The sequence below is a fragment of the Phaethon aethereus genome, assembly GCF_964289735.1.
Source record: "Phaethon aethereus genome assembly, chromosome: 9".
In the NCBI taxonomy this organism is placed as follows: domain Eukaryota; kingdom Metazoa; phylum Chordata; class Aves; order Phaethontiformes; family Phaethontidae; genus Phaethon; species Phaethon aethereus.
In genome coordinates, this window is record NC_138585.1 from 27737031 (window position 1) to 27881209 (window position 144179).

Here is a 144179-nt window from a genome sequence, read left to right on the forward strand (position 1 = left end):
CCACGAGCTGCGGGCAAAGCCGCGTCCCCTTCTCCCCTCTTCCAGCTGCTCAGAAACTGTTGCTCTGATATTCCCTCTGCACAGTCCTCAGTGCAGTTTGGTACAAGAGAACACTTGTATAAAGTTTTTACCTTAGCATCTGACCGGGAAGCCTGAACTACAAATGTTGCCAGAATTACTATTTTTTCCTTTTTTTCTGGTCAGTTTGGTTTTTAAACCCAGGGTTTGTGAATGTGTTAACCAGGCTGTTGACGCTTCCAAATGAGATCTTCCTTCTGCAAATGAGATCTGACTTCAAACAACTTCTGTTTGTAAAAACCTTCAGGCTTTCTGCCTGCAAGGCCGTGAATTTCTGTATTCGTAGCGGGAGACCTTACGAACCACCGAAGGGAAGATTTTACTGAGTAGATGACATACAGGAGAAAGATCTTAGAGTTTAGTCGTGGTGTTTTGGGTTTTTTATTTCCCCTGTGTCACAGCAGTTGCACACAAGCAGGTCAGTACTTTTCACAGCTGTAGAAGCAGGTCGGTGTTCTACAAAGGGCTTCTTACAGCGAGAGCTCTAGAGTTGGTGTCTTAAGTTCTAGGTGTTAGGCCATCCCCTGCACCTATCCTTCCCCCTCCACCCCCTAAATCAGGTGGCTGCTTCGTTCCTGCACTGCTGCTGCTGGCCAAGTAAGCTTCGTTTTCCTGCGTGATCATGTAACTGTCCCTTTGCATCCTCCCATTTGATACCAGTTCTGGTATCAAATTTAATCTTGTGATCTTTTCAAAGGTGTACACCTGCTTTTCTCTCTCTCCTCTTTTACTCCGTTATGAACGTCTGTGTTGTTTCTGTCCTCCCTGCTCTGCCTTTGTTTCCAGTGCGTCTGTTCTTTGCTAGCGTCTTTAAACACGTCTTGGCTTCCTTCCACCCCTATTCTAGCACTGTTCAGGCCGCTTCTAAACCACTCTTTTCCTGGTGAATCAAGGGAACTTCAACATGCACTGCTCAAAAAATGTCAGTTTCTGTTCTTTCTCCAAACCTCGCTTTCATGCCCACCCCTAATACTGCAGGCCCTGTAAAACAGGGAACAAAAAATCTATATATATAGACTTGCCTGTGCTGTCTAGTAATAGAACTGTAATTTGCCAAACCATTTTAAGAAGAAGTTGGATTTAATGTGATTGGACCTGCTCTACTTTTTTTTTTTTTAAACTTTGTCTTGCTCTTCTATCGATAGACAACAAAGTTTACAAGTGCTTTGGATATACCTCTGGAGTTTGTAGAAAAGAGTGTGAAATTGCGGGGAAAGTTACACCACGTAACTGAGAAAGGCCTGGAAGTTGAACACATTCCCATTAGCATTCCTTTCATTACATCGGTACAGAGAAAATGTAAGTGAAAGGTGAAGAGCAAGGGTAAGAGTGAAACCTCATTGTTCTTGATGTGTCTATGCAGCGAAGGGATGGGGGCAAGCTCGAGAGGAAGGGTTAAGGTACAGTTCCAGCTCTGCCTCTTAGTCTTTCCGTACTTTACAGGTGGGAAACTGGGGAGTAAAAGACTGTGAGGAGACCTGTAAAAGGAGCTTGCCAATACTGTATTTGTATTAAGCAGCATCGTTATTGTGATACTGGTCTGGCAGCAAAAGCTCACACATGGGCAGTTCATCTGCTTGCTGCTCATTCCCAGCAAAAAGACCCTCTTGGGATTACACTTTCATTTGGGGATGAAGATCTGGCAGCCACCATTCTCATGGAGGGTTTTTCTGTGACTTCGCAGAAGATGTCTGCCTGTGAGCCACATGCTTGCTTTGCCAACACCTGCAGGTGCTGATGCTTCTTGCCTGTTGTTTCTGCCCCTTCAGATAAAATAATAGTGACTGATAATGAAAGCAGTTCTTTCTATTTGTATGCAAAATAAAGCAAACTAGCTTAAACTATTTATGCAATCTTGAATTAATTTTTTTTTTACTGAAGGAGAGATGAGACCAAATTATTATTTGCAAGTAAGTAGTGCTTTGGGAAACTAAAATGGATTTTTTCTTTTTTTTTTCAAGTCTGTGGGAATAAATTAATTACCAATAGCTGAGGGTCTGTGCAAAGAATGACATTTCCTTTGCTGCATTCAGTAACAAAGTTCTCTATAATCAGGGCAATCAAAAGGTCTTCTGCTGGTAAGACTTGCTGGAGTGGAACTGGCTCCGAGTGGCATGGCCTGGTTACAGCAAGAGTTGCAACCCAAACAAACGATATGGTTCCAGCTTCTCGGAAGGGAGGACGTGGCACTCGAGTGCCTTGTTTTAGTAAATAAGGTAAATATAGTGACAAAAGTTGACTTCTGTCTGCAGTTTTGAGTTCGGCTGTGGTTATACAATTCAGTTATCTCAGTATGTTTAAGGATGTTATTATTTATCTATCTTGATATGAATTTTAAATGTTTTATTTGTAAATCTGATTTCAAGACCTGTGTTTCTTTGTTGGATAGTGCTAGGCTGTATTGTATAGTTCTGATTATCCTGATGTTTAGTCTATCAAATGTTCTCTCACAAATGTCTTGCATTAGTATTAGGTTTTAACAGTCAGCTGGATTCCTCTTAACTTTTAACTCTTTCTGCCAGAGCATAGATTTAGCCAGAAGTAAAGCTTGTATCTCAGAGGGAGTTCACACGCCAAAAAAACCCAACCCAAACCACAAAAGCACAAAAAAAAAACTGTTTTAAAGATGAAGTGACAATTATATTTACCATGCCTTTTTATAGGGTCGATTTCTCAGCATGTGCTTAAACGAAGAGATCTTGCGACAAGGGCTTGGCAGAACAGCACGCATTGAAGGACTACATCATGATTCCCACCTGTACTGGAAAATTCACAAAAGACTGCTTCAAGCAGAGTTAAAGGCCTTGAAGAAAAATAAAGGAATATGGAAAGAAGAAAGCTACTCTGAAAGAATTAGAGATCGTATAAGCAACAATAAATTTGTACAGACACTGAAACAATTTGCGAGCTGGTTAAGAAGCTCCATTGAAAGGTAAAAAGGGAGACTTGCTTAGAGGAATGCCGGTTGCCTATGGTATGTGCTTTCTGTAATGTAGAAGTTTATGGTAAAAAACAGTGCCATAAGTTGGAGGTTCACTGTCTTGAACAGAAAACCCATAGTTACTTAATAACAATAAATATAAACAATAATATATAAATAATAACTTATAAATATAAATGACACCATATTATAACCCATATGGGATTGAGATTTAGTAGTGGTATGCAGGCCACAAATTAAAATGTTCTGAAGCCAAACTTTTCCACAATGATGTCCTACAGGAGTTGTCCCGTTTTCCACCTGCTAAATCCCTGCACAGCTGTGTTAACTAACCAGTGAAAGTAGTCAACAGTCCCGTTTAAGAGGTGCAGAGTGTTAGTTCACAGTGTACGGCCTTAAATGCTTCCCTGTTACATGTCGTTACTACGTAGTCCACATTGGTTGGAAAACTCCATTTCTGACCTTTACAAAGCTGGTGGTATGTGTTTGCACATGAGCATTTTGTTTGAATTCTATTCTTATACTACTTCTATGTATAATTTGTGTTTTAAAAAATCTTTCATCTTGGATAATGGGTTGCATTGTTACCGATATAAAAGGTAATTTGTTATGGCTGATCTTAAAAAGCTGATAAGTTCATAGCAACTAAAGTTTCTCGTTTAAAAAAGTCAGTTGGTATATCAAAGAATATAGATTACTATGTTAGTAATCCAAATTTTTGGAAGACAACATTCATTTGAAGAGGAAAACCTATGCTGTTTCTTCTGATGGTTCTATAAATATCTAAAATTAGATGAAAATAAAGCTTTAACATGAAATTTGAAAAGGTGGACCATACTGTGCTAAGAACTTAAAATCTATTTCTTTTATTTTTGAAACATGTTAAGTATATGAGTGTGTTATTTATTTTGTAAATATTCTCAGAATAAAGATTGAATTTCTTATGTTCATTGTTACATGTCTTGTATACCAAGCACTTGACCTTTGTTTAACCTCCCACAGTCCAAATATTTATCTAAAGTGAAGTATTTTACAGATTTTCTTTCTTTCTGTGTGATTCCTTGCCAGTGAAATACTAGGGAGGAGAGTGTGGTACAAAAACACCTTAATAGGTGAGCATTGCTTGTCTGACAATTAGTTGCTATGTCATCATTTTCTCTGAATTTGGGGCAAAATTGTAAATCATGAGATCCTAAAAAAAAAAAAAAAAGCAGCTTTTCCTTGTGTGAGAATAGATGTTAGTGCTTCTTTATTACCTTAGTTCCTGGGTCCTCTCAGGGGTGAGGCTGGTTTTTGTAAAGCATGGTGAGCAGCTAGCCGTGAGGTAACTGTAGCACAGATCTCGGTGTTGGAAACCAGTGTGGGTGAGAGGGGAAGCAGCTCTGGGGACAGAGGCAGACCTCGACAGGAGCTGGAGAGCAGATATTTCTGCCTGCTTAAAAAAAAAAAGCAGAAAATAAAGTGAGGCATTTGGTTTTATGCACTATACAGCGAAGGGCTGGGCCAGCCAATGCTGTGGTACTTGGACATAGAAGTCCAAGGGACTAGATGGTCAGGGATTTGGGATAGGCTGTAGCATCCTCCGAAGTAAAACTCAAAGTTGGCTTTTAACCCCAAACTACAAGTTCAGTCTCAGCAATAATCCACTACCCATGAGTGATTATAGCTGTTCCTGTTCTCACACCTGGTAAGTAGAAAGAGCTTTTCCAAACTGGGCATCATTGTACAGTTATGATGGATTTTTTCCTTGATAATTAAACATAATTCTACCTGTACTTTGCGCTTTTGTTTGTAAATGAGTCCTAGGAGGATTTATCATAAAAATCTACTGTAAAGCTGAGAAAATCCTCAGAAAACTGCATGCTACGCTTCTAGCAAGCAGAGGTGAGGTGTGGGCAAACATGAAGCAAGTTTATTCCCTCACAGTCTTGCCTTTTAGCCCTTTTTACCCTTGATGAAGTTCAGAAAAGCCCTAGAGATTTTTCTAAATTACAGCAAATTGTTCTATCCTTTCTGTTATTGTGGCTTGTGAAGGATTTTCAAAAGGTGGTGATACAGCTGCTTTATCACTCACTTAGCCTCCTCGTAGTTTGAACTAAACTTTTGAAGTTTCCTTCCCTGTACTTGTGGCCACGAGGTAGCCTAACAAATAGTTTCACAGGGAGCTATGGAGAGGGGGTATCTAAAACCTTTGAATTCAGGCCTCTGATCTCTTTTCATGTTTGTTGCACATGACAAGAAGTTTTGGTGATGTGCTCTTACTATAGCTGTTGGTCAGAATACAAACCCAGGGAAGAAGCTTCACATAAGGGATCCATGCTGTAACGGGCAACACTAGTCTCACAGAGAATAGTAGCGGGATTTGAGATTGCACTGACAACTGATTTCATGAGAGTCAACTCCTCTAATTGTTTGTTAATGCTGTTTTACTTATCAGCTGGGGCTTATCTGTTTTAAAAAAAACAACAAAAACCAACACACCCTCCCCCCTGAAAAGAGCACAACTCAGTTCAAAGCTCTGCTTTCCATCTGTGCAAGGCTTGAGAGGTTGCAGATCTTGTCTCCATGGGAGGCCTGTCTATTGGAAAAACAGTAACCAGAATAGAAACAAATAGCTCTGCAGAACCCAACTGAGGAACTGACGGGGAGGTCAGGGGGAGAAAAAGCACTTTTCTCCATTATATAAAAACACCCCACGCTCGTCGCAGGAGCGCTGTCCCATTCCTTCAGCCATAGCAGCAATGCACACGAGTATTTCCAAGCAGAGGATGCAGTTCTTGTGTGATTAGGAATAAGAGCAGGAATTAGAAACTGTTTAGCTCTTGTGCCTTTGCCCCTGCAACCCTGAATATGCTGTGAGCATTACAACATCTTAAAAAGATCATAGGGAGTGCAAGGAGATGCCTCCAAATGGGCCCACTAAGGAAAATATCTTCGGTGTCGCACAGGCTTTTTATTGCTGGTGCGGCATGTAAGGCAAATGGTTGTCATAAACATTACCGGCCTTCCTCAGAGCCCCCGCGAAAGCGGGGGGCACGGTGCGGTTAGCCTCTTTCCCTGAGGGACTAACAAAGAAGCCGGGCCCTGCGCGTGGAGCGAGGCCTCGCTGCCACACGTCATGGGTGCCTGGGGGCCTCCCCCGCCATGGCCGCTGGGACAGGGGAGACAGCCATCGCCTTCCTTGGGTCGTGGCTCTCCTTCATTGCCACGTCGCTGCTCCCTTCCCCGGCTCACAGAGCTCACACCGGCTGGTTCCCTAGGCACTGCTCCGCAGCCACCCACGGGACTATCCAATCTAAAAAGTTGTAATTTCGGAAGTGAGGGTTTTGGACTTAACCTCCTGCAGCAGAGAGGCGCGTTCCCTCACGCCGGGCTGTCGGTTCACCCTACGCCAGGGAGACAAGAGCTGTGTAAGAACCGGTTACCGCTTCCCTGCAGCTAGGTTCCGTTAGCCCACGCAGGTGAGCAGCCCTTGAAGTTCACCGTCGATTTGTAAAGGAAAAAACAAAAAACCAAAACCAACCAGACAGTCAAAGCCCATGGTCTCCCTCCGCCGGGGCATCCCGGCCTGCTCGGGGTAAGGTCCCTGAACGCTGCCCCCGGCTCTGTGAGGAAGGGCGGGGCCGCCCCGCGGCAGGTGCGGCGGCCGCCGTCCCGTGGCGCCCTGAGGCGACGGGGCCCTCCCGCGCGTCTCCATGGCACCCGCCGCCGGCGGGGCGAAGGTGAGCCCGAGCGGCCGCCCCGCGCCCTCAGTCCCCGCCGCAGCGCGGCTCGCCTCAGCGAGCCCCGGGGACTCCGTGAGTGCCGCCGTGGGGAGCCTCTACCGGGACGGTTAGGGGAAAGGGCCCCCCGCCCCGCGGCGGCGGGCCGGCGCCGAGGGGCAGCGCGACGCCCCGCCGGCTCGCAGCGCACACACAATGGAGCAGGTTGAATGGGAGCGGGCGCGGGGCCGCCGCAACACCGGGGCTGGATCGCCGGCCTCAGCCGCCGCCGCGCCGCTGGCGGGCGGGAGCGCGCTCCGCTCCGCGTGGCGCGCCGCTCCGGGTTTCCCCTGCGCTCCGCGCCGGAGGGCGGGCCGGGCCGGGGCGGGCCGGGCGGCAGCGCCGTGCGTTTGAACGGGAGAACAGGTTGCGGCGGCGGCGGCACGGGAGGGGACTGCGACTCACCGCGCCCCGCGGTGAGTGCGGGCGGGACGGGCCCCGGGCGGGCCCCGGCCCCTGAGGCGACGGCGGCGGCGCGGCTCCCGTGGGGGCTCCCTGCGGCGGGGCCGGGGATGGGCATCGGCGGGCGCGGGCTCCTCCGCTGGGCTTTCGTTTTGGGAGTTAGTGATGGGTTTTGCCGCTGTTTGCAGCCGAAAGGTACGACGAGGGTTTACAAGGCGTAACTTTTTTTGTGTTTTTTTTTTTTTGTTGTTTTCTTTTCCTTTTTCTCCCCGGATAAAACGCTGTTCTGCTCGGCGGGACACTGTATCTCACGGGACGCTCTTATGCCGCTTTGTAAAGGAACGGTGGCCCGGCCTCCCCCGGGGCTGCCAGGCGCGGCCGGGCGCCCGAGGGAGCACGGCGGGGTCCCCGCCGAGCAGGGGAGGCCCCCGGGGCGGCTCCGCCGGCGGCGCTGGCCGTGTTTGTTCCGTCGGTGAGGTAATGAGTCACGCCGGGTAGGCTTCCAGTCGCCTTCGGGGCTCTTCGCCCCCCTCTCGTGGGGGTAAAACTTCCTTCTGCTTGTGTCAGAACAGTTGCAGCACCCGGCTCGGTGGCGAGCTGAAACCAGAGCAAGCTGCGGCCGCTGGGTATGCATTAGACTTGGGCCAGGCCGTGTTAAATGAGGCTTGACGCAAAATCCTGACCCCGCTGAGAGGAGCGGAGGACATCACCCGAAGAGTGCTGCGGGGTGCAACGCTCACGCTTGGTCCCCACCCTGTGAGATGCTGAAATAGGTGGGAGTCTCTTGCTGTATTGAATCCTTCCTAAAAACACCTTCTTTGAGGGCTGATAAACTACTCCACGAACCATTTTTTCAAGAAAAAAAGAAAGTACAATGAGCTGGGAATTACACACCATATGCGTTTTGTTGTAATTAAGCAGCTGTATAATTCTGGGAACTTCAACTCTAGCTGACCGAAAAGTGTTTTTTAGAAGTGTTATTAAATTCCAGGGAGAAAGATATAAGCCTTATCTGATGAACTAGTCATAGGTTCTTTGTTTAAAGTGTGCTTTAACTCCTGGGTTATAAAGCACAATGTTTGCCTGTTTTCAGTGGACTCTCCGGATTTACTTGTCCTTGGGTCTTCTGGCCCGTATGGTACAAAACTTAGAGGGAGTGAAAGAAAACTTCGGGTGTCTGTTGTTCTGGAATGTGAAAGATTACCTGCACGTAACACTACTGAAAAGATGGACAGGGTTCAACCCTGCAACGAGACACCGAAGTTAAAGATAACGTGGTATATGGAAAGAAAATGTGGACTTTTTGGGAGGCGAGAGACAGTCGAGTGCATGCATACCATTAAAAATCTTCCTGCTTCTTTAAATGTTAGCTCCCTGGCATAAGTTTGAGAACACTACTAAAGGCAGTTTAAAAAACCTAAACTTTGAAGCATGCTTTTTCTAGGTTTAAAAATGCCAGTAGGCTTTTACAGAAAAAAAGATGTTAAGTTTTATCAGTTGAAGATGTATGATTTGTGAAAAATGATCTGACTGGTTGCAGACACTTTCTGGTTTAATGCTACCTATTGTTTATAAAAATGGGGATCAGCTGGTGGTTTTGGATCAAGTGGTGCACAACTCATTATTTTAACAATACTGGCTCAGCTTGGGAGGTTGCCTAGGGAATTGATTTAATGCTTCTGTCCTTTCAGCCTTTGAGGCAGGTGTCCCATGATGACTTTGATCAAAATGACCAGTATTTGTAAAGGAGAATAAAATTTTCACTCCATAAAAGCAAAGGAAAGGCCACCCGCTACTAACAGATCCCAGTTTTAAATGAGTCGATCTGTAATTTAAAACACTGTCAAGAAATACTTGTGGCAGTAAAACAGTTTTATGAGCGTCAAAACACAGAACAAAAATTAGTCTGCCATTCAGTGTTTATCTTCCCCTTATTTCTGGGAAAGCTTTAATGCTTAAGCTGTGTATTTCTGCTGGGTCTATAAAGTAGTCTTTCTATAAATAGAATAGTTTTCCTATAATGAAATCTGAATAAGGATTTTTCTCTCTTTAAGGTGTCACTCAAGTTCCAATCCAATTCAGTTCAAATTGATAACCTAGATGGGAAAGCCATGTCACAAGGTGGTGTTTTTGGTTTGTGGTGGTTTTTTTGTTTGTTTGCTTCCTTGCTTTGTTTTTTTTTAAATAAGTCTAAAGAAGTCTGAATGTTAAAGAAATATCAGAAATGCTCCAAATTTGGAAAGCGGAGGTCTGTTTCCAGGTCTGTTCTAGACATCCTGGGTTATCTTCAGTAGGACAGTTTTCTCTGCCTGTGTCTTCAGGGGAGGTAGGACTGCCATGCATAATTGCCTTATGGGGTCCTACAGAAATTTCTTTTATTAGTGCTTCAAATTTACTCGAATGCATTGAAAAGAAGGTGCTTTAGAAACACAGTTATTATGGTGTTTTCCCTTTGGCACAGTGGGATGCAGAGCGTGTTCTGAGCAATCATCACGGCTGTCGCACTGGAAGGGTGTTAAAGCCACTGAGCAGCAAGGCGGGGATCCCCGGGGCGGTGGAGCAGGGCTGAGCAACGCACCAGAGATTGGCTGGTTTGAACCACCGGGACTGGACTGTGCTAGGGACAAACCTGTCTTTGCTTCCAAGTCCGCAAGCAGATGGTGCTTCCACTGGAGAACTGCTGAGGTTGGCCAATGTTAGCGCAGCCTGATCTAATTGTCAGGAGGGGGGTTGTGTGTATTCCTTTTTTCTTTTTTTCTTTCTTTCTTGTTTATTTTAGAAAACTAGAATTGTGTTCTGTAACAAAGGTGATTTCCTTGTTCCAGTCTCCATGGCCACTTCATTACTTCAGAGATCTGAGCTTGCTCTCTGCTTTCCTGACTCACAAAGGCTTTTGCTGTTCACCTAGCATTACAGAAGCACTATCTAGTTGTACCTGGGTAGCTGAGAGTGATGCAGAGCATGCATCTGAGAGATGGAAAGGCAGGTTGAGAGATGGAGGAGGTGAGGAAATACCCACTGCTGTGGAGAGGCTCCCAGAAGAGCAGTGGGAGTACAGAGGGAGAGGTGGGCAGAGCTGCTGGCAGCGGTTCGGAAGCAGACGCATGTTGCAGTGCTAGAAAAAGCCAGGGACAGGGTGCTGGGGGTGTAACATGTTCCCCTCTGGAGGCTCAGGTCTACTGGTGAGCAATGCAAAACTGCTTCAAGGGCATTTGGCTGCGTGCATTAAAGCAGTGTATCATTCTTGGCAAGAGATGTCCATGCGAGTCTCTTCAACCTGATATAACTCAAGGTTGCTTGCAAGAAATTTCAAGTAGAGACAAGCTGTTGTGTAAAGCAGTCCATGTTCCGTTACAGTCTTGATTTATTGGAACTGACACAAAGTTCACGTACCCGTGCGCACCGAGCGTGACCAAGCGTGTCACTGAGATGGAGTGTGGGGTGATGTCGACTGTAACTGCCTGGGCCTAAAATGGGCATTGCTGAGCCTCATATCAATGTGTTTCCCATATTCTTTGCTTGGTCTTAGTTCCCACTGCAGGTGACCGACACATTGGTTGGCAGCAAACTTGGTAGTGTTCCCACAAGAAAAAATGGGAGAATATTGGCAATTACCGACTGTGTCAACTGATGACATACGCAAGGGGTCTTGTTGATTGATACACAGTCCCCCAAAGAGTGGACATTTCATACAACAGGTAGCCAAACATCATACAAGATGCAGATCATCCATGCACATGGCTGGCTATGTTGGCACAAGTTCTCTCCCGGCATCTTATTTTTATCTTCATATTTTATCACACTGTTTGAATTCTTCTACGCTACAGCTGAGCAACATCCAGGGTTTCATAGGTTATAGCAAATTATTAAATATTTACTCCTAGTGAGAGATGGGTACTCTCGGGCACGATCTGGTGTGCTGTGTACTGGCTGCTTTTTACAGGATATGTTTCTGCTGATCTGTCGAGGAAGAAAAGGTCCTTCTTAAAGCTGTGAAATTACCTATGGGAGAGAAACATTTATTTTAATTTCTAGAAACAAGTATAATTTTCTAAAATAATGATAGATAAGAAAAAGTAAGCTTACACTTCACATTTATTATTACAACTTCATGTCTTTAAAGCATCTTTTTGCTGTTGGGAAAAGGTCTTAAACTCTGTGCCAGATATTTTCAGAAGCTCTTAATGTTATTAGCAGCTGTTCAGTGAACTTCTTGCTGTGTTGAATCTCTGTGAGAACATCTACTCCCTTTGCTTGCCTTTTGTGTTTCACGCTCCAGGCAGGGATGCACGTGGCGAAGCGGTGCTAACCAGAGCTTCAGCTAAAAGCAGTGCTGGATGTATTCTTGGAGACAAGCAGTCCCCTTTTGCTGACACTTCAAATAGTTCACCCTAGTCAGCATCAGCACCACTGGACCGAGTGGTGTGAATGGGAGTTTCGTTTCTTGACCAGTAATGTGCAGTAGTGTAATTCATTAGAGTCCATGGAACGTTACCATTCAGCGTGGGAGGTGAAGTTGTCCCAGTTTTTACCCAGAGAACTGAGGCATGAGCTAGGAATCTCTGGGAGTTCATTAACTACCTCTGAGATGAATCAATTCGCCCAGCTTTGGGACCATTCGTATTGGGGTGGATGGCTCTTGGAGCTGACAGTTCTGGGCTTGCTGTGCATTCCTCTGCCTGCTTTGAAGGGAGTGGTGGTGTTTATAGAAGAAATTGAAGAAAATATAAAAGAATCTCAAAGAGTATAATAGAATGTGAAGATGTGTTGCTGATCATGCATAAAAAGAAATAGCATTGCCAATGTGAGTGACTTCTCTTGCTGTAGTTTAAAATCTCATATTCATATTTATTAGTTCCATGGCTGGTGGGATGACTGTTACGCTGAACACAGGGTGTGCAAGGTAGGTGTCTTCTGAAGCGGTGCCCGCTGAGCAATAAAGGCAGCAGCATGCCACCCTCCTGGAAATAATTCCTTAAATCAGAGAAAAACAAATTCCATTTAGGCTTCTTGAGGAATGGGGAGCAAATGCTAATTCCCTTTCAGGGTCTGTTGCCATGGCGAGTCAGTTCAAATCCTTTCTAATGCCGTCCTCAGCAGCAAGTTGTGCTGACACATGCTTTTCATGACTTCCCAGAAAGAGCAGAGAAATGACTTGAAACAAAAGCTCCATCACCATTAACAGCCATAGGAAGATTGAAGTTTGCTGTTTGTTAGCTGAGGGTAGGACAGATAAGAAAGTTGTCCGTTATACAGGCCAACACAGCTTGACCGGCCTCCGGCCCGCGTTGGGTGGGCTACACGGCGGGCAGGACTGGGTGCTGGGGAACTTGTCAGCCAGACACAGCACCATAGCTGTGGAGTGAAGTCTACCTGCCCCTCCCCTGGAAAGTGAAAGGGTGGTCTATGGAGCAAATTGTGGGCATCAGTCCTCTAGCGTGATCCAAATGAGGTGCCGTGGGGGGTAGGCTGAACCCCACAGACGGCTAGTGGCATTAGGAGGGAGATGTGCCACCGCTGGCTGCTTCCCGCACCTTCAGCGCCGGCCAAGTGAAGCTGGGTGCAGTTTCCCGAGTGTCCCGGGCAGAGCGTTGGCACTGGGACAAGGGACCGAACTAGAAGGGGACAATGCCGAGAGCTGTGGTCTGATGCGGCAATAGCAGCGTCAGTGATGATGATGCTCTTTCTGGCTTGCTGATGTAGATTGTTAGTTGCTGTAAAATGAGCAAAGATTTAGAAGCAGCTTTTTCAAATACTTAAGCAAACTGACATCAGAATCTGTCTTCATCTGGTGAATGATGTATGACTAAGATTAGTACTTAATGCTCTGATGGGGGAATAGCTGAAATGCCAGGTTAAAAAAAAAAAAAAAATTAAAAATCCTGCTTTTTCAGGAAACCTCATCAGTCTAAAGGGCGTGTAAGTGCAACATCTGTATCTTGAATCCAAGTTCTCTTGTCACCCTTTCCCTCTGAGTAGACAACTCTGACTTCTAAGAGTTTCCAGTTGCTCCCAGCAAAATCCACAGGAAATTTTTCTTTGCTACCGTGCTGGCTTTGACACTGACACCTTTGCTGCCAGTGTTGTTGTGCTGTCACGGCTGTTCTCGTGGCACATTAGATTAGGGAACTGATCTGACAGAAAAAGAAACCAAACAAAAATCTCTTACTTTATTCTTCCACCCCAGTTCCTAGAGAAATAAAAGGATGAGATACTGGATGTTTTTCCTTTCTATTAGCAAGTATTATCAATAATATTTTTTTCATACTGGTGATATTTATGAATAAATACTTGCTCTTGAAAAGGGAGCATAACTTTGTGGGCATTTTTTAAGCTTTTTATTTATACAAGATACTTTAACTTCTGGAGAGTATCCGTACATTGATGAAATAGTTTACACCATAGGTAGGTGAAACTTTGTTTTTCTAGTTACCAGAGCGACTTCAATTTGTGGGCAAAAATGTCTTTTTGTATCAGCAGCGTGGATCTTTCATCTGATGCAGCTAACATGCCTTGCCTGTTCTGCACGGCTCCTATACGTGTAACTTTATCAACATTCATGCAAGTTATTTTGAGTGAATGTCGATATTTGATGCTGATTGAAGTGAAGATTTGCACCGATGATGTGTGGAACCTTTAGAGGTTTGTTTGACAGTTAAATCTAAATCTGCTTTGAATTCAGGCCAGCTTAAATGCTTAGCAATATTTGGGCAACTGTTGGTGGCTTAGTGAAATAAGAAGCCCAAGACTGCAGATGGGTGGATGCTCCATGAAATATTGTCATACTAGGATTTTATAATCTCTTCAGATTTGGTTTTCAGGTCTAACTGTGGCTAAGCTTTTCACCTGATGACTACTTCATTTTGTGGATACTGTTTAAAAAAATTACAGCCAATATTGTGTAGCAGCTGGTCTCTCAAAGCTTGAAGGTTGTTCCACCAGAGGATTTGTTGACACTTTCTTTAGAAAGTAAAAACATTAACTGGAAACAGCAGCTCTCTTTCGAATGTGTAAGGGCTGGAAAGAAGTTCCTGTTGATAGCTACTGATAAACTAACCTAGGCGGAATCCTGCAGCATATTTTAACATGCTCCAGGGAAAGAAAGTTGGTGAGAGCATAAATTTTCCTGCTTGCATATTGTGGTGTAACTGTTAGTTTCTAATATTAGTACAACAAAGGACTGAGCCCTTGGACTATTGAGAGCATGTGCTGGGATAAGTGTCTCATCTTCTCTGATTTCCACTGCGACGTCTTTGCCAAACTGCTGGGTGCAGATGGCACCTTTAGAAATGATGTAGAGCTTGATCTGGAAGGTTTTTTGATAGAACTAAGAACGAGGTTATACACAAAGATCAGCGATCCCATCTGGGCAGCCCTTGTTCTGTTCCTGAGGTGTGCAAGAGAATCTTTTGCTTACTCTCAAACTTAAGGTAAATCAGTTAACCTATCTCTGTTCTAATGATATATGTAGATCTGTTGTGAAGCAAAATTGCTTAGTTTGTGAATATTACCTCAGTATTCTCCAAGGAAAGTTCACAGCAGTATTTGTACTGTGATTTGGTGTTTATTTTTTCTGTTCGCGATAACTGGATGCACGTGATGGCAGTCAGCAGAGATTCTGGGTGCCCCCACCGCAATCACAGCTGCCAGACTGAAGACCGGTGTTTCTGGACAGTATATTCCTGCTTACTTAGTGCCAGCCAGATGGTCTTTCTGCCCTCCCGGACAGATGTCTCTAATGCTTGTAAGAGTGCTTTCTGGCCATATCTAGAGCTAATACAGTATTATTTCCAGTCACACACTTAGTGTGTCCTTTCCTTGACTCTGGATTGCTCTTCTTATTTCTAACCTTTTTTTTTTTTTTCCCCTTCATTATACTTTTCCTTTGTCACTTGTAGCGTCCAGTATCTCTGAACTATTTTTCACTGTAAAACTTATCATAAACAGGTATCTGAAATAGGTGCAAGCTTCCAAAATCCAGAGGTCTCTGAATATTCAGTGTTTTCTGGACTTTCTTTTCTGTTGAAGGCAGAATTGCCAGAGGCATGCGCTTTTTCTTTTTTAAACTTTTTAGTAGAACTTTTTACAAAATACTTGTTTTTACCATACACCATTTTTTGCTAAGGAAAGGAATACATTTTTTAATAAATCACACTTTCAAAATGTGTTCACTGGGTAGATACTGGAACAGCAAGCTCTGAAACTGGAGCTGTGGTTTTGTCAGGGAGAAGTACTGCTAAACTGCAGTATCTGTCCTGTTGGTAGGAACCATTCGTACTATCTGATTGACTTAATAATGTTATCTGTTGAAGTGCTTTCAGAAACAAGAAGGGGAGAGGGCAGCTGAGAAAAGGTGAGACTAGCAATCTCTCCACCCTGTTTCTGCTCACTTAACTACCGATTAATCTGCCTGAGCGGTCCCAAGAGAGCTGTGCACAGGGCTCAAACCGAGCTCCCGCCTGGTGCTAAATGGACGTGTGCTTAATACCCTCTTCACGTGCCAGACCTGCACAGTGTCCAGGTTAAATAATGCAGGTAAGTATTTGGATTATGCTGCAGTTTACTGCTAACCGGAACAGCCGGAACTGAGAACATGTTTCGCTCGAGTGCCGCTCACCCTCCGGCTGCTGGTGTGATGCATTGCGATTCCCTGGAAGGAGCGTCCTGCCTTGCTGCCCAGCTCGCTAAAGCGTGGGGTCTTTCTGCGCACGAGGGAAACCGCAGCATGCTGCGAGACCGGGGGCTGCCAGGTGTTGGGCTCTCCGCGTTAAGCCTCTTGTAATAAGAAGCATCTATTGCAACCTAGGCAGAGCATATGCATCCTCTGCGAAGTTCAGAAGTATCTTATACGTTCATCTCTACAACTTTTATAATCCAATAATTTCATAAGGCGTGCATATAACAAAACTTTCCTTGTGAGGAGTTCACCCATTATCTTGAGAACAAAGAACATAAAATCATATTGTTCATCTTATCCATCTATATCTACATAGACATGTATATGCATGCATACATATGTTTAACTTAATTTTTTGTATCATATTTCTTTGAGCTTACATCCATTAATAACTCTTATGTGAAGTACTGTTCAGTAGAACTAATCGCACCTCTTGCCCTCCTCTTTGGAAGGACACGTCTTATGGCACACTACTCAAAGTACTAAAATAACGCAGCTGGCACATGTTTAATGGAAATTTATCAGACAAAATAGAAGATACAGTTCCTTTGAGTTCCTATGTTACTGCAGACCACATGATGGACTCCCTCGCTCAACTTACATGTTAATACACTTTATCCAGATATAAAGTAGATGGATTCTTGACACCTGGGAGTAACATCTCTTTGCTTAGGTAGCAAAGCACCAGTTGCTTTACCTCTTGGAATGAATGTGCTCGGCTCAGGGCTGAACCTGCAGGAATTTTGCTTGTCGTGAAAGAGTGATACCCCTAAGTTGAGAAATCTGCAGAGCAAAAAAGTTAAGAGTGTTTTCAACTCTTTTTCTGAGTTGGTTGTGTTATCAAGTAACCACACAAACTGGTTTTGAACTCTGATCTATATCTGCTCAGGATTTTGATAACCTTTTGCCAAAATAGTTTTGGTGGTACAATGCACTTCCCATTTAAATATAGTTACATGCTTACTGGCACGTTTTACTCATATAGCTTATTCTATAATGTATAAAATAAGTTATACAGGTATAGCCTGTATAACGTTCTGGTCTATGACATTAACAGGGTGTTCTTTTTCTACTGTGTCATCATTGTTGAAATGGTGCAAATTTGTGTACGGTTAAGTTCCTAAGTGCATGTTCATTTGAAATGATGGTATTTGGCCCAAGCATGTGGCTGGCTGGTTTTTTTTGTTTGCTTTTTTTGGTAGAGTAAGGCATGACCCTGGCTGGGCTCTGCCAGAGCTCTTTAACGAACAAAGCAAATAACTTTGAGGGCCGTCTAAATAACTGCTGGTGTTTCTTAGGAAGGTTTTCTTACAGGATGTTTGTCAGCTGATGCAGCCACTTTGGGATTCTGCCTTCATCCCTGATGTGCCAGGGAGAACCTTTGTTCCCAGGGGCCACCGTGGTGCGGGAGAATGCTTTGTGCAAGAACAAAGGAGTATTGTATCGGCATGAGACGAAGGGCCGAAGGGTTTCTTTCAGAGGCACTGTGTGGATATATATCAATATATATATTGTTCTGTGTGGGAGCAGGGTAGGCTATAAGATCTCTTCTTATTTTGTGTAAATTCTTAGTGATGAATATTTGATACAATTTCCTTCATGAAAACTTGGTGCTACTTGTATTTTTTTATAGACTAACACAAAAAGCCTGGCAGTAGGCTGCACCGTGATGGTAGAATTATTCTTACACGTTTAAAGTAACTAACAACTTGTGCCTTACTAATTAACGCTGGAAGAGTGGCCCCAGTTATGGAAAGCTGTAATGAAAGCGCATGGCTGGCAAGGGCAAAAGTCCGAGAAAAGTAGAAGATGAAGTCTGGCAGAGGTAACAGGTATTACGGCTAGTGTTCCAAATATTAGTAAAATATGCCTTTAGTGTAAACACTACGTGGGCCATACCCAAAACACGCACTGTAATGGAGACTATGGTAACTGTGATAGGATAGAGCAAAACAGGAACAGGCATTTTTGGCTCACACCTGCAGCAGATCATTCAGACCATCTCTTCTCCCCACAGAGGCAATAAGGGAGAGGCAAATCCCACATCTGCAGCTGAACAGCCTCCTCACAAACCTGCAACAGAAACGCTGTAGGTATCAGATTAGTATTTGCCTATCGGTCTCTCATACTTGCAACAACAGTGCAAGTAAAGATCAACATCACTTTACACTTTTTCACCAAGCTATTGTCTTCAGCCCCATGCTAGCTGCTTCTCCTGCAGAAGAAAACCTTTCCACCTTCCAGAGTGGAGCAGCTCTGATTGGGGTGTCCATGGGAGCCCATCTGATCCCACAGCTCGCTGGCAGGAGAGGGGGAAGCTGGCTCCCATGTGCCTTGTCTCCAGATCACAAGATACTGCTACCCCTTCACAGTGCCAATGTTGTTGAACCTTCTCTGAGCTCATTCAGCTTGCTAGCCCTCCAGGAACAGCCTGCTTTTTTCCCTGGGTTTGTGGGTTGAATCAGTCAAGAGGTACCAGGTGTCTGACAAGTGGCAGGGATGATGGTGGGGGAGCAGGTCTGCTCAGCCATTGCAGGGGACTGCAGTGGAAATGGGACTGGGGTTGTTTCCAGGTGGACCAGAAATGGCAGATATTTCTGGGCTCTTCACCACCAGCTGCTTCACCACTGCAGGAGACAGCATTCATATGGGGAAGGGGAAAAGTTCTTCAGGTTGTTCTTTTCCCTTATAGCTGAGTACAGTCGTTGGGTCCCAGGAAATGGTTGTAGCAGGAAATGGTCATTAGGGGTAATGTGGGTCCTGTCTATGATTTAAAGTTACTTGTTTTCCTTTTTGTTTTGAAATTACTTGGGCAAAACAGACCTGCGTTCCTCAGCAGAGCCGCAGTCTGGGCATTTACAGCATGCTGTGGTATTTCATCTGGGGGGATTTGTTATTAGGGCCCCCCTGGAAGTAGCTTTATGAGGAGGCTTGAACAGCAGTGTCTTTACATCCTGCTAGTGGTTTGCTTGGATAAAGACAGTTGGTGTTGCTTGTGCCGAGCGTGGGCGAGAAGGCAGCTGGGTTGACCAGAGTGAAGGTGGGAGTGAGATAAAACAGGAGACCAAAGCAGGCTTGTAACAGGAAGGGGTATCTGGATTGCTGAAATGCGAGTCTTGAACTTGATAAAATAACAAAAGGAGAAGGAGGACCCAGTGAAAAGATCTGGTGTCAGAGCAGGAGATCAAGGAGTCTGTGGGGGTTTTTGTTTTTTGTTTTGTTTTCTTCCAGCAGCAAATATCAAAGAAATACAGAATGCTGGTTGGTTTGCTGTAACCTTAACTGCGCATACTAAGTCCTGCTGGGTGGGATGGATTTTTGTAGGGCCCAACTTGCAAAACAAAAGGCTGAAATTCTTTGAATGGAAGTTCAATGAAATGACTCAAACAAATACAGCCTTGTCTTGAGTTATAGCCACCAGCTTATTAATGAGTTAACTTCTACTGTTTAGGTCTCTGAAAATAATTGTTCCGATTGTTCCCATTGTCGCGGACTGCAGCAGTGGAACAGCGGAGCGGCTGTGATGGAAACGCTTCCCGGGGCTGAAGGGGATTGTTTCTCACCTCAGCGACTGGCTTCAGCCACTCGCGTTCCCCTCACTTGGCTGGTCTTTGCTTTGTGCTGGCTTGCTGTGCGTTTCCATTTTAACCAGTTTATAAACATTATCGGCTGGATCCAAGAAAAATTGGCAGTCGACGGCTTGGCCTAGCAGAGCTCTGGGGCCGGCGTCCAAAAATACCGCTCTCCACTCCCAGCACTTATTGATGATAGCATCTGTGGCAAATTACCCGTGAATACTTTGATGGGCTTGTCTCTGATGCTGCTGGCTTTACAGGCGAAACTCATCCTGTGACAGTGCTGGGAGCCTCAGCCCTGGCAGGCGAGCCGGGGAGGCAGGGGCCAGCACAGACCTATACAGGGAAGGGTTGCTGCCTGGCTGCTGTGTTCTCCTGGGAGGTTCTCTGCCTCTGAGAAGAGCGCAGTGGTTCAGAGGTGAGTCCCCATCTTCTTCCCATGCAGCAATGTGGGCTGCTGCCTGCCGATAAAGACGCCTGGTTCAGGCAGCCATCAAGGGGGAGTGCTCAGGCTCCCAGGTGCTCTGGTTGTGCTCTGGGGTGTGCTCGGCTGGTGGCATTTCCTGGGAAGGGTGTTGCTCCCGCTCATTCTGTTTGGTCCTGTTGGTGATGAGCTGTGTAATTGGGGGGTAATGGAGGCAGAGGAAGCAGAAAAGATGGTAAAGCCAATTGTCAATTTATCCCGTGCTTCAGCACAGGGTCACATTGGTGCTCTGAGTTGAGAGCATTTCTTCCCTGTGCAAAGCTGGGGTCCCTTGGGGCTGGAGGACACACATTTTGCATGGCTGACGTAACTGCGCCTCCCCAAAGGTGCCGCTCAAACTGCCTGTCCCCAGGACAGTTCATCTCCAGCTCCCACGGGTGAATGTCTGCCACGGGCAGGGGTGTGCTGGGGGGGTTCTGCATCCACCTAATGCTGCTCTGTGGTCCCAAAATCAGGAGGTTTGATTCACTTTGTTTGTAACCTTCACTGGGGAGAAATTATAGTTTTGTGGTGTTGTCTGATGTGTCTGTAGTTTGTTAAATATGGGACAGCATCATTAAATGGATTAAATTGATCCTCTCTCCGCGGCCCCGCAGTAGCCCGCAGGTGCTGTGGGGGTTGACTGTACCAACGAGCGCCCGTGGCACACTGCCGGGTAGGGTGGGCTCGCCCCAGCAGCTGCGAGCTTGCTAGCCGTAAGCATCGCCGACAGCCCGTCTCTGGCGCGGTCCGAGTGATCCACCTGTGCCCTTGGCCTGTGAGCCTTGGAGATGGGCGTGTTGGGAGAGCGGAGGAGTTTGTTGTAATGCTTTCTATGAAGCTAATGAACTATTTTGCAGAAAGGGCACAGATAAATACTCTTACAGTGCTTGTGGTAGTTACGCATCCCTTGTAAATTAACTCGTAACTATCCGTCTCTGTTTCACTTTGTAGGGTTGCTGCCTTGGATGGTGAGCCGAAAGTCGTCTTACCATGAGTTACTGGAGCCTGGATAAGAAAAGCTGTCTGCAGTACTGCAGGCACTTCTTGGTGGACAACGGTGTGTTTCACGGTAAGTTCCAAGCTGCCTTACGGTTTGGCTCCTCGGGTTTCCTGCTGTCCAACGCAGGGGAGGCTTCCGGGCGCCGCAGGCGTCCGCGTTGGTAACGCTGCCCTCGGGGCCAGTTAGCGGTCGGTCCTGCGGGAGCCCAGCCTCGGCCGTGCCGTCACCGTGCGGCGGCTGAGCGCGGCTGCAGAGGCCCGGCGGGTCGTGCCCGCGCCTCGCGCCGGCTGCCCGCGCCTGCCGCCGCCCCGGTGCTGCGAGGACGGACGCGGGCTGCCTGCCGGCAGCGCGGCCAGGGGGCGCTCTGCCACCGCAGCCCCCCGCTGCTGCGCGTGCTGCCGCTCGGCCCCGCGGGCTCCCTGCGCCGCGCACGCCGGGCAGGAGAGGGGCTGGGCCGGGAGCGCTGCCCCGCTGGGTGAGGCCACCGGCACGGCCGCCCCTGGCCGGGGAAGAGCTCAAGCTGCGGGGCAGGAAAGCCGAGGGAGCAGCTGGAGCATAGGCAGAGCCGCTCTGGTGTAGGTGGTGACTGTATTTTGGAGTGAAATGGGTTAACTGTGTCCGCCGGGTCTGCCTTACGCTTAAACGTTTCTTCCAGAGGCACTTCTAGAACCGCTCCAGCGAGATCTGCAGGTATGCACCCTTTGTGCTCCTAGTGAGCAGCAATTGAGAGTGTCACGAAGAGCTGGGCCTCCAACTATTGATCAGACGTTTCTGCAAAATAGATGCCTAATAGTGATGCCTAATTAATCCCCTATCAACCCCTCACATCTTAGTCCCTTACCATTACAGATTACATGCTACAGTCATTCAGTTGTTGAAGTATCCGTCCAACAGCGAAGTCGGGAAATACTCTGAAGACATTTTGATATAAAATACTTCCTTTCAGGACCTCTTCTTCCATGCCTAAAACTTGATATGTCCACTTAACTAGAGAGCACGTGCGTTCCCCACGCAGGTTTCTCTCCCTTTGCTGGGGAGAGCAAAGGGAGACCCTTGGGCACAGGGCAAGGAGCAGTGCTGAGCCCAACCGGGGCTCCCGCAGTGGGTGAGGGACCACCAGGATTCAAGAGCTGTCCTTGCCTGGAATAGACTCCTCCAGGTCTAGTCTAATAAGACAGCTGGACATCTACCTGTCCTGCTGGGGGAGTGACTGCCTAATGCTGTTTCTGAGAGGCCCAAGTTTTGTATTCCTTACTTCCTTTGAGGTCAGTGATTAAAAACTGTAACTTTAGGGCAGATTTATGGCACTATTAATAACAGCAGCATGGAATGCCTGTAAATTGAAGATAGAAATACTTATCTTTTTCAAAAGCAAAGGTAATTTTTTTCACCAGAGAACCTACATCCCCATTTTCACTGCGTTTGTCAGGAAGCTGGGGAAGTTTGCAGCTCATAGAACTACGATGCAGCTCACTGTAAACCAAACTATCTGCATTTTTGTCATTGCAGTTATGTCACCATTGATGAAGCGAATGGTTTAGTGGGAGAACTAATCATTTGTCAATGTGTGCATGTTCTTAATGAAAGGCTGTTGAGAGATAACACCCATTTTCCCCTGTACTGCTTTTTTCTTGCCCATAGGTATGGCTAGGTCTATTTGGGACACCAGAAGAATGGTAATAACTTTTCTGTAAGTCAGTCTGACAGCGGCATTGTCACATTAATCCATTTGTGTGCCTCATGTGGGACATGTGTTACAGGGAAGATGGTTCACAAGTCTGTCATTGGTGAACCTGTCACCTCCCGGCACAACTGTTCTGCTTCTCAAATGAAACGGAGATTCATTCCGGGGATTTATCAGGCCATTTGTGGGGCCCACTGATTTTGGTGGGATCATGTTCCTTCTGAGTTCTCTCTGACACTGTGGAAGGAGAGAGCTGTCTCTCAGATGTCTTCACTCAAATCCTCTTCTGCTGAGTCTGAGCTGTTGCAGTGTTTTGGCAAATGCCTGTTAATCATACTTCTCTCCAGGAAAGAGTCCGCTCTCTAGCATGAGTGTATAACTGTAGCAGCTATGTTTTGGATGCATGTTTGCAGTTTTGCTATTCCAGATCAAGTGAAAGAAAAGTCTGGTCTGTACTCTGTGACTTGAGGCAGTATTTTATCGTAGAGCAGCACGATGTCTTTATCCCGCTAATGGTGTGAAGCCTGGATAATGATCCATTAGCACAAAGTCCAGTAATCCACAAACAGCTATTGAGTGATGAGTCTGCAAAGTGATAATCGTCTAAAGTAGAAGACATAATTAGCAGGAATCTTAGACCAGAAAGATTCTATGGCTTAATTTATTTGTCTTTCATTCATGACCAGACAGGATTAATTATTTTTCCCTGACAGAATCCTTCAGGGCTTCCCATTTGTCTCTTCAGTCTAAGTGAGACACTGCAGTGACAGTTACTTTCACTGTGAGTTTATGGAGGGAGCTGAAGTCCCCGCCGGACAGTGACAGAGGTGGCAGTTCCCAGCAGCATGATGTAAGGAGATGTGTGCGTGTCCCCACAAATTAACATGTTGCTCCTGACACTTGAGAGAAGTTGGTTTCCTATGGGACTGTGCTGATTTAGATACAAGGATTGATGGAGCCTTTTAAGGATTTGCTTTTTGTCAGTGAGTCTTCTGATTCTGTAGGTCCTGACAAAGGGCAGTGGGATGGGTGGTGGTGAGCGGGCTGGGTGCTCGCCCCCGTTCCTGATGGCAGCCTCGCGGTTACGATTGACTCATCCACCTTGCTTCCCGCAGAGAGACTGAGTGGGACTGAGCAGTGAACTTTGGGCTTTGCATGACTAAGCAAATGCCAAACAACTAAATTGGGCCTTACCTGTGTCTGAGACCATATTTTCTCCAGCAGACGTAAGGGAATTGTACTTGTTTAAAACTTTTTTTACACCACTGGGAAATTAGGAAAGAAAATCTAATGCAAACTCTATGTGGGAAGGTTACTATCTGTTAGCAGGGAAGGTACCGTGATCCAACCCCTTGTGACTTGCTGATATTTCAGTGTTTGGGTTGTATCTGTCCAGCTCTGGTGTATATTAGTTCTGATTTACACAGTGGTTTTCATTATTTTTTTGTAGTTATGACTATTATAGTTTCATATTCTGACATTGATAGCATGGGTCTTAAGGGAGCAAGCACACAGAGCTGCTGATGAGCTTATTTTTCTACATTTATGAATACTAATATTCTGTAATTCTTAAACAGAAAGAAGCTGCGACATGTTTAGCAAACAGCTGGTTTTGTCTCAGCAGTTCTGAAAGTAGCTGTTCATACTTGGCTTAATAGAGTCAGTTACTTAAGCTGATTATCTCTTCTTCTTAAGTTCTCTCAGAAATACAAACCCTTTGTTTAAATTGCATTTCCATAATTGTAATTAAATCTCTCTCTTAGTTTCTAATTTTATCTTCTGGCCTCCTCTGCTATTTCCAGACCTTTGTCAATAGGGACTTGACTGCTATTAGTAGGATGTCATGTTAATTCAGTCTTGCTCATACTATCTAAACTGCACTCTTTCGTTCAGAGCAGTGGACTAATTCAGTTATATCGGGCTTGTCTGGAAGGTCACATTACAGTGGCATGGTTATTATCTATAACTGAACCTGTAATCTGGAAGAACTGTTGCACCTTAGGTCCAAGCCAGCCAGATAGAAATATCCCACTGCACCAGTTGCTGTTCTTAAAAAGCACAGGAACACCTTTCCCCGTAGAGACTTCAGGACTGGAATTGTCTAGAGAGGTACACAACATGAACTTTGCTGCTCAGCTGTGTTCATCTCTGGTATTTCTTTCATACCCTTCTGGGGCCTGCATTACTTTAAGAACCTGAATAGATGGTATTCCATTTGTTCAACTCTAGCTGAGGTGTTTAAATGCAAGAAACTCTTGTGGACTGCATAGATTAGAATGCTGAAGCTCTGTTTATTTGGAGTAGTTTAAACATTTTTTTTTTTTTGTACACATGTAAAAAGGAAAAAACACAAAACCATCCCAAAAATCAAACCCTCAAAAAAACCAAAACCAAAACAAAAACACCCCCTTGCCCCCCCAAAAACCCCACAAACACAAAGGGAAAAAAACCCCACAATAACAACTTAGAGCAGGAACACCCAAATGACACACATGCAGCACTGCAGGTATGACCTGTTGGAGTGCACAGTGTCTCCGTGTGAATGTCAGAGAACCTCACTTGGAAGACAAGCAGTGAATGCTTCTGCTCCAGTGTGGGAGACCGTTGGCTGCAAGTGGGGAGGTGGTAGAGGACAAAGCATATGAGATATGGCAATAGGAGGACAAGCACCTTGCTCGTGTGATGCGTTAGTTGAAGGTGGATGCAATCTTTAGTGTCATGGAGTAAGATGAAGGTGTTAGTGCTGCGAGGCCCAGCCTAATGCAGTTCTGGTCAGCAGTATTTGAGCAAGGGGAGCTTGGGAACAGGCAGAGGAAAGGACTACAGAAGAGGAGACAAGATGAGTCTGGTTTGTTTAGCTTTAGCTGACTATAAACACATTGTGAAGGGAAAGGGAAAGCTTGGGGAAGAAAAGGCTTATTTGAACTGATGGGGAAGTTGGCACAAAAGCAAATTGAAAATTGTCCACAAGTATATAAATAGACACAGGAAAAAATAAAGTACTTTGAGGTAGGGATTGGCAAGTTTCGGGAAAATTGTTAAGGCATCCTGTCTGTGCTCTTGCTCTGAGGTTGTAAATGTAATTAGTAGCAAGCAATATATGGACTAATGTGAATATAAGGCTGGAAAACTGTTTAAGTGGTCCCAATTCAATTCCTGTGTGCAGTGAACAGCGAATACAAACAGCAGTCTTTCTCTTCTATTCTGGAAAACGCTGCTGTACACAGATCAGGCTGCTCTCTATCACATTATAATGATGCTTTGAGACACTTGCATGTTGTTAGGTCAGAAAAAGTATTGATACACAACTGTGTGCCTTTCCACAGGGCTTTAATGGGTTGTCTTTGAGTAGTGACTGAACGTTGCTACATGTAACGCTGAAGTACTATATGCATCAAAATTGCCTAAGGATTTCTCATAATTTTGTAGTTTTATTAGGAAAAGCTGCTAATAGCTGCATTCGCAGGATATTAAAATTCTTATCTGAATTTTATGTCTGAAATTTTTGGTTACAGAAGTGGAAGTTGCTGCTGTGTCTTGTACTCTAGGGAGTCTTATCTGCCTAGAAGCAAAAATGTCAGTTTTCTTCAGTAAAAGCGAGGTACAGCACTGTGCGTGCACACAGAGAATAACAAACTGAGGACAGATCTGGGTTTAAGCTATTTTAGTGGTTTCTGTAGAATAGATCAGATAAGCAATTATAATGTTTGGAATGGCCTTGAGGACTTGATGAACCCACTTTCTTTTCCTTCCTGTTGCAAACAGTACCGAAGTACAAAGTACCTCATGCCTCTAGGCTTAGAAAAAGATTTTTTTTTTTTTTATTTTCTTAGGGTTTTCAAGCTGTAAATGTGGATCGTATTTTTTCTGTTTGCTGGCAATAACACTGTAGGAATGGCTGTGTTGTCAGACCAAACGTCCATCTACTTTGCCAGCAGATGTTTGGGGCTAAAAGTATAAAGGGGGGAAAAAACCCCAGTGTGTATGTAATAACCCTTCCTGCGGCACATGCTCCCAGTGCCTACTGGTCAGCAATGGTAGTACTTCCCGGGACAGAAGCCGCATGTAGATAATTGCATTTATTATCTTTACATCTGAGAAGGTTTTTTTCTAAAGTTTTTTGGAATTCACTCATGCTTGCGACCACCTGTGGGAATTAACTCCAAAAGTTATGTTGGTCGGTGTACACCTTCTGCTTGAAGGGAAACGGTAGTTCATGCAACCTTGCCACGTTCAGACTGGAACGGATGGAGCCGGTCTGGGCGCTCCATTACTTCACCTTTGAAAGACCATTGACTGGATGTACTGAACTGAGGGCCAAGCCTGTAAGGGAGATATGTACTTAAGTTGTGTTAGGCATTTTGGCAGCTTTGAATGTCTGCCTTCTAATGTCTTACTGAGGAAATGGGTGGAGAACTTTGGTGGTAACACTTTCTTTTGCCTGTGGGAAAGGGAACAAGTCAAGAATGGGAACTTCATTGTAGACTTCAATGTTGAGGTCCTGAGCCACTGCAGCGCAGCTTTGGTACAGTGCTGCCGTGGATATCCGTACTTCCACTTACCTCAAATGGCACTTGGAGATGGGCCACTCAAACGCTTGTCTCTTGCTGGCACTAAGCAAACAATGTTTTTCAGTAATTATTTTGCCGTTTGACAATGTGCAGGGAGCTCTGTCCCAGCCACCAGCGAGCTTGCAGGGGAAACTGCTGGCTGCTGTGTGTGCTCTTAGTCTCTTGTTTCAGGAATATCCAGCTCATCCTTCAAAAGGTTTTTCCAAATTGCCTACTTAAATACATCCCAAGCTGGGGGGGAAGAGAGAGAGACTTGCCTACTTAAATACATCCCAAGCTGGGGGGGAAGAGAGAGAGACTTTGCTCAAGGCAATTGCTTATTTTGAGAGATCATCTCAAAGATTTCTCAAATGTACGGCTGCATTTGTGCACCACCTTTATTAGATGAACACCTACTGCTGTTACACAACCAGTTTTGGACAGCTTCACAAGAGATTGCTTACGGCAGGTGTTATTGCAGTGGTTTTCCATTCATTTCAGCCTGAGAAGCTGAGCTTTTGTGCAAATTCTTGTAGGATTTTTTTGCTTCGGTGATCTTGAACTTTTGTGCCCAATGAATGGGAACATAAAACGCATTATGTTTTACTTTTTATACAGTGAAATGGTCTATTTTGGTTATTAGAGCACAAGAGTTTTGGGGGAACAATATTAAATCTTTGCCAAATTGCACATATACGTTGCTTGAAGTTTGCTGATGGGCAATGCTTTATAATTAGCTCTGCTGAAGCCTTGTGCAAGCCCTACACTTGAGGCTACAGTGCTAAAGATGCCATATGTAGACTGTAGAATTCAGGCTTATATCTTGATGGTCAGCTGTAATTTAAATTTGATGATGATGCTTGGGAAAGCAGAACAAGTTAATAGAGCAGTAATTTATATTTTGGCTTATATTATGATTCATGTAGTGAAAAATCCACAGTTCATTCCTTGAGACAATCAAATGTAACTCAAAAAGGTATACGCAAGAAGGGCATTAAAGAATTTATTAAAGTTCACATAGGTTAAACAAATGCCTAAAATGCCTGAAGAAACTGCCTCGCGGTGCTTCGTTGAATGTGTAACTACCTTTAAGAACCCCGTGTCTATCACTAGATGCATCCTTTGGTGAAAGGAGGAGTTTCGTGTGTGGGATCTGTCTCGAGCCGGTGCGTCAGGCAGCTGAGTTCTAATGTCAAGTGTTTTTCCCTTTCCATCTTTGTATATTTGTCAGCTTTCCAAAGAACCGTGTCCTCATTAATGACAAATGACTAGGGTTGATAAAAGCTTTAATCTGATAGAAATGGCAATTTTTTCATGCAGCTAATATAAAGTTTTATTCATTGCTAGCTGACTTTTCAGGAGGGGATTGTATTACAGTTTAGGTCTAAGATTAAATTTGGATGATGAATATGAAGATGTTATCATCTTCTTATTTTATTATCTATTTACTGTAAGAAGTAGAAGTTCTCTAATCGGCTTTTCTTGCTCTTTAGTAGAATTAGTCTTTGTACCAGTTTCCAGATATTTTGACAGTGAAAAAAGGAAAAACCAATGAGCCAGAAAATGAATATTCTTCTGATGCTGTAATTTCAAAACTATTAATTAAATAATTTTCTCATTTATTGGAAAATGAATATTTTGCAGTAGAACTTGCACTGTCTTGTCTCTGTCCAGTAACCTAAGCCTTGTGAGTTATGGTTTTTAGTGTTCAAAAATTGTGCTTCCATTTTTGGCAAGCTGGCGCTTTTGGTAATGAATCCTCTTTAATCGTGAGTGGGGATGCCGCAGCTGCCCGGTGCCACAGGCAGCCTCAGGTGCTGCCCGGCTGCGGGGAGGGAAGGCAGTCTCGCCTGCGTCTCGGGGTGCGGGCAGGGCTGCACCGCAGCCGGTTCGCCAGCAGACAGCTTGGACCGCGGCCGCTCCGCCCTGCCCGGCGCGGGGCTGTCGGCCCTGGAAGGGGACCTCTGCGTGAGCGCGTGTGGGTACAGCCCTGCGCGGCCTCTCCGCATCCCGTCCAACCTACAGCAGCAAGCATCAGGCAGGATTTTTACCCTGGAATTACTGGTTCAGGTTTACGTGGCATACATGTATCTTCCGTGCTTTCCAAGGAAGTTTTTAGCTGGTTTTGTAGCCCAGTAGACTTGAGGTGCCTGGGGAGGGGAGGCCTGAGCATAGCGATTCTCTCAGCTGTCTGTCCTGTTGGTCATCCGTTTTGCTCGGGAATATCTGCCCGTTACCCCATGGGCTCTTCCCTTGCACGGATGAGCTGGGAGTGCCTCAGCGGCAAGTTTAACGTATCTTGTCTTCCAGGGAGCTAAAAATGTTGATGTTCTTTTGGCAACTATACCCCAAGACAAGCCAGCTTGTCCTCTGGCATTGCTTTTGGCACAAAACAGGCCATATTCACCTCATCTCAGCCAGAAACTGAGCTGAACTACGGTGTATTTTAAATGAAGGCATATCTGTAGCTACATGCGTAGAAGAGAAGGATTACAGTGTGCAGATACTACAAGAAAGCTTTAAATCCCCTTTTTTAATGAAATGACAGGGATAGTGCTTTGACACTGTCTGCTTTGTACCTGGAGGTACTTGCTGTCTTATCTCAAAATAATTCTAGTGGTTTAATGACAGAACTTTTTTTTGAACAGCAAATTAAGAAGACTGGAAAATAATATTAGCCTGGAAGAGATGGATTTTGAGTGAATGAATATTTTTTTAATTTTTAGTGCTTTTGTCAAAAACTATCAGTGAGGTGAGGCTTGGAGGGTGGTTCATGTGTGGTGGGCTGACCCTGGCTGGAGGCCAGGTGCCCCCAAAGCCGCTCCGTCACTGCCCTCCTCGGCTGGGCAGGGGAGAGGAAATATAACGAAAGGCGGTGGGTCGAGAGAAGGGCAGGGAGATCACCCACCACCTTACTGTCACAGGCAACACAGACTGAATGTGGGGAAATTAGTTTAATTTATTGCCAATCAAGTCAGAGTTGGGTAGTGAGAGAATAAAAACAAATCTTAAAAACACCTTCGCTCCCCCGTCTTCTGGGATTCAACTTCACTCCTGATTTTCTCTCCCTCCTCCCCCCGAGTGGCGCAGGGGGACGGGGAATGGGGGCTGTGGTCTGTTCATCACATGTTGTCTCTGCTGCTTCTTCCGCTTCCCTCACACTCTTCCCCTGCTCAGCTGGGGGTCCCTCCCACTGGAGACTGTCCTCCACCAATGTGTCCAGTGTGAGTCCTTCCCATGGGCTGCAGTTCTTCATGAGCTGCTCCAGCCCGGGTCCCCCCACGGGTGCCGTCCTTCAGGAACAGGCTGTTCCAGCCTGGTCCCCCCATGGGTGCCGTCCTTCAGGAACAGGCTGTTCCAGCCTGGTCCCCCCATGGGTGCCGTCCTTCAGGAACAGGCTGCTCCAGCCTGGGTCCCCCCACGGGTGCCGTCCTTCAGGAACAGGCTGCTCCAGCCTGGGCCCCCCACGGGTGCCGTCCTTCAGGAACAGGCTGCTCCAGCCTGGCCCCCGCGGGGTCCCAGGTCCTGCCAGCAAACCTGCTCCAGCTGGGGCTCCTCTCTCTCCCCACGGGGCCACAGGCCCTGCCAGGAGCCGGCCCCAGCACGGGCTGCCCACGGGGTCACGGCCTCCTTCGGGCATCCCCCTGCTCCGGCGTGGGGCCCTCCCCGGGTGCGGGTGCAGATCTGCTCCCCCGTGGAGCTCCATGGCCACAGGGGCACAGCCGGCCTCCCCGGGGGCTTCCCCGGGGGCTGCTGGGGACCCTCTGCTCCGGCGCCTGGAGCCCTCCTGCCCCGAGCCGGGGGCTGCAGGGCTGCTCCTCTCACACCTTCTCACTCCTCTCTCCGGCTGCGGTTGCTGTGCTCTTTTTTTCCCCTTTCTTAAATACGCTCTCCCAGAGGCGCTGCCCCCGTCGCCGATGGGCTCGGCCTCGGCCAGCGGCGGGTCTGTCTTGGCGCCGGCTGCACTGGCTCTGTCGGCCATGGGGGAACCTGGCAGCTTCTCACAGAAGCCACCCCTGCAGCCCCCGCTGCCCAACCCTGGCCGTGTGAACCCAATATGAACCAGCTAAAAAAGTTGAAAAAAACGGACTTTTAAGCATGCAAAGGTCTCCCAAGGAAGGGCTTATGTGGCAGAAAACATAAGTAGGAAAAACAGGCCTGTTACCTCTCCTGCCAGACCTTATCTTGGTATTGCGTGATACCTCTGAAACAGTAGTGGCTCTGGAAAATATGTACGGTTGTCTTATGGTGATCATTGATGTTAATCAAATACAGGTCACAGAATAAGAATTTTATATTTGGAAAGCTTGCTTGTCACCATCAACTCTGACACTTGGAGAGAACTTTGCGTGCTGTGGCTCTGCAGAGCGCTCAGCAGGAGCGTTGTCAGCCCCCTGAGAATGGGAGATGTACGTGAGGGAGAAGCAAACTGGAAAGATGTGAGGGTTACTCGGCCGTCACTTAAATATGATGTAGGTGCAGTGTCAGATGGTATAAACTGAGCTAGTTGCCTTTTGCCTTTTCCCTTTGCAGACAGTCGAACTCTAATGTAGTGTGTCTTCAAGGACACACCAGTTTCAGATTTGACTCTGACTGACAGGGCTAGGGATTGGATGCAAAACCTGGCTTGTCAGTGAAGAGTTGTCATGGTGATTTCTTTTTTTTTTTTTGAAGGTGAATAAACCTGCAAGTATTTTCATACCGTTTGGCATATGTTTCCTGAATTACATAAAGTCTTCATTTGTTTGCTGTTATGTTCTCGCTAAGCCATATAGCATGCTCTAATTTCTAAAGCCATATAGCATTTAAGCATTTCTGTTTTTAAAATAAACTTCATTTTGAAGACAATAAGGAATGTAGTAATGATTGGGCAAGGTTTCTTACGGAGCAGCTTTGGTGTTAAAGATGCTTGTGTGTAGCTCCTCTCATAATTAATAGAACATAGGAGTGTGGAGTAATTTGTACTTAACATGTTATCAAGTGCAATCTGATAATTACAGTATAGAGTGGTGACAGGTCTTTTTTGTTGTTGTTGAATTGCAACTATAACACATCAATTCATTTGAATGTAAATGTACTGATAACTGTCTAGAGGCTTCAGAGTGATGACTTCATCCACTGATCTTGTGAACTGAGGTGTGAGCCAGTGGTGAGGTAATGATGTCGCTGTTCCATTTCCCGTGTTATAACGGAATGAGTGGCGCTTCTCTCTGGAAAGCATGACGTCTGCCCTGTCCTGCCATCCTCAGCTGAAAGTGTGCTTAGAAGCACAAACTTCGAGTGCAGCCAGGAACGATCCTGCAGTGGGTTTTGGGGGCATGTTTCATTTTATAGGTTGCTAGATATAGTCAACATATATCTTGCAGCATGCTGCAATCTATTGTGACGTGACTGTGGGAAGTCTTATGATTTGTGTAGCAACAGCTAAGAAATAATGATTTTTCAGTAAGTAAAATGCGTCAACTCCACTTCTATCTTGTCTCCCATTTCACCCAAGTTCTACAGGCATGTAGAACCATGGGGTTTGTTTGGTTCGTTTTGGTTTTTTCTCTCAGTCACACTATCTGTCGTGTACCTTTTTCCTGGCATGCGCTGGACAAATTCTGTCCTTTCTTATTGGTGTCACAATCTTTGAGAATACAGCTGGGGATTTCTTTGTTCACTGTGTAAAAGCTAGGTGAATAGTGAAACAATTAGTAAATGTAATAAATCAAAGCTGTGAAGCATTAGATACAGAGCCTACTTCATTCTTGCTGTGCTTTCCAGCACTGTGTCCCCTTGGGCTCTGTCATAACGAAATGTGATTTATGCAAGTCTGATGTTTCTGCCCATTGTTCCACACTGACTATAAACCCGCTGATTTCCGTGGCACAGAGCTGGCTTAAACAAGCCCAGCATTTAGCCACTAGCATGGTAATTTTTTATAGCTACTGGGAGAGTTAGTGCTCAGCATCTTGCAGGAGACTTACTTGTTCTGACGAAATCAAATGCTCAGTGATGCACAGATGAAAGCATTTGCATGCTTTGTGCTCTAACCGGCCTGATTCTGCAGTGTGGCTGTTCCCCTTCAAGTCAGTGGCAGAGACAGGAGGAGGGGGCACAAAACCGGGGGAAAGGAGTGCGGTCCACAGAGGTTCTCTCCTTCTGCCTCGCAGAACCCTGTGGCTGCAGACACCGGGAGTTACTTTGGGAGCAAGGGTGGTTTTTTCTCTTCTGCATTCAGCCTGCGTCACTCTCCCATTCGTTAGCCGAAGTATGGTAATCCGCTCCTGCCCGGCCTCCCTGGGTGCCAGCAGGATTTCCTTGCGCTTGCCTATAGAGCTCATCTTCCCAGGCGTTACGCACGCTTAATGCCTGGAGCATCTTGATCGCTGTGCTGTGCATGCCTGTCTCATACCAAAAGGAGTCACTGCTCCTGCATTCCCTCAGCAGCAGCACGGAGCAGATGCTTCCAGCTTCTCTCTCAGGCTGTGCTTTTCGGTTTTGGGGAAAGTTGCCTAGTATTGTCTCTGGATTTGTGCTTTCCTGTCTTTGTCTTATGGATCACAAAGATTTCGTCGTTCCTCGTAGAGAGCAGTGCTAGCAATGTTCTTCTGTACTCCCAAGGATTGCTTTCCAAATGTTTTAGCTCTGGAGACATGAAGATTAAATTGAAGCTTTCCTGCAGTGAGAATTTCCATTCTACTTGCCAATAATGAATGAGTTACAAATTCAATGGCAGACCTTGAAGTATATAAAAATCTAAGTCCAGAAAAAGGTAAGGATGTTTGAGTTTGGAATTACTGTAGGAAGAGCTCCTAACATTTCGGAAGTCCTTATAGAATAATCAGGTAACTTTATCCTTATGATTTTTAAGTTACATATGATATTTATATGGACATTATTAGTATGAAAAATGTGTATATATATATTCCTGAATATTTAAGAGGAAGACTTGGTGTTTTCGTATTGACTTGAAAGTACATTTCTCCATGAAAACAGGTGGATTGTATGTGAGATACTGCTCCTGTGATACGGACAAACTGCATTTGTGTGTTACCTTAAATTATTACAAATTTATTTGCCTTTTAAAAAAAAAACATTCTTGACCTTTTCATCTGTTGGTCATTTTGCTGTGGCATAGCTTTCTATGGAAAAGAGTTTCTGGTTTTTTTTTTCTAGTAGCACTTATGAATAATATAACACATATGCAAATGCTGTGTAAAATCCTGATCAAACAGCATTGGATGAGAAATATGTGTCTTTTCAAGAACTGTAGGAGGATGATACAAAAAAGGAAGACATCTTGAACAACTTTCTTCAGTAACTTGTAGTTTATAATGTCTGATTTTTTTCAGTTTAAGACAGTGCTGGATGGAAAGTCGTAATTAGTTTAAGCCTCTAAGTGGATAAAGAGTAAATGCTGTAGAGAGAAGGAGAAATCCATGGTAGATGAAGTTTATTTTTGTATTTTACTCATCCTTAATGATGTTGGGTTATGTGCTTTTAAAGAAAAAACTTACAAAATACATTTAGCAAAGAGCTGGCTTGTCAAAATTGGGTAGTTCAGAAGACATTTTATAACAGGATTATCTATAATTTAAAACCAAACAAACTAACCTAAAATAAAGCCACCAAAAGTCATGGATTGTACTTTGAAATACCATTTTGCCCATGCTATGAAGCATGCTTAAAAAAAAAAAATTAAGGGCAGTGCTGGGGGTTGGTATATACTGGCTTTTATTTTTCTTTGTATTTAGCATGGATGATTTTATTTGCTAAATATTTTTTAACTATGGAAAGTTACTGGAAATAGATACAGTTATTGTATCAGAGATAGAGTCTATTTTAAGAAAAAGTCAGTTATTTGTATATCCTCTCAGGGAAGGGCCTCCTGTGTTGGAGTTAGTATGCTACAATTCCAAATGCTGTATTTTTATTTTAGAGGTTTTGGTTTCACAAAACTACATTAAGCTTTGATGCATATGGTTAGGTAAAGGAGACCAGGTGTTACTCCATCTGTTTTCTGAGATGCAGGAGGTAATGGATATGTCCCCATTTAATAATTCACAAGAGCTAGCTTGTTTGAAGGGGGTTTTTGGAACAGTCCTAGAAGAAAAGCATCAGGTTTAATTTTTTGAAGCTCGTGTAAATGTGTCTGTATGTGTAGATAAATACATTTCATACTGAAGTACTCAGTTGATGGTGCAATTCTGTTTGAGGTAATTTTGCAGTCCCTTTTCCTTAGCCAGATGTAACAGCAACTGCCAAATTTCTGGTAATCTTTTTCAGTTTCAGTCTCCAGCTACCGTTTCTCTGTCTGGCGGAGGCGGTTAAAGGATGCAGGAGCAACAAGTACAACTTGCATTCATGAACGCGTCCCTTGCGTTCAGGTTTGGCTGCTTTGGTGGTGTGGGGTCACGGCTGGGCTCCTGGGGTGCCCCCCACACGCAGGAGTGGTGGCACGGCGCTGTGCAAGCACAGACTTTGGATGTTGCATTTTGTAGGTGTGAATATATTCACGTGCTTGGGTGGTGGAAGAAGGCAGAGTGCCTGATCTGCCCCTTTTTCGGGCTGGTGACTACTTTAGCCCGCTGGCACCGGTGCCGGCAACAGCAGGATTGCACCCCTCACACAATTTACGCACATAAGAGCGCTCGTGTGATAGCGCCTGGATAAAGGGATAACTGAACAAGCAGGTGCTGTCGCTGGCCGACCCTATGTCTGGGCTCCACAATGAGCGTTTGCAGGACGCAGCAGCTCCGTGCCTGCCAGCCATTTGGCTGTAAGTTCATACGTGACTGCTGTGAATGGGAAACGGGCTTGTGGTTGAAGAGGTATCGTCAGCGGGACGTTGATGGGCATGGCACGGGAGGAGTGGTACAGATTTCCCTTGGTTATGGGTCTGGGTCTTTGGCTGATGGGTCGTGGTACTTTGTAGTTATCTTGTTGTTACTGCTTTAGCAGAGCACAAGGGTTGCGATCGGTACAGCTACGAGCTACGCAGAGAAACAGCAGTCATCTACATCGCGTTTCATTCACAGGAGTATCGTGGCAACCTTTTTTAAGGTTAGTGCTTCTTTGGGACTCTTGTATCTTTACATCTACCCACGCACCTGTAAAACGAGCATTAAGTACAGACTCTAGAATAGTAAGTGATATATACAGGAATTAGCTTAGAATGGCATACTGTTCTGAGTGGATATTGAAGGCATCGACCTCCTCCTGTGAAGAACTTGGGCTTCCACAGGATTAATTCCAATAATAGCTGAAATCTATCACAGAATTATATGCACTTGTAATAAATTAGTTTATGCACATGGCAGCTTTGAAAGGTTTAAAGCCTCTGGGGTCATTTGGTATGTTCTAAGGATGTTACCCTGCGCGAAGGGAAACACCTCACCAGCCAGGCCGAAAGGAGTGTTGCTGTGGTGTGGCACTGCGGAGTGCCGGGTCCCCCCCATGGCACCGGGGAGGTCTCGGAGGATGCTGGAGCTGGATGCTGATGGCTCCATGAGGGCTATCTAGTCTGATTCTGCAGAGCCAATGGTGTAGTAGACCAACTGGTAACTAGGTTATATACTTGTTAACTACTTTGTGTTCTTTTTGTGTGTGTGTGTGCTTATGAATGAAATATACTCTTGTTTCTGTATATCTGCGGAACATCATCATTGTGTGAAACTGAAAATGTTCTTAGAGTTTGCTGAAGTGTGTCTTTCTGAAAGTAACTCTGTCACTGCTTTGATGAAGACTGAAATGGCCGAATGCCATAGCGGGATCAGCAGTAATGGTGTCGTGGCATGCAGTGGCTTGGTGAATGGCGCTTGCTGAAAGAAAAGTTCACTGCTTTTTCTGGCACTGACCTTACCTGCAAGAGGACATGGGGGTGCTTATTCTTCCTCTTTACCATACATTTTGAAGTAGTCCCTTAAGAAGCTCATGTCTTAGAGGACAGCCTGTTAGTATGCAGGCAGCATTTTGTGCTGGGGTGTGTGCTGCTTGGAGGGCTGAAATTAAAGGTATGGCAAACCATAAGCTGGCTTTTGTTTTATACAAGCAACAGGAAACCCAGCTGTAGGCAAGGAGGTTTGTGTCTGTTCTATGTCAGGTTATTGGTATCCTCAGCAGTATAACAGATAACTGGTTTGGAGGCATTTTCACATGTTACCAATAGAAACATTGATCAGCATGAAACTCAAATGCACAAAACAACATTATTTTGGGTAATAAAATTACTTTGGTGTTTGAGACTGTCAATTCATTGTTTGTCTACAGATGACTCACTGTCAGTGACTTGCACCGAGGTAATTTGAGAATAGATAAACGTTTCTTTAGCAAAATGACTGTTTCTGAGGAGTGTGGATAAATTAGTTCATATCATCGGTTGAACTGTAGTCTTCATTCATGACTTTTAAAGGTTAACTAACTCCACCTTCAGTTCTACTCTGCTTTTTCCCCTCCTACTCTCTAATGGAGCCCCAGATGTGGATTTATTTGACAGCCTGCAGGGGAAGCAATGTTCCCTCCAGCCTAGCTGCTGTCACAGCCCAGTGCGACGAGCACACTCCAGGTCCTGGGGACTGGATCCCTCTTCCACCCACTTCATCCTGCAGCTACAGCTGCTCTTGTGCCCTGTGATTTATTCCCCTCAGCAGGCTGTGATGCTGTAGAGGTGCCAAGATTGCGGTGACATATTGCTATTTGCTGGTAAATTTGCAGACATCAGAATTCACTGTTTGTGTTGAAGCTGGGACAGTTTATCCTCTGCCTGTCTCCTATGTGGGAACAGGAGCAAGCTTTGTAAAGGGTATTCTGCTGGGGTTTTTCTATTTTTGTTGTGTTGGAGAAGTTAAGAGGGGAGTAAGATATAAAGGAATGACTTATTGGGGAGGGGATGAGAGGACCTGACCAGCTCAACATGTTGCGGTGGGACTTGTATTTCATTGAAGTCCTGGGTAGCACGTAAAGGATTGAGGAGAGGGGGTGACATTTAATGCTGTGCAACAAAATCAGGCTTAGAACAAGAGATGTGGTTCTCTGTTGTATGATCCTTCTTTATGTACTTACTGATTTTTAGAGGCCAGGCGTGGGATTCTGGAAGAGAAAGAGGTTGTGGCTTACTGTTTTCCCCTGTGACCTCTGCATCCGGAAGTGTAGCTCCTGGGGTGCCTTTCAGACTGTTCTGTGTCGGTTGCTGCGAGGCCTCAAAGGAGGTCCTGGCTTGGTACTGCTGAGGAGCACGCCCAGGTGACTCCACTGAACTCCTCCAAGTGAGTTATTGCTGTCTTTTCTGGTACCTGAGCAAAAGCTTGCCTAGCTAAGGGGAGACCCCAGGGTTTCCCTTGGAGACGTGACCACAGACCCACAGAACGATGTCTCGTACTCCTTGTGAATGGCCATGGCAGCGTGAGGATGCTGCCCAAGAAGCCAAATGCCTCTCTGCCCTTTGCTTGTCCTGAAATCTACTACTGAGGCTGTCAGGGCAGCACCTGCAGATATGTCCGCTCATCCTCCTTGTTGGCAGCTGTGGTGGAAACTGTCCTCCCCTGTTTCTTCCTCTGCTGCTGCTTCCACTTGCTCTGGAGTGCTCTAATTGCTGTGCCCTCCCTGCTGAGGGATCCTCATGCAGTAACGAGTGTTAGGATGTGCAAAGCTGTTAACTGCGTTTTGCTGAATAAATCTACGTTCCTTGTTCACTCTACTGATGGGGCAATGTGTTTTGGCAGTTGACCATGTCTGTGGTTAAAATGATTGTGCTTTTCAGTGTTGGTAAAGAACTAATTCCGTGGTCTTAATGGAAAACTTACACTCCTCAGGCATGCTGGGTTGCAGCGGCACCAGAGCTCTCAAAATGAGCAGCTTTGATGCAGTCTGTTTCTGAAGGAAGAGATCTCAGAGTTATTTATTGTATTTCAGGGACCGGTAGCAATAACGCTTCTCTGTAAGCTGTCCCACAGTCGATCTCTCGGCTCTGGGTTGGCAGGCAGTGCCTGTCGAAGGTGGTGCTTTATGGATGACACTTAGAGCTGGGGTCCCGAAGCCTCGTGACCGTGCGGGCGCTCGGGACACTTCAGCGGTGTGAGTGTCCGGCAGGACTGCGGAGCAGCTGCACCCGCTGAATGCTCGGTCCATCAGCCGCTTTCCAAAGCGCTGCTTGAATGAAACCTGGGCTCATTTCTTGTAGATAATAATTAGAAGTCTGCTGAGCTAGCAGAAGGAAGGTATCCTTGAACAGAGGTGGAAAACATGCATTATTCATTGTATCTGGGGGCTGCTCTCTCGGATTTCGGTTGCTATGCTGAAGTGTAGATCCCAAATAGGGGATCACAGGCCCTGTAAATAAGGCAGTGTCCTAGTAAGTTGTTTTCTGCATTGCACAGTACTCGGTAAAAGATAGTCTCGCTGTATGAACAAGATTTATGAATAAGGATGATTAAAACTCTTTTGGGATTATATTATAGTGCCATGTCTTTGTTTTGATGCTTCTGGTTCCGTTCTGATCTCTAAGTGCAAAAGGGCCTCAGTCTGAGAAAGGACTAATTATTGTCCAGGATCAGCTGTGGAGAAGGCATACACCAAAAGCTTTTCACTTGTAATATGAAAATAAGATGAGTTAAATGATCATCCAGAAGCATCAAGCCAGCAATCTCAATATGATAGGCTGAAACAGCAGTTACTGTGAAAAAGTATTACTCGTAAACATAACTTCTGGGAGTTGCTGCTCCCAAGTTCGTTGGGTGTTTGGTTGGTTGTTTTTTTTTTGTTTTGGTTTGGTTTTTTTTAAGGAAAAGAAAACACCAGCTGGTTCCCAGACCTATAGAGTATTAAAACTGTGCTGAAAGATCCCCCCCCGCCCCTTCTTGGTAGTATATGTTTTTGTTCTTAAGCTTCAGCCCTTTTTTTTCTTTGCAAGCATGAACTGGTTTTTTTCAGATTTAATGATTCGCACGGATTGTAGGCCATTCACAATTGTTTTGAGTAGTCACAGTTCGTGTTTTGCTGGTTACTCTCCTTGTTTTGATTCTCTACCTTTTTGAAGGCTGAAATGAAATACCTGTGCTGTTTTCAGCTGGGCCTTGCAAGGACTAGCACCAGCCTTCGGTGTCTGCTGGTGTGTGTGACTTCCTTGAGGATTTCTTGAGATTTGCCGAAGTGTGAGAGATTGTCCATCTCATGTCCGTGAACTTCACCGAGATTATGATTAAATCCACTGTAAGAAGCTTAATGTAAAATTCTGTGAGGGATTGGAAGAGTTGCGGCAGAACAAATTAAAATGTGGCATAAAATATGAGATGTAGCTATTAAAAATAGTTGATTCCCCCAGACCTGCCTCTGCGGTCTCTGCTCTCCTGGGCTTTTTGTCTGTTATGTAAGAAAACAGCAACCAACAATTTGATGACATTAGTGGTAAGCTGCGCGGTGCGCTGGATATTAGTGCTGTTCTGTGGGATTTAGATGAAACGTGCTCTCTGGAGGAAGGGGGTAGGGAGTAAATGGCTTTTACTGGCATTTTGTAAAGGCAAACTTAGAGCATACTCGTGATGAATAAATGTCTGCCAAGTGGGATGATGAGAGGAGTTCAGACAATTGAGAATGTTTGTTTTTTGTGATCGCATCTAGAGTATCTTCACCATTTGCGTCATGATAGTTTAGTTGCATGCTGTTCTCTAGTTCGGGGGGCGTGGGGTGTGCGCGCTTTTCTCTCTGCGCGTTTCTTCAATGCCTGCTTCTGGGAACGTGCATCTGCGTCAGCAGCAAATGGGCTCCAGGCTGGATCCAGATTCCATCACAATTCCAGTGATGGGAGCATGCTGTGATTCCGCTGTTGCCCACCAACCATCTACGTTTTGTGTAACAGCCTCAGTCAAGAATTCAGTTTCTGGAATGTTGGGGTTTTTAAATCTGAAAACTGGAGAGAATTGCCACGGTGGTGCTGGGGGTTTAAATAAAGTACGATAAACCATGTTTTCTGTAGTGAAAGAGCAGTTACCCTTAGGTGAGGTGTTCCGGTTCTTGGGATATTGCAGCCCAGTGAATCACAGGAGGTGTCTGCAGAAGTCCTGGCAATGCATGTGGGTGGCAACAGCCCGTGGTGGTGGCAGTGGGGGAGTCTTTTGGTTTTTTCCTCTTCGAAGAGAGAAGCGAACAATATACTTACAAAGTATACAGTAAAACCAAAAATACTGAACGTAGGCGAGAAGAGCTGATGTTGCAATTGAAAAAGTAACTTCTGCATTTTATGGGTTTCTCTTATCTTCTTAAGCTTAATGTTGGCTTAATGCGACTTGCTGCATATAATTTAGAAACACAGCTTATATCCTCTTTCATAATTATACTTCTTGTTGTTTGGTAATGCTCTTTATGCCTTATTTAATCTTTTTGGCTTTTCAGACGGCTGTAACATTAAGTCCCTAAAAGCAAGACATGAGACTAAACCTTTCTTTTCTTTCGGTTGCACTTTGAAATATTAATTTTTTTAACGTATAGTAACGTAACTTGGAAAAAGAAGAAAGAACTGGTTTTGCGAACAGCAGTAATTTTTTTTTTAAATTTTAATTTTTCTTTTTAGAAAAGACAATCTGTCTCACAACATGAGTGGTGAAATCTTTATACTTAGTTGTAGGACATTCTTCCTAAAGGTATTTAATACATTCACGTCCTACTGTATTTTTGTTGAGGGCCTACTGTATTAACTTCCTCAGGGTTCGCTGTGAACACCTGAACTGTTTGCAGGTAGCAGTTGCACACGCTGCCCTTTGCCACAACAGGTTTTACTGGCTGTCCCAAAATTGAATTAATAACTCATTATTTAGAGACCTATGTACGTTGTCTAATGGCTTTCTCATGCTGTCCCATGGAAGCTGAAGGAAATGCGGGTGAGATTCTGCTCAGGGTGAGCCGAGTGCCATGGGGCACAGGCTGCCGCGCGTAAACTTAAGACAAACATGGGGGTTATTTAGTTGACACTTGGCACGTGCGTGCGACTTACTGCACAGGAGCCACAGAGTAAAACCTATGGAGCCTTGAGCTTTGCTGTTGTTCAAACAGTTAACACCATCTGTTTGCAAGTAATGGTTCTTTGAAAGAATGGTGGAAAAAAGATTGTTTTCTTGAAGTGAAATCCCATTGAAACTGGCTAAAAAAGTGAAATAAACCCCTGTTCACCCAAAACTTATATTCCATCAAGATTTTGCTGTAGGCTTTTGGCAATAGAGAATTTTGCCCCTAATGGTTAGATAATGGTCTTTTTCTTAAATAACCAAAATCCAAAATAGAGCAGCAAAGAATCTCAAACTTGTTCCTGCCATTGCTTACTTTTAGGGTTACATGGCTGAAATGGGGGGTTGGGGAAGCTAATCGGGGCTGAGGGCACAGCAGGACCAAGTGTTCAGGATTTGGGGTAAGCTGGCATGCCTTGGTGCAGTGTTGGCCGTCGCGTGCGGGTGATGGGGTGGCTGGTGCATGGCGAGGATCCCAGCCCGTGTCCTTTGGTGGCCAGTGCTGCTCCTGCAGGGTGCCTGCCTGCCGGCTGCAGTTGCAGAGCGACCAGCATATTTATTTAACATGTTTTACGGGGAGTGGATGTTTGTTTCACTGCTGTGATGTGCCCTGTATATCAAAGTGCATTTCTGTTTTACTGAAAGTGCTGCCAGGTACAATGTTTTAATTCCCTATTTTCCTTCTAGTATCAACTAGAGGGTCCTGTGTGCCTTAAAGGCTTTGCGGCAAAGCACAACAGCAAGCAGATGATGTGCACATCATAACTATGACTGTTGAGAATTAAACCAAATTAATTGCAAACTATTGAAAAACAGAGTGCGTACAGGGAATGGCTGTTAAACCTGTGAATAGAGCTGTAACTTTGTGCAAGGGATTCTCGCAGGGCGCGGTGGTAAGCTCTTCCCGGGTTATTAAAGACCTGATTGCACATGGGGATAGATTAGAGCAGAGCTGGACGGAAGGTAGCGTTGGCTGATTTGGGGCAGATTAGAGCGCTTTTTGAACGTAAGGCAGCGTATGGTTAGTGGTCAGAGTTCCAGCTTAGTGTTCCCAGGCAGCAGCTCGATTTATTCAGCAGCGAGGAGCAGTGTTGTCAGGTAGAATAAATAGCATCTGCCTAGTGTGCAAGACTTCAAGTAACACCTGGACTTACCGGGGACTCGGATGGCTTCCCTCCTGGCTTCAGAGGTCTACCATGTGCTGGGGAGTGTCGCCACTTCAGAAAAAGTCCAGCTGGCGCAGGCAGGTTTGTATCTGCTTTACCATTCGATAAAGAAGCATCTCCTTCTGAAAAGGAGACGTGTGTGCTGCTAAGAATGATAATCATTGCTTGAGCTAAAAATTTGAAAATGCTCTTTGAATTCAGGGCTGTTTTGCTTTAAATGGTTATTTTGGGAGGAAAAAATAGACTGGTATTTCAATATTATTAAAACCCACTAAACTACAGGATGTCTGTTAGGATGATTTTAGATTGTCAAGAATAAGTTTGCGTAACTCTGGAAACAAGTTACTGTAGTTTTCAGAATTTTTTTTTAAAGCTTTTTTTATTTAAAGCTTTAAATATACAATGCATAAGCATAATATTTTATTTGAATTTCCAGCTAATTAACTGTTCTTTGTTCATGTAACACATGAACTACATTATGTTCTAGTTTAACTTAATTTTCAAACTTTGGGGGGAAAAAAACGCACAGCTAGTCCTTGTGTTAGAAACATACCATACAATGCAAATCATGTCTTGCTTTCTCAAATTTTAATATATGTCTGCATCGAAAAGATGCTCCATTTACTCAGTATTCGTGGTTTATCTAGAGGATTAAATGTTTTTCTGGAACCAGTTTTCCTGTTCCTTGGTGAAAGCATTCCTGAATTGCTTTTCTGGAGCTTTATTCTGAACTGTCTCTGCTCAATAACTTCAGCTTATTCAGATGCTAATGTGCGGTGTCCCTCTCTTGTGAATGTCTGGCTAGAGACTGAAATTAGCATACTAGGGATAGATTTGAAAAAGCCTTTTTTTCTTTGTGTGCTTATATTTTATAAATAGCTTAAAGGGGAGGATGGTGTATTTTGTAAATGGTTTGCAGAGTTGAAATCCAATTGGCCTATGAGCGGTGTGGCATTTCTATTACCGTAGTCTGTTCTTTAAAGTGGATTCTTTCTGTTATTAACACCTACGCAGCAGGGATGATGCAACGAACTCTCTTACACATTTACTATTCTTCTTTTAAAAGTTTACGTTCTGATAGTGTTTTCTTGGAAGTGGACAAGTGCAAGCAGAAAAGGTGATGCTTGCTTGGGCACTAGACTTATTGCAGACGGCATTTGAGAAGTGGAGAATGTTGAGATATTTAGCAGGAACTGGGTTTCTTCCACTCTTCTCTCTTTGTGAAAGAAGCGTTTTAAAATCTGTTGCATATAGCTTTGATTCTGAAGTCTATCTGAAAACAGGTATGTGAAATGCATCTATAACATTTACAAATGTGATGTAGAAATGTTGAGGCAATTGAAATGGTGAAGAAGAAACTGGATTGCCTTTTATGATCCCCTCCCTCCTGGTCTTGTTGGCTGTAATTATCTGTGTGTGGCCCGTTTCCTGCTTTTCTTACATTAAAGAAATGTAGTCCTTTTTCTTCTGCCTTTTGCCAGCTGTCCTCAGTAACATCTTAGTGAAACCAGGTTCTTTTCTATAACTGAGCTGATGATAATAAAGACTTATGTGAGAATTAGTTTTTTTTTTTCTAAGACTGTTATTAATAACTGATAGGCGCAGGTGCAAAGAAGCAGATATTCTGTGTTGAGTAGCTTGTTGCTAAACCTCTTCCTGAGGTAAAACCCTGTTGCAATCACTCAGTCTAATAGTGAAATAAAAACGAGCCTGCAGTTTGCACGCCAGGCTAACGTAGCAGTTCAAATTCGCGTGTGCACACACGCTGGTTCAGCCTCTTCTTATGGAGAGCCTTATTTCTGTGCTGGAGGACAATTCTTGGTTGTTAGGTATGAGTTCAAGGCAAACTCCATCTAAGCTCGCTCCAAACTGAAAGGCTCAGTATGCCAAGAGAAGGCATGTGTGTATGTACGTATGTAGTAAGTTTTAGAGACTTATTTTTGCTTCAGTTAATCTTTCTCCTTTAAGGTTCTGAGTTTTCCATCCCTGGTGGTGTAAAGGCTTGTCTTCCTGGTGCTTTGTGTATCCTCAGATAGATACAAGTTAAAACTGCCATAGTCATCACGTGGATACCGTCTAACATCTATTTCTGGCTTGATTTATGTAGCTTTTCTGGCTCATCTTAAAGCACTTCCAAGCCCACCTATTCATTTGGTATGTGTGATGATTCAGGGAAGGCCATATATTTATGGACTTGATAAATTTATCGCACTCACGCACACCTGTGATGCTCTCAGAAGAGTTTGGTTCTGTTCAGCTCAACCGCAGTCCTCGCATTCCTCCAAGACGGACAACTCGGCAAAAGCACTGCTCCTGATGCAGTTGCCTGGTGTGGAGTTCAGCTTGCCAAGGGAAAGGCCTTTGTGCGAGGGAGCCAGGGGAGGCTGCTCCGGCGACGCCGCCTGTTCATCCCGTGACTGACTAACGTTTAAGATGCTGCCCTGGCTGCGTCTGACCCAGAGGTGCATCGGAAGGGGCAGCAGGCTTGTTCTCCTTCACTGATGGCGTTGGGATTGCGTGGCTCTCTGCTGGAAGACGTGCTGTGGCCACGCTTCTGCCATGGAGACCAAGTGAGCAGGGCCACCACGACGCGCTTGGTGTACGGGAGCGCTGTGGGGTTTCAGCTGGCGCCGCGTCCACTGCTGCCTGTGCCACTTGCTGTGGGAGATAAGGAGCTGTCGGGAGCTGAGAAAAGAAGTCCTAGCTCTGGCAGAGAGGAGTGGGAGGGTGTGTTAGTCTTTGTTGTGGTATCAAGAAGAGTACTGAAGAGAGAAGTGGTGAAGAGGAGAAGGGTGATAAGAAGAAATAAAGACAGACCCAGATAGTATTTGGGAGCCAGCCAGAGTGTAAACAAATCATCTGGGAGGTGAATTTGGAGTGATATCAAGTGAGGAGAGGCTGTGAATAGATAAAAACAGGAGAAGGTAATTTAAGAGCATGGATATACAGACATCAAGAGGAAATGTTATCTTGATCGTAATGTTTGGAAAACTGCAGGGGGGGAAGATGGGAGACGAAATGGAAGAGATGGGTGTATTTTACTCAAAACATAGAGAAACAAAGCCTTATCATCGCAAATGGGATGGGTGGATAAAAGGAAGTCATTGCAGTATGTGGTTGCAATTTGGTAGCACGATGGAGAGGGTGTAAATGTGTGCGGTAGGGAGGAGGGACTGTGTATTTATAATTCTGTTAGCAGTTCTAACAGTGTCAAAAGCACAAGATATAAGAGAAAGGATTACCGAGCTCAAAGGAATGCGGAGTTTGAATGATAATCTCACCATTCAAAATTTGCAGATTGCTAGATTTTAAAATTACAGTACTGTGTATAATAATATAAGAATATTTAAATGAGATAAACATGGAGCAACTATAAAATATTTTCCTTCAACATATGGTAAAGTTTTCTTTGCTTCCTTTATTGTGAAGTTGTTTTGACAGCTTTTTTTTTTTTTTTTTTCCTATGTGGAGAATTTAGTCGTGAAGAAGAAGATATACTATGTCTCACACAGCAATGACTATTCTGTAATTAAAGGTGCAAGTCAAAAATTTAATATGCTTGGCAGACATTGGAAAGCCAGTAAGTCATTCTATTAGTGGAATTAGATGGCCATTTAGTTGAATTTATTCTGTTCTGCTTGACAGTTGAAAGATGCATGAGTGTTATGCAGTCTGGGACTCAGATGGTTAAGCTGAAGAGTGGAACCAAAGGACTAGTTCGTCTCTTCTATCTGGATGAGCACAGGACCTGCATCCGATGGAGGCCATCCAGAAAAAGCGAAAAGGCAAAAAGTAAACTTTTAATATTTCTTTTAATTTCTGGGGCAGTTCAGTTATTAGAATGTGAATTAGAGGGATCAATTAAATGAATGCTCGTTGATGCTTATTGTGAGTGTAATACATGAAGGTTTTAAAGAGTGTGGGTAGAGTTTAACCACCTACTAAAAGTTCAGGATTATGAAAGGAAGGGGAGTGCTGTACTGTACACGTAGCACGGCCAAAGCAAGGATAAACCTGGAAATCAAAAATCACTTTTGGATGTGAAGATGTAATATTAAAAAATGTTTAATGACTCTTAACCCAAATAATTCAGAATTGCTAAAAACAGAAAGAGGTTGGGTGGATATCCAAGCATGTCAATTTTTGTTTTTCCTTTTCCTCACAGTTGTCATCGATTCCATTTACAAAGTCACCGAAGGCCGGCAGTCTGAAATCTTCCACCGCCATGCAGAGGGGAACTTTGACCCAAGCTGTTGCTTTACCATTTACCATGGCAACCACATGGAGTCACTGGATCTGATTACATCTAACCCAGAGGAAGCTCGTACCTGGATCACAGGACTGAAGTATTTGATGGCTGGAATAAGTGATGAGGACTCACTTGCTAAGCGACAGAGAACACACGATCAGTATCCTTTTATAAGCCTGAGCTCCAGCTTCTGGTTCAGTATTTCTGGCTTGTTTTTTTAGTGACTTCAGCATAGGGTGTCCTTTCATGTCCTGTTAAGTGACCAAAAACCCTGCCATTGATTGGAATGGAAACGTAATGGGTTTGACATGGACACTTCTCTGTGCAATAAAACTTCGGCTGTGCCTTAGGGACTGGATTAAACTGCACTGAAGTCAGGGGATAGTCTTGCATTTTGTTAGTGAAATTCCTATTGAAGGGTCAAAACAGTCATTTCCAGTTATCTCAATAATACTAACCCCAATGTGATTTCAGGATTTCTGTCATTTTCTGTTTGCCTAACTGTGCTTTTATTCTTATGCTGCAAATTGCAAGATCCATTAGAAGACACTGTTTTCAAGATACTACTGACTGAAAACTTGAATTTGTTAGCCTCTGCACATAATGGTTTTGTGATCTTTCAGTAACTCTCTAATAACTCCTGGCCATCTTCACTCTCTTGGTTGGTGTATGTCAGGCATCTGTGTACTTCTCAGCCTCTATTGATTATCAGGAGCACAAATCTTTAAAGCTCTTTAAATGTTTGTTGTAGCCTAGTAATCAAAATGAACTTCTTGTTAAAGACCATGTCTATTGAATATTTTCTTCATATGCTTTCAATAAGCACTATCCGCTTTCTCTGTGCAACTTAACGATTCTGTGGAGTTGCTGCTGCCCTGTGGAGGGTGTGGCACAAGGCGAGGGCAGAGATATCGGAGAGAAGGTGATAGACAAAGAAATTGTCTAGAGGTGGAAGAGTTACCAATATATGTATGAAAGAATTGTGTGACAGTCTTGGAGGAGAGAGCACGGAAAAACAAGAGTGGGCAACTTCTAATGAGGTTCTTATGGAAACCACAGGCTGATAATAATGTACTTGGGCTGACTTCACAAAGTCTTCATTATTCCATCCTCTTGCGCTAGATTAACATCATCCCTGATACAGGTGGCTATTGAGCTTGATTCCTTTGAGTCGAGTCACAATACCAGTAGCCCTCAGATATAACAGTCTTAGTTGCGCCAGGTAGGAGGTACAGTAGCAAATTGTACCAGAAGGCGTACAGTACTAAAAATGCTTTGGTTTGGCATCAGTGTGGGGAGAAGCATGTAGATAGCACCAAATCTTCGCCAGCAATGACTTGATTTCACAGTGCACCCTAATAACTCTAATGCAGGCTGTGGGAAGTCTTAACTCAAATGTTTTGCCCGAAGTATGGTCTTGGAAAAGGTGTGTTTGTGAAGGCTGGATTGAATAATGCTTAGTTCTTCTCTCTGAAAGATGTTAAGGTCCTCTGCCAAAGAGGATTTTCCCCCTGCCCAGAAGGGATGGGGCAGGGTCTTGTTCTCCTGAGTCAGAGTCTTGTCTCTTACCTGCCCAACTGCTCTGCCTCCCTCCATGAGGAAATCACCTTCTTGTACCTTTCCTTGACACATTTGCAGCTGGGTCAAACAGACCTTTGAGGAGGCTGACAAGAATGGAGATGGCCTACTGAATATTGAAGAGATCCACCAGCTGATGCATAAACTAAATGTTAACCTGCCCCGCAGGAAGGTCCGGCAGATGTTTCAGGTTGGTGGCCTGTAACACACAGCGTTGCCGTGGTAAGGTAGTCCTAGTTACAGTCTATTTCTGGACAGATCCAGAATAGGATCTGCAAGTTGGGACCCAAAACTCTGTCTTTTACAGTATCTCACAGACTTTTTCCAAGTCTTACTTTTTTGTAGACAAAGATGCATCAGAACATTGTTTTAATGACATGAACCACATAGAAGACAATTTATTAATATTACTTTTTCAGATGCATTATTGTTTTCATCTCTGTGAACTGAATTGTTCTATGCTGGCATTGTTGGACAATGAAGTTACTCTGTTTCTACTGAAATCTTTTTCCATTTCTTTTATGTAAAATTATTTAACAGAAACTAGCTTTATGAAAATAATTAGGTTTTTTTAACAACTTCCTTTTACTTAGCCAGAATGAATTTTTTACTTCTGTTGTCTGAAAACAGTTACCATTTTCCACCAGCCCTAGTGTTTACTGTAGGAAAAGAAAGATAAGCCAAGGACATAATGGAGAGCAAAATAAAATTTTCTTAAATCTTCAAAAACAGTACCAGCCAAAAGCTCATTTGCTATGAAACAAGTGAAAGTTGAAGAATCTTCTGTAGTCGAAAGTGCTTTGTCTGTCTGCCATAAAATCTGCATTAGAAGTGTATCTGTGGTGTATGAGTTACTCCCTAAAGACTTGAGAAGTGTGGAAACTGGTGGGGTTGTGTTGCGGATATGAATTTGAGTTGTACTTTTTCCCACAAATTAGAAATGTCATTGAAGATATGTAGCAGATATAAAATGATTCAAAATCCCATTTGACACCAAGATAGCTGGGAATTATTTTCTTTTCAGCTTACTTGCTGTGATCTGAGTTTATAGCTCAGATGACAGCAGCACACTAACAAGGTGTAATTGAATGCAGCTCCCTGAGATCCTCAGGTTTTGCTGATATTGTTGACTGCAGGAGAGGCAGAGAGTTGTGAAGCCATGTGTACTGAGAGGAAAAAAGGTGTAGTTCACTTGGCACTTTTACCAGTGTTTAGTAATGAAGTAGGGCACTCTAGCAACCATCAGCCTGTGTATAATCAGAGGCAACTTTTGGTTAAAAATAAGCTGCTTTATTTTTATTTTGCTGCAGTTGCTGCCAGCCTGTACCTGAGTTAATATGCTAGACCTCACAGGCATGGTTAAAGTTATTAAGGTCGAATATAAAAGGAACATTGAAGGTTTGTTTACTGTTAGTCATTCAGGACTCAATCCTAAACGCCTTACCCCACAAGCAGTGCTTTGGGCCAGCAGTCCTATAGACTTCCAGGAATTAGTGCAGGATAAAGGGAACGGCAAAGTAACTCTGGGACAAATCCTCAGCCCTACATCTACCTACTCTGTGCTGTTCTTGCACTTGACCGTCTCAGGTGGTACTGTTTGTGTGACTTGGTGTTACAGTTTCAGACATGGCACAAACAGCTCTCGGCCTGGAGGAGGACCCATGGCTCCATGGGGGTGGCCAGGCTTATGAAGTAGTCCAGGTCCTGCATCTGGGAGTAGAGCATGGGGCTGCTACTTTAGTTGTGTGTGTGTACTATGAGTCACTGGTGTAAAGATGGGCTTCTGTTCAAAGACATGCTTCAAAGTTAAGTGGGGTGTTTTATGTGAAGGGAAAGTAAAACTGGATCCTTGGAAAGCAAAGCAAGACAGAGATGTGTTCATTGCATCTGCTGTTAGACTAGCTCCTCTTCTATAGAAGAAGTGAAGTTGGACACCAACTGGAAGAGCTTTCTTGAGAAGGAAGAAGTGACAGCAGGATGGGGATACCTTCCATCTGGAGAAGAACTTGTTTTGGTGTACCCGTGTAGAGACATGAAAGAAAGACATTATTTGTGGAAACACCACCACATTTCTAAACATTTATTTCACTTTGTTTCCATTATCTGCTTACATCCTCAAACTTAGCAAGAATTGCATCTTCCCTGAAGTTCATTTTTAGCGGAGACCTACATAATGTTTGACAGCAGTTCTCCAGAATATATTCTTTCTTTTGAAAATCCAAAGCAATCCTCTTAGGCAGGTGTTCACAGTAAAAAGCTTGTATTAACATGCGTTGAGTACTGTTTTCTTCTCTTCCTACCTCTGAGGATAAACAAAAACTGCTATCAAGACTGGGGCTGTTTGGCATATATTTTGATGTGGAGTTGTCTCCCCTACAGAGTGCTGAGTGGGGGCTGAGAGTGTTGCAATTTGAATTAACCTAAATTTAAGACTGTGATATTGTCCTGAATGTTGTTGGAGGAAGCCACAGGGTGAAATTATTATGTAACTTGCTATGTTTTAATCCAGGATAACTGCAGGGCATACAGGAGAGTAACAGAGAATAAAGCTCAGGGTGAGCCTCTTTACCTGGGAAACAAATTCCAAACTAAAGATGAATCGAGACTTTCATAGGGAGCCTGTGGCTTTAGCATAGTAACTGTTTTCACTGAAAAAATCCAATAGATGGTGTTATAATTTTGCAGTTATTTTAGCCTATTACAATTCGAGTCTGAACAGAATCTTGCAGACCAGAATTTATTACATTTATGTACATAAATCTTGTCTGCTTTGCTCCCTGAATTCACTTGTGTTTAGCATGCTTACCTGAGTGTCTTTTACCTCTTAGGAAGCAGACACAGATGAGAACCAAGGAACCCTAAATTTTGAAGAATTTTCAGTGTTTTATAAGATGATGTCCTTACGTCGAGATCTCTACTTATTGCTTTTAAGCTACAGTGACAAGAAGGATCACCTCACTGTTGAAGAACTTGCTCAGTTTCTAAAGGTGGAACAAAAGGTATGGTAATACTATGCATCCATATATATGCACATATAAATACATTCAAGTATAGGGAAAGAATTTTATGGAAAAGTTTAGCTTGAGGCAGTGGGTAAAGCACAGATGTTGTAACAAAAAAGAAATCTAAAGGCTTTGGTTTTTTTTTTTTTAATACTTCTAGAAAGAGTTTGAACATTTTTGGACTCTGGTAGAGGAAAGGCAGGTGTAGGGCAATATGGTTAATGTTTGTTTGCTTATAATGGCATTCAGGTAACATTCACACTTCTTAGTTACAGCTGATTATCGTGTGTTTTAGCATGGCTGCTTTCTCTTGCATAGCTTGCCTGGATTGTTTATTGGTGTTGTGAGGGGACACTTACATTTCTAGGAGATGCCTTTCATCAGTAAAGGTCTTGGCAGATGTACTCTAAGATAGGATGATATGTGATATATTTTAAAGCTAGAAACACATGACAAAAATAAAAAGAGCAAACTATTTCTGATTGTCCACAAATGTAGACATTAAGCCTGTGTATGGCTGAATGCGGTAACATGTTAAGATGAATTTTTGTGTTTGCATATCATTTCCTGTAAGCAAAGGTGACTCCTACAATACTGTTACATATCCCAGGAGTTCCCAAGTATCAGTAGTAGTAGTAGTAGTAGTAGTAATTTTAAGGACTGCTGCTTTTATTAAGACAGCAGTTTAAATATTGACAAAGAACCACCTCTCAAATGTGGCCTAAATGCTTATTAAATTTTAAGGGAAGATTACACTTTTGTGATAGAATACAAAGATGGATATTGCACCAACCTGGCCGAGGGTGAGATGTCCAGGACTCTATCCTTTTTTTTTTTCCTTTTTTCCCTTCTGCCTTCTTTCCCAAATATTCTTCAGGAAAGTCTGTTTTCTAGGCATTCCTCACAGATGTGTGGTACTTGCACAAAGAAAATTTTGCATCTGATCTGAAGCTCCTCAGAGAGAAGCAACTGAGAGAGGTGAGGTTCAGGGAACCACAGGAACAGACAGTCTGATAAGGAATTTAAAAAAAAAAAAAAAAAAAAGGAAAGAAGAAAAAGAAAGAAAAGAAGCATAATTAACTCAAGAAGCAAAGTTGGGTCAAGATGAGAGATTTTCCCCCAGTGTGCTTATGAAAAAACTTCCTTGAACAAAAAAAACTCTAGCTGTTCCTATAAATGTTGCTTCAGTGGAGATTTCCATGACCATCTTGAAAGAGACCGAATTACTACAAAAATTGTCTGTGGAACCCATGGAGAGAACTTGTACACTGGACAGCGAGGAGCACAGAAAGAACCTTGTGATCTCTAGGACTCTTGTTTGCTTCTGCCAATTGGTCCTGGGTTGTTTGCTCACCCCGTGCATCCTTGCAGAGTATTGTTTCAAATCAACCTCACAAAAATAAATACTAACATCCCAACCTACTTGAGCTTCCTGTATACAGATGCTGTGTTTTGCCTGCAATCATTGGGTAATCTCCTGTGCCATTCTGGGACCCTGCCTGCGATGACTGCTTTTTCTGAGTTATCCCTAGCATAAAATACCAACAGCCTGCGCTGTTTTGTTGCTGAATTTCCCCCTGTTGGCCATTGTGGCAATTTCCTGGCATGTACGACTCCCTGGTTCTTCCTTCTCTCCTTCCCCCTTGAAACATGGAGCACTATCATGGCACTGATCTCACTGTGATAGCCTCAACACACAGATTCTTGCAAGCAATCTGGTTCTGGCAATTCTGCTAATTACAACTTTAAAGCACAAAATGTTTTCATCTTTTTCCCTTTATGCTAATGCCCCAAGTCTTCTGAGCCCACTGCTTTTTCCTTTGTTTCCTTTTTAATCACTGCCTTCTACTTGGGTGCCCTTCAGTGGAGCACCCTTGACAGCAGCAGCAGCAAGGTTGACACTTACGAGAAAGCAAAGAAATGCTCCGGGGAGGACATGTTCATGGAGATGCTGAAGTGCCCAGGAACAGCTGAAGAGCAGTGGTATGAGAGGGCACTCGGGGACCTGGAGCAGAAGAAAAACATGTGAACTAGGTAGAAGAGCTGTCTTTGTGGGTGCACAAGGACATTATGAAACTACTGATGCAGCAGAAAAAACGAGTTGACTGTCAAGTCTGGCATACTGCATCCTCTTCTCTGTCGACACACTACTCAAAATGCTGAATGCGAACAGGGCTATCGGCAATAAATGCTCTGTTCAACATTATTCCAAAAACAAATAATAAGAAGAGTAAAAGCGTGATCCTCAAGATGAACCTCTTGGCAGCATAGTTTAGAAGCACCTTCCACTTTCTTTGTTTCTTCCCTCTGGTCTTCCCACTTCCCAGTATTAATAGTGTTAGAGCAGATTTACACTTCAATGTTTTCACAACACAGAAGTGATAACAATGTCCTTGGGTCAGGCAAGACTGCCTTCAAAAGCTGATAATGGTTCAAATCATAATGCAGCTCTCAAGTGCCTTCAACCAAACAGCATTTTGGTTTTGCTCTTGTCTGGCTACTTGGAAGTCTGTGGACAGTCTGTCCAGCTCCATCTCATACTCTTTTGGCAAGACTTAAATATTCTGCAGCCTGAGGATAGAACAAAAGGGGGTTGGGTTTTTGTTAACTTGCTAAGCTGGCTTATTTTTTTAGGAGAGGTCCCTGTTGCCTTCACCCTAGAGCTTGTGAAACAGATTATTTCCACTTAGGTGAAGTTAAACTCAGTTCATTGCTGTTGAAACTGCAATTATATGGCTTCAAATGTCAGAAGAGCAGAAAGTAGGCTGGAATGACTTCTGGTCCTGCAGTCCTCTTAGCACAAATGGCTGTGAGAGAGGAACATCCCTGGATGTCCAGTCACGTCTCCATGCCTGAGGGTTGTCCTTTTGGGAGTGCCCTCTCCTAATAAACCAGTATCAGTGTCTGAGTTGGTCCTCCCCAGAAACTCAACTCTTGCTAAATGGCAGACTGCTTGCACAGCTGGATCTCCAGGCTCTCTTGACTGACCGAGTTTCTCCTACTTGTCTTTGAGTAGTGGGGCTTGGGTGAAAATAAGTTCTATGAACATCATCTTCCCTGTTAAGGAGCAGCTTTGTGGTTGCTGGCCGTTCCAGACCTGTGTTGTCGAGTGAATAGCCTTGTTCCTCCCCAGTCTTGGGAGCCCCATAGTGAAGCTGCATTCAGGGGTCACCAGCCTGCGGCTGTTGTCTGATTGCTGTCTGTCCTTCCCTCCTCCTTTCTGCTGTATTCGTATCACATCAAGTGCTTTTATTTCAGTTACAGCAGAGACCTTTTTGACTCTTGTGCTGATGGTTTTATGCAGTTACAAGGCTGCTTCGGTATTACAAACCTGAAATGTTTAGTTTTGGCTTTCTGTGCGTGAGGTTTCCCACGTGCCTGCTTGCCACCTGCTGCCTTAGCATGGATCAGTTACTTTGCAATACAGTTTTCATCTGTCCTGAGAAAAAGGACAGCCTGCTGAGATCTTGCCTCCAGCAGTGTTCTCTGCATGCTCCAGGAAAGTGCTGCATATTGTATGATTCCCGAGTGACAGGAACCAGAGGGAAACATTGAAACCGTGCCATTGTACTGGTACCGAACCAGTATCTTCTAAAAGAACTGCTGCCATATGCAGCCCAAATGAAACTGGTGGCAAAAATTAATGCCCCTGCTCACTTTAATTGAATGGAAGAGGAAGTAATTTTGTAACAATTACACCCTCAAAACATGCACATGTAATTATGTAAAGCTTTTCCTTAATTATTCAATGTGGGCTAGTGCATCTTGAGTTAAGCCTGCTTGAGAGGGTAGGTTTACTCTTATTGCTTGTCTACACTAATTGTACCGTATCAGAGGAACAACTAGGGATGTGGTGAATAGTGAGAATGTGACCAAAAAGTGGTAAGAAGTGGGGATTAAGTACACTTTTAGAAAGTGAATGTTTTGAAACTACTATACCTGCTCTCTTGTGAGAGGTTTTAAAGATATGATGAGACAGTATATGCCAGGCAATGTCGGTATACGTTAGGCTATGATTTGGAACGGTGTACGTGGTATCAGGAGCCAGTATCCCAAAAGGAATAGGAAATTATAAGAATATCAGTGTTTGGTACGTGGACTTTGAAAAGAGGAGAGACTGTGGAGCCTGTTAATAACAGACAAGAAAGACAATACCACATCATCATGCTTGATCAATCTTTGCTACTTTCCACAAAAACCCTTATTGCAGCAACACAAACTCTCAGCTGGAAAGCAAGCAGACGCCTTCCTCCCTTTCTCATGCTTACAGAAAAGGATAATCAGTATAACTGATGGATGTGGTGACTTGGTATGTCATGACATCTTACATTGACAGCTTGCACTGAAATTGGAAGAATGAGAATGTCTTTGCTTTGATTATTTATATTTTGATTTTTCTTATAGAATGATTAACTGTGAACAACTATAGCCTAAACTGTTAGAGCACTGTTGACACGCTGGTGGGTTGGCTTCATGTCTAGGAACACCTGTTATTAGCATTGCACTTCTTTTCCAACTTTCCTTCCTTTTTTTCCTTTTCTTCTCCTAACTTCTCTTCTACTTTCCATTCCTTTCTCTTATTTCCTTTCCCATGAGAACGGGAAATGCTAACGATTCCCATTGCTAGCTTGTGGGCCTTTGACAGAAGAGGGCTCTCCCCTAACCTGGCATTGCAGTGCTCTGCAGCTTCAGATGACACTAGATTTTTGGCAGTAGGTTTGTCTGACCTGCTTCCAGTGAGATTGGTGAAATCAAAAGTGATTTCCCTCTTTTTTCTTATACTTCTAGACTAAAGATTAGGGATAATGTTGCTTTTTTGTAGTTTTGTAGGATCTTATTTTAGCAAAATCAATTGATAGATCATTTACTTAAAAAACAAGGTCTTATTGGTTTTTCAAAGGCTGATACTCTTTTAAAGAACTGGTCTTTTATCTGCATAAAAACTACAGCTTTTAACTAGGAATATAAAAAATAGCCGTGTATCCAAGGCATTTGGAAGCTTATGACCATATTCAATAATACATGTATCTAAATATTCAGTCATCTATAATGATCATTACTATTTTTAGATACTATTTTTGGGGGAATACTTTAAAACTTAATGAAAACAAATTCAGATGAGTAGCCTAAGTCATCATCTCTGAAGCTACAGTTAAAAAGCAGAAATCAGTGGACTTTTCCCTAGCAGATGCAGCTTTGGACTAGATTAGACATTTTCGTTCCTCGAGCACACAAGTACCCTGCCACTCAGCCGTTTAAGGAGCCATGTGGGATAATGAAAAAGTTAATTCTAGCCAGCTTGTGCTGAAGAAGGGCCTGCTATGAATAGTGTTTGCAATCAAACAGCAACATCTACTTGAGCCAGGATAATCAGTTATTTTCTCTACTGAATTTTTCTCATTCCTATTATCCTGTGTAATTCCTGCAAGTGTCTCGTATAGTTGGCTTAGCTAGGGGATATAAAGAAAATGTTTGGAGAAGGAAACGGGCTGAGCCATGCTTTCCCCATGCAAAAGGAAAAACAGAGGGAAGGGTGAAGGGGAGAAAGGCTGGAAAATATCTCCAAGTTTTTCAGCTTGAGTCACCATATGAGTCGAACTGCTCAGTTGCTTGCTTGCCTATACTTCTAATATTGACATGTCTATTTTTTCCCCATCTCTGGTAATTTTTCATACCTAGGCTGTAGCAGTTTAGGTGTTATGAGATATGGGCAGTCTTGGTACCCACATTTCTTAGGAGGAACTCGGCACTTGGCAGGATCAGGCACTTGGAGAAGACCAGATAAAGAGAGTTAACCTACTTTTGAAAGATTTCCATGTAGCCAAATGACAGTGCTGGGAATGCTGAGCTCAGGAAATAATGGAAAGCACAAATTCATCAAAGGCTACAGACAGAGCAGAGTAAATGAAGTTGGTTTTGTCACCTGAAAGAGAAATTCATTAGTATGAGAACAGTTCACAGAGGGACCATTTTTGGATTTAAACAATAAATATTGTGTAATCTGCAGGATGACTAACCTCACTCCTGCCTTTGCCCGAAATGGTCATGTTAACAGAGATGATACACTATTTACGAGAAGGGACTGTGTGTTCCTTTGCTTCCAGGCTGCCCCGCGTGCCAGGGCGTTTGAGCTGACTTTGGCAAAGGATGCCGAGTACAAACAATAAACAGGATAATGGTACAAATAAGCTGCCAAAGGTTTTAGTGTCATCACTGTCATCCTGTGATGTTATTAGTGGAGGAAATGAAATATACCCAGTCTTAGTTCTCACTTCCATTCCCTACAACTTAAGGGGACGGGGTGAGAAAAGATGAGATGAGTGACAGAAGCTGCTTCTTTCCTTTGATGTTAGAGGAAATATAAGTGCATGGTGACACTCTGGCCCCATGAGTCAGGACTTCAGATGTGGGCTAGTTGAAGCTGATGACAGTACTCATATTTGTTTCAGAACTGCTGTTTTTCATTCAGAATCTAATTATTTATCTCATAGTCTGTATATGCTAGTGAACTCTCTTGGAAGTAATGAAACCACAGAAGTGGAAAATGCATGAAAATGAAATCAAACCCTGCCAAATCTTTTTGCATGTTTAAGTATATTAAAGAATATAACTTCATAGTTATCATTTCAGCAGTGTTGCCCAGTACACTATTATTAACTGTGCTTAACAGCTCATTTTCCTCTTTAAACTAAAATGACACAGCTTTTAAGTGACTGCTACCTCTCACTCCTGTTTTTCTCCTCAAAGGTAAGAGCTGTGAGGCTTGTGCAGCACTAACAAAAACCAAATCAAAATCTTCAAGTCCTTTTACAGTGGTGTTACTGGCTGTCCTAGTCACATTTGACTGAACTCAATGTTTGATCATAAGGTTTTTTCAACTGGACCCAGAAGCCTAAAGTAGATTTTGACATACTGATGACATGGTATTAAAAATAAGTGCACCAACACTGTTGTTTTTGTGCAGATGAATAATGTGACACCAGACTATTGTCTTGACATCATACAGAAGTTTGAAGTATCGGAAGAAAACAAGAAGCAAAGTGTTCTTGGGATTGAAGGTAAAGTTTTTGGTTTCAAAATTAGTTTTGTCTTGATATACTGTAATGGAATAGAAAAGCTTTAACATCATTTTTACTGTAGCTTATAATATTGGACTGCAATAGGAAGTTACACAGAAGGTCATAGTCAGCGGTCAGTAGTGTAGGTGCATTTTTGTGAGGCATGGGAGAGACGGGGGTAGGTGGGGTGAATTAGCAGCTAGTGTTACACAGTGATACATCATAGCCATCATACAGCAATGTGAATGCATTAAGCTTGCATGAATTCATTGCTTACTGTGTATTTGTAAGACAGAAACATAAAGGATTCTATACCATGTATTTTATACTACAGCCTGTTCTAACTGAAGTAATTAAAGCAAAGTTTTCATTCTGCTCTGTCTCAGTAGATCTGGAATCACTCCTGTACAATCCATTGATTTATGCTTATATGAAATAAAATACAGATAGTTGCATTTTCTTTGGGTTTTAATACCTTATTCACCTTGTTTGCTAAAGCAATTGTAAATGGTACATTTATTCAGAATACAATGTAGTATCAAATCAAAATCTGAACTTGAACAAAATAGATTAAATGCTGTAGTGTGTTAATTTGCCTAGAAGATAGCTCTCATGAAGGAGCATAATTTACATAGTGATTTGGCAGGGCGTAGGGAGAGGGGAAAGGCAAAATCTTCCTCCACATGGTACTTAAATCCTGGGCATGGCCTCCTAGATCTTAAAGTAGCATCCAGTGTGACCCTGGGCACCGCACTCAAACTGAAATAAGGAAAGCAAAAAGAACAAGCCATGACTTTTAAAAAAATATTTCTGAACGCATTTCTGTTCCTTTTAATCTTACTGCTGCTTCTTTTATGTTTGAGTTGCTTTCAGGTTTGGTATTGTTTGCACTATCCTTTGGAACTGTTTTACATTTCTCTTTCTCAAAGTAGGTATTTTTAAAGCTTTCTCTGTTCAGTGCTGATCTGATTTGCAGGGATATAAACCAATACCATCTTCTCACATAAATTTGCAGCATAGAGAAACTTGTAAACTCAAGTGAAATAGGCTGAATTAGTGGATTGGCTAGCACGGGCCCTCATGCTCTGTATCTTCTGTCGGGGTAGAGCTTATTTACAGCAAAAGAGTAGCATTGGGACAGAGCCTGAGTGTCGGCAATAAACTCAAAAAAAACATTTGCTTCCAAGTCAGGATGTCAGTTTGGCTCTCATTTCTGTCCTGTGATCTGTATAAATGGTCAGATCTTTCTTAACTTTGGTAGGAGTGTGTTCTTTTCTTCTTGACACTGTTGCTATCTTCTGAAGATTGCTTCTCAACTTCAGACTCATGGGGCACCAACAGCAGCATGAAGTCCTGGCAGATCTGCAGAATACCAAACCTATACTCTGGCAGGTGTCGTACCCTATGTCTCTTCTGCTGCCCAGTATTTGAAGGATTTCCTCTGCTTCCTCTTATTTACAAGGCGGCAAACTTGTGATGGAGCAGAACAGGATAGCTCTTACCTGCATCACAAGGTCCCATGGAAGGAAACATGGTGCACCCCTCAAATCCTTTGCATCTTGCTGAATGTGAGGTTGAGGTTCCCTCCCTTCCACCTACCCAGCTGTATTCCTCTAAGCGGGTCGCTTGTCCTCCAAGGCACAATTTGGCATCCCAGGAAGCGTGGACTGATGCTGCCTAAGCATTTGACCCAGCTTCTCCCTTATACTGATGCTTTAACAAGAATCAAGAGGGGCTAGGGGATACTAGTTTGAGAAGGAGAAGGAGGAAAAAACAATTTTTCTAACAGTAATGACTCGTGGTTTAGCTGCTTGCTGTCTTTTTGCTGTAACATCTAGATGAATAATTATGAGGCAGGATATTTTCTTCCACCGATTCTAACAAAACCAATACTACCTTCTTCTGTTCCACTTATTAGCAGAGTGGTTTTGTCTGAACTGCAGAAGGCAGTTTCAGTGTGCTTGTCTTGGTGTCTGTGGTCTGGATTTGGTGTAGGGAGGTTTGCCAGGGTTTCAGAGAATTTTTACATGTTCATTTTTGTCATCTGCCCATTTTGAGAGTCTGAATGAAACATCAGATCTGAAAATAGGTTGGGCAGTGGCTGTATTGATCTGTGGGGTTTTTCAGTCTTCTCATATAGCTGCTATTCATTACTTTCATGCTTCTCTTAGAATCCTACTTTCTTTTTTTACTATTGGTTGTTAATTTCTGAAGAGGCTTAGCTCAATGCCATGTTTTGCAAATGCTTGTTGATTTTTTTTTTTTTTTTGAGACATATTAGCACTGACAACCATAAACAGAAAAATCAAATGTTAGAGTGAAAATCATTTGCTTGGTAAGATATACTGCGTCTGTGGCAAAACTGTTTCTCTTTGTTCAAAGGTTTCACCAACTTCATGCGCAGTCCTGCTTGTGATATATTTAATCCACTGCATTGTGAAGTGCATCAGGATATGGATCAACCCCTTTGTAACTACTTTATTGCTTCATCTCACAATACATACCTGACAGGAGACCAACTGCTGTCCCAGTCCAGAGTGGAGATGTACGCACGAGTGCTGCAAGATGGTTGTCGATGTATCGAAGGTATATTTTCAGTGTAACTTGCTGGTTGTGAGAAGCATGATGGATATTTCTTTTAAGCTCAAAGTCAGTGGCAAACTTAAAGCATTAATGCTTCACTGTCTGATTAACTTCAGTGTTAAACTCCTGTTTTCTAGCAGTCTAAACAGGAATTTTTCTACTGGGAATGACCTTCTCAGACAAACATCATGGACACCACTGTTTTCTCCTGACTGCTGCTGCGTTGTTATGCTTTTCTCAGTGCAAGTTTTCTGTTGTCCCATGTTTGCGTGAAGCATTTTTTTGTTGCACAAGCCACAGTAAGGCAACGGGCAGGCATCTGCGTGGGGCCCTGCAGCTCCAGCAGAGCAGCCCCGGTTGTTCCGCTCTGCGGTTCCCCTGTGCTGGAGGTTACCGCTTCACAGGAGTGCTTCCTAATCCACGCTGTTCAGAATGAGCTGAGCCAGCAAAGACCTTTCTCTTTCATAAGATGAATGGGAAAGTGGGTGTTTGCGTACGCAGTTCCTCCTGCGGGTGCAAAGGGAAGATGGAAAGTGCCTTGCGGAGGAGGACGGGTGATCAAATGATGCTTTCTGTCAGCACAGATGTGTATCTATTTCTGTCAACATCTTAGGGCTGAGAAACTTGGTTTTCGTCTGCCACAATAGAAATGTAGGATGCTGTTTCATTGGCTGGATGCTGGTGGAAGAAAACAAGATGCTGTTTGTCTGATAGCCTGAAGATCGGGATTGGATTCTTGTTTAAGTTCTGCATGATTTAAATAATAACAGAACATTAGTATTTTTCTTTTTGGGATTCTGGCTGGAATAAAATATTTTGATAAATTTAAATTCCCTATTAATTTTTATGATGACTGTTACAAAACTCATCTCTGGAAGTACAATTTGTTAATCTGAATTTAAAAATTAGAGAAAGTGAATCTGAGAAAATTGTGTGTTCTATCACTGTACTTTCCCATCTGTAGGGAAGTTCACTAAAATGCACAGTAGTATGTTATTTTGCCTGACCTCAAAACTATTGTAGAAACTGTATAGCCTAGGTAATAGATCAGTAGCTTCCTCTTTGTGAAGTTTTAAACTTCCTGTAGAGGCAACAATAGTGACAAATCCGCTGTAAATCCAGAGTACAGTAATTCATTAGGAAAAGTATTACTGTCTTAGTCCTTTCTACAGGTGATGGCTTTGATGCTACTCTCACTATAGTCAGTTATAAAATTGCAAGTTTAATTGGGAGTAGAAAAAGACTAAATTGTTTTTAAATAACTTGACTTCAGAAGCAGAAGCTGCTTTCCCAAGAGATAGCTGGAAACATTATTTGACCTATTACACCTTTGTAATTTTATGTAAGACGGGAAAAAACAGTTTTACATTTCAGACTTCTTATATTAAATGAGAAAAGACCGTCTTGTTAGTCCTAACTCAATTGGTAGGTCATAATAGATTGAAGGAAACTTCTTGACACCTGCGTGATTGGGTAGTGTACATGAGTTCTGCTGGCAAGATCAGCAGAAACGTATAAGATCATGGACATCTCTTAATGTATAGCTTTTTTTGTCTTAATAGTGGATTGCTGGGATGGTCCAGATGGAGAGCCAGTAGTGCACCATGGCTATACTCTTACTTCTAAAATACTCTTCCGTGATGTGGCAGAAACTATCAATAAATACGCCTTCATCAAAAATGAGTAAGTGTAGAGTCAGTTTTGAAGCTACACCTGTCTGTTTTGGGTGGTTAATCCCATGTGAAAACCAACAATCAACATCAGGAAGTACTTATATTCCTTTAAACACATTGAGAAATTGCAAAGTTGATTCTGTTCCCCTGTTTATTGCCTGTGTCATATTTATTGTTCAATTGCATAAGCTCTTCCCATCAATTGAGTTAGAAAGTTCAACTTCAGTTAGAAAAACCTTTTATGCATTGTAAACTCAGTAATACTTCGAACAGTCTGAGACTGTTGAATATCTAGAGATTATTTTGGTCCTTTGTTTGAACAAAACTCATTTCCACAGGGAAATTCTCCTTAAAAATCAATACCATAACATCCTCTACCTAAGGGAAATTCTTTATTCCACTAGGAAAATTGAAAAGCTTACTCATACGTAGTATAAGGAAATACTGAGATGAGGGGTAATGTTCAGATTCTATTTTGGTTGCCATGGTACTATATAACAAAGTTTATCATGAAAATCTTGGAGTTTAACCATATATATATACACACACCCCCAACAGTCTCAAATCATGAGTGAGTGTCTAGAATTCTGAGTAGTTTAGAGAGAATAAAAGGAAAATGCTTACTTCTCTTTATTTAAAAAAAAAAAAAATGACCCAACAATGGGAGTGTGGGGGAAAAAAAACAACAAAACACCAAGCCCCAAAGTTTAGTGTTATTGATTAGGAATATGAGCTGGTGAATTCAAAACTGGAAGACATGGTTCTTTGTGTCTTTAGTTGGGTTCTGGGATTCCTTGCCATAGGATTCTGGGGCTGCCAGAAAACAACTGGGCAAATAGGCTGTTATACATAGAAACAATGTCTTTAGCTCAAGAAAGTGGAGCTGCAAATTCGTGGAGCCTGGGAGAGTATTCTGGAAAGTCTTGCCAAGTATTTCTCCTTCTCAAGGGTCTGGGCATCTTTAGACATTTGGTCTGACTCGCTGTAGCTGCACTTATTAAGACAAAGGCAGGTCGTTCATGCAGCTATCAATCTTTGGAAGATGAACAGTGAGGAGTTAGCAATTCCTTTGAATCTGTTGATTTCAAAACGCTTGTCTCCAGGAGCAGCTTGCTGATCACTTAAAGCTTATGAAGACTTTGTATGTGGCTTCAAAGGAATAGTGTAACTTTTGCTCGGCTACACAGAACAAAAAGGCTTTGCACTGCTGATGAGCTTTATTGCAAGTTTCTCTGTGCTTCATGCTCAGTGATCATAGGTTTCAAACTTTGTCACCCTGTGCACTATGCACTAGTGGGTAAGGTTGGAGGGAGAGGGCAGAATTGCCTGCAGAGACTGTCTGATGGATTCTGACAGAGCAGGGATTTGGGAGTTCATGTGCAGAGACCTTCCTCCCAAAGTGAGTTTGTTTCCAGACTACTGACAATGCCAAAGCAAACTGCTTAAACCATTTTATGTGTCGACTCTCTTAAAACACAGTTATGACAATGTCTGGGGGTTTTGTTTCTAGGTTTCCAGTGATACTGTCTATTGAAAACCATTGCAGTATTCAACAGCAAAAGAAGATTGCTCAGTACTTGAAGGAGATATTTGGTGACAAACTCGACTTGTCATCTGTAATCACTGGAGATTCCAGACAGCTTCCTAGCCCTCAAAATTTGAAAGGGAAAATCCTAGTGAAGGTAACTTGCTATTGGTGGCGTGTTCAAAATACAAAAAAAGTCAGCATGTGATATTTATTGTAGATTTTCTTTGGCTTTGGCAAGCCAGTTCAGCAGTACCATGTGGAATAGTACAGATGCAGTAAGTGAGTTAAAATTCTGAGCTTTTCAGAAGCATTGAAACGGAGTTTACCTTGGTCTTGGCGAGTGTCCCAGAGTACTTCTGTAAATGTTCCAACAGGGAGGTGGTATCAACAGCAGTGGAAAGAAAATTCTGTTTCTTAAGCATCTTATTTAGAGTCTTAAAGTCAGAGGTGCTTATTTTTAAACCTTAGCACTGAGTCAGGAGAGCAGAGAAATTATATAAAATGCATTGGTATGAATAGAAGGAACTGTTACACAGTTACTGAACCTGATATTTTCTCTGTTTTTGAAATGTCTAATTTGTTATCAGTGCATATCGTTCTGTATGGTTCCTATCCCTATAGTACCTAAACATTATCCTACAGTACCTCCTTGGACAAAGTATTTTGGAGTGATATAAAAGCAGCTGAAAATTTCTTGTATTTTCTTACATTTCCCCCTCACCTTGCTATGGGCAGTAGTTCATGAAATGAAACTATTTTCATGGTTCATCAGCTGTGTTTATGAAAGAAGAGCGCTTCAGAAGGGGGCTCTAAGGAGCAGTGAGGGAGGAGGCCCTGGGGCACTGAAGTTAGTGTTGTATGCAAGATTAATTGTTTGAACCTCTCGGTATAAACGGATTTGCTCTGAAAGGAATGTCAAACACCAAGGTGGATATAATAAGAAAGAAATGCAAGGCAGACCTCTGAGAGGATGATTAATAGAGTTGTGGCTTATTAGATTGTATAATTTACTTTGGCACATGGGGGCAACTACTTTGCTGAGAGCTCTTGAGATACTATTTTTTCCACCCTCTATCCTATGTATCAAGCTGGCTACAAGGATTCACAATTTTGATGTGATGTTAGTTGGAACATGTTTCAGTAGTACAGAGCTGATTCTGAATTACAAAACCTTTGATTTGAATTTCATTGAATCAGTTTTCTTGTGTAACTGCCTGTTTAATGAACTATGCAACATGTAGCATTTTAGGGAGTCAAACAAAATAGTATGTAATGTCAGTCATGCGACAAAACCCAGCAAATCTGGCTTGAAATATGTCAATGCACAAAAGGCAAGAGAGGTTTGGTACTGTGCTGTTCTTACATGAACTTTTGAGCTGGTCTTGTAGCACATTTGAGTTTGTAACTCAATCTTTGAGTTCAATCAGTTTGAATCTTCAGCTAACAGTGCTGAAACCCTGTGAGTAGTTAAAGAATAGTGTGGAGCTGAGCTAATGTTTTCAGAATGAGGAATACTTTTTTAAGCATCACAATATCTTTCCACAAAGCCCTGTCTCCCATCTCCTGCTCAATTTAAGCAGCCCTGTTGGAAAAGATAAAATCATACTTAGGAATCAGTGTCTTGTTGAGAAGTAAGCCTGTTTCTCATCTTTTTGTTATTATTTGTGCTCTGTTTCATACATTTTCCTTTGAAAGGCAGTATTGCTTCATTAGCCAAACAATTTCAAGTAATGGTATAATTTTCATGTTCCTAGTGTGTATGTAAAGAGCAATTCTGATAATACTCATGGATTTAAACCAGTATAAAGGTGCCAACGTGAAGTGAATTTGACCCACTCATTATCAGGGCAGCATTATTAATTTCAAAACGCAGTCTATAAATCAATCCATTTCTGCAGAAATCTGAGTGTAATTCTTGTCTACCTGTGTCACTGATGAAGCAGGTAGACTGCAAACATTCCTGCAATTAGTGAGGAAGGTGCACACAGAAGTAATAACACAGAAGCTTAATAGGTGATTTATTAAGTAGCAGATGGTAAACCAAGAGGCAATGGCTGCAAGTTACAGCTTGGGAGGTGCAGCCTGGATGGCAGGAAAAACTTATCAGCTGAGGGTAGTGCAGCATGGAAAGAGGCTGCCTGGAAGGCTGGGGGAATCTCCACCCTTGGAAGTTTGCAAGACTTGGCTAAGCAAAGCTCATCTAGAGCTGGTGATGATCCTCCTTTAGTGAGACAATGGATCTTCTGAGGTCCCATAGCCAACATTTTTAAAGTTCTGTGATTGGGCTTCTCTGTAAGTGATCATACAGGAGAATTTGAGATGAATGCTCTAAAAAAGATGATGAATCTGCTGGAGCTGCCTTTTTTTTTTTTTTACCAGAAGTAGCCCCAAGCCTCTGTTTGCTCACCACTCTAATCAGATGTTGGAAACTAGACATGGAATTAAAGTAGTTTCTTTCTAATACAAGCATGACATTCACAGTACTGGATTAGCAACTAATTTTGGATTGCTGACTACACTCTTGCATGAGCATACGATATTAAAATAGGCTTTGCTGCTTCCTTCATGTTGACAGCTGCTTGCAGTGAGTTTTGCGTCTGCATTTTCCATTCTGATGAAGACCCTATGACAAAGCCTCAGCTTCTGATTTTTAGAGTTCTATTTTAAGTATATGCTTGCTAGGGGCAAGCTTGAAATATCTGATAGTCAACTCAGAAAAGTCTTTTGGACATGTGCGGGCTCGCTCCAGAGATGGGAGATGGTATGCTCTTTTTTTCAAAGAGCTTGCAAAGATCTTTCAGTGACAAACTTTTCCAGAAGTACTTAAGCTATCACCTGTGATAATCCTGGTCCTTGAACCAGTTTGCATGAGACTCTTTGAAAATGAGTTCTAAACTCTGGTCACAATTTACATAAGGAATAGTTGAGGAATGGACTATTTTGGTCTTTGCACTGAATAATACTGACCACGTGTGCATTTACTGTGAATATTTTTTTCCTCATTTTAGGGTAAAAAGTTGCCATACAGTCTTGGAGCTGATGCTGAGGAAGGAGAAGTTTCAGATGAGGATAGTGCTGATGAAATTGAAGACGACTGCAAATTAAAGCCCTGCTATGTATGTGCATATACACAGTTCCCGGAACTGCTACATCTCTACGCTTCTTACATGCATACTCCGTAATCCTACTTACAGTTGTTGGCGAATTGGAGTTTTTAACTTTGATTTCTAAGTCAGATCCTTAAGATACAGAAGTTATATAATTCCGCATTTAGATATGGAATGACATTGTTCAGAAATGCACATTTTGTCATTTAAATCATATAAGTGGCAGATTTAAGTGCTTTAGGTACACTAGACTGAAAACATTGCCAGCACTATAAGCATGCTAGGCTTTTTTCGGATACAAAAGTGTAGTACTCAAAGCCACGGCACGATGGAATTGCTGCACAATTTCTAGATGAAAATTATGAAGGAAGACGTACAAATGAAAAAAGTTTCTGCTGTTTGAAACATTTTTATTTTCAATCCTTCTGTTTCTTGTTTTTCGACACTGAAGTTTGCTTTCTGTTCCCTTTATTTCTTAACTCCTCGTCTATTTTTTATTAACACATTTTTTAGATGCCCCATCCCTGGAAACATCCCGGGTTGGGCTGGCTTGGGGCTCTGAGCAACCTGATCCAGTTGCAGATGTCCCTGCTCACTGCGGGGGGGGTGGACTAGATGGCCTTTAAAGGTCCCTTCCAACCCAAACCATTCTGTGATTCTATGAGTTTTTTGCTACAAACTGAAACTGGTGTGCAATGCTAATATACATTATCCAGCAGGTGGTTTCTTCTAGTCAGGAGGCAGCCTTGCTTTACCAGTTAAAACTTTTGAACAAAGAAAATACTGTAGGGAGATGCAGAAAGAATAGATCAAATTCAAATTAATATTTAGCGAGTACAATATTTGTCTCTAGTCTTGAATGTCGCCCAGTGAGTTTGTCTTGTTGCCGCATGGAAACACCCATCTAGTTCTCATTAACTGGTTTTGGTTTACGTATTGAGCTTTTAATTTGTCTGTATCATTTATGCCTGCTATTAGCAGTTGAAGGATTTTCAGAATAGCTTGGGACTTGCTTTACAGGTAATGGAAGTCCCCCTCTGAACTGGTTCAGAGGAAGTACATGTTTATGCTGGTTCTTCTCCTACCCTGATGCTGCTAAAATACGAATGTCAGCAATATCTTTTGGGCAATTCAAGTACACTACGCAGAAGGGCTGATTTGAACACCCCCCCCCCCCCCCCTTTAGATAAACAAATGCTGTTTATGCTACTGGCAAAATAATGATTAATTCATTGCTTAATTATTTAGATGCTAGATTGCGCTTGGATGTCATTCAACCCATATGTTCCACAAGACAGTCTCATACAGAAGTACAGCCTTGCAGTTAATGCTTCTAGGATAGGATAAAATCAGCTTGCTCGGTGACTCAGAATGTTATATTTCTGTTAGTATTTATCTCAGAATTGGAAACATTTGGCTAATTAACTAATTTATGGGGAAGCTTGAAGACTCCCAATCCCATAAATCTTTAGAAATTTGATTGTTTTTAAGTACAGGTACAAACTTGCACAGGTGTAAGTTCAGGGGAAAAAGTGTATATTGAATGAACATAACTCTAATTATGGGTATAGTAAGATGGGATAAGATTGCATGACCCGTTCTGAACGAACATAATGCCCAGCTCGTTGTGTTGTGCTGTTCAACAGGAGTGGTCTGTGTAAGCCACGTGTGCTTTACTAACGTGGCTTGAGTACTTCTGAGACAAATTTTGGCAATCCTTAAAGCCAGTGCAAAACACAGTATGTTTTTTGGGGCTAGAAATGGAACATGTTAGGACAGAACAGTTGCTTTCCTCTCGTGTCTCAGGAGAGGTCTGACACCCCATGGATAGAGGCATGCTAAGTACACACTGTTCTGTAGGACCCTTTTTTATTTTAAGTGCGTAATGTAAGAGACTGGTTTGTGTCTATATAGTCTATATGACTGTTGTTAGCAGTAATTGCTTCCTCTTTTTTACCATTTGGAGCAGGAATCTTAACGATGCTTAGGTTGTCTGATATTTTGGAGGAGCGTGTAACTGCATTAGCTGAGAATTCGTGCAGTCTTCCAAAAGAGAAGGTCACACTTGCAGCAGTTTTGAAGCAGAGAGCTAGCGCTGGGGCCGGGTTCGGGGGTGATCTATGAGGTGGACTGTGCTGTGGTGAGGCAGGGCAAATGACGTGTCAGGAGGACTAAAGAGAAGAAAGGAAAATGGAAATGGCAGTAAAAGCCACCTGCCTGATTTTGCCAGCATTATGGAAGAAGCTTTTTCTTGCACAGAGAAAGGAAATGTTGGGAGCACTGTGTGGCCCTAAGAATGTGTAATGCTCCCTCAGGCTGTCCCAGAAGTGATGGACATAATAATCTACTTTAACTGGATTTCTTAATGTCTTTCAGAGTAATGGTGCAACTGAGCACCAGGTGGAATCTTTTATAAGAACAAAACTGGAATCTCTGATAAAAGAATCTCAAATCAGGGACAAAGAAGATCCTGACAGCTTCACTGTGAGAGCCCTGCTAAAGGCAACTCATGAGGGTTTAAATGTTAACCTGAAGCAGGTATGTGGGTTCTTCCCCTTTGCATGCTCTGAATACTAGCCAATGCAATGTGTATTGCACATTTTTCAGATGAAAAAGCTGATAACTTATGAACAACTTCTGAGAGTTTGTTTTATCCAAAATGAAAACTTGGAACTATTTCAGGAAGATATCTGAGAGAATTTGAATGGTCAGATGTGAAGAGTATGTTGTTTCAGTATGTTCTAATCTTGTAGATATTTCTTGTAAGACTTGGAAGCAATTTATTCAGTAAATACCAAAGTTGTAAGCATGCGTCAAGCAATTTGGTTTGTGTCTAGGTTATTGCGGAAAGATCCCTTTTCTATTACTGAAGTCCTATCAAGACTCGCCGTGATAACTGAAAGTGTTGTCTGCCTGCAGTGCTGATGGCTGTTTTGTACAGCACTAAAACACGGGATTGTGCTTTTACTGCCCTAAGCAAGGTTCTAGTTTTTCATGCCCAGACTGTTTTATATCAAGAATGGTATGTTTCTTTCCCCTTTTGACATCAAGCTATTTTTGTAAAACAGCTAAATCTATCGGAATTTTGAGGACATCAGTAGACAGTACCTTGAATCCATGGTTACCATACTTTCACCTCAACCAGATGCAAAGCCCGGTTATGTTAAATGAGTGACTTGTTCTGTGGGGGATGTGCCTGTTCTGTAACCAGTGTAGTCTTAAAGGTCGAGTACACGTAGCTCTGCTTTCTGCCCATCTTCCCACTCTGTAGGGTTTATGTAGTTCTTCTCAGTCTCTCTCTGAGGCCTGACCTCTGAGACTATCGCCTAAAGCCGGGCTTGACTACAGAGAACATACGTGGCTTGTGCTGGTGCTCGAGACCTCTGGTCAAAGCTGCGTTGTGGTGGGAAGAGGCTCCATGAATGCAAAGGACGAAGCCATCTGACCCAACAGATAAGGGTTATTTTCAGACCGCGGCTTTGCAGTGTGAGAACAGAGTCAGCTTGCCTGTTCCCTTTGGCCTTCATGAGGTCGGAAGAGTGGGATTTCAGAGAGCAAACTCCCCATGTTAGTAAATATGGTCAGATATGAGCCATTTCAATAATATCTTCAGTTGGAATAATTACACGTGGTATGTTCTCTGGTATCTGGAAAAATGACTGGCCCCTAGATAGCATCTGAGGGGGCACGGAGTTTTTTCTAGAGAAGGCAAATTTCCATAAGGTGTTTGTGTTGGATATGAGTACATGTCATTGACATGACCAGAATACTGAAAATACGTCAGTAATGCAACTGTGTTATTCAAACATCTGTAAGGTAACAGGATAAAGTGATAGAATTTTCTAATTGTCTGATTTTAAATTATTAAGGGACATGTAGAGATCTCTTCCCTTGCTGCAACACTCCTGTGTGAAGACTGATTGTATGTGACTGTTGTTTTCAAGGGTCTTAAAGTAACACAGAGCTGAACAATTAGTAATAAGTTAAAACAACTGAAAGATTAATTTATGTTAACTGTTGACCTAGCTGGGAGAAAACTAAATGGTTAAATGTTGAGATAGTGTGGTAATTCTGTAACTCATTAGCTAGCTTTGTTTGGTGGCGTTGTAAAGCTCTTCTCTAGTAGTTACTGTGTAATTGATGTACCAGAAAGTGATCTGTTGGGAAATTTTTCTACTTTTTTGCTAGTCAAATTTAATTTTCCTTTACTTAGTCACTGATGTGCCTTTCATTTCCCCAAAAACTTGCTATTATTTAAAAAAAAAAAAAAAGAGCATTCACAATGGAAATTTATTCACTAATCTCCAGTAATTATTAAGGGGATTTTTTTTGTGAGGAGGGGGAAGGCAATTTTTATGGTACTGTCAGTCAGGCCTGATACTAGTTTGGATTTGCTGGTGAAACTGTCACCTCTCCCTCTTGTCTGAGGGAGACAAGCACTTTATCTGGTAAGGTTTCCTTCTACATTTTACAGAGACTTGCAGCCTGAGCTAGGAACAAATCTTTGAACGCAGATACAGAGATTACTGACTGACTTCTTGGACCTGAAGAAATGATCTAGTGCCCTTACTGTTACGATAGCCAGAAGTGAATTCCAGCTCAGCGCTGAACAGGGAATAACTGGAGTTCACTGGGCTTGCTAAAATGCTGGGGGAATATTCTTCAGCACCTTTAGGCCTTTGTTTTGCTCTTTAGAAGATGAAGGGATGTGCTTTTCTGACAGAAAAAGCTAGATGCTGCCAGAAATTACCAAACTGATATCTAGGGGCATGGCTATAAATGTGAAACTCAGTCTTCACGCTGCCTATGAAAAGTCCACGTTTATCTGTTAGGAGATTCCCCTCCACACCCCCCCTTTTCCTTTGTGACTATTTTCAAGTACACTTTCAAACGTTGTGTTTTGTTGTTGCTTGCCTGGTTTTGCTAGCCTATTTTTTCTACATCATTGGTTGTTGTCTTGAGTGTTAATGTTAGAAATTTTCTGTACTGCTAGAGGATTGCTAAGCTATCAAGTATATAAAGAAATTAGAAAAGTCCTGTAATGAGAGTTTTGGATTTCGATTTGTGTTCACAATATGTTGTGTTTAGACTTTAATTCTTCTTTTTTCCTCATGTGCAATCACTGTACTCTTCTAACAGTGAATCAGAGTGACATACAAGAACATATATTAAGTTGAAACTATGTCTTTCAGAGACTGTAGCAGACTCCTAAAAAATAGTGTTGAAGGTATTGAGTTACACTTTTTATTGCATTGTCTCTGCACAGAACCTGGATACAAAAGAAGGTGGAAAAAAGTCTCATGGTCGATCATTAATGGGCAACTTCGGTAAACACAAAGTAAGTAAAATGAGACTCCATTTGCTGTTCTAGGTCTGACAGCATTCTAGGGACACCAGGTATGAGTGATCGCTTGAGACAAGCATGGTGTGTACGGGAGCAGTGAGGGAAGACTATGTGATTACACTTGGTATATTTACTGCTGTTCAGAAGAATATAGCTGCTACCGGTATGCAGGAGTGTGGAGAACCTTTTAAAAATGATCACACAAACTCACAAAATACCTTGCCCGATCAAAAAGCTCATCTTTAGTGGTGATGTGGAATTGCTGATTTTCTGATCAAACTTGCAGCAGCGAAGAGCAATGTAGACAAATGCCTTTGCATATTCCTGTTTGCCAGACCTCTGTCCACGCAGCTGACAACGCTGGTTTCCTTCCTCCTGGGGCCCGGTTTTACCCTGTTTCATACCCTGAGCAGTGCCATGCAGAGCACGCTGTTACTGTCTTCCCACTCCCTTTAAGGGACTGCTGTGACTGAGCGCTGGCTCTGGGCTCCTGCTTTGTAAAAATGTGTTCTTTTCTGATCCCTTCTTGGTTTTGCATATAGGATTTATACGGTTGTGTAGCTGCTAGGTCACATTGTCTGCTTCGCTGGTCTTCGCTGTGGTGGCTCTATTGAACCAGGCAAGAGCCAATATAATTCAAATGAGTGTGAGTTTCATTTTACAGCTGGACAGACAGCAGCCACCGAAAGGGACAGTACACCCATGTTTTCTCCCATTCCCATATCCCGACAAACCTGTTCCTGTCATCCTCCTCCCTTCTTCCCACACTCCCACGGTGCCTCGAGGCTTGGATTTATTGAACATGTAGCTTCAGCACGAGCTAATTCAACCGAAAGCTTCCTTCCTCCCAGAGTCAATTAGCAGATACCAAGTAAATAAATGGGCAGAGAGGCTCGTCGTGAAGAGGCATGTGGCAGGTCTGCAGCCGAGTCACTGTGCCACCAGCGGTTTCCTCTGCCCGCAGCCTGCTAGACACCGGTATTCCTCTTCAGCACTCCATGGTGAAAGCTGCAGCTGGGCAGGGAGCATGCTCTGTAATTGATAATCTGAGCAGCAGTTCAGGAAAAACAGCAATTATGAAATACTTCATGGTACTTAACCAGCCCTGAAGGCAGCTAGGAGCCATCAAAAATTCTCAGGGCAGGCAATACCAGGACTCATATTTACACTTTGATTATAAGCTTACATCAGTTTAAAGCGGTCACATTTCTTTCAGCAGCTCTAGCTACGTGCACGTTATTCACTCAGTATGTGTTGAGATCTGCAAGTACCTGTCGTGCACGATAGTGGACTCTTCACATTGTCACCTGGGCTCGTGGATGGGAAAACAAATGCTGTGGAATGAGATGTCACAGACAAAAGTCAGCTGCTAAAAACTGCTGGTTACACTGAGGGCTGGAAAGTATGTCAATAATTTAATTACTTCAACTAGTTATCCCAATGGATGTAGCAGGTGGGAAAACCCATTTGTTTCATCTCTGCTGAGAAAAAATAAGACAGTATATATAAGGGTTTTTTTATTACTATTATTTATTTTTCTAAATAATGATTGTATTGTACACTGAGGCAACAGGGATGCCCAGTAACTTCCCCATTATACCTTTCCAGCTAAAGAAATGCCTGGGAAGGATGGATACTATTGATATTTTTGCAGGTATGGAATTATCCACCCAGGGATATTGACTTGTGATGTTTTCAACCAGCTCTTGTGCCAAATGTATTCCTGTATAAACTCTTTGTCCCATGGAGGGACAAAGAAACTAATGCTAGCTATTTCTGCAAGTTAACTGCAGGAAACATCCATGGTCCAGACCTTTGGATTCCAAAACTGAACCATGTAAATGACTTCCAGTATAGTCAACTTCAGTTTGCTGTGTTTAGTGCTGAAATAAATTATGTATGTTATTGGTGTATCACAGCAGGAGAAAAGAAATCTGTGCTCAATTAGCATCTAGCCATATGAGCAAAAGGATAAGGAGCTCTCAGTTATATTGTTAATTACCTCTTGATGAGAAGGGAATTAAAGAAACTCTCTCTTGAAGATTTAGTTATTGTTACAAAAGATGTAATGTTGAAATTGAAAACTTTATTAAATAATAGGTGCTTATGAAAAAAAGGTGCTTTTGAGATTTTAATATTTTTATTACAGCTATTTTCTTTATGGTATACTGTAATAATTTAGAATAATTGAATGCTTCTATGTGTGGCTCAAAAGGCAGTAGAAAGAAGACGTTTGAAAATTTTTCCTCAGACTCTGTTCTCAGCTTCATGAATGAATTTGTTAAATTTCCTAAGCTGGGGACACGCACGCACATAGATAGGTGGAAGCAATGTGCTGTACATCCTACTGTGTGTTGCTGTTCATTAAACATGGTACGATCCATTACAGTTTCAGCAGGACCAGTGCCAGTGTACTGGAGACAGTGGAGCAATGTTGTCCTCTCACGTCAGGAGGGAGCAGAGGAGGGAAGCTGCAGAATATGCAGTGGCCTGCAATGGACTGGCCAGTTTGCAGAAATAATTTTCTTCAGGCTTGGATTTGCCTGCTTACCAGCAGATAAACTCGCTCCATGGCTGCGGGCTCTTATCCTTGCAGTCAGATGGAGCGAGATCAGGGCACAGACGCTTTGTGTTGGCATTCCTTCTCCGCGTGTACGGAAGCGCTTGACATAGCAGCCAGGGTTTTCTGCTGTCAAACCCCCAGGGGTCATTCCACATCCTTGTAGGACATGGGTCCTGTGCTGGAAACCTGCTGCAGCTTGCCCACCCACCTAATGTCACTGACAGTAATGTGGATTTACAGAACCACCCCATAAGCTGACACAGCTGTGCTTGATTCTTTCCCAACAGAAAGCAGCGAAGGCAGCATCCAAATACCATAGTGCATCAGATGACGAAGAAAGCCAGCAAAACTCTTCTGGGAAGGAAACGGGGCAGCTCCACAGGTGAGCTATGAATCACCATAGTTTTACAGCTCAGTTAAAGCTAGAGGCATGTTTACTGCTATCAATATTTATATGTCATTGCCTCAGGGAGGTCTGTTCTTAAGAACAGGTCATTTATGACACTGCTGCTGTGTCACTATTTTGCTGTGACTGCTGTAGCCCGATGTTTTGATTGCCTAAGTTTTCATAGGTTGCAAATAGCAATTACCCTTAAACTGAAAAGAAGTGTGCTAGTAATACTTTTCTAATGGAAAAATGCCAATCTACATTTTGCATGCTGTAAACAGTGCTCAAAGAAAGCTGGTTAGGCTAAATAAGGGTACATCACAGCCCAGCCAACTTTATTACATCTGAGAATGTAAAGAAAAAGCAATCAAAAAAGTGCCATTGAGAATGCATTTGTTGTCACTGAAATGCTCCGTTTTCAGATACAGCTCTAAGCTGTCTGCCTTGTTTGTGTTGAGAAGAGCCATGATGCAGCTATTTCATTATGTTTTAAATGAAAAATTTTGTTTGTGTAGTGTGACTATAGAGGTACAAGGGGAACAGTCATCTCAGAGCCCTCTCTAAGGAGGTTTGCCGCACACGGTTCCCTGTTCAGTTTTTTATTTCCTTATTGATGAAAAGAGCTGAAAGGGGGATTGCAATATGCTTTAAATATTGAAAAATTAGTGATTTATTTTATATATTAAATATAACTCAGCAGGCTGGCTCGTCGAAGAAAAACGGTGAAGCTGTGCCGAGCTCTGTCTGATCTGGTGGTGTACACGAACTCTGTGGCAGCCCAGGATATAGTCGATGACGGTAAGGCTGCTGGCACAAGACTTACACATGCCTTTTTCACTTTTCTGTTTGGATAGGAAACATGTCTGTGTTCTTAAGGTTTCCCTTGGATTTCAAAGATGTCTTAAAAGCAGAGTAGTTTGTTACCTGTTCCTTTTACTTAACTATGGAGAAAGAGTAAAGCACCACCTTTTCCTTCCCTAGGAAATACCCTTTCCCTTGGTTTCTTATGACATTCATGTTTTAGTAGCAATTTTAAAAATGAGGCTTTCTCAGGAGAACTCTTTCCTGTTTTCACAGTTTTATAGAGTTTGTCATCATCTTTTAACTTCATCAATTTTAAGTAGCGTTTAGTAACATGATAGATTTGAATTGTGATAAATAGATGTGAACCCTGTTCAGAAAGCGTACAGTTGTTTCACTAAACATGTTAGAGGCAGAATGGAAATTGAGAAAGTTGTAGAGGAATTTGTGGGAAAGGTCATCAAAGGTACGTGAACAAACTCTGTATGAAATTCTGTAATTACTATAAAATTAATTCCTAATTTAATACAATTTAATGGGAGAAATTAAGGAGAGTGAAAGCAGTGTGGAGAAACAGAGTCAAAGAAATCCCACAAGAACATAGTTTTCTGAGCTGAGAGAACTCAGCTTTTTCTGCAGGTCCAGGTGTAGCTGGGTGGTACTGGTGAACCCATCTGATGACTCATGGCCCTCTGGAACGGAGGGTGCTGTTGCCGTTCATCTAGATCTTGTGCTTTCCTGATCCTAGGTGAAGAGGTGGGCATGGAGAGATGGTACAGATGAGTTGGTCTAACTGCTCCCTTGAAGTTGAGCACTCTTTCCTAGGAAAGTCTTCTGGTCAGTCTTTCTCCCAGAGGGCTGATCAAAGGGATCTGTCAAAGGGGATAAAATGCTCAGAGGGAAGACTTAGGAATTGGGAAAGATTGCTTGGGTTATTTAGAGAAAGGATGAGTTTGCAGAAACGTGTGTGAGAGAGAAATGGGTTGAGTGCTGCTGTTAATGTGTTACAGGGACAAGAGAAGGATCGGAGCCCTGCTGGGCACTTCTTTCCCCGGGCTGTAAGCTCTTCAGTAAAATAGTTTTGATCATGCTGCCATTAGTAGATTTCTCTATAGATTCTCCATAGCAGTCACGCCTGGGGTTTGGCAGGAGAAAAGGCCCTAGCAATTAGCTTGAGTTCCTCCCTGGCTTTCCTTTTAAGTCTGGAAACTTGAGGGTGGAACAAAAGACCTGCCTGGAAGGGGAAGCTGGTGCCCTTCAGTTACACAATGTACATGATTTGCATATGACAAGACAGTTTGTCCTTGTAACTTTGGACTAAACCTCGGTTCCCCTTGATTAATGCCAGTGTAACTGAGGTCTGAGCTCAGGCCCCCCATCTCCTGGGATTGCTTTATAACTTGTTTGTTGATTTGACAATACACACAGGATCAACAGGGAACGTGCTATCATTCAGTGAAACAAGAGCCCACCAAGCAGTGCAGCAGAAGGCCGAACAGTTTATGCTTTACAACCAGAAACAGCTTATAAGGATCTATCCATCAGCCTATCGGATTGACTCCAGCAATTTCAATCCTTTACCTTACTGGAATGTTGGTTGCCAGTTAGGTAGGTGTTGCATGAAAGACTTATTTCCCCATTCTTGTGTATGTGCTAAGTAAATACCTTTATCAATGACACCCGAGTTTTCTCTTTCAACAGTGGCACTGAACTACCAGTCTGAGGGACGTGTGATGCAATTAAATGAAGCAAAATTTAGGGTAAATGGCAACTGTGGTTATGTCCTCAAACCTCAGCAGATGTGCAAAGGTAATGTCCCACTAGACATCTATTACTGTAAGTGTCAAGCCTTTCAGAAAGTGTCTTCATGGTGAAGTTGTGAAGACACAAGAAAGGAAAGTAAGAACTTACATAGAATCTTTCGTATTTCCATACATTCATAACTCTTGGACTGTGTAAGTACTAGTATGCAATCTCCTGCTGTTGTTATAGATATATTTGAGCGCTCCATCTTACTAATACGTGTTTAAAAAAAGAAGAGGGGGTCCTATGGGGGTCCAAAGATATGCAGTGGTGCAGGACCAAGTATCCAGACCTTGGTCCAGCTCTCAAGCAAGTCAGTGGAATTATTTTGTTACCTTGAGAAGGATTCGGTTCAGTCCTCAAAACACTGTTAGAACAGGAGCCATGGTTTTCAGTGTTATGCAATGACAATTCTTCCATATTTTGAGGATTTGGGATCTGATTGTGCCCCGGTATCTCTATGTAATTTTCTTAATGTGGCCATAAGAAGCAGTGGCATTGATTGAAAGGTACTTGAGAAATGGTAGAGGAAGCTTAGGTACTTGAAGCAAGCACTGCTGCTGCAGGAAGCAGCTTACTCAACCCTAGCTGCTTGTCTCGTTAACATCTGGGCAGCTGTGCAAGAAACAAGGTCAGAGTGCTGATCTGGGTTATAACTATTGGGTTTTTTTGGAGTTGCTACTCTACAGAAGAAAGTTTGTGGTGGTTTTTTTTTTTTTCCAAAGGAGTCTTGCAAAACCGTCCTATTAGAGGGGTCCTTTCTGTCTTGTAATCATACAAACAAGGGCTGCTCAGCTCAAAAAAGGTTGTAAGAAAGTGGAATGGAATTTTAAAATTAACAGCTGCTCCATGCTCTGTAAGTTACTTGCTTATGACTGAATTTTGGCTATATTTATGCATCTTGGGAGGGAGATGTTTATTCTCTGTATCTTTTTTTTTCTGTACGCTTCTCATTCCTTGCCATTTTTTAGGCACATTCAACCCCTACTCTGCTGATCCACTTCCTGCCAGTCCTAAAAAGCAGCTTATTCTGAAAATCATCAGTGGACAGCAGCTACCTAAGCCTCCTGACTCAATGTTAGGAGACAGAGGAGAGGTAAGATACTCTGATACCAACAAATGCTTCCATGAGAGGTCCTGGAGTGACATGTCAGCATGTGACTCAAATAAACTTTCTCCTCATTTAAATACACCAATAAATTTCAGATATTGTCAAGCTTTTGGTCACTACATTTTCCCACAGAGTCTGTATCCTACATATGATGTTTAAGAACTGTTTTGTTTTGTATTTTGAGGCTGACTTCACTTTTTTGAAAATTAGTCATAGCTGGCCATAGCTCTTGAAACTACAAGCCATACATCAACTTATACTTCATGAAGCCATTTCCCAATTTCACATGAAAATTCCTGTGTATCAAAGGTTTATGAATTCTCATATGAATTTAAATTAAGTCTCTGCATGAATTTGCTTAAAAATTGACCTTCACTTGTATCATTGGCTTGCTTTTAAAATACTTTGTTTTTAAAAAAATAGATAATAGATCCCTTTGTTGAGGTGGAAATTATTGGGTTACCAGTTGACTGCTGTAAAGATCAGACCAGGGTGGTTGACGACAATGGTAAGACAATCTAGCTGATTTGCTCTTCTTAGACTAAAATATTAAGTAATTATAAATGATTCAGTATCTGTTATTACTTTCTAAATTGCAAAGCTTCTTACAATAATTTGATTTCATCAGGTATCTTAAAAAAACTATTCTACTTTCTAGACAGAACTTCTGGTGTGGGGAGACAGACAAGCTAGAGATGAAGGGCAAGAGCTGTTCACCACAATATCTTTCTCCTGGATTATTCTTAAATCTCCTTTATGCAGAAGTTCCAATTTTATTTGTTTTAACTGTCTATAAAATACATGTATAACTTCAAATGCAATGAAAACAAATCATGTCCTAGGCAGCTTCATCGCCACCTCAGCCTTCATGGGAAGGAGATGAATAACAGAGTGAGCTAGCCTCTTGCAGCAGGAGAGGCGTCATCAGTTCTCATAGGCAGTTGCAAAACCATGGGGGAAAAAGGTAGCTCCTGTTTGTTTTGGTCTATGTTTAGCCTACCACACTTCTGCAAAGCAACAACTTGCCTAGGTATCCCTGCCAGCTACCCAAGCAGAACCATTTGGTTTGTAAAAGCAGTCCAAGAGACAGATCTCTCACTTTTAATTACTTTATATAATGGAGATTGAGAGCGTCTAGATCTAGATGAGCAACAAGTAATTGAGGATTCATTTGTGTATTTGGTCTGCTTGTTTCTTATGCCTCTTGCTATGCATCATGAAAATTGAGGCTAGCGCTTGCTATGGACTTGTTTCACAAAATTTCTGTTCTGTTTGTTTTACAGGGTTTAACCCTGTTTGGGAGGAAACACTCACTTTTACCATCCACATGCCCGAAATAGCTTTGGTGCGATTTCTTGTTTGGGACCATGATCCTATTGGGCGAGACTTTGTTGGACAAAGAACTCTGGCCTTTAGCAGTCTTGTGCCTGGTTAGTCCCACTCGTTTTCCTTGACTTGGAATTCTAGCTGAAGAACAAACACCTTTGAACTTAAAAGATGAAGGCTATCCGCATAAGATACATGCTTATATCTCTGAGACTTCATGTATGAGCTTGGACAATTCTCCTGGTACCTTAGGGTGGTGTAGTCAACATTACTTGAAGGAGTTTGGGTGTCTGTGCTTCTGGAAATTACCGTTGCTGTCTTACGTATAACTTGGAGGCAATTTGTGTTGGGGAACTTGGAAAACCTGTGAGAACATAAGAAGTTTTATTAAAAGGTGTAAGGTGGCTTGCTGTATATATTTCACTTTTATAGATAGTCATTGTCAGTTATGCATAAAATGCAACCTGTTGATTATTTGTAATGCACTGTTTTTGTTTTACTAGGTTATCGTCATGTATATTTAGAAGGACTGACAGAAGCATCCATATTTGTTCATATAACCATTAATGAGATCTATGGAAAGGTAGGTATATCTGGAAATTTACCATCTTTTTATAACTCTTTTTTTTTATTATTCTGATAAAAATGAATTTAAATATACCACAGAACTACACTGGATTTGTGTGTTTTCTAAATGATTCTTACAGTTTAGGTTCATGGCATTTTGTACATTGGATTAGCTGTGCCTAGCTCTCTCTGGCGCTGATCAGTAATAAAGTTTAAAGAAATTACTCAGATTACGCAGCACTGAAAAAGTACAGTGTGTGATTCTTTATTGCCCTCAGCTTGATATCTTCATTTATACTCGTATCTGATAGGTACCTACATGCACTGCTAAGTATCAGCATGCTCAAGGAAGCGAAACGCAGTTCCTTATTCAGAGTGTTTTCTCCGAGGAGCACTGAGCCAGGGCACTTGTTCACAGCAGCACACCCATATCCAGTAAAACGCTTGGCTCCCTCCAGCTGAGATACCCCAATAACAGCGCAGACGTGCTTCTGTCGGAGTGCTCAGGAAGCAGAAGGCTGTAGCTCATAGAGTGAGCTACACGTACTCTTACTCTAGTCCTAGCGTGCCTGCACTTACGAATGTTCTTACTGTTAGCACTTAATTATTAGGTGCTATCGTGTAGGTACAGTAAGTACATTTCTTCAGTGTGTTAAACTAATTTTATTTTAGAAGTAAATGTTGAGAACTGCAACTGCACCAGAACGTGGTATTGGACAAGCTATTTTTAGCAGCTAATTTAAGCTTTAAATCTTTTAGGTTTTGGTGCATACACTTTGCTTTTCTGCAAGATTACTGATTTTAAAACATTTTTTAAATTAAAGTAAAAGCACAATGCTTTTTCTTTGCGTTTCTGCTTCAGCTTTCTCTGTGAACAGTTTACAAAAGGTCTTTGTAGATAGCTAGCACAAAGAAATTAAGGCCATATTCAACAGGATGCTAAAATAAAATAGCCCTTTGTAGTGATTTAAAAAAAGAAAAACAAACGCACAAAACCCACAAACAAACCCAACCTTTATGAAGGGTATAGGTTGAAAAGAACAGTTAGCCCCCAGTCTTTCTCCTTTCAGAGAGTGGATGCAGAGAATGTCATTTTACACATCATGTCAGATGTGTAAAATGACAGTTCTGTAAGCACCCAAGGAAAGCTCAGTGGAACAGAGAGAAAATAACATAGACAAGGCCTAGGGGCTGAGATTTGGTACAGTCCAGATCCTCGCTTAACTCCACTCCCTTTATCCTCGCTGATCCCATTAGATCACTGACTGATCTAGTGTAAACCACTTAGATGTCTGTCTGTCTCTCGGCATCCTTGTCTCGGCGCAGGGACCGGTGCTTCAACGTACTCGCCTGCCCTTGCCTCCGCAAGGGTTCCTCCTGCCAGGGAGGACAGCGGCGAGGTGGTGGAGGGAATGGCACTGACCATACCAGATCTGTGCATGTTCTGTGCACAAAGAGAAGCTTTTAGTATTCAGGGTAGACTTCATTACTCCTAAATCAGTGTAAAAGGAAAATCAGTAGTAAACAGCTTGGAATGCACCTGCAATATATACCCAGATCTGTGCACATCTAGGTATATGTGTGAAATCACATACAGTTTTGGTGATAGTCTGTAGGGGAGCCTGTTTGGCTGTTGCTCTTGGCTCATGTGCTCTTCAAAGAAGAAATACACTCAGGAAAAATATTAGAGAGTAGCTTCATAGGGAAGAGAAAAGAAGGAGGAGGGGTGGGAAGACCCGCTGAGATTTGATCTCTGTATCACTTGGTCTTTTCATCTAATGCTTGCCTTGATGATGAGCTGTATTATTTTTTCTAATGTATAAACAAAGGCTGAATGCACATTTACATCCTTATAAGTGAGGATATCTGGTCAAGTTTCTGAGAGAGACTTACATTAGACTAATAAATAGTTTTAAATTATTTGCTGTAGAGTGGTTATATTTACAGCTGATGTACCTTATTTGCTTGTATCACAGTCTTGAAAACATTAGCCAAATGTATTTGCATCTTTTTGCCTTTCAGTGGAGCCCTTTAATCCTCAATCCCAGTTACACAATATTGCACTTTCTAGGAGCCACAAAGGTAGACTTCATTAGCATGCACTTTGCACTTGCTGGACACAGATTTTTCAAGTGGTTCCTAATCGCATGATCTGCAACTACCAAACTTACATCATTCTTCATTCAGACTCTGAAACATTTGAATATTGCTTTGATGAAGCCCGTGCATAAAACTCCAAGTTAATGTGTAGCTTGTCACTGCAGTACACTTCTTACAGTCTTGTCGTCTCTGATTAGGAGACTTTGAGAAAACTTTGCTTGTAATTGTGGCAGGCTGCCATCCTAATGAGGAGAAATAGAGACATGCATGAATTCATGGAGACCTATGCTGATAGTTCCTTGGTCAGAGTAGATGTGAATTGCTTGGTGTGAATTTTTGCTTTGCTGCATTTTTAACTTTATCTTCATCACTCATAAATACTCTGAAAAAAGCTATTTTCATTGTACTCATTATATAATAGTCTGAACTCACTCAAAACTGTGGTTATTCTTGTCCTTTCAGAATAAGCAGCTGATAGGACTCAGAGGGTTGTTTAACAAGAACCCTAAGCACAATTCTGCTGAAACCAGTGGGCACTATGTACGGAAGCGATCTATCGGTGATCGATTTCTCCGGCGCACAGCCAGTGCACCAGCAAAAGGTAGAAAGAAAAGTAAGATGGGTTTTCTGGAAGCTACTGAAATTAAAGACAGTGCATCTGAACCAACAGACCTGAAGGACAAAGGAGGAGTTGTAAGGCGTACAAGTCGGAGTTTGCAAGCACGTCCTGCTTCTATGCCCGTGGATAAATATCTTCTTGTAGGACTGCCATGCCCAGCAGATGAAACTGCCCAAGATGCCAAAGGAAAAGAAAACACATCTGGTAAGATGCTTCCAAAATTACTTTTGGTATAGTAAGTTGAAATAGTGTGTTAAAAGGCTTAATTCTTCAGTCTCTATGCAAGTGGTTTTATTCAACTCAAGTAAGAGTTAATGGGCAAAATTACATATTCTTAAGATTGTAGTATCTTAACATCTCCTTAAACGCATTGGTGTGTGACACCCTGGAAAGCTGTCCACTCTGCAAACTAGGCAAATGAATTACAATAATTTCTGGAAGTGGTCTTAAAAGGACACTTGCCCAATTTCTTTTTGTGAATTAAGAATCAATCTTGAATTGTGCTTCATCCGTTTCTGGTTTCCTACTGTCTGTTTACTTCTGGAAACAGAGCTGCTGGCATGGTGGGTTTTTGCTCCCCGTTTTCAAGGAGGAAGAACAGCATGCAGCATATGTTTTTGGAAATAGTGAGTGTAAAGACTAATGCAGACTTTCAAATAGATGTAAAAGGGGTAAAAGTAGGTCAAACTTTGTACCCAACAGTCTTGATATTCTCCTCTTAACCTAGGTTACTTAATTTGATTAATTTATATGGAAAGCATGTGTTGGGATAAAATCTTGGTCTTGTATTATTGGTATGCAATACAATTTAATTCTTAAAATAGCTTTTTTTTCTCAGTGTATTCAGCAATAATAGTCCTGGTTTTGAAATCCAGTTATTCCCATGACTACAATAAAGTTAGTGTGCTTGACCTGCCTAGTCTTTGGTTTTGGAATATCTAAATTAGTCTAGGAAGCTTGGAATACAATGGCTGTAATTCATTAGACCTGCTGTCTCCACCCTGAGCTTGTCCCTAGTCGTGGACGTCTGTACTGCTTTTTGGGGCTGTTTTTTGTCTATTTGGGAAGAGCGAGTGCACTGCTGCAGGCTGTCCCCATGAGGCTGCAGGGCTAGCCTGATCCTCAGCTTCGGGTAAGTTCTGGCAGCGCAGCGTTTCTGCAGTCGGCCCCACAGGGCTCTTCCTCAGGTGGCGCAGGACAGCCCGAAACACCAGCTGTCTCCCTTGGTAAGAAGCAGCGGATGCACCACGAACCTCTCTTGGCTGGGGGGTGACAGAAATGCTGCTCTGCTCCAAATATTCTCAGCTGTGGAGCAGCAGCTTCCACCAACCACAGGAGCCACCCTAAAATAGAAGAACTACCAGGCACAGCTGAGAATGTGTTGCTGAGCCACCCGTGTTCCACTTGCTCATATTAGTAGCTTTGAAGGAACTGATAATCTGGACATCGCCTTGTAAAAGAAGTTACTTAAGAGAAACAGCAAGCAAAATCAAACCAATTTTTTTTTTCTACCACCCTGAGAAGAAGCTGTAGTCAGGAAAAGGATATTCCTAGTAAAGGAAGTTGACTCTGAAATGCTGTATTTTAAATTAAAGATCCTCTAGATAAGCCTGTGATTAGCCATTCTTTGCAACAGATGTAATAATTTCTTAGATATTTCTTCCTACAGGTGCTACAAACTAAGATACAAAATTATTTAGAAGAAACTTTCACACATTTTGGAGGTCACAGGTATTCACTTATAGCAAAATAACCTTTGCAGAAAACACAGGCCCTGGTGAGATGACCTAAAAAGCTGTCACAGGGGATGAATCCTGCCCCTTCTAATTATGAGAGGACTAGATCCTGTGCTTTTGAGTCTCTGCAAGGCTTACTCTGTAACCTCTGTGGGGCAGGACTGGCCACCTTAGACATAAAGAACTGAGACGTTAAGAAGATGAAATTCCAGATGGAGTCCTCTCCTGTCCCTGAGAGACCTTTTCCCTTCTCTGGGCTGCAGGGCCATCCACGGCTTAGTGACACAGAGAAAAGCAACCCGGGCCCTTTTTTTGGTGGAAGCGCTTACCCTGAATCATGGTAGAGAAAGGCGCAGCGCAGCCTCGTGCACGTACAGAAATAGGCTTGGGTATTCTCACAATATTCAGCCCAAATATTTCAGACTGGGAGGTGGCTTCACCCTCGGGGAGGGAGGTACTAGTCAGATGAAGTGTTCGTTATTGCAGGGTGCTGTGAAGAATGGAAGGGGCTGGCTGTCCGACAGAGATCTTTCTTGCTAAAATACTACGGCTGAACATAGTGTGCTGTCCATTTTCTCCTCTGCTCTCTCTAGAAAAAAATAAATCTACACATCAAAGAAATATACACTGCTTCCATCCTTAACTAGGAGCACTGGAAAGCTCGGGGAACTTTTCAGATTTTAGAGATCAGCATTTAATGCCATGTTCATTGGAAAGAGTTCTTAGTCCACCGAGGGGGTTCAGTTGCTGTTAATGAATGATCAGGGCCTCTCTTGTTTCTTCCTAGGGTACCTGATTTCTAGCAAATGTTAGAAACAGTATATGTTATGCCAAGCTTACTTCCATAGTCCCTGCTTAAATAAAAGCTCCAAAGGACTGAGTTGTTGAGCTCGGATTTGGCATATAAAGACAAGTAAGAAGAGTTGGTGGAGAAAATATCTAATGCGTATTTTTCAAAGGAATTCAAATCTTACCCTCATGAATGCAGTATATGCTGGTAGAAGATCAAAAATAAAATTCTTAAATTGTAACATTTTACAATAACTACATGTATAAAACAGTCTGGAGTCCATCTACTTGATGCTTTTCACTCAGCTCTTTTAAGCATGCAACTTGTTTCAAGGTATTATGTTTTTTAACAGAGCTGTTTTGTTCTGTCTTTATTGCCATGCTTCTTTATAGTACAAATCTGAATAGGAACACAGCTGAAGGTAATACCACGTGCAAGCTATGATATGGTTCCTCATTAACATTATTTGCAACAAATATTACATCACATGCTTGATGTAATAGACATTCAAAGGAAGTTTCAATGAAGTGCCTGCAGTTGTATTTTTCCATTTACTCATATCACTCAGATAATTTGTATTAAACCTGCACAACCCCATAATTAAGTTCTGTCACAACTGTACCTAATTTTGCGTTCTCCATTTGTCTGTCTAAGGACAAAATAGTTGTTAATAAGCAGAACACAATATTGTGTGCAACTAATATGTTTCTTATTTAATTTAGCCGACAGTGATGACAATGCAAACGAGAAGGAAACAAACATGAAAGAATCTGTTTTTCCATGTTCTGAGAAAACAGCAAATACTTCAAATTTGGCATCTCAATTTAAGAAGGAGAATGGCCAGAAGGAGACTACAGTTGATTCTTTAGTACCACCTCTGCAGGAGCAACATGAAAATTCGGTTTTTGCAAGTGGTATAGTTGAAACAAATGGCCTTGTAGGCTATCAGGAAAATAATCTTTCTGATGAAACTGTCCCTCTACTGCAGGACTCTGATTTTGAACTTTCCACAGAAAAAACACATGACAAAAAGTGTGCAGAGAATAAAAAGGAAGATTACACAAATGGGTCTAAGGAGGAGAAAACTCTTGTGGGGACTTTACTTTCTCAGAAAGTGGAGATGGAAAATCACAAATATGACATCATCAAGAAAAGCACTGCAGCACCTCTTTCTTTGACAGACATTTCTTCTACAAATTGCTCTGATGCTCCTGATTTGCACTCCACTTTAACCATGCAAGACAGTGACATTTCTCGCCTTATAGATGAAGTTTCTTTAGCGAATGAGAGCGAAATGGATAGTGCTGTCTCAGCTCTGATCGGACAATTTGATGTCACAGATGATCAAACTAATCTTACCATGATCTCAAGCCTTCATGGCACTAGCAGCCAGACCTTCGGTGTGATGGCTACACACCCACACGTGCTTACTGTGGATCTTAACAGTCCCTGTAAGCACAACTTTACTACCACAAAATCCATCAAATCCCCCTTATTCTCAACTCCAGATACTACCATGTTCTCCAGCCCTGAGACTGCAGAGTATTCAGTGTACACAATTATCCATGAGGCAACTCTTACACCAGCTTCTGAATGTAAGACCCACAGTGAATTAGTTTGCAAGAAGAAGTTAAATAACTTGCCTAGGTCTCCTTGTCTTTCACCTCTCTCTTTGCTAAATGCAAATCCCAGAAGAAAATGTGGAAAAAAATCTGAAACAAGCTGGGAAGCCCCCGAGTCTGCCAGTTCTTTTGCTTCCAATACCCACATCTTTGAGGACACGCTTGTTGACCCTCTCACTGGTGAAAATTCAGAAAGCAGCAGTCTAATAGAAGTAGATGGGGATTCTCACGATCTCTTGGTAACTGCATGTGAGTACAAAAGGGAAGACATGAGCCAGTTGGCTTCCCCTTTGAAACTGAGGCAAAAGCAGGACGCTGGGCACGGTGGTGAGAGGTCTTCTGGGAATCGCGCAACTGTTGAGCTCTGTGCTGCTGCCCCGGACTGCTCGGCTGACTTCAGGACTGCAGGGAGCCAGCTCCCTTTTCCAGTGTGTGAAAATGTTGGCTTTTTGTATCATCATCATTCAGATAAGCAGAAAAACGTGATGTGTACCTCTGAGAGATCCCAGCTCAACATACGCTCACCAGTGCTCAAAAATGCTTTGGCTTTCCCACCTCATTCGGCCATCAAGCAGACTAGCCCTTGCAAATCCAAGAGTCTCGGTGACTTGACATCAGAGGATATTTCCTGCAATTTTGAAAGTAAGTATCAGTACATAAGTAGGAGCTTTATCTCATCAGGCATGAGAGACAAGAAACTTGCTGCTATGAAGAACATGAGACCACGTTCTACGGATGCTCTGACGGAGCAGCTGAGGAAGCTGGTGTCCCTGGACCAGGAAGACAGCTGCCAAACGCTGTACTCCAGGCAGATCGATGAAGACTGCCCCAAAGCGCTGGTCAGAAAACTCTCATCCAGAAGCCAGAGCAGAGTGCGGAACATAGCCAGCCGTGCCAAGGAGAGGCAGGAGGCCGCCAGCAAGCAAAAATCTTCGCACACAAGTAGCGTAGCAGGGGTCGTCCTTCGGAACAAGCCCTCGGCATCTCCTCACGTTATAAACAGGCACTCAACAGGCTCGTACATAGCCAGGTACCTGAATGGCTTCCCTGGGGAGGACGTGGAGGGCCGAGGAATACCGGAAGGTGCGTGCGCCGCTTTGCACTACGGCTGTAGCGACCAGTTATATACACATGATTCTGTTCTGCAGCTGGAACCCAGTAGTGATGATAAGCCTGAAATTTATTTCCTGCTGAGACTGTAGATTGTATAAATGTACATCTTCAAAGTTTACAAACTATTTCATTGAAATGAAGGATTTTTAGTAAGAAATACTGTTTTGAGGGTTTAAATTATTTAGAAATGTAATTTCACGCTAGTGATTCAGTCATGATTTAATGTGCCCTTTCCTGTCAAAGCTTATGTAAATAGAAACCATGTTCCACTCCTATGTATGTATTACTTTGATTTAGAAATTATAAAGTGAAGTAGTCTGGGGACTATATGCATGCAGTAAGCATTTGTAGCATTTTGGTTTTGTAATGCATGTCATTTTTAAGTCGAGCACATCTGTGCTCAAAAGCCTAATATTGCAATGAATGCAATAGTATTCTGTTTTCCTGATGTCCTGTCTTACTGTTTGGAAAAGTATTTTTAGTCATCACTTTCAGCCTTTCGTGCAAGTTCTACTAAGTACAGTGCTTTCTGTTATTGGTAATGTCCTTGGGGTTAGAGTGCTGGACTAGGACTCATTCTGCCCAACAAGCAGCAGCCTCAGAATGAGACCCTTCATTAGCGTCACCATTTTCACTCTGACTTGGACTTAATTGTTGATACTAATTTTACATGTTTCCATGTATGAACTATGATTCTACAGCAAACAATGTGCAGAATTATGGTTAGTCCAAATTTGTATGTAATGTGTAGATTTGTCATCTGCCGGCTCTATGAAGTATAGTAACAGTTGTCTTCCTTCTTGATCACTGTGTTGAATGCCCATTTCAGGATGGAGTGGAATGTGGGAGTAATTCATAGCATTTATGCATAGAAAACACTTAATTTCTGCGTATTTTGTTACGTATTTTTGCTATTGGTTGTGTGTGTGTAGCTTCAGTACAGTAGCAGATCTGTTTTCTGTATATTTGTAATTTTATTGCTAAATTGGTGAGAGTCAGTGGAATATTTAAAGCTGACATGGTAGAGTAATTACTTTGACTGTCCATCTTCACCTTTTTCTATGAAGGCTGAAAGTGAATTGAGTGAGTAATCTCAAACACCTGAAGCTTCCCTGTAGGGAACAACATAGCTTTATTTTGGTTTTAAGATATTCTTTGCCTTCACTGTAAGTTTTTTCTTATATGTAAAAGACATACCTTTTACCTCTTTCTTTTGTAATGCAGAGTATTATTATTATTGAAAACATCATTAAAATAGATTTTTAAGCACTTGGTTACATGTTTACTGAAACTAGCAAATACAATTATGCTTAAACTAACAGTAGCTAGTGATTGTCATGAGCTTGCACTAAGGTTTCAGAAAGGGAACAAATTCCATCATTTCATATGATGGTAATGGTTCTTAGCTGGAAATCTGCAGCTGAGCTCTTTCTCTCTTCTGGATAGGAAGCCATCTTTATTGAGTATGTCTAACTGCCTGCATATTCCCATTTTGTGCCACTAAGGGTCTACCAGATGTAACTGGCTGTTGTTTCAATCACTTGGGAGAGAACAGTGTATTTTCTAAATAAAAAGCATTTTTCCATGGAGGAACAGAACCAGATACTGGATCAATCCCTTGAGCTTTGGACCTGAATTTCTATCTCAGTACTTGTGATACAGGTGCGATTGAAGCCATCCCTAACTTCAGGGAAGGTCAGGAGCTCCGTGCCTCGCGGTGGTAGGACTCTGCTGAGATAGATGGTTTCAGCTTTCGACTTGCCTGTAGCTTGGCTGCTGTGGTAGTTCAGAGCCTGATTCCAAGTGGAAGAGTGGATGTGTGCAGGCTGTGATCCGCTCTGCTGAATGCCGCGTGCTGCAGGTGCTCACACGCTGTATCCAGATACATTTACTTGTGTTAGTAGAACCTATGAATTCTTTAGAAATAACTGCCATTAAAAGTGCCTTCTAATTAAGCAAAGGATAAGATTTTCATCACTGGAGATGAAAAAACTAATCTTGGCTCGAAGATTGTTTCTAGCTTTAATTGGAATTTAGAAAAATTGTATGGTGTGTGCAGGAGGTCAGAACAGATTATTACGGTGGTCTCTTATGACTTAATCTCTTACACTTTCCTCTTAATTTTAAAAGTTAATTCAGATGGGGACAGCTCTTTGTGTGAAAGAGAAATGTGAGTAGTGAAACAGGGCAGTGTTTCTATAGTATAGACTCAAGCCAATGGAAGATCTAGCTCAGTATTTTTTCCCTGTCTCACAGAGATTCAAATTATATTTTGTTGGCACAAGTTTCTTTTTGGTGGTGCAGCACTGAGGTGTGCCAAAACCTTCTAACCTCACAGTGCTGGTATACTCTGAGCCTGGAAGAACTTGAGACAGAATATTCAAGATGTTCAAAGGTCTTATTGTGATCTAGCAGAGGTGAGAAGGCAGAGAGTATTTGTCAACTGCCATTAATTTCAGTTCTTGAGTGATCTGTAGGGCAATCTATGGGCCTGGATACGGAAAACTGATAAGAAAGACTTTTTATGTCTATTTGCAAAGGTGATATTATAAGAGAGGAGCTTTCGTTCTGCAGAACTTTAATTTCAATAGGTTGTATTCAGAAATAGATTTGGTCCTTAAATGTATGTCTTCAATACATGAAGAACGCATGAAATCACAAGTGTTGAGTATAGGAGTGTGAAGATAAGACATACCTGTCTTACCAGCTATGTCGGCACAGAGAAGCCTGATGACGTGATGAAGTATTTTTGAATATTGGAAGCAAACGTTCTGTATAAAATGTTTGAATTGGAGAGGGGTCTAAGCCAAAGTCAAAGATATTATCTCTTGCTTTTATGTTCATAATTCTAAAAGCAAAAAAAGATTAGTAGTAAACTTAAAGTACTAAAAAGTCAATGGTATTATTTTGCATATATAATACATTTGGATTAAACTTTGTATTAAGTGTGCCAGGTGTCTTTACAAGATAACTATTTGACCATCTGTCTCTTAATTTACTAGAAATGGAGAGCATTCAGACTCTGGAAGGAAGAACTTGAGATCCAGAGGAGCTGAGTCCATGCTACCCTTGCAGAATAGCCAGGTGAAGAATTCTCCCCAGGACTGGCCTGCCTTCTGCTTCCCTGCCAGCTGGCATAAGGTCCAGTCCAAGTGCAGTGCTGTTTCTCTTTGCGCACCAGGTCAGAAAGTATGGCTAATCCTCAAAGCCATTGGGGCTATTTTTATGCTTACTGCTAAGTATATAGTTAAGGTCTTCATGGAATTAGGAGCCGTTCTATAAGCAGATGTCAAAGATGCTTGTAAACCTCAAGTGAAGTTTCTGTTTCTTTTCCAGATGAAAGCATGTATGAACGATTTATCCTTTGCTTAAAACTATCCATGTTGCTTCTGAATCTGGAACTTACAAATCGTAGAAATGTAGGGCAAGGACAAAAGATGGAACAGAAAGTTAAAGACGTCGTTTATATGATAAACTAGTACTTCTGTGCGCTAAGTGGGAGGTTAAGATGAATAGGAGATGGGCAGACACCACTCTCCAGTGAAGTCACTTGGTATAAATCCGTAATTTTCAAGGAGATGTACTGCATTCTGTACCAGACTATATTCTCAATTCCAATGGGTTTTATATCTATTCACCATTTCTATTATATCTTCAGTTTTTAGTTTAACTGAGTGAGCTTCATTTCCTTTCATGGAATGGAAGGGATATAAACAAAAGTACATTCCTATGGTGATGAGAACTGTCATCAGTGTATGATACCAGTCTGCTGCAGGCAGTGTCTCATTTCTAAGTACTGGGCCAAACACACCTCTGGTATAACTAAAATGTCTGATCAGGGGAGATATACTAGGGATAAATTTGCCTTATTAGATATAAACATTTTGGCATGTGAAAGCAGCGTGGTTTTGTTAAATACCACCCACTTTTTCTGTGAAATTCTGATACTTGGCATAAACTTGAAGATATGGCGTATTTGGTCCATGCACGCCTCTGAGAATCGCTGAAAGCATCTGGGTGAGGGTGGGTGAGTAACTGATGCTGCGGCCAGGCTTGCTGGCGGCTGCACGACGGTCTGGGGATCAGCCTAATTCTGTAGCTACCAGTCTCCAGAAGGCACCGGGCAGCCTCTTTGGGATGCTTTTATGAGCCTGGAAGCATGCTGGCAATCCAGCCGCTCCAGTGGCGACATTCCCATCATAAAGATGGCCTGGCATATCAGAAAACGTACTGATCCTCCCGAACCTGAAGGATGATGTGGTCTCACTGGTGGGTATTAGCAACACGAGCCCAGAACTGGTGTGATGTGATGTAGCCGTGGTCTAACGTGGTGATGCTCTCAAAATTACAGAAAGCCGTTCGTCTCATGGTGAATTTGTGCTGCAGAAACGGCTGCTGTGTCAGAGAAACTCTAACCTGGCAGTAATATGCTTTATAAAGCGATGCCAAAACGTGATGCTGAATAACAGTAGGAATGGGACAGTTTTGCAAAACTAAGAATGCTTACTTCAGTAGCCTTGTGTATCGGATAATAAAATGAAGGGACACTGTGTCGAGAGGTCTAAGCACCTTCTGAACTCATCTCAGTCTTTAAACCTCTGTGAGCATCTGGTAAGTAGATTACAAGAAGCGCTGTATAGAGCCAGGATTTTTAGATATATGGATAGAGCAGATCAGCAATCTGCAGTTCAGACATTCATAAGGCCATTCATTTTTCAGTCCCTCCTCAAAATTAATTAAACCGTGTATGAACAAGGCTACAGCTTTTTGAAAATCTGTCTAGTGGAGGCTTTATTGGTGTAGAATCTGTTGCAACCATCAACTTATTCCAATGCTGATTACTCTCAGTGCCTAAAAACAAATATTTCTGGTTGATGTTTGTCTAACTTCACTTTCTAGCATGAAATTCTGTTTTATCTGCTCAGTTGAAAGGCCTCTTACCATACAAGTTTCTCTCTCACAAACATGAAGTCACAGCCTTCTCTTTGACGTACTACATGGATCACACCCCTGAAGGGTCTCTTTTGAAAATATTTTATCCATTCCATTTAACACCTGCGAAGGTGTTAAAGTTTCCAGCACCATTCAAGAACGCAGGCACCAGGACCAGTGGCAGCATGTCAGGGGCAGTTATGTCAGAGGAAAGCATGGAGATGACGTGATTTGTACCAGATTGTGTGTATATTTATAATGTGAGGGCATTTTAATGTTCTTGGCTGCAATACTGCAGTTGAAGCATCTGTTCAGTCGGTATCTATCATGTCTCCCAACTATTTTTTTTAATTTTTTAGAGGGTGGAGTTCTACTTTGGTAAATATAATTTGCATTTTTCACCTTCTGAGACCCATGGAAATGTGTATTTTTTCCTTGCTACCATCTTACTTTGCTGTCCAGCTCAGAAACGTGCTGTTTATTTCACATTCCTCAAATTTTTGTCTTCTGCAAACCTTAATCATTACCCATTTAACTTTTTTTTTTTTTTTGAGGTCATTGATGCAGCACAGGGCCGATGTCCCAAGTCTTACAGGACTCCAGTAGAAGTGCTCTTGCTCACCACTGATTCCCTGTCTGTAGCTCTGTTTGGAGGTCTGGCTGTTAACCAGCTTTCTGCTCTTCTAGCAAGTGTCATAACGATCATGTGTCACTTGGGTCTCTTGATGAAAATATCATGAACAAGATGTCCAGTAAATCTCGTTTCTTTAGTCCCATTTTGGTGTTAAATACATTACCCTCCTGTAGCTCTTTCTAAATAAATATTTCCTTAATTCTTTTTTAAATTACTTTCATTACTTTGCCCAAGTTTTATATCAGTCTCTTAGGCAAGATACATATCAGTCTCTTAGGCCAGAGACTGATACGGCAAATATATGGCAGATATCTTATTTCATTTACTCTTTTAAATATCGGTACATGTTAGTTTTATTTCAGCCCTGTGCAACTTTCTGAACAGTTGAAAATTCAAAAATTAAATATTGGGTCATCTCCCTCAGCCAGTTATTTTTAAACTCTCGGATGCAAGTGCCTGTTGATTTTAATACGTTTTTGTTTGCTATTTTTTCTGTCATTTTCCCTAATTTGAACAGAATAATTGATTGCTGGAAACTCTTACAAATAATGACCAGCTTTTGTGTACGTCTGTTCCTAAACAATCAACCAAATGGCCAGGGCCAAGATTTCTTTTGCACAGTGAAGGAGGGAGCTATAAATAAATCGCATGAATGGCTAAGGGCTGTTGGAAACTCTGACCGCGTTAGGATTACACGTTTGCCGAAAGGGGTGATATTTATCCCTTTTGCAAAAGAGTGAATGACCTCTATGGAAACGAAAAGCCAGTGCACTGAGAGTGATGCAAATGATAACTCATTTGATTATTTCATACTCTAATTTCAGAGGTTCGGTTGTGAAGTGACAGAACACAAAACCAAAGAAAGGTGGCATTCAGTTCAAGTTCTTTCTCTTGAAAGGAGGGGGGGAAAAAAAAGCTTCTTAACAGATTCCTAACTTCTATAATATTTTATTTCCTATACCTTCAGTAGGAATTGAAAAAGGATTGTTTTCCTTTTTTATAAAAATAAGGGGTTAAGTAAGCTTATAAAAATAAGGGTTTTTTTTTAATCTTGAAAACTAACTTTTCAAGATAGTTCAAAAAAAAACCCCAAAAACCAAAAAAACCCCAAAACGAAACAACAAACCATAACCTAACAAACCTTCAGTTTTTCTTCACTGCAGTTCCTGCATCAGCTGCAGCAGAGTTTCCTACCGTGAGGGGCCAGCGTGAGGTGTCGCGTGGATGCTGGGTGGACGCTAACGAGCCCGAGGCTGGTTTTGTTGCCCTCCCATTGCAGAAGGGTGGCCCGTTTTTGACGTACCTTGTCCATCGCCGTGATGACCGAGAGCTGGTGCTGCAGGGCACCGAGACTTGCTGCAGCACTTGTGGGCACCCGCCTCCCTGAGCGTGCCCCACGGCTCCGGGGCGCCGTGTGGGCTGTAAGGGGGGAAAGTGGGGTGCGCGGGGGGCACACCAGCAGCCGAGGAGGTATCCTTCCACCCCCGGCTCTGCTGCGTGCCAGAGCCCAACTTGCGGCAGACCGGGCGCTCAAACGGCAGGTCAGGTGCTTGGGCTGAGGTACCTGCCTCATCCTCGAGTCTCTCTTTCTGGTATCGCTCTTAACAGCACCTATGCAAATTTCACTGCTTATAGGATCATAAATTGTCCTAGTAAGAAACATATTTTGTATCCTAAAACGTTTTGGTCAGAGAGCTTTCTTCTTTAGTTTCCCATTCTCACCTTAAATAAGATTAAGTTGTAAAAGAATAAAATATTTAATTTAAAAAAAAAAAAAAGTGAAAGCCGTAAAGAACAGCCAGAATTTCCCCCAGAAGCATGTTGGGTCAGTTTTATTCTTGGACTGATGCTCATTTGGATTTGATTTGATAAGATTTTAATGTTTTCCCTGTTGCAGATAGGAACTGCGGTGTCCCAGACCCTCAGTCCACACGTATGAGACAGTATGGCATATGTGATTACACTGATTACAGATCTGCTCAGACATGCAGAAGGGGAAATACATTGAATTTCTATCAGAGATGATCTTTTAAAGTCCCGTGTTGATTGAGGCAGAAATAGATGAAAGTGGGCAGTGCCTGCATTGGCCTAGTTGAGCACGGTTGGGTTTTTTTTCATTGTAAAAACCATGGGAGTTGAAACATGTTCTTTAGTATGTGAATTTAGTATCTGGTATAGCTGTGGACCAAACGGGAGAATCTGCAGTCCAGGTACAGCTCACAGCTGAATGGCCTCGCCTCCTCTTGCTGTCTGTTCACAAACGCTTCCACGTCAGACGTACAAGTATGTATTTGTACGTATAAGGGGTCATAGAAGGGAGGGGAAGGGGGGCAGCTGTAGCTATCGCAGTGGCTTTATTAGTCCTTTGCTTAAGGAACAGTTGTTTTTTTGATACGTAAACCCTTTGCAGCAGAGACTTTTCTTATACGTATGACTTGACTCAACCACTGCCGTAGCCCTAACGGTATTACTAGGGTCCAGATCCAGCCTGAGCATCACGGTCAGCATCTTCTGCAAGAGGCGTTATGTTGACTGAATGCCTGCCTGTGCTGCTTTGGTTTACGTGTATGCGTGTACAGCGAAGACACAGGGGTGAGGAACGGTGAAAATGGTCAAAGAGAGTTTGAGATTCTGAATTGACTGTACAAGTTGCTTTGCTGAGCGCTTGCAAATAAGGATAAATCATGTTTTTCCTGGTGGACATTTAAAAGCAGTATGAACTTCAGTTTCAGACTTCATAATGATATGGGAATGGTTCCTTCGTATTCAAAATGGTAAGATCTAATCCCAGCATGCAGGCAACATGGCTGTGTACGAAATGACACCATGAGTGGGAAGTCTGGTGTCCAACAGCCCAAAACTTTGGGTCCAGGTCAGTGGTAGCCTGGAACATCTCTGAACTCTGTGAGCGGGGTAACATGCTGCCCGGAGGCTGCGCCACTGGCGGTCAAGGGCACCTCGCTGGTTCCCACTTGCACTGTGCGGTGGTACGAGAGCGCAGATGGCTTCAGGAGGGAAGCACCCCCAGCTCGGACAAAACATTCGTGCGGCGTTGCATTGGACTTTGTGTCGTTTCCATGCCATGACCAGTGCTAGAGATAAAATGCTGAATTAGATCTGCTCCGTTGCCTTTGTGTGACAGTTATTCCCCTGAAGCTCTGTTGTTCCTGATTCATGCGATGTTCTGTAATGGCATTAGTTGGATGGTTAATTTAAGTACATCTGGATATAGACTTAAGTTTGTCAGTAAAGTCAGACAGTATTTTTGTGAATCCGTTTTAAGGAATAATAGTCTTAAGGAAGCACATTTTTAAGGGGAACAGATATCTTGAAGCAGATGATTAATTCACGCTTAGTTTTCAAGCACCCGTTTGACTTACAGGCTTTTAAAAGTGGATTCTTTCTTTTAATTTAGTGCTCTGCATCTTAAACATTTATAGCCAAAATCTTATTTCAGTTCAAGATGTATTAGTTTAAAGTGACACTTCTAAATTCATTGGAGCAATTCTGCTGAAAACTAACACTGCTGAGAAAACAGAATATGGAGAGTTGCAGAGTGTCTGCAACTGATGTTAATTTGACTCTTTTTATTTTCAGCACTACTAATATTTTTTTCAGTAAAATGAAAATGTAGTTGCATCCAAGTGGATCCTCTTTCAGGGCAGAGTTCAGCAGAACAAGAGAGTACAATCAAGTGCTAAATTTGGGTTCTTCAAGTCAGTGCAGAGCTGGGGTGTAACTACTGCAGTTGATGGAGTTTCCCCAGATACATGCTAGGATGGGAGTCAGTCCCTTGACTACTTATCCAGGGTCAGTCCATTTAGAGATGTTCAAAAGGCTAACACTGGAGATGGAAGTTTGATTTAAAACATGTTTGAGGTTTCTTGTACTTTTCCATATCTGCTCTTCAAATAGAGGTGATGCTGCATAATGAAGATGGTGATTAATACCTTTGTACTTATTCTGTCTTGGGACTTGGATGTGAAATATTTAAAACATATGCCTAGTCGTCTTAAGGGTGAGGGCACGTGCTGTTTTGAATTAATTTAAATAAACAGTAGCTATATTGACCTGCACTCCCACTTTTTTTCCTAGAGCTTGAGTGAGAACTTCGTTTGGCGTAGCATTTGCATAAAATGAGGCTTTTGCGTTAATCAGCTGCATTCCTAATCCTGGAAGATAGTCGTTACGATTTTCTAGTTTGATGTGTGTAGTCAGCGGGGAAAGGTTCAGCCCACTTGAATGTGTATTACCCTCTGGAGGAGGCGTCAGTCTCTGGCTGTATGCGCAGGGTATGTAAGGTGACTGTTTTTAATTGGGTACTCATTAGCTTTCTGAAGCTGAAGTGCAGAGCCAATAGTCACAGTGCTGGCTCTTAGTCCTGCACACACACACAGAGCACACGGTGTTTGAGGGTAATTGGGAAGCATGAGCAGGAAGAACCTGTTGTGTTATCTCACCGGATGAAGAAATGTAATGCCACCAGAAAATCTCTGCTGTTCTCCAGAGATCTTGTTCTCAACTAGAAAGGTTGGCGTGAACACAGGGAATCTGCTAATGGGATAAAAAAACCAAATCTGGGAGCAGTTTGGGATAAGGCTGCCAGCATCCTTCAACGTGTGAAAGGGACAAAGACAAAAATATCTCAGGGCCATGTAAGTAAAGCCAGGTGACTGAGAGTTAAAACTGCTGCATGGATTTACCCCGTGTTCGAGCTGTGGGAGCTCTGCAGCCATGAGACCTTTGTTGCAGTGGAATCCTTCCCCATCCACAACAGTGTGAGGGGAGGTTGCAGAGGAATTCATCTGCCTGGATTTCCATGAAGCCGATATGCACTTTCATGAGATAAAACAAGATTTACTCATTAATACAGTTTTCAGTTTGAAAGATAAATCCTCAGCAGTCTCCTTTGCCTCTAGTCTCCACGCTCAGTCTCTCTGTGCCAAGCACAGTACTGAGCCGGCTTTGCAGCAGGGATACTGCTAGGCTTGGCAGCAGGAGTGAAGGGAAAAGACGCGATGCACACATGTCCAGTAAATTGTCCCTTTTATTTCCTTGCTGAAAAGCACTTCTGTATTTTACTCAAAAGCTGTGAAAGTGTGTGTTTCTTTTGCCAGTAATTCAAGTTCACACATTATCAGGCCAGTAGGATGCAGGCCCTTCTCTGCTGTAGGTCTTTGCTAGGAATCATGCAGACAGATTCAGGCCAGTGCCAAATGAAATGGTTTCTATCTCTTTGATGGTTTTGGCAGCACCTTCTGCTGCATTTAATAAAGATGCTAAATGCTTAGCAGGATGAATAAATACAAGCAACGGCCGACTTCTGCTTCTGAATGTGAAGCTTTAAACAAGAAATAACTTTATGTATTTCGTTTGAGCTACACAACAGTATAAATTAGACGAAAATTCTTAGTGGTTGGTCATACACATCAAATATATTTTCATTTGTTTTAAAGAGAAAGAGTTGTGGAGAAAGTGCTGGTATGATTTGTAGGAAACAATGCTGTAAGCATGGCAGTTCTGGGTTTCTGATCTATTAAAGCCTTGCCAGGCTCAACAGTGCAAAGACTGCCCTTGCTGAATGGGTACATGTTCTAGAAAGGCTTACAGTTCCTGCCAAACAAGACTTTGCTGTGTAATTGCGAGTAGTTCGGTAGCTGAGGAGCTGCATGCATGGACAGTCCTTTGTCAAGGGGTCAGTTTGCTCTCAGCCTGGCCGCCCCAGGCTCCATCAGCCTGCAAGGTTCCTCGTCGTATTCTGGATAGGTGTTGGCGAAGTCTCCAACAATCTGTTCCTCCCCTGTGACTGCAGAAGGTGTTTGTTCTTGTCAGATGAATAAAATGAGATTAGCCTTTCATTTAGTAAAAGGAACGTGTCCCATCGCCTATGCGGCAGGAATAAGACCAGGCAAATCCTATCTTTTTGCCTTCCGGAGCCAAGGCACCAAAACAAGTGCAGTGGTATGTGGTCAGGATGTCAGTAATACAAACTCGTATCACGTAGTTGTGAACGGCATGAATTTCTGCTCCAGATGTTGCTGAAGGAGGAGAGGGAGGATGATGCGTGCTTGCTGCTAAACTCCAGTGGCATTAGGGCCGGTTCTTACCAAGCAGGCTGTGCTGGAAGATAATGCCTGAAGAAGAGATTTCCAACATTTTGTAGGTAATTATGCCTATGAAGTAAAGGAGAAGGATGCGATAGTGGCAAGAAAACTGTTGTTGAGATGTCACACACTCGTTACCTCTCTCATGACTTGGCATTACGCAGCATCTTTGGAAAAGTCTCTGCTTGCTGGGTGATCTCTAGCCACCTTGGATCTAGGCACCCAAAAGGTGTTCGTTCCCCTGTGCATGCGCCAAAATGCTCTGGAGGCAGAGTCAGGCTAGTCGGGTAGAAATTACATGAGTGCCAGAGAACCAGCTTAGCCGCTGTGGGCAAAGGAGAGGGAACAAGGGATTTGAGGGAGAGGGAAGAAGATTCCTTTGTTTCTGCTAAGCACGGAGAGCAAGCTTATCAGAAGACATGAATGTCTTTTTCCAGGAGCTGGACCCTGGCAAGGGGGAGGCAGGTCCTGCCAGCTTGGCCCTGACTTGCCCATGTCCACTGTGAGGTCCCTGAAACGCAGCCCCTACGTGCTGGAATTTCATCATTTCCAGAGATGGAGCGGTGTGGAAAGGCCTGGGGGATTCTTACACTCTCAGGATGTTGACAGAAGGAGATTTGCTTCTTGCCTATACTTTTTAAGATGCACGTTGGTTTAGAGCAACAGGTTTTTATCATTCCTAGAGTACAACAGACTGGTACTTGGACTTAAAAAAAAACCTAACAGAAAGCACACTTGATATTTTTGTCACATTACACTGAACTAAGCAGGATTACTCAGTGTGTAAATTCATTGAAGACGTCATGGCTTCCTCTGAATGTGAAGTGAACTTTTAAAACTGGAATTGAAACTCTATAAGGGCAGGACTTGTGCAGAGTGCCAAAGAACAGGTTACATCCTCATCTTCCTTCTTTTGTGACAATATGTTGTCTCAATATTCTTCTAATACTCCGATCTCTCATTACATTACAAAGCCAATTTCCTGTTTTGCAGCCAGAGCTCTGCCGCATGCAGGTAAGCGGCTGTTGTACAGCTGCGTCGTGTGTGCGTGATGGTGACGGCTTGAGTGGTGGCTCTCGGGCAAGGGGCAGGCTGGGGTATTCTTACACAGGTAACAACAGAGAAGGGATAGCAAGGTTCAGCCTAGACTCAGAACCACTAAAGAATCCAAAAGGATTTGTGTTTACTTATGCCATTCCAATAAAAGATCAGGGAGAATATTCCAAAATGTTTTAAAACTCCTTTTGGACTACCTTGGACACAATTCCTCTGAAAAGCAGAGAAAGCACAAGGCGGGAGGAACACCTTCAAGTGTGCTGTGTATCAGACTCCAGCCCCTCTAAAATCCCTCTGTTTTTGGACTTGGCATTGCTACTTTTTTTTTTTTTTAAATAGAAGTCTGGTCCCCTGTTGAAAACAAATGCATATTAGAACAGTTGATGCTTTTCTTCCGAAGGAAAAAGAAGTTAAGCTGCTTTTTCACTTTTAAGAGATTGCTTGGTCTTGTGGTTTTGCTCTGCATTGCTTCTCTGTATATATTTGATTCCAAATACTGATCAATGATAGTTGAAATATAAAAAAAAAAAAAAGCCAGACTACCTCTAAAAGTCTTGTTTTTTCTTTTTTCTTCTTTATTTCTTTAAGCTGAAGAAAAAGCAGCTGCCAACACATTCAGCGACTGGCAAGTGAAGCACTGTCAGTGAGCCTGACTTGCTGTGAAATATTAGTAAACAAGCAGTTATGTTAATGGTAGCCAAGTTTAACAAGATCTCCACATATTATCCTGTCATTTTTGTGGAAGAATATGCCATTGCTGTCAGATCCGTCTGTTCAATTGCACAGCCTGTGCATACAAATCACCTAGTCTCACACATGGGGAAAGGTTTTGCAGAAATCTGAGACTGAGAATGAAAGATGAATAGGAGATCTGTTAATAAATAGTTAGGACTCAATTTAGATAATTGACCATCTGGCCGAGAGCAGCCAGGTTTTGTTATGTTGTGTGTAGCGGTGAAAAATCTGGCTATCTGGCCCAATGCAAACGCGATTTGTTGTAGTCTGTACAGATCAAATGTTATCTGCAGCGTGGTTCACCACCAAATGATATGGAGAGGAGGCAGAAGAGGGAACATGGCTGGGAAAGGCCGTGAAAGAAAAGCGTGTAAGAAGGTATCAATTTAAACATGTTTTTTCAAAAATAGACAAATTAACCCAATCACTTGCCATAAAAATAGCTGCTGGTGTAGTGGGAATACCTTTCTTGGAAGCAGTGGTATGGAAAAATTAACAAATGCTAGAGAAAATTCAAGGGATAAATACATAACCCTAATAATATGCTATGGTGGTTTATTCTATTCCATCAAAGAGGTTGAAGAAAAGTTGCTGGGCAGCCGAACAGTTGATTGAATGGTCTCTTCAGCAAAACCAAAAGGTCGCCATTGGATTCTGCTGGGGTGTGTGAAAATTGAGAGCTGGTAAAAGGTTGTGTTCCTGTTCCCCCTGCAGAGGAGAGAAAAATAATTGGGCAATCCAAACCAGTTATCATGATATCTTGGTCATCGTCAATAAATAAATAATGGTTTGACTAATTGTAAAACCATTTCAGTAAAAAATGAACCCTGTTGCCGCGCTCTTCCGTAGCGGTGAAGCCATCTCCCCTCCCTGCCAAACCTGTCTGCCAGCTTCTTGGGTACAAATATGCTTAACAGGTATTCAAAGGCCGTGCTGCAAGGACCAGCAGTGGAAGGGGATGAAGCGACGGCAGAAACGTGGTAGGATGTTCAGGGTTCCCACCTGGCTCCCTCAGCAACAACCAACACCTTATGGAACTGGGCAGAGTAACTAAATAGCCGCCACACACACTTCCGTTAAAGTTTAAGTTACTTGCTCAGACATTAAGGATAGATCCAGCTTTGTGACTTTTGCAGAGCAAATTTGTCAACTGTCAAATGTCTTTGCCGCAGACGCTGGCAGGGACATTCCGGTATTTGCAGAACAGATTTCTGTCAGCAGCTGTATTGTCATTCCGGTGCCTTTCGCAGTTTGGGATTTTTACTTGCTTGTCAGTGCAGGTCGGAATAATACTCCTACCCTAAACTGAAACGGATCCTTTCATTTCCACGGGACTGGTTCAAACCTCAACGTATTTAATAGATCTATTTGGACATATTTGGGGGTGTCACGTTTGGAAGATTTAGTGAAGTCACATATTCTCTGGTGTCAAAATTTGTTTAGAATTTCTCCTCCAGCATCTATGGCTCTTCTCCTTTTTGCTATTCCCTGCCATAGAGGAAAAGTTGTAGAAAGTGTTTTGTAAAACTATTGCTGTGAAACAGGCTACTGAGATAAACCAAACCAAAACCAACAGTTATTGAACAACTTCTATTTGATTTTTAGAAAAATAATACGGTAAGCTATTTTCCAGTCAGATTTCCCCTTCAGCCAGCAAACATGCTGCTGGAAAAGATCACATCTGAGGACTTTTTTTTTTCTTGATGCTGGCCTGTCCCTGTGGCCTCTCCATGAGGCAGCTCTGGCGTACGTCACTTCGCACTGGTGAATTTATTATGTTGTCGAGACTTAACACACCAGTTCATCAGCAACTAGCGTTGCTAGTAGGAGACAAAAATGATCTGCCAAAGCATTCAGTATCTTTAAGAGCCAGAGGTGAAATGTCCTCTGCTTGGTGGTACACGTGAAGCTACTGGCTTCTGGCAGGAGACTTGCGGTGGCAATTCCCCCTCCGCCCTGGGCGAAGTACATCTCTCTTGCTTGTCTTCATACCCCGGGGCGCAGACGGAAAGAGCCAAGGAGGGGTGGAACACGCGGTGGTACGGATGAGCCTTGTGTCGCACCGGCTGCGCGTGTGTCCTCGGGAGGTGGGGTCGGGCCGTCCCGCGGTGCGGGTCTCTTCCCCGCCGTGCTCCATCGCAGCTCCCGCTGCTCCAGGGCAGCTGGGAGAGCACAGCGGGTGTCTCTGAAATGTTTTGGGTTTTTTGGTTTTTGGTGGGTTTGGTTTTTGTGTTGGGGGGGGGGGTGTTATTGGTTTGGTGGGTTTGGGGTTTTGTTTTTTTTTTTTAAGTCTGAGTCAGAGGCCTCGTTCTTTGCCCTTTTATAAATGAAAACAAAATTTCATCTCTATTGGCGAAAGCCGCAGGGTGGCTTTAGCTTTCCATGGCATGTTTTCCCCTTCAGCCTAATTAACAGATCACAGCCTCCAGTCCTGATTTTGTCTGAAGGCTCTACGGGAGCTTCGAAACCGGTCCCTTAGCTGCTGTCCCCTTTTGTCCCTCAGAGGGGTGTGAATTGTCTGGGCTGTGGCGGGTTTGGGGGCCCGGGGTGGGACCAGCCGCCCGGCTGTTGGTTGGCCCGAGGGTAGTGCGGTGCACGGCGATGGCCGCGGTGCCGGGCGGGACTCCCGCGCCTCCGGCTGGCGAACAGCGCGAGGTGTGGGGTCAAAGCCGCCAGCTGGGTGGTTTGAGGCAGCCAAAGGAAGAGAACGATGGCTACGAACACCTAATGAGATTGGTGGGTGCGTGGGAGCGTGATCTGCGTCCTGGGCTGCAGCTGAGATGTGTCGAATCCCCATTCTGCCCAGCGCGAGGTGGGCAGTGTCCAGCATGCGGAGCGCGATGGAGTCGGCCCACGGGAGCGGAAAGCAGCGGAGTCACGCTCCAGTGGGCTGTCAGGCTGGGGATTCTGAGCAGCTGTGTGTTTTCATTCTGGATGGGAGCGTTTAAGGTAACACTTTTTCAACTTTTTTGTGTAACTACGGAGACCAGGAGCTTTGGGAAGCAAAGCAGAAGCTCTCTAGGTGCGGTTGGAACTAACTCAGACACCCGTCTCTTTCGGCCCCTTGTCAAATCTTTTAACTTTCTGGAAACTGGAAAAAGGAAACCCAGTGGCACGTGCAGAATGTTATACTTCAGATTAAAATTCAGCGGAATAAACATGGATGAATCTGTGTTTGAAAACAAAGGCTAACTTTCAAAAGCCCCTCTCCCACAGCCGCTGCTCTGAATGTGAAAGGCATGTGCCGATAACATCGGCAGGTGCGGCAGCTCTTCCGCTAATTCAAAATTAAATCTCAGTTTCAATCGTGTTTGAAAGAGTCAATCGTGCCTCCCCTGTGCCGGCCGCGAAAGGAGCGATTACGTAGCAAAGCGTGTTGTACTGAATTCGTACAGTAAATGTGTTTTTCCTTGAGAAGGTGATTGATGGCGCATAAAAAGCGGAGAATGCGCAAGTCTGACTCGCGTGTAGAAAGGCTGTTTACGACACCCGGTTTGTGGCAACGATCCTTAGCTAGCCGGGAGGGATAAGGGACCAACGCATTGCTGCAGCGGTGCATGCAGAGGTGCTCCAGACATGCCCTGGGGGAAATGCATTTGTGGCAATGACAGTCCATTAGCTGGTGACACAATGGGCTTTCACGTATCAGGAGACACAGAGAACGAATGTGATGAATATGGATGAATTTTAATAGGATTTTTAAAGTTATCTGGAAATGATCATTAGTACTGCTGCACTTCTGTAAGATTTCAGCCCACACAATAATCATCTCGTTCTGAAAATTGTTACACGTGAGGTTTTAGTAGCTATGAGAGAATCGTAGAATTGTTTTATTTTCTCTGTGTTATACAGAATACTGAATTTTTACGACAGCATCATAAATGTCGGGAATAAATAAATGACTAATTCATTGTAGCAGTAGTGCTAGTGCCATAAAATGTAAGTTAATAAATTACGACTGTTTAGACAGACTTGAGCCACACTCACTCTGAAGCATTTTAATTGCTCTTTTATAAAGCTGAGGAACCACTGGCAGTACTTGAAAATAAGGCGGGATACTGCCTGGGAGTAGCCGGGCTGTACAGTTTCAAGGATGGTTTGGTACAACTGAACGAAGACGTGAGGTGCCACCACCCCATCTCTTCTCCATGGGAGCTTTCTATTTCGATTCAGCAGTGTTTTTCCAAGTCAACTCTACCGTTTAAGATAATGTTGCTAGAGCTACTAAAACCTTTCTTTTGTTCCCTTGAGGTATTTTGTACTTTAGCAGGTCTAGCAGGCTATCCTCCTAAAAAAAAAAAAAATCAGTGATGGTATGGGGTATATTGATGCATCTTTGGTGCAATGCCATTTCTCTGTTAACCGGAACGCACAAAGTAAGTGGTAAACAGTTCATGCTCACCACCCTTTGATCCAGCCCTTCTCCTGCGGAGTCCTCCCTCGCCGGGCCAAGCACGGCTGCTCCTCCGGCTGCTTCTTGTCTCTGCCTCCGTCCCCTGCCAAGCCCTGCCTGCCTTCCCACGGAGCTCGGCCCAAAGCAGCACGTGCCCAGAACCCCTTTGGTGCCGAACAGCCTTGTCTTTCCTTCTGTTTTTGACAGAAATGTACTTTCAGGCGGTTTCCGTGGCAGAGCAGCCCGGTCTCTCCTTCCCCTCCGGGCGACGCAGCAGCTCCCCGTACCTGCCCCGGCACCAGGGCCCTGGGCTCGCCCGCTCCAGCTGTTGAGAGGTGACATGAGAATCGGCTGCAGTGACGCCGTCAGCCTGCGTAAAACAGGGTGTATGGTGTTCAGCATCTTCTGATGTCATCATTAGACAATATGAGATAGCGTGGCGCTTTCTATAACGCGTTCCACTGCGTACTGGCACCAGGAACGACAGTGTTCCGGGCTTTGTATGCTTCCGTTATTTTTTGAGATTAGATGATCAGCCTTGCAGTGTATTGAAAGAAAAAGAGTGCTGTTTTTCTCCTTGAAAAAGGAATATTGCAAATGTTGTCGCGGACCAGTCACAGGTGCAGGATGTATCAAAATCGAAAATGCATAGAGGGATCATTCAAAAATAGGCTATTAAGAATAATTCAGAAGACAAGTTGGGAAAGAGATTTAGTAAGAAAGGAAATGATCTGGTTTGGGCTTCTTCTGTTTTTCTTTCCTGGAGCAGCTACTGTTTATGAAATCAATACCCACAACGCTATGTAGCACCACAAAGATAAAATGGTATAGTAAGGGATAGCTGAGAAACAGTGCTTGCTTGTATTCTGCATATATAGTTTTGTGACGTATTGTTTGGTGAAAGACAATATTTCTTTGTCTTTAGACAAAGTTTATAGTTTTGTGACGTATTGTTTGGTGAAAGACAGTCCCATAAATTAAAATCTGTATTTAGTTTAAGATCTATGTCATTATGATATTTCCCCCAATAGAGAAAAAATTAGAGAAGCGCCAATATGCTGATTGATTTCAACGATTATCGTGGCTCATTAGAGACTCCTTGATATACGTCAAAGTTGGCAGTGGAGAGTCAAAGAGGCTCTTTGTAGTTCTGGTATCTCCTTCAATGAACTTGGAAAGAGCTGCTAACAGCAAACTAGTTAACAGCACTAATTATGCTAGAAAAATAACATAGAGATGATTAATAATATAGGCAAGGAAGTGCTTGAGCGGTGTAAGAGCATAAGACAAACTAAATCTGTCCAAACAAGCAGCCCACTAAATCCAGTTCCCAGGCAGCATTGACATCACGCGGTAGGAGAAGGACGAGACTGGAAGTTAATAGATTTCATGGGTTTCTTGAGGACTGGCCCTGAGTTGAGAGGAGAAATTAGCAGGCTGACTTTCTGCATGCTTTTTGGATCAAAGGAGATGTTGATAGGGAGTGAAAAGGTGACTATGCTCCTCAGATTGATGGAAGGAAGCCTGTTTTGCTCCAGAGATCTCTTCTCTGTTTTTTTTTTAAAATGAACTTTGAGAACCGTGCATCTGCCTGACAGTCAGACCTCAACGTCCTGCCTGGAGAGGAGGTTGGTACCTGCAAGCCTTCAGGCACATTGCGTGTAAGATCTCGCTCTGCATCCCTTCTTCGCCTTTCTGCTCCTCCTCACCTGAAACTCTTTTCATCGCGTGATCTGAGCTGAAGCTCTTCCACTTTGTGCGGAGAGCAGGAGCTACCAGGCTACTGCTGCCCTCCTCTTGTATCTGTGCAATCCCAGCCCTGGTTTGTCCCATGATTTGTCATAACAAACTGCACATACAGATGTTGAAAAGTAGCAAAAGAACTGATAAAATATGCACTCAGTATAAATTCATGAGCAAGGTAATGCAATAGGATCGTTCCAACACAAGGGTTATTTTCTACTTGCCTTTTTAATTTGAAATAGTCAGAACAGTTTGAGAGTTTGGACGTGTAATAAAATCCTGACCCGTTTTCCACCAAATTGCAATTGTACAGCCTTGGCTTAATAATATGTTGCCATCTGGAATTGGGTCAAAGCAAATCCACATACATTATATAACTTGAACTAGTTTATACCAGGAGAAGGGCATATAATATCTTAAGCTGTTTAAATACAGGATAAGTGCAGTACTGGGAATTTGTTAATATTATCTCGTGCTAAATTTTAAAATGCATTTCCAGGTGCAGCATTCAGAGATGAGGCTGTTTATTTGCTGGGGTCGTTTGCTTTCATGTGTCAGGGAGTTGTGATTGGCAGAGCTGCCAATAGACTCTTATCCTGTGGTTGGATATGACTGTGGTCACATGCTGTTGTGACGAGCTTGGTGGATAGACCCGGACGAAGACGGGGAGAGCTCTTCCAGCCAGAAAAGGAAGCAAATAAATGATTTGCCAGAGTGAATAGAAATAGTTGCGGTTTAAAGCCAGGGCTCTGCTATACTGTTCTGAAAGTTAGTCAAGAACTCCAGAAATAGCTCCTTTGATCAGTATTACTTACTAGCCTGGAGAGAATTGTCCGAGCTTTTTTATTTTAATAGGGTAACGTTAATTTATTGACATTTTAAAGCGTGTTGACTACTTTGGGGAGGCTCGAGGGAGCTTCGCAGGCTGCCAGTGCAGTCCCAGGGCTGGGTTTGTTGGGTGCTCTCCAGAAAGTTGCCATCCAGCTCAGCGGTGAGCTCACGCTCTCTCCTGCAATCTCAGTCCATTGTAAGCCCTGGTTGCTGCCTCCCTACGCTTTTTTTCACCTTCTGAGGAATGAGGCTGGGCTGTCGTACATATGTGCAGGCACATAAATCGTATCTTACGCTGTCTTTTCAACAGCGCATCAAGGAGAGGAACTGGGCGTTACTGGAGCCCTGCGGAGCCGCTCGCATGCAGCGGTGTCACGGACGGGAACGCGGATGAGCCGTGCCGCCGCGGCTCGCATTGCAACCGCTCCGGCTGCCGAGCCCCGTGCGCCGGCACAGCCCGCGTGATGCTTTCTGGGGTAATATTTTCAGGTGTCTGTTGTGAAGGTTTTCATACATCGTCACTCCAATTTCAGAGTCCGGGGCATAGCATAAGGAGACCAAAACTCTGATCTTAGTGACTTGCATATGCACGTATGTATTGTATGCACGTAACTTCGTGCTTTCGGAGTAGCGACCCCTGAGGCGCCTGGGGCGCGAGGTGGCCGCACGGCAGCGCGGAATGGCGTTCAGGGATTTTGCAGCAATAAGTGCAATACAGAAGTTAAATTAACAATAGATTAACTAAAAATATACCGTACACAGCAAGTCTTGTGTACGAGCCTGAAACATGACGCGTGGTCAGTCATTAGCCCCCCCGATCGATCAAGAGGCCTCGTGCGACAGCGGCCCTGACAGTGAGTAAAGGAATAGCGCTTCTCACCCGCTGCTGCCATACACGCAGCCCAGCCAAAGAGTGCCTGGGAATTGTTTCCACATGATGACATGCGGCCGGTTTGAGATGAGCTGGTGTCGCAAAAGCCCCCTCTCTATAGCTGGCATGTAGACAGCTGCCAGGCACGGGACAAAGGCCAAAGAGTAGGCTTTTAAGACTATCTTACTCTATTTTAAGTAGGTTTTTTTACGCTGTCGTTGCCATACGCGTTGCCGCATTGGAGGTCATGATGTGATGTGTCTAAAACCCGAATGTTACGGGTCCTCCTTCCCTGAGGAGACAATTGCATCTGCAGCATGTGGGCTTTTTGGACGGAGTTGTTCTTTCACAAGCGCTGCTGCTGTGGAGCTGTGATGCCAAGGACAAGAGGGTGGTGTGGTTTGTGACCGTGCTTAGCTCCTGGAAGGGGTCACAGAAAAGGTGATCCAAAGATTAATTTAAGCTGTGTGCGAAGGACACTGTTTTAATGGGAATTCCCTGGGATCATATTTAATTCACCTGATCTTATTTTAAAAGTATACAGAGCCGTATTACCACATCCTGCGCTGACGCGCAAACTCTCCCCACCCTCCTTATTGCTGTCCAGTGCAACCGTACGGGATGCGGCCACTGGTCTTCACTAGAGGCAGGAGGACCCGGCGCCACGAGGTTCACAACCAGCAGCTCAGGGGCAAAGGAGCCGCAGGAAGAGTGATCAAGGAAATGATCAATACGTTATAGAGCGTTAATATTGTGACTTTACACAATTAAGAAATATATGTTAATATATCAATACAGAAAGAAAAAGTATAACACGTGATACTGCATATTAATTCTCTTGGCTTGAATCTCACAATATTCTCACGAATCTCACAATATTCTCACAATTCTCACAATTGTGTATATATATCACAATATATACAGAATTTAAAGTCAATGTAATTACCTATGCTACTAGTTCAATTAGCATTCATTTAGGAAAAAACATCCTTTGACATTTGACAGCATTTAAACTTCAGGTTGCTTGTTCGAAAATAGCTACCAGGAAAAAAAAAAAAATCAAGTCCACTTAGTTTAATTTCAAACTATTTTTGAATTTTTCAGACATTTCCTATTTCTTCTATTTCCTTCCCATGCATATGCTCATGTAAAAATAAGCATCGGGACTTTACAATTATAATTCTGCATTAATTACTTATTTGCAGGATAGATTATATTATTATTCACAAAACATACTTGAATCAATTATCAGCAGCATCGGTTTCCTCTGGAGAAGAAAAGTGAATTTGTGCTTCTTTGGGGGTTTTAGTATGTTCTAAACTGTTGCTGGCAGCTGGTGATGCTTCTCATTGTTCATGGAACACATGGAACACTTCGAATTCAACACGTTTGGTGATTTTGTAACCTGGAAAAATTTATGACCAGTTCAGAGCATCTGCTGAACTAGCAAAGGCATTGCTGCTCAGATAAAAATACGCCCGCAAGTACGCTCACAAAACATGAGGGTTTGTTATCTGCCAATAATATAATCTAGTATGGAGTATTATACCCAGACGGGTTGTTTTCTTACACACACCGAATACAGCCCGTATGCGATCTCTCTATGGATTCTGCTTCAAATTTAAACTTCAAGATAACCTATTAAAAGCCCCTTTTTAGAGATTATTCCCCTATAAAAATCTTCAAAAATACATTCTTTCCCTTGTGGTCCTAGCCTTTGGACTTATCTGCGTGCCCTTTTACTTGCAGCACAATTTTAAAGCATTTAAGCCATTACAAAAGATAGCACGCTCTTTGTGAGGTTTAAAGATAGCTTATTTCAGTTTAGTATAAACATAGAAACAAGAATAAACTGGATGTGAAGAAAACCTTTCACTGAACTAAGAATTTCTGCGTTTTACAGCAATTACCTTAAACTAGAGTACCTGAAGTGGTGAGTTTCTATATGTAAGACAGACCTCACAAAAACGACTATTGGCCTTTTATATTTTGGATGAGGATTTTATAAACCCATCTGCCTTTGCTGGCAAGGTAAAGCCAAACTACCCTGCTTCTCCAGTCTGTGCCACTGCTACCACTCCCACTAGCTCCATGAGTATTTACTCGCTTGTATATAAGCGTGTAGAACAAAGTAGAATAATCTATTAAAACAAAGATTTGTTTTGTTTTTGTGGGAGAAGTGTGTTCAAACCTCGTTCCCTCACCAAAGGTGTAGTCTTTTGCAGGACCTTGCTGCTCCTCGGGCTCAGCCGTAGAACTGGAAAAGAGAGAAGGGTGCTGGGGCAAAGGCTGCCCATTCAAAGGTTGGCATTGCGGTGACAGCGTGCTAATGCCGTCATTGTGCGTGTCCCATATGTGTGACCATGTGCAATATTTACTCTGAATGTGCTAATAGAAAAGCACGTGTACATGGATTAAAAATAGCAAAAAAATAACACCAATTTTGGCAAAATATTACTTGTGATATCCTGTGTCATTTGGGGTGCGTTACAAAACATGCTGATTCTTTGAGGAAAGGCGGGTGAGTTCAGCCGTTTATTCTTTGCTCCAAAAAAGCAAGTGAGGGGGTAGGAGAAGTGGTGTAACGGAAGTGTTCCAGATCATGGAAATGTTTCCCAGGGCAGCGCTGTCGCAGAAAGAGCTGTCTTCCCAGTGTTGATTAAATTGGGATTTTTTCTCACGTGGTATTTTAACTCATCTCCTGATGCCGGTGACTAGGATATATCAGTGAGGGAATGGAAAAGGAACCATTCCTCAAGCGTTTAAGAAACAACACCTTGCTAGGAGTGTATATCTGCGTGTATGGGTGGATGAGAGAGGAAGGGAGAACTGGCTTTTTATTTTCCTTCTGTAGGCTCTGTATCCTAAGAGGAGAGCTTTGTGTCCAAAAATCCAGGACAAAGGAATATTTCTCCTATGTAAATAATATGTAATATCATTTGTTATAGAAATACTTAATTTGTATGGGTTTTTTTAATCATTCAGACCTATTTTTTCCTCATGCCTGAGACACGCCGCCGGCCTGGCTGCCCGGGACCGCAGGAAGGGGTTGCCATCTGCTGGCAACCACCCACCGCAGCCCAGAGCAGGACCACGCAGGCTGGTGCAGGGTGACTCAGGCAGGAGAGGAGACTTTGGGCAGTGGGACCTGACTCCTGAAGTCCTGGAGAAGCTGGCTGACTTACTGCGACCCCCACGGTTCAGTCTAACCTGAGCGGTAACAAACAGCGCCACGAATTTCGTGCACCGTGGACAAAGTGGGGTGAGGAGATGGAGGCGGCTGTGCGGCTCCTGCTGGGGGAACAGCCTGAACCCGTTGCAGTGGCCAGATTTAACTGGTGCGTACAATCTGTGACTGCTCTGCAAATGAGGAGGCTAATTAGGGAGTGTTGACCCCTGTTTTTGTGATTCAGTAACAGAACTGGCTTCTGAGGTGCAGAAAGTAAGAGCAAATACTGGGAGCTCAGACTGGGGAAAAATATGTTCTTAGCAAAGAACCTACAGAAATGAGAAAGGCGAGGGAGGACCAAAGTCAAACGAACACAAAAATCTGTGTTTCCACCAGTAGATTTTGATCCCAATTACTCAGATGATCTGAACAGTAGCCAAAATGGCAGTGCCCAGTCATTTTTGAGCCCCTCGTGCAGGCAGGCGCCCCGGGCTGAGGACAGAGGTCCGGGTGTCCTGCTTCCTTTCCTGTAACGGCAGTAGGACTCATCTGAACGGGGGCAAAGGCACCTCAGAGTGAGGAAACACTCAGCTTTCTCAAAGCCCCAAAACAATAAATATATCTTTTCTGAGAAAAGTTTTAAATACAGCATATTTGTTTTTTTAAAAAACAAAACAACAACAACAAAAAAACCCCAAACCCAACACAAAACCCCCAGAACACCTTTTCCTGTGCATACGGCTCCAGCGCCTCTGCTGAGCGAGGGGATAGAGCATCCTCTGGGCTACCTGTAAATCTGAAGTTGCTCTGTCTGTCGCGAGAGGGTACTGCAGCACAAGTGTAGAAGCTGCTGTTCCTCACGCTACCTTTTCTTTAAGGACTTGGTGTTTACAGTACATATCTAGCTAGTAAAGCTGGCTATGGTCTTGCAAATAAGATTTATTTGTGGTGTTTTGGTTTTTTTTTTCCAGTCTGTGCATGGAAGTGTCAATTTTAGTATGTTTTTGAGAAGTTTATTTCTGGTTGCATAAAGCTTGGTAACGTTTTAATGGCTTTTCAAGGCTTGCAAAGCTTTTTTGAATTAAGTGATTTGTTCTGGTAATTTTTAAAACACATTTTGTCCAGCATAGAGGATTCCTTTAAAAAGGAAAACATAAGCTATAGAAAAGGAAAGGAACAAAGATCCATCTCATGTTCTCCCACAAGTAGATGGATGGCAAAAGGAGGTGGTCATCTCCACAGAGGTGTAGAATCCAGGAAAACCTATGCCAGAGTCACCTGGAAAAGGACGGAGAAGATGACTTCGGTTGCCTACAAAACGCAGCGGAACGCCGAACCAGTCCCTCCAGGAGGACGGCGTCAAACCTCGCACCGGGGTCACGCGGATTCGGCTCGCGTTCAGAAGTGGCAAGCTTGCAGCGTGCGGAGCTCCCTACCGCTCGTATAGAGGCCGTGTCCTTGCAGCTGAGTCTCAGCTGGTGCAGTTCGGTGCATCTCTGCTGACCTGAGTATATTTTTGCTTTATCAGAAGTTGTTTTCTTCTGGTCTTGCATTTTGTCTCCTTTCACTAACTGCCAACCTTGTTCAGGCTTGCTTTTCCCAGTTTTTAAGAAAAGGGAGTCCTCGTATGTACAGATAGGAGCAAGATATCTATAGGTATTTCTGCCGGGGAAGGTGCAGTTTAGGGTGGGTGACTTTAGGGCACAAATTCCCAGGCTGGCTCATACTCATCTGTGTTGTAGTTTTCGAATAGCTGGGAAAATGTATAATAAAAGATTCTGAAGAAATCCTTCATTGTGTTCTAAAGAGGACGTTGAAATCATCTTGCTCCATTTTATCCAGCGTTCATAGTTAACTGGAATGATCTGGTAGATCAAGAAATAACTTATTTAAATCTTAGATAAACACAATGTTTTAGAAAGTCTTTCTCAATTTATGTTAATGAATATATCCTTTTTTCTTTAGCCAGCTTGTGTTTTGCCGTTGTATTCTTTGCTGGCGTGATCTAACGTTCTTTCAGAGGACACAGTCACATCAAATAAAAACGTTTTCAGCCTGTATATGACTTTGCTCAGCACATGAGCTGAAATCATACAAGCCAGCATTTGTTTTTGAATGTAATATCTTCAGTCTAGCAAGTTGTTTTCAACCAGGAAATTCAGGGCTGAGCCACAAACCGGGAACACTCCTCACAGCTGAGCTGTTCAGTTATTTGTTTTTCAGGAGTTAGAAGGAGGGAACAACTCAAAGTGTCATTTAATATTCAGCTGTTTCCATCTCTTTGGCTGGCTACGGCCAGGGCACCGTGGTGCCCAGTTCCCGGGCTGCTGTAGGCACCCCTTGCTGGAGCGTCCCGCGTTGCTCCTGGCCTCCCGCGCCGCTGCCTCCCCACCTCTCCCAGCCTCCGAAGAAAGCTCTTCCTGCCCATTTGAGTCTGAAATGGTAAAAGTGTATCCTGAGCGCTAAACTTTGAACTCCGCCTGCAAGAACGGTCCCTTTACAAGCCAGGGGAAGGGGGAAGCTGGGCAAAAGGAGAGGTCATCCGTTGGGAAGGAGCCCGGGCAGTCGTTCATCCCGTGCGCCTTCCTCCAGCTCTGCCCTTGTGCCGCCAGCAGTGCCGGGGAAGGGGCAGTTCCTGGGTGCCCTGACTGGCCCCCGGGCACCGGGGCGGTGGCTGGAGCCCCTCCCGAGAGGGCAGAGCACTCTGCCTTCAGGCTTCTCCCAGCAGGTCAGGCAGGGACTTCCTTGCTTCTGCTCTCTGCTCGCAACCATCAGTGAATTGCTAGTCTTTAGGATGGGAATTGGAAAGAATTTTCCAGAAGTAGTGAAAATGGCAGTGTGTGCCGCCTTTTCTTTTTGCCCGGTACCCTCCAGCAGACCTGGACCCAGAGGAAGATTTTTCAGGCCGGTGTCGGTGGGAGGCTGGAAGATGGAGGGTCTTGCGTGCAGTTGGCTGCTTGAAGATCGGTCATGGCCGCAACTACTGCAGACCAGCTCGGGGTCTGCCCTTGTGCGGGCGGTGGCTTGTGGCCCCCCTCAGCTTTTTGCCAGCAGAATGGAGCAGTGGAAGAGGTTACATCTCCGGCACCCGGCCACCGCTGAACACGTCTCCCCACGCCTGCACCGAGGCCTCTTCCGTGGGCTGCCTGCGGTGCACGGGCTGCACACCAGGTTCGCTTTTCTTGTCCAAAGAAACAGAATGGAATAATCGTCAACTTCATGTTTTTGTGATAGCAGAAAAATCAGAAAATGCAGCATGGCAAAGCTGGAGTTTTAACTTGGGCTTAGCAGCTGGGTCAAGATTCGGTGCAAATCCGAGCAATGCGTTAAATGCCTTTAAATTATGAGGAAAATGCCAATTTTTCTTCAGCTGTCACAGGAAAAGCGACACCAACAGGTTAGACTAACGTATAAATCATAAAATGGATCCTCTAGAAAGCTGATATTTCCCGAGTCACAAATCCCATGGTGACTTATGGTGTATGAGGGGTTGGGTTTCCTTACAGGATACTACTCACCGGAGAGGAAGAAATTCAGTGACGTTTTTACATGAAATACCTGAAACGTGTCCTGTCGCTGACCCTGAGCTGGGCAGCTTTGGCTACTGAGCTGTTCCCGGGAAGCGTGTAGGATCCCGCGGGTTCAGCGGCAGGCAAGGGCACGCAGCCCTCGGTCGGGCAGAGCTCCGGAGCCGCTTTCCGCCTCCGGATACCCGCGGTGCGGTGTGCCCGGCCCTGGTTCACGCGCCGCCGCCCCGGGGGCCTCGGCCGCCCGCGCGCAACGGGCCGGCAGCCCTGGTCGGGCTGCGGCGCCCACTGAGGCTTCGGCTTTGAAATCTGGCCCGGCCCGGCCCGCCGTCGCCGCGCCGCGCCGCTCGCCTTCCAGGCGTCTGGCGCTCGGTGCTGAGAAATGCAGCTGAGACGGTTGCTCACAAACGAGGCGTCGGGCAGATTTACCCACAGCGCTGACCCCGTGCCGGCCAGGAAGGTATTTACCGATCACTCGGCAGCCATTGGAGCAAAACTGTGCAAAGACAAACCCCACATTGTTATCGACGGTATTTTTAGATGCCAGTGGGGAACTAATCCAGAAATGACACTGCGCACGTAGAGCTCTATACTGATAGCACTATTTCTCCATTACATTTACAGCTTTTTTTTTTTTTAATCGGGTATCTCGGCATTCAGCTGAAGTGCTCTGCCGAGAGAAATGACGTGCGTACCCTGAGCCCTAGGAAATAGCGTGTGGAATTAAATATTTATTAGCTTAATAAATGGAATTTTTCAGGTCTTCAGTTGCGTAGTTATCAAATAAATCAACAATCGGTCTTTATTTTCGTGATGTAAACGTGAATGGAAGCAATCTCTAGCAATTTTTAAGGGAGCTTTCAAATGCTAAGATTAGTGTAACTAATAAAACGCATCTCATTAGACAAATTTTCCACACGTATGTCTGTTTTGTGAATGCGATAATCTGATACTTTTTCACGTGTTAGCCTGCAAGTCACAAGGGAGTATGGTAAAGTAATAAAACAATTCAAGGCATTTAAACATGGCTTTTGATTTGCCAGTAAATTGGGAGTTTTTAAAGGAAAAACTCAACTGAAAGGAAGAAATGTGGTTTGTTTTGGTTTTTTTTTAAAAGTTAATACCAATATTACAAAGCTATAAAGATTTTATTATTGGAGTCTTTGTTTTGTGAAGATGAGTTGATACGTCCCTCTGATCTAATATAAATCAGTGCAGCCTACAGTTCTTTATGCAAATCGTATAGGATTTGTAAAACTGAAAGCATTTCTTCGCCAGGCTACTGAATGCTGCCTGTAGACTTTCAGATGCTAGAAGTACGGCTAACAAAAGTATAAATTTGACATCGAGGTACGGGTGAAATGATGAAGATCAGAATGTACTCTGAACATATGAGCTGCTTAAACAATAAATATTGCCAATTTTCTTTGCAAAGTGGGTGGTATTTTAACGAGGTGTTCCGACAGTCGCTGCCCGAACATCAGCCGCTCAGGCACTCGGGTTCAGCAGAGGGAGCGCAGCAAACGCGCCGCGGCGGCGTGACCAGGCGGGTGGAATTTGCTTTCCCTCTCGTATTCCCAGCGTTTCTCGGAGGGGACCGTGCTATGAAGAAATCCTGTCCCTGGTACAAAAGGGGAATAGTTTGCCTCTTAGTGAGGTGATATGTGATTGTTTATAGCTGAATCTTTCCCTAACGTCCTGTCTAAGAAAGCAGCCGCGACTCGGGGAGAGGAAGCCCGAGGCTCACGAAGCCGAGAGGTTTTCTGTGGCCCTGCGATCTCGGAACAAGCACAGCCCGTATTTCTGCTCGCCATCATATCCCCGCGTGGGAACACAGGCCAGCGGCTGGCTCGAGGCGTGCGGAGAGGCTGTAGTTTCTGATGTTAGATCTGTGCCCATGATCGTTACAGGAAACCAAATCGCCAGCACCGTGTTGTGGCAACGTACCTGTCGGCCTTGTGGCCCCGGTGGTAGCTTAGCCCACTGGAAAGCTCCTGTGTAACCAGCCTGCCTCTCAAAGGGCTGTACACACACCCTTCTGCTAGCGTTGGCTTCATTTTTCTTGTTTTCTTTAGGCTTGGACTCTGGCTTTAATTGCCCCCCTTGCCCGTGAACGTCCCATGAGCGCTCGGCTGCGGTCCCCGCCGTGCTCCGGGGAGGGGGCCGCGGGTCCCGCGGCCCGTGTGGCGCAGGCACCCGCTGACGCGGCGGCACCGGCGGCTCCCTGGGTCTTCCCTGGCTGCGTCCGTGCAGAAGCAATCCCATGGCTTGGGCGAGGACGGCGTTGGGTCTTCAGAGGACGGCAGGCTCATACAGCTCCTTCGTGCGACCGAAGGAACAGCCGCAAGATCGCGATCAGTGGAATATCGCGCTTCCTGGCATGAGGTGAGATACGTCTGCACACAGCTAGAGACGTTGTTCCTTCCAGCCCTTCGCCAAAGCTTGGGCACAAAACCAATCAAGCAGAGGGTTCTCGCCGCTCCCCATGGCCAGCGGCATGTGCGACCGCGCTGGGGAACAGCAGGAGTTTGTGAACGACAGCATTCATAGCTTCCAGCCTGTCGATGAATCCAGCAGCAGCCTCTGCTTTGTTTTTTAACTTTTCCCCCCCCCCAAGTCCACATGGATCTGAAGAAGGAATTTAATATTTTCTAAAACACCAGTACTGTTTTTCCCTTTAAAATTGCTTTCTCTCCCGGAAAGACTTACAGCCCTGCTGGCTTACTCGGTTCCTCCTCCTAATTTTGGCCCTAATTCACTTAAAGGACTGAAGCCATTTAAAGTACAGGCCTAGCTTTGAGCAGTTAATGGGACTGGAGTCAACGAGGCTGCTCAAAAGACTGCTTTAAGTGAGACAAATCTGTTTGAGTACCTCAGCGAACTGAAGGCTGGAAAAAAGATCCCATTTCTGATGACAACTAACCATCTGAGTCTAACTCTGCATATTGAGTATTTCATCATCCCAGCACAAACACAGAAAAAAAAAAACCAACCCAAAATTATAATGTAATTTGCAACGCAAATAAAAAAGAGGGAGTTGTTTTTCTGGTGTATTGTTCTTCAGCAGGCAAAGAAGTAGATGCTTTTTGCCACGAATCCTTCTCTTTAATTTTTTCTTAAGCATTGTGTACTCCCCTTGATTTTATATTTTGAAACCGTCCCCCTGCTTTTTTTTGGCTGTTGGACTGAGATCTGTTGTAGAACGTATGTCTGCAGTTCATTCCTCCATTCCGAACAGAAGATGTGTTGTTTAAAATAATGTCTATATTGTTACAGTATTCTTTGCTGCAGTTACAACTTTTATACCCTTAACCCTATGCTTTAGACTGGCAGAACAATACTTCCTATGCTTGCAGCTAAATTAGGGTAGTAGTTAGCAAAATTGTTGTGAACAGCAATGACTCCCCTTGTTTAAGGCAACTAGGCCTGGAAAGATCCCAACCTGTGAAGGTCAGATTGACTTGCTAGGAATACATGGTTCCTGGTAGAAATTATTTCCATTAGATCAGATGTATATATATAATTAGCAGAACCAAACCAGATCGGATTCTTGTGGGAACAGCTATGCAGCCAGTGAATTTATTGTATCAGAGAGGTGTTTTGTTTTTGTGGTTTTTTTTCCAACAAATATATTACATAGAGAACAGAATCGTATTTTTTACAACAAAATGGATCTTCCTCCAAAAGGTCTGTTCTATAGCAAAGCTACACAGAGAATGTAAAGCTTGCATTTTATTCCTTTGTCTTAAAATGATGTGATACACCGAGTTGTGCGTGGCATAATAAATTGTTGTACAGCCCTGAGTTTTATTTTAAGTTTTATTTATGCCCATTCTGGATAAGCAGTAATGACATTGCTTTCCTTACGTGGTGCTTGGGGAAAGGCAAGCATTTTTTTAAGAACAACTGTCTTGCTCAAGAATGCAGAGGACTGGCAAAAGCCAGCAGCGGTGACATGCTAGGCATATTCAGTACCAGAAAACTTCAGTACTCGGAGAACTTGCCGTTTCAGCTGTTATATTAGCACACACGTTTGATCAAACTGATCTCTAGAAACCAGTGGAAGTCCCGTGGCTAGTTTCCCTGGGCCCCCGAACATGATCCTTTGAGGGACTCGCTGAGCCTTTACCGTGAAGCGTGGGCAGCTCTGGAGGTGCCGCAAGGGCTGTCACGACCGCGGGGAAACTGCCAGCGGGGAATTCTAGAAAGTGGCGGCAGGTCCCAGAAATTCTGCTGGTTTTAAGATAATGTTAAAATTTACAAAAAAGATGTTATCACATGATTGCTGTTAATTGGTAGACAGCAGTTTGGGGTCCCAAAAAATCCTTCAAGTCCTGTGCTCCTACTAGAGCAAGTGGGAGTCTGAGCCTCCAGCCAGCGGAGTCCCTGCTGACAGCAGAGACTTAGCGGTGTGGGCCTGGTGTTAGTGGGTAGACGATAAAGCTCGATGTTTCTGTTGCATCTGCAGAACTGGAAACAATGCCTCAAAGTACCTGCTTTGAAGTATCTCATCGCACAAACAGAAACACAAGAACCGAAGAGACAGCACAAACTGACCGAGGAACAGGTTGGTCAAGATATGGATTGCAGAATCGGATGAAAACTTCCTTAGGTGACATGACTCGGCTTCAGTTATTTTTCTGTAATCATCACCTTAGAATTCATGCCAAACTCACAAGACAAAAAAATGGGGACTGTTTATAGGATGCAGTGAAACCAATCTATACAAAGCTAAATTAATCACTGATGGAAAACAACTGTCTTCAGTAAAGTTTTTGCCAGAGTTGAATGCTGCTCAATCACGTTGGGTATGTTAGCGTGGTTTCTAAGATACTGGTCACAGCAATACAAATCACTGTATTTAAAATATTCCACCGCCATTCTTTTGTTGTTGCTGTTGTTCATTCCAGATGAAAGTACTCTGCAGATGGACACGAGTCACGTGTAGCCTGGGGCCCACAGTTTCCATTCTTTCATCTAGGACAAAAAATATTATTCCTGTAAAAACAACCAGACATTTAATTGCATTTCATACGGGTATTTTGAAGGTGTCTCTCCCAGCTGCGTTGTAGGTGTAGCATCGGGGATGTATCTGCACCCTTCTGCTCTGCCTCTGCAGCCGCGGAGGGGGCAGGGATCTGAGAAGGGATCCCGGGCAAGCAGCTCCTGGGTTCAGGAACAGACCCGTGGTAGGGACTGGGATTGCATTCCCATTATAACCAGTTCCGGTGCGTTCAAAATTATACTACTTGAGTTATGAACCTGCTTCAGAACAAGTTAGATCGTGTTGCTATGGAAAGCCAGTATTTTTTCCACCTGGTGCTCTAGAATCTAACTTTGGCTGAATTCTTTTTCTGCAGGCCGTCTGACGCAACAGCTCCAAGGAAGATGCGATGCCCACAGCCTCCGGAAGAGAGGAAGCAATTCTGAAGAAAGGTGATAACTGAAATTTATTTTTTTATGTAAAGTATTTAATCTTTAATCAACATGCACACAAGAAAGGGATAATGTCTCTTGAAGATCTGCATAATGTGTTTCTGAGCACTGTCTCGTCTTCTGGGAGACCACAACCAATTCCTCTGAACTGCACAAACATCCAGACCGCGTCACTTCAAAACACCCTGGGCGCCTGCTACGCGGGTGCCACCTGCGTTGGGACAGCGACTTGTGTCCTTTTCCATTTCAGAAACACACGGGAAGAATCCCCGTTCCATTTCGTACCTGGGCACAGCTCTGGAAGGGGATCGTGTATAAGCTTGCTGAAAGCTAGATAAAATGTCCTCCCGTGCCTGGCAAAAAGCTCTCGGTTAGGGGCTTTTTGCTGACGTGTGACGCACCTGGGTCCCCCTCTGAATGTTCTGTACAGGACTTCCTTTCCCTAACGAACTTTGAGCGGGTTTCTTATGCTTGTTGGTCAAAATCTGTGTCCAGGACCACTCCAAAGCATCTTTATATGGAGCTCTCCGTTTATGTGACGCAAGCTAACGCGCAGTTTGTCCTCTTGGCTCGGATCTGGCGCTCCTCTCCATGTTTTTTCTCTTCTGAATCAGAGACTGCAGTTTGCAATGACTTACCCTATTTAGGACAAAATCATTCTCAGATTATTTTAGGACTGCTCGTCCCTTGAATTTTGTTACCCAGTACCCCTAAGAGTAATGCTGACTGTACACTGTGACCTTTCAGAGGGAAGATGCTAAACGTAGCTCTGTGCTTTGTGGAGTACAAGATACCCGGCGATGCTCAGCAAGTAGCTAACAACTCTAGAAATACGTATACAAGTGTTATTGAGTGGGACTTGGCTTGGTTTTTCGATCGTAGAGGGACAAGAGAAGATGTGGCAGACGAAGAACAAACTGTATCCCTGTCATGCTCTAAGTATGTGGATGCACACAAATATTACGTGAACGTATCACATAGTGCTCCGTAGCTGTAAAGGGACCATGAAGCAGTTTTTGCCCTGATTTCTCTCCCTCTTAAAAAAATGACTCCTCTTTATTCGGTTTTCTCCGAAACAGCTGTGCAATTGCAGGAATAGGAAGAGGTAACCTTGAATCCCCTGAACTCCTGCCTTTTTAGACAATTGAATGCATATAGCCAAAAACTGGCATCAGCGAGCAGGGCAGCTGCAGCGCGTTCCAAATATCGCTCTATTTAAAGCATCCCGAGGCTCACAAGAACAACTGCAGAGGCAAACCTTAGAACTTGCCAATAAAACCAGCAGAGGGAGGAATGGCAGAACCAGGTAGGATGCACAGTTAAATGTGAATGTAACAATGTACTCTTAAAATTCATAAATCTGAGCAAAATAATGTGAAAATACTCAGCTATTTGTACTCTTGTATGATACGCTGTATATGTTACTTTTCAGTAAGAAAGCGTACTCGGTTTAAAAGCTAATTCCACTAACAGCAATGAGCTTAAAGTAGCTTGGGTTCCTCCCGTATTTCTGAATCCTAGCAGTTTTGTTTTCTTTAGTTTTTTTGTAGTGGTGATTTTAAGTTGACTAACATAATAATTTTACAGTTTCTTTTAATTATGTTTGACGGTGTTTTATATATACGGTCTGTGTAGCTGAAACCTGAGTGTAATGCTAGGTGAACATACAATAATAAAATAATAAAAATATTTATTTTATAAATAAAATAATAAAATTTAGATTTTAAGCCCACAAAGCCCAAATGGCAGAGCAAGACAAAATTTTAATAACGACCTTTTCATTATAAGCACATTTCCACTTTCTTCAAGGAGAAAAGGCATTTTATAAAAACACATTTTATATTCATTGTCATTTTTTATTTACTTCACCGTAAAGAGGTTTGGATGGTGAAAGGACTGAAAGTTTAAATATGGTGTTAGCTGCGTGCACAGTTATTCAGGTAGTACTTTTCCTTGTAAAGTAACTTTTAATCCAGCTATGAAGATGTATAAGAAGTTTTTAAAGACTTTTTTCTCCCTTTTTTCGCACCATTACCACTGATATCTAAGGACAGTGGGATTCTACTAAACTCGGATACAACAGGATACTGAATGCTGTTTCTTAATTTTAGTTTTCATTGACATCCACAGAAATTATACTGGTATTCTACCAGGAATTGGTGCTTAACCCTGTTTTGCATCGGTAGGGTGTGTGTTGCTATTTGCGTTTAAATTAATTAAAAAAAAAAAGGGGGGACACACATGTGGCCATAATCCCTCGGAGGGCCCGGGCTGGCACCGGCACCAGCCCGCGCAGCTGGGCTTGGCCGACCCGGCCCGGCCCCGCGTTGGAGGCGGCGGGGCGGCCGCGCCGAAGCGCGTAGCTGCGGGCTTCGCGTGGCTTTTAAGTACAAAGCCGGCAAATGCCACCAACACAAAAGCCTGTCCACGTCAGCTCTGTGGTTAAACTAAGATTTCGGAGCGCCGCCGCCACTGTTGAGGGCACACAGGGCACACGGAGAAACTCGTCTGTTGGGGCTGGCGGCTGGAGACACGCAGGAGACACGGTCCGCGGGGCATGCCCACGCGTCCCCTCCCAGTCTGCTGGCTGGTCCGAGCTGCCATCCCAGTGCCGGCTTATACGAGACGCAATACCAAAAAAAAAAAACCTTCCGTGAAATTCTGAGGCATTTTGGAGCAGGGAACGTAAGACTGCGAGTTCAAGCTTGACAGGCTCGGACAGGGAAACAATTCCCTTCTTCACCTGCCAAGCCTCTGCCTGTTTAAAGCCAGTGGGAGTTTTTCTGCCTGGTATCTTGGGATGCCCTTGTCAGCGTGGTCAGACTCGGACATTTCAGGGGTGAAGGCAGCTCATCGTTTTGTTCATGGTAGCTGGTAGGAGTTTTGACCAATTACAGATGGCAACACCAAGCCAGCTTACAGTTCTTGACAAAAGGTGTAAATCCCAGAGAAGAAGAAGATAGCAATCAGGGGAAGTTTATCAGTATATTTAGGCTGTATTTAGGTCAGAATCCTGGGCTGCTGTATCCTGTAGTCGAGGGATCCTTGGCTTCGCTGTGGTACTTGGGCATCCCGTGGCGGGTAATTAATTCCCAGGGCTTCCACGCCGCAGAGGTGCAGAGCTCGGGAGTCTGTGTATCGCGCAGAGGCACCCTGCTGTAGCACAGCAAGTGCTGCGTGGCTGCTGCTCTGGCCAGCCTCTCTCTGTTTATTTTGAGATAAATTCATGTTTGAAGTAGAGAAAAATTACTATAATGGGGGAAAAAGGAAAGTGATCTGCAGCTAGAACGCCAGCTTATGTACACACGGGTTGGGTAAGAGTCCTTTATTTTGGCTGCCATCCTTTTGATTTCAGCAGGCTTTGGCTCAAGCCCCAGGCGCCGGGGTTTGTTTCCTTGGTCTGTTTGAAAGCAATACTTGTGACTGCAATAACCCACACTTCTCTGTGCTCTGCTTTCATGTGCATTCATTTAAATGGTGATTATAATGAAACCTCATGTTTTAGGGTTTTAGCTGGTTACCTGCAGGTGTCAGTAAAGATTTCTTTATTTCCAAAACACAGTAGTGTTAGAAGTATTTTTTTCCGCTGCTGCTAGTCCCGCCGCACCCCATCTCCACCTCGGGCTGGGAAGCGGACAATGCAGACACGCTCTTTCTGGCCGCTGGTGTGCACAGCTTTGCTCCACGGCAAGGGTAGCACTGATTTGCAGACTTAGACTCAGGATAGTTTTCCCTTGGACCCAATATTGGGACCTTGGAGTTTGTCACCTTTTTCTGAAGCCTTGCAAATGGGTTACCTGCTCGAATGTCACACCCAGCCAAGCCCGAGCCTTGTGCATATCTCACACTTCAGTCTCTCCTGCTTGTGGCATAAAATATAGTCGTCCAAGCAGCTGCTTTACTCTAACCCAAGCCTTGGGGTATCTGTCCTGTGGCTATAGGAGATCAGAACAAATGATCTCATGGTCATGTCTGTTCGTCAGCTATGAAACACAAGTATTCCCAATGGCTCCCATGAAACTCTATCCCTCGGAGCCAGCTGCTTGCTGCCTCATGACAAATGCTGGGCGCAGCACTCCTGATCCACCCGGACTTGCCCACCTCTCTTATCTTGCTGCCTTTAAACTGGATCTCATATAACAAACCACCACATCAGCAACTCAGCAGAGCTCTGTCAAAACGCTTCCATGTACCCCAGCAGGATCCAGCCCTTTATCTGTAGTAGGACCTTTAGAAAAAATGGCAAGTAAAGAGAAATGATTCCCAACAGACGTAGCTTTACCTTACAAAGTGTCAAAGGAATAGCAGCCTTCAAATGAAACAGGTAAGGGACTCCCCTGTGGCAAAAGGACACCCAGTTTCAGAGCAGGGTTTTATCTTTTTGCTGCGTGGTTGCTTATCTGTTTTATATTTTTCTGGCAGCACATGCAGATTTTCTCTCTCTTTATTCTCTCTTTCCCTCTTGGTAGATACACCATGTAATATCATGGCGAGACGTGTTTGTGTTGTGCATAGCCTTAAAGGAGCAATGGGGAAAGCCTTAAATTATTGAGCATCCCTCAACAGTCTGTCTGCTTGATCTAAACTGTGCAAGGTGTTGTGAATAGTTTTACATTATTTATTAATCCCTTCAAAAACGTGGAAATCTTTTAACTGCAGAAAGATGTGCTTTAAAACATTGTAATATATTGGTAAGTAATATAATCCCAAAGGTTGATACGCTGCTTTCTGGCCAGCTGCCGCTATTGGCAGGAAAAAGGTCTTTGAAATTCTGATGCTGTACAGAAACATACTGATATAAAGCGCTAGTCCTGCTTTCTGCACGCTCCCTGAAGAAACACGGCCTGCACATCTCCATATCATTTTTTTAGCTTGTTTCTAGTACTAGTGGGCAACACAGGCAAGACGTCGCCCGTTTGTGCCTGGCCCAGCTCAGCCAGGCAGATGGTACGTTCACGCTGGAAACTCCCCTGTTATTTTCCTACTTGAAAGCGGGGAACACCCTTGCAGCGGATAATCACACCAACCTGAACTACCCTGTATCGCCGTAGGGACAGGACCGGAGAGGGCTAAGGCGGGCGCCGTGCACAGAAAGCACAGAGATGAGCTGTGAATCCCTGACGCGCAGCTGCTGGCAAACATCCCTTTGGGGTGCCCCCTCATTGCAGCCCCAGGCACGTTCATCTCAAATGGGTGCAATGTTAAATAACCCCTGTGCTTTTGATTTACTGTTGCCAACCTAATGAGACCTCTAGAAGGTGCTGTACGTGTCGGGGTTGAATCTACCGGCACAGCTGCTATCAATAAACTCCAGTACAGATGTTCTCCTGGTGACCTCTGGAGACCAAGGATGGAACCGTGCTTCTGTCTCCTCCCCGTACCCTGCTGCTTTTGGAAGTGCTAAGCCTTGTACCTATCTGATTGCAGAGACCATAGCGTGGAAATCTCTGGGCTTTTGCTATGTATTCTCATTAGAGGGCCTGCCAAGATATGGTGACGCCACGCTAAAAATAGCAATCGTAGATAATGTGGCCGGAGCTCCCAGGTATCTTTTTTGCCTTGTGACAATCGTGGTTTTGATGTGTTCAGTTGAGCGAATTCAGCATCAGTGTAATGTGGCCTTTCTGAAAAAGACCATCTTTTCTCTTTCAGCCCAAGTCCCACTTTCACGTCTCGTTGTACCTATACTCCTTGCAGTCGGCTGGATAGTGGGTTGTGCACTAATGGTTTACATTGTCTTCTCTTGATGGAAGTAAGTGACTTGTACGGTATCATATTTCTTTGGTTTGCACTACCACCTTTTACAATGTAGTTTTCTTTGTTTTACAGGACGGAAGAATTTACAATTATGTTGATTAGAAGAACCTGGAAGTTAAATTGAAATTTGTAATGACTCCAATGTATAAAATTAGTTATTTTTAATATCAGACTGTAAACATGGTGTACACCTTTAATCTACAACAACGGTTTGAAATGCTAATTAGAGCATTAGGAAGAATCATCAAACCGATTTCCCAGTTTGCAAATGGTTTGTAATTGGGCGAGTAGGCTTTGGAGACCAGTGGTAGGTCAGATACCTGCCTGTTCTGCAGCCTGCTGCGTTGTCACCACCTTGAATTTAAGCAGTTTCGGAAACAGTGTTCCCGGAGTTAGTGATGCCATGGTGGGCAAAAAAGTGAGTTCAGCTCGTTTATAAGATGTGCCAAGCTGGGGAAGAAGTATCTCAGGGTACTTGGTAAAGCTTTAAGTGAGTGAAGACAATTTTAAAGTTTTGTAGTAAAAAATAAATTATTCAATTTAAAATATTGTGGTGGTACACTCTCCCTGTCCCAGGACGTGAAGTATTAATGTCTAAATAAATTTCCTGAAACTACATGAGCTTCCTTTTTTTAAAAAAACAAAGAAACAGTCATACAAGCATAGTAATACATAAATCAAAAAAAGTCCTTTAGAAAATGAAAAGCAGACGGGGAAAGTTACCTGGAAGCAATGGATCCTAAAGTGTATGACTTGGACTTTATAGATCCTAAACCATTTGGTTTTTATTTAATAGTATGTAGCTAAATGCCAAATCCACTGCTGGTCTCCTCAGTTCACATGATGTTCAGAGCCCAATTTTGTATTTTTCCGTTGGCGACCAATCCAGTTCTTGTCAAACGAAATGCCGCTGGACTCGGCAGGCACTGAGCTGGATCGAGACCACGTGGAATTCCAGCCCTGTTTTCTGGCATGCCGGCAGCCCTGCTCTGTTAGCACCAGCCAGGGTGCAATCCAGGGAGATTGGAGAACAAAGGTACAATTCAGAATGAAACTAAATAACTAGTCTGGAAAAAAAGTAATGCAATAGGTGAAAATTCAATTTCTACACCTTGCAGGAACTGTTAAAAGGCACAAATCCAGGACAGGGAACTGCTGGCTGGATAGCAATTTTCAGAAACGAGCCTGGGCATTGCCATGTACCACAACCTGAATTCAGGTCAGCAGTGTCGTAACGTTGGTGCGATAAAGAGAAACATCTTGGGATGAAGACCAGGAAAATGGCCCGAGAGATGCACGAAATCACCGCCCTGCTCCACCAGCGGCGGTAAGGCCTCCCCCGCCTGCGGCAGCTGGCTTGGGCACCGCGCTGCAGGAGCCCGTTGTGGGCCGGTGGGAAGGAATTCGGGGGAGAGCAGCAAGAGGGGTCTGAGGTTTGTAACGTTTAACCGGTGAGAAAATGAGCACACTGGTGTGCTTCAGCCTAGAAAAGAGCAGACTGAAGAAAACATTAAGTCTTAAATACATCAGACTTTTCGAATGAGGAATAAACTCTTCCTGGTGATGGAGAGGGCAAGAAGTAATGAAGAACTCGCAAGTGAGATTCAGGCTGTCCTTAGGGTAAAGGCACAGAAGTACTGGAAGAAATTTTTAGGCGTAATGATCAGTATTATTGTTGATTATTGGAGGCCTTTAAGAACAGATGGACAAACATCCCTCGGGCATGCGGCAGTACAGGTGATCCTGCCTCGGTGCCTGAGGTGCATCTCCTCATGCACGAGTCTCCGTGACTGTAAGTACTTCCATGACATTCTGTGGGACTGTTTGTAGAGAAGAGGCAGAACCAACTGATGGTAACCACAGGCAAGTACTACCAATATTAGGCTTTTTGGCATACAAGGAAAACATTTTAATACTAAGTCTGTATAGCAGAACAGGATGTGCGCAGTAGATCATGCACGCAGCAGATCATGCACGCAGCGCATAGGTAAAGCCGTGTGAAGAAAGTGCTACCAGAGTAAGGAGACTGACCACGGAGGCTGATGTTCAATGAATGCATTGCACATCCATACTCTCCATCTAACTACGGACTACATAGAAGAAAGGGCTGAGCCTCCCATCACATATTTAATGCTTTAACATCATAAGTTCTTAAAACGACCTAGATGTTTTCTGAGTCATTAAGAGGAGAAAGAGAGAAGCATTTCTTTAGTTTCATCCAAGGGGCGAGTGGTCTAATTCTCTGAATTTATCAGTTTTCGTGCTCTACTGTCAGCGTGCTCACGTGCAGCTACCGAGGCAGTTCAGACCCACTCATCAAACAAGGGCAGAAGCTGAGGGGATCACAGTGGAGTGATCTAGGTGAGATCCAGGATCACCTCTAGGTGATCTAGGTGAGATAGGCTGTAACTCGCAAGCACTGGTAGGTATTGCGTGACATATCAAAATGTAGTATACCGAACTGTTTGCCTTGCAGTCATCTGACAATACTGTAGTGTTGCCTGAATCGGCCTTGGTATGGTACTCTTATGCTTGTCTTTGGAATCTTAGCCTTACATGGCACATCGCTGAATATCAAACTTTTTAAATAGCTGCTACCAGCTAAGGAACTTCAAACTCCTTAGAAACAGGCAAGAGTTAACTTCTCATGAGTCCGAGGGAAGTATTTTTAGCCTTATTATGGGGAGAATTTCTTGGAATCTATTGTTATGAAATGTGTATGTCTTTCAAAAAGAAAACATCAGCCTTATTTAAGGTTGGGCAGTCTGTTGTACAGCACAGCGTGTCTAGAATTGTGGCTCAGATTCACTGTAGCCTCCTGATTATCTTGTACTAGGGGTTTTGCCTTTTTTAATTATAATTGGAGATAATTATATTCACCTGCTAGATAATGTGCCTTGACACCTTCCAGTGACCTGGTCATTTAAATCAGAAATGATCATCAGATAATCTGAGCCACGGCACTTTCACAGACAGCTCTGAGCTTTTGAGCTCAAAGATTTTTATACTAAAAACTTTAAGTTCTCTGAAGACTAAGACATTAATAATTCAATCCCCAGTTAGAGAACTGTTTGTGGGAGGCATGTCTTGAAGATCCTAGCAAGACGTATGTTTAAGGGAATGTGAAAAAAATCTTAATGACCCTTGGTGGCATTAGACAGAGAAAGAAGCCGGTTCTTTTGACTCCCGCTCACAGAGTTTGTACAATTTTGAGAATGTGAGGAAGGCACATCAATCGGACATCCTGTCTCCATCTGTGGTCAATGACTGTTATTCTTTAGGAATGGAAAGAAAAAAGAAATATATTTGAGCCTAAGTGCAACCATGAAAATTCCTTTGCAACTCCAGCAAGCTAGTAGCAGAAGCACTGAAGCGTGACATTCAGTTTTGGGCATCCTCTTAACACCAAGTTAGTTCGCCTGTGAATGAGCTGAGGGCAAAGGGGCCAGCCTGTTTCATCAATGCCCTGAAGGAGCGGGGATAAACTGTGCAGTCTCTTGGAGAGCTGGAGATTCCCCATCTCTGCACCAGCGGCTGATTGCGTGTGAGGACCTCCAGCATCACCAACTCTCTTCTAGCCACTTCCAGACAAGGACGTCCATTCTCACTCACTCATACACGTAGGCTTTGTAAGCTAAGAGGCTAGTTTAAATATATACTTCAAGCAGATACCCCATTATCTCATTTTAAGGACTAATGCCTCATTTTCTAAGACTAAGACCATCCAAACCAATACTAACTCTGACTGTCCGAACTCTAGACAACGGGGAGGCTCCTTGAAAACGGAGGTAGGTGCACATGTAGTTCAATTCTCTGGTGTTTTTTAAAATTTCCCAGAAAACCCTGTGCTGAGAAATTTAAGCGATTGCCATTATACGAAGTCCCAGTCTATGCCTTGTTTTACGAGCTCATTCTTCCTTTTGTGAGCGGACAAAGCAAAGAGTGAGTATCTTACCCATCACAACTCGTCAGCTGTATCTGGTTCACACTACGCTAGCAGCGTGACACAGAGCCAGCAGCAGCTGCCTCGCAGCGCTGATCTGGGCTCTGACCCGCGCAGCTGCAGCGCGCCCTGCGAACGGCACCGCATGGGCGGACGTGCGAGCTGCCCGCTTCCCGCCCGGCCACAGCTGCCACCAGGACAAGGAGGCACAGGGTGACTTCACCGTGATCACGTACGTGTTTTTACATTTCAGTTTATTTACCAGGCACTGATGAAAATAGTTCTGAAAGATCCAGTTGACCCAAGTGGCTTTTTTAGATGTCTAACAACATTTCAAGTCAAATGTTTCAAATTAAAATGTTACAGAGCTAAAATACAAACATTCCAATATGTTTTAGCTTTACCTGATTTTTGAGAGCAGAAAGATCTGATTTGGCAGAGCAAAACAAAATAACTTTCTAAGGTTGGCTTCAGTGTTGACTTGCTATATACAAAGGAAAAAAGTTCCTGCCAGTTTTGTAGAGCAAGAAAAAGAGGATTGTTCCAGGAAAATATGCATCCCACATGCTGCTTAAAGTCCACTGACCGCTCTGCAAAGTGGCCTTTTGCAACCACCTTCAGGACAAAACACTGGAGTGTCTTTTCATAATGAAACCATATAATGCACTGCTGAAGCTTCCCACACATGCAGGGGTGTGTTGGGTAACAAAAGGTTTGGGTTTTTTTTCTTTTTGAAAAAAAAAAAAGTGTGTTTGGGTGGTAAGTTTCTTTCTCTCAGATGAGAGATGCTAGTGATTTAGGAAAAGAAGAAAACATACATGTTCAGATTTCTTCCACAATTCAGGTGTGTTGCTATTACAGCGTGGCGTTCTTCAGGTTTTCTGTCACCATGCCTGTACGTAGAACATGTGTTGTTATGACGCTGGAGAGGACTTCGGCTTTGTTACAGTGTAATGCCATTGAGGTCTAAAGAACTGTATGGCATCACCTCAGATCCGGATCTTGATGAGCAAAGGTGGCCTGCACACATTGAGGGTGGGCACCTTTTTTAAGCCCCCTTTTCATTTATATCATTTCCTTCCAGATAGGGTGATGTTTTCTGCTTTCTAAGATGATTTTTACGGATTAATTTATTATTCATCTTTTTATTTACAAAAGCTAAGTGGGGACATTTGGGTTCCTACTGCTCCAGAGAAGGGCTCCCACGTTCACACCATGGCCTCTGCTCGGCTTTCCCTGTTACCCACTGAACAGCCCTTTGAATAAGTTGATTAAGGATGAGTCTCTCCCCATTTGTTCTGGGATGCTGCCTGTGGCTTCCTGGTAACAGTTCCAGCCTCTGCTTTATATTCTTTTAATGCCTGTAATCCAATTTAAGGATATTAGTATACACAACAGCATAACTGCGTTCCTCTCCACTGCGTCAAGTGGAGCTGTTGTGAGAAAGCCTGCCTGTAGACCAGAGTTATCTCAAGGAGATCTTACCCCTCCAGCCCTAAACCAAAGACACCTCTTGTGTCTCTCCCACCCCAAAGGCTAACACCAGCACACCAACCTGCTCCCCGCTGGCTCCAGGCCCCGCTCAGCTGTGTCTTCCACACCTGTGTTTAGCTGTATCCGTAACTAAGACCCTGGCCTAACCCCACTAGTAAAGACAGATCCCCTCCCCAGCAGCATTAATGGAGGACGCTTCATTGCTCTTCGTCTTCTCCTCGTTGAAGAGAAAAGCAGAACACACGGTCAGTCCTGCGTGCTCCTCTCTGATCTCAGGATCTCCCTGGAGGCTTCCAGGGAGGCGCGTGCAGCCCTCTGCGCTCATGCTGTGAGCGGCGTCCCTCCGTGGCGCTGGGTAGGGGACGGCCGCCTGCTCGTCCCAGCATGGCAGTTGTGCTGCTGGGGCTGGGCCGGGAGGCCTGCCCTGCCCCACGGGGAGACAGCCTGGAGGAGCCCCTGGCCCAGGAAATGAGGAAGCCTGCGGCTGCCGCCACAGCCGGGACCCCGCTGCAGCCCTGGAGGGGCACTGCGGGGCGGGGCCGGGGAACCTGCTGGAATGGGGCGGGGCCCTGGAGGGGCACTGCGGGGCGGGGCCGGGGAACATTCTGGAATGGGGTGGAGCTACGCAGGGGCGGGGCCTGCCGGGGTGGTCCTGTGTTCCCGCCTGACGGGGGGGCTGGTTGGGGAAGGGTTCCGTGGCTGGCGGGTCACTGCTCTCTTGCCCGCCCTCCCTGGCGGCCCAGGCATGGCAGGAGCAGCACAGGATGCAGCTGTAGTGCCTCGCCCCGGGGCAGGAGCCCACCCGGGCTTGCCTTAAAGCTGCTTCTGGGATGTGTTTCAGCAAGGGCTGGCCTAGGCTTCAGCCCTGACCCCACCCAGGGCTGTGGTGGGTGAGGTTGTGGTGTGCTGGCTCAGACCGCCTGAAGCCTCGTTTTACCTTTAACCTGTGGCAGAAACGGGACCCCTCAGGTAGGAGCAATGTTGGGTTTCTGTTAACGCTGAATGTAGCTGGCTGACTCCTTAACCCCGTCTTGTAACAGGAGTGCTTCACACCTGTGGGCATGAATCTGAAATGCTTCCAAGTACAACAGTAACGGTATTTCCTTCTGTGTGTAGAAATCCAGGCCCAACTTGTACCCCACCTAAGTTCACAGACCTGTTCCTGGCACCCATCTGAGAATGCAGCGGAGACTTTGCAGCCGTGTTCCTTTACTAGCGTTGGTAGCACATGATCAGTTATGTTTGTTTTTAAAAATTCTTTTCTTGTACAAAGCTGCAGAGAACATTGGTTTCTGTGTGATAATAGAGGACTTCTAAAGTTTTTCCTGTTTTGAGAGAGGCTTGTTTCTGTTCAAAGCAAATGTTCCAAGTTACATAGCAAGAGTGTATTTTGTTTGTTGCAGTTTTTGTTTACTGACATTTAAGAAAGTGACCCCGGGGAATTTGTGGCCTGCTCAGGTGAATTGATTTGCAGGATGTTACATATTGTGCTTCACCAGCTGCAGGAACTGGAGGTGAATCTGCCCTTGCACTGATCTGGGTCAGAGGGGCTGACATCTGTGTGCAGCTGCATGGGCACATCCCAACGGGGGTGCTTCACGTTGCTGGTAGCTGTCAGCGGGTCAGGCTTAACAACACTCTCCTGTCCCTCTGGGGCATGGGGCCCATCCTTCATCTCCAGCCATCTCTTCAGAGTGCTCACTCTGTTCCCTTTGTCTCCGAAGAGGGGTGCAGCTCCTCAGTCACTTGCAGAGAGGTCAGCTTGTACCTGTTTGCAGTCACAGCATGTTGATTAAGATACATCAGTCTCTAATGTTTTCACAGCAGCAGTGCTCCAAGGCCCTCCAGACTGCAGCTGCTCGAGCCTAGCGCTATGCAAGGAAGCGTAGTCAGCGACCGTTTCAGTGCCAGTGATTGATGAGTTGAGGTGCAGTGACAGACTAAAGGGCAAATAGGGTTCACACCTATGATCACCTTTTCTGTTGTTACTTAGGAAGGTATATGATGTAATCAATGATTGTAACCCCTTGTATATCAAGATAGCTGTGGTCATTTGACATAGTCTTAGGGTGAAGGGTTACTCTACCAGTATTATGGGCCTCAAGCTGAACTATTTAAAACTTATTTAATAGCTCATTGATTTAATAATCAAATGGTAACTACTAGTGCTCTGTATAAGTATCTCATTCTGGGTGGTAATGAAGGGAGAAGGTCACCAGAGAAGCTCAGTCCTTGGATGAGATCCCTCCTGGATAACAACAGTTAATGAGAATTAGGAATGTAGGGCTGACAAAGACAGCTGGGTTTACAGGGTCCAGTCCTGAAAGCTGTCCTCAACAAAGGTGGGAAGTGTTTCTTGTAAACAGGTGAAAACATTTTGTTGAGTCTGTAGTCTTCTGTAGTTGCATCTGGTTGAAGATGTGAGACAATTGGTTTATTTAGGGAAGAGCCTGGGAGTTACTGCTGGCTTCCTCACTGACACTCTTCTGTAACAGCAGTTGTGAGTTGTACTTTCTGTCATCCGTTTTGTCTAAGTTACTATACCTCATCATGGTGATTAATGACTTTGCCCTTTGCCTCACTTCTTCACCTTGTAGCTGGGCTACAGTCATGTAATTCATGTGGGCATGAAGCTGAGTCTGTAATAAAGTCCAGCCTAGTGTAGGCGGTCTCAACACCAGTAGGACAACTGCCTTCTGCTCCTACGTCAGCTTCTCATAAAATACTAAATCAAGTTGCTGGTATCAGTCCTTATGCTCAAGGCTTTAACTGAAACAGCACCAGAACATCTAAACAATTCTGCATGAAGAATATAATTGACCAACCTATTTTTGAAGCACTGTGTCTTACAGAAGAAGGTGACCTGTGAAGGATGAGGATCTTTCTCAGGACATGATTCAACTTTGGATCCAGTTCTGACTTCTATGTCCAACAGAAACCATATCATACAATCTTCTGTGTGCACCATATTTGCATCTTTGACCATGTCTTCTCCAGCATGAATATATATAGCAATGCTTGTACGTAACTAACTGAAAGTGGATGCTGTATTGCATGTCTGCTATTGTAGTGAGGAGGGCAATAGCAAGCTTGCTCTCCTTTCGTAGTCTGTTGGTGTATCATGGTTGAGATACAAGAGTGGGAATAGATATAGGACATTTCATAGCAATGAAATGGAAATAGATCAGTCTCCTCAGATAATTTTAAAATTTCATCAGTAAAATCCCTGTATAAGGAAGGAAGCCTCAAAACAATGAAATGGTCCACTTAGTAGCCTTAAATCTCAAAGGATTATTCCAAGCTATTTTCTTGTTTTCTGTTGTTCCCGTTAGCGTAATATCTAATTGCTACCTGAGGGTCTGTATGGACAGTGGAGAACTTGCTGAATGCTATTGTTGTTGCCAGGCTCCCAGTGCAAAGCAGAAGCTGTGAGTGGGAAGTCTGAATAGTGTCGGCATGAGAAATTTTGTCCCAAATGTAAGATTGATAGATTCTGCAATGTTCATAATGTTTTGGATGGTACCTGTAAAGGCTCTAGGGGGCTTGCATTGTTTGGAAGTCAGTGCACATATTCCTTTCCTGGATACAGGAAACAGTTCCCTTACCAGAATTGATAGTGTTTGGTGTGACGTGTACTAGACATTTGTCATTACACAGCAGAGTCCCAGGCAACACAACAGCCAGCTAAGCCTGCTTGAGGGATTGAATAGAATTTCATAAAAAAGGAGGTGAATAGGACTCAAGGGCACAGGTCCAGCCTTCTGCCCATTACTGAGTCTGAGAGGCTGGTCTGAGCTCATTAGGACTCACATCTATTAAACACTTATTTTATGAGGAAAATTTTTTTTTCTGTCTTGAGTCACCACCATCACTTCCTCCTATATTTGGTTCTGGTATCTTGATGTGTGATGTGACAAGAACAGCTGGAGTTAGTGCAGACCAAAGGAGACATCGAGACGTGTGGAATCTGAAGAATTTGGAAAAAATCTGCCCACTGTCAAAACTCAGTAGTTTCTTTTATGGTCATTGTTGCCACTTTCATTTGTTTTCTGAATTGACTGCTTTCTGTTCTGTGCAACATGGCTCTGGTAGTGTAAAGTTGATTATATTATATGAAGTAAATCCAAATTCTGCCATGCTCACTCAGTGTGACTGACTCAATAGGTGCAACTTTGAGTCTTCTGGAGGAGAATTTATTCCAGTGCCTCCTGATAAAATAATTTTTGGACTTCTTTTTAGGTTAGTGGGAGGATTTAATTCTCAGATAACTTTTGAGATACTTAATCTCCTTCTGTGAATATCACAGCTTCAGAATTTATTTTAAAAGTTTTGGTTTTTTAAATTATTTTTCTGTACTCCTTTAGTACTGTAGACATTCTAAGTGGGCTGTGTTCCTGTAGCAGTTTTCTTCATTGCCTTTCTTGCAAAGTCAGTAAGACCTGTAAGTGTGACAGAGCAATAAAATGACCCACTGATTTTAGTGAAACACCAGTAATTAGCCACATGCACTGAGCTCGTGTGCATGTCTGTGTGAAATACAATTGCCCATTTCTGTGTAGACTTAAAGTAACAATGATCGGTGTATGGAGGGACTTTGCTTGGACAGAACACATCCCAGAGCCGCTGGAAAGATTTTTGCCTTGTTGTGGCGTAAGAATTCCTTGACGGTTTAGCTAAGAAAATAAATATCGTACCGAGCTGTCTGTCAGCAGCTGGTCAAGTAAGAAAAGCACTGGAGCATATGCAAAGGAAAATTAACAAACACCGTGATGTATTACAGTGACATCAAAACTTTCCCTGTGTTGAGTTAAAAAGAAAGAAGTCCAGGAGAAGAGGGAAAGAAGAGCAAGGCGTTTGGGCTCTGAATAAATTCCAGGGAAGGAGCTCCCCGGTGCGAGGCTTTTCCTGGGGGTGCAGCCCCGCAGTGCAAAGGTTGCTGTTGTGCTGGGAAAACTGAAGATTCCTCTGGGTCCGTAGCTGAACTATGCAGTGGGGGAAAAAGTTAATCTCGGTTACATGGTAGTAGAGCCTTGGTTTCATTTCTGGACGTGTGTGTCTGATAAACCTTTCATCCTATGTCCTGAGGGTTTTTGTGGTTATCTTCTTGCTTTCATCTGAAATTGCCATGAGTGAAAGGTGTTTTTTGAGGTAAAGGGCTAACATCAAAACACTCCATCGCTGTGAGAATTGGAATGAGGGCATGGTAGCCTGTGAAACAGAATGTCCTCACTCAAACTGCGAACTAGTTTAGGGTGTGGTGGTGCTAGAGCCTGGAAGGAACAAAATACTGACCACAGCTAACCACTAATGCTCCTGAGGAAAGGAACTAAGGTACCAGGGACAGGCTCCAACTGTGCGTTGCTGCCTTGCACCTTGTTTTGCATTGGAAAGAACCCTTGGGGTGCAGGCAGGGAATGAAGCGCAACGCCACAGCCTGCTCTGAATGTCCAAGGGGCAGGACCAAGTGCCAGAGTATCTCTGACTGGTTCAACACAGTCTGTAGGATGTGGGGTTGAATCCTTTTAAGACTGCTGACGTTTTGCTTTGTGATTAAGCACAATGTTGGGGAAAATCCTTTCCTGGACGATTATTACTCATTAGCCATTTGGGTAAAAAGCTCTCCTAACAAAGTTATAGAAGATGTGTGAATCCGTTATGGCTTTTCTGGACACAGTATGTGCCAAATCTTATTTATTTCTTGCTGTATTGTGATTTTCCACTGTGTGTTACAAAAGATGGAGAAAACTCAGGTCTTTTACATTTTGGAGTTAATTTAAAGGCCCATGATTTGGTATCTAAAACTGATGGGTTCAAAAAAAGGGGGGGGGGGGGGAGTAAATGTAGCATACGTAGGAAAATAAGTAACACCTGGTTAAGAACAAGCAGTGCTTAAGGAGTCACTTGTCCAGAAGTAAAAGTCCCTAAGGGTCATTATTAGCGGCATCTTCACCATTGGAGCTTTTCTACAGGCCCCGAGTCCCGACGTTGGTCAGTGGCTCGAGCGCCGGGTGGTGCAGTCCTGTCTGCGCAGCCTCGACGGAGATCCGCCGTTGGCGTTAGTGAGCACGTGGCCCCGAGTCCCCGGGCAGCAGAAGTGAAGCTGCTTGACGGTGAATCACAGCACCTCAGCAGTGCTTAGATTAATTTTTTAGTGATGGTTGTGTATTATGTGTGTTTGTTAGCTATTCTGTTAATGCATTATCAATTAGTTGACCAATGTCAGTATTTATGTGTATTTATATAGTCCCTAAAGTTTTGTCAGCCTGCTGCTATGGAGAGTCAAGTTAAGTCAACTGAAACAATCAAAAGACATCTGTAGAACTACAGTGACTGACTCTCATATTTTATGGAAGCTGGCAGTGATACTGTAAGTTGTTCATAATACTTTTAGGTAAAATTGAGCGTTTTTTTTTCCCCAGAAGTATGAAAAAATGCAGCTGTTTGCCCATTGGACCTGTCTGTATCTCAGTCCTACAGCTTATTAAAATTATTTTTGAGTTTAACTCTGATCGATTTCAGTGCAAGAAAGGCCAGAGTTGCTAAATAACAATACTTTTTTCACACCTGCAAATGTTTTTTTTTCCCTTGTACATTTCATTGGTGTTAATAAGGGTACTGTGATAAAGTAAAAAGCTGAATGGACCTTTCAGCCAAAATGAAAAAATGTGAAATGTATCATGAGAAAGAGATCATGCTCCCTCCAGCTTTTCCCTTCACGTTTTGATGCTCTCCACAGAACTTCCAAGTTTTTAGAAGGGTAGGAAGGATTTGACAAGAGGAACCTGACCAAGCTTTTGGGGAAAGGGACTGTTATGCTCCTTAGGCAACCTCTTCTAGCCCCGAGACCGATGAGTGCAAATCCTGCAGGGCTTGGAGCAGGATGCAGATGCTTCATGCAAACACTGGAAATGGCTCAGAATCACAGAATCACTAAGGTTGGAAAGGACCTTCAAGATCATCAAATCCAACCATTAATCCAGCGCCACCGTGTCCCCTAAACCATGTCCTGAAGCGCCACATCTACACGTTTTTGAACACTTCCAGAGATGGTGACTCCATCACCTCCCTGGGCAGCCTGTTCCAATGCTTGACCACCCTCTCGGTGAAGAAATTTTTCCTAATATCCAACCTAAACCTCCTCTAGTGCAAGTTGAGGCCATTTCCTCTTGTCCTATCACTAGTTACTTGGGAGAAGAGACCAGCACCCACCTCACCACAACCCCTTTCAGGTAGTTGTAGAGAGCGATGAGGGCTCCCCTCAGCCTCCTCTTCTCCAGACTGAACAACCCCAGTTCCCTCAGCCGCTCCTCATCAGACTTGTGCTCCAGACCCCTCACCAACTTCATTCCCTTTCTCTGGACACGTTCCAGCACCTCAATGTCCTGCTTGTAGTGAGGGACCCAACGCTGAACACAGGATTCAAGGTGCGGCCTCACCAGTGCCAAGTACAGGGGCAGGATCACTCTGGGCTCTGCACAGTCTGCTTGCAAGTGAACAGCAGTTATTTTATGTAATTCATTTAGATATTTTGTTTCATCCCTTTTTTCCTCTCATGGTTAGGAAATGAAGGCGATAGATGTAACTGATCTTGGGCAGTACTAACTGTTGACACAAGGAGTGTTTGTACCATACTACCTTAGCTTTTGGTTGACTACTGCTTGCGCAGATATTTCTAACTACAGGTCAGTCTGCCAGTAATAGATAGGAGCAGATGTTCCTGCTATAAGATAACTCATAAGATGCTGGACTTAAGAGCAGACCTACAAAGCAGCAGGCTCCAAACCTGCTTTTTGTACCAAAGAAAAGAGTGCCAAAATTTGTATGAACGTGTCTAAAGGAAAATACAGCAGAGGGAGAGGTTGGAGCTTGAACGGGCAGGAAATGAGAAAAAACACTGCAGATGGACTATGTGATTGTATGGTTATTTGTAAGGAATTGATTTATCTAAAAAAACACAGAAGGAAGGTGACTTAAGTAGCTGGAAAACAAAAACCAAGAATAAAATTGTCAAGGGCAAGGAAATTAGAGGAATCTAACAAGGAGGAGATAGCCCATATTAATCCACAAATCAAGATTAATTTAAGTTCTTATCAGCTATTAACACATTGTCTGTCTTTTTAGGTATGGGATACTCTCCTCTGCCAAGAATTCCTTGCCTTTGATTGAGGTAATACTGATGGTTTTTTGCTCTTTTTGCTTTGACTCTTTCTGGTTTTGAACATTAACAAGCACACACTGATGCACGCTTCAAAGGGTAATAATTTTTTTTCTATATACTGTCACAAATTCTTCATATCTCTGGTGTTCATGCCAACTTGATTCTAAGCATCTTTTCAGTAAAACAGAAACACATTTTCATAGGCAATGTAGCCAAGGCAGGCAAAGTTTACAGAAAATGCAAACACTTTAGCCACACAGTGTTTGTGATATCACGTTTACTGTTTTTATAACTTCTGGCAGTAATCTGGCAATTTACTGAATTGATAGGTGCCTCATGCCAAGCTCATGGGAATGCTAGAAAGGCCCACTGCATTTGCACAGAACTTGACCTCCTCCTGTGAAATCTTAGAGTGTTTAAATGTGGAACTGAAGAAGCAGTGAAATATGAATGCTACACTGACTGACAGGTCCTTCAGTCTTGTTTGTTGTTTTTGGGGCCTTTGGTAAATGCTTTCCATGGCGTGTCTATAAATACTTCCCTGACCTATTAACACTGAGAAGGAATATCCTGGCCGGCACTAATTAGTTTGCAAGCTGTGATGAAAGGTATATTCTGATTGTCACTGCTTGTTTAATGTCAGATATCTCGCATCTGAATGATTAGTGCTGTGCTTCTTTTATGAAGACCTGAATTTCACTTTTGCATGAGTGAGGAAATCATAATTGTCACTGGTTAAAGTTTGGTTTCTAAGGCATGTATTTTACATTTTAGTTTTCTGTTAAATGCTAATACAAGGCTTTCCTGCACTTAGCTGATGTGTCAAGTGACTTTTGGAGAGTACTAAATTGATGAGAGCTGGTGTATGATGTGCCCAGCCCCAGGATTGGTATCAGGAGACACTGAGATTCAGATCTGTACTGCAGATGATTTGCGTTCTCTTGGCTCTGGAGTGTAGTTATTTCCCACTAGGGCTTATTTCAGTAGCCACAGCTACTCGCACAGTTCTGATGCAGCTGCTTTAGCCAGGAGTAAAGCCAACCCTTCATTTATTTTCCCACCTACTCCAAAGGGGGAATAAGGAAATGAGCAGCCTCCTTTGCACCTACAGACTTGAGCCTGAGGTTAAGGTAGCCCGTATAGCTGTGGGAAGGAAGGAAAGAGGGGGCCTCTCAGGGGGATGTTTTTGGAAGCAATATAGATGCATAGGTGTATGTAACATGACTTTTACAAACAGTTTGACTTTTTAGGTTCCTACATTGACCAGGTCCTTTTTCTTTAAACCTTTCTCACTCACTTATATCAAATCATGGAGTGTTTGTAGGTTGTTTTCTAGATGTCCAGTCACTTGATTTCATGTAATGAAAGGAGGCTATTTCTGGCTCTTTGTGCAGTCAGCAATGACTAGTGAAACTTTGCCTTTCTTCTGGTCATATGCATTATGTTTGGTTCATACA

At 43.4% G+C, this 144179-nt stretch overlaps 2 protein-coding genes across 2 annotated transcripts in view; both read left to right on the forward strand.

The window, feature by feature from the left end:
- LOC309408041 (protein C3orf33 homolog) overlaps positions 1–3014 on the forward strand; it is a gene marked incomplete at its 3' end in the record, with an annotated part of 3798 nt that extends 784 nt beyond the window's left edge. The window contains exons 3-5 of the mRNA XM_082003750.1: positions 1224–1377; positions 2134–2294; positions 2742–3014. Coding sequence (XP_081859876.1) covers positions 1224–1377; positions 2134–2294; positions 2742–3014 — 588 coding nt within the window. The remainder of the gene's footprint in view (positions 1–1223; positions 1378–2133; positions 2295–2741) is intronic.
- A 17876-nt stretch (positions 3015–20890) lies between these two features.
- On the forward strand, positions 20891–90028 carry PLCH1 (phospholipase C eta 1; the record flags this gene model as incomplete). Its single annotated transcript, XM_082003731.1, has 23 exons — positions 20891–20969; positions 46924–47070; positions 47444–47687; positions 49166–49295; positions 51934–52104; positions 59072–59165; positions 61548–61751; positions 63311–63431; positions 64932–65103; positions 67958–68065; positions 70433–70594; positions 73323–73394; positions 76251–76345; positions 77052–77149; positions 78581–78760; positions 78854–78961; positions 79927–80051; positions 80490–80574; positions 81350–81496; positions 81896–81975; positions 83982–84041; positions 84522–84882; positions 87927–90028. The coding sequence occupies 23 exons, from the start codon at positions 20891–20893 to the stop codon at positions 90026–90028; spliced, it is 5145 nt and encodes a 1714-aa protein (XP_081859857.1).
- Between the last annotated feature and the right edge of the window lie 54151 nt (positions 90029–144179).